Source organism: Arachis ipaensis, chromosome B4, assembly GCF_059453495.1.
Source record: "Arachis ipaensis isolate K30076 ecotype BB chromosome B4, ASM5945349v1, whole genome shotgun sequence".
NCBI classification, from domain to species: Eukaryota; Viridiplantae; Streptophyta; class Magnoliopsida; order Fabales; family Fabaceae; genus Arachis; species Arachis ipaensis.
Genome location: NC_142439.1, coordinates 20,413,406 through 20,540,427, shown reverse-complemented (window position 1 = coordinate 20,540,427; position 127,022 = coordinate 20,413,406). Strand labels below are relative to the sequence as shown.

The window sequence follows — 127,022 nt, the reverse complement described above, 5'->3', positions numbered from 1 at the left end:
TGGTTTCTTTCATTGTATTGTGGAGTTTTTTTTTAAAGAAGATAAAGATTAGTATGGACAAATACTAAATTTTCTGCACGTTTAGGCTTCAACTTTTTTTTTTTTAGAGAATGGATAAAGAAATAAATACTCCAATTCTATTCACAACAAAAAAATTAATTTGGTTGTCCAAGTAGTCTAAAAGCAATTGATTGAAAAAACTTTACTTTACCGCCAAGAATTGATCACTAAGATTTTACATCGACTATGTCTTTATCATTCAAAGAGTCATAATCATCAAAAACACTTCTACCATCAAAAAAACTTGCAAATTTAATGTTTACTTTTCTCCTTTTTTCTTTATTAGAAAAATATCTCTTGAAAAAAAATTCGTGTAGGGTCTTCTCTTAATCATTAGTAGCTACAATACCTATATAATTAGTGGTTAAGAAAAAATTAATAGTGACTATATTATCTTTACTTATAAATAAAAGATATTATAAATTAATTATAAATGTAAAGAATTATCTTGGTTTCAATAAATGTACTAAACAATAAAGGAATTTTTTGTCTATTTTTAAATTAATATTGAATGCATAATATTATAAAAAGATGATGACTCTTGTTTATTTTTTTTTATAGAGATATATAGCATTTTTTATCTTTTTGATTATTAAATTTTACATCTCATGAACCAAATGAAGAGTAGGTACGTGCATCTGTGTTTGTACTTCTTAAAACATCATAAAGAACTAGAATTTATAAAAGCAAGAATATAATTAATTTTTTACCATCATTTTTCACTCAAAATTTTTTTTTTGTAATAAACTCAGCTTTGTCAATCTTATTTTTCTTGTATAAATACCACTTCTCATTTATAATTATCTCTTTGAATTTTTCCTTTATCAATATAAACCTTTTGAAAATTACAATGGTGGAGGCAAATCTAGTAGAGACAAGGCTGAGTTTCATTTGAAAAGAGAAATCAAAGCATGACGATGGTAAGATTTCAAATTTTCGAAAATTAAATAATAAATTATTTATAATTTATTATATGTATTTAAGATTTTATTTTTAGAAATTTTTATATTAATTGACGAAAATTTTATATGCTTTAATTTGAATATTTAGATTTCTAATTTTATTCTATGAATAAAAGAAATTAATTTTATTATATCTAATTCTTGAATTAGAATATTTATTTAAAAATAAATTATAATTTGATGAATAAATAATATTTTGTTTAAAGATAATTTTGTTGGGTTAAAATTGGTTTTCAATTATTATATTACTCCTAATTTTATTAAAATTACTAATATAACACTCTACCACATAGAACTTTACGCTTAAGTCGTAAAGCAGAGGAGGTGTGGTATTACGAACTCTAAAATAATATATATATATATATATATATATATATATATATATATATATATATATATATATATATATATATATATATATAATAGTTGAAAGGAATTTATACCGAGGAGCCTTTGAAGGAAAGATTAAACAAAAGTCGCAAAACAAGAAGCGCAACGCTCACGTAAACGACAGAAACTTGCTTACGAAAAAAGTAAAGATACATATGTATGTATAATAAGAGTGGAGTGTTAAGGATACAAAATATTCAAGCTCCGGGCTCAACCTGCGAAGCTAAGGCTGGCCAGAGAATATTTATATAAATATATACAATCCTAAGATCCAAAATACTTAAAACAGATCTTATGTCTCCATCAAAAGCCTCTATGAGGGACAAAAGTAAAACATATATACAGGGAGAGTTCTATACATATAAATATATCTAAACATAGCAAAATACTACATGCAAAGGTCCCACTTTGCTGCAGAATAAATCCAAATGTCTAGTGAGGTGCCTCTCGACCTGCATATGAAAAATAACAACACTGTATGGAATGAGAACCAGAGGTTCTCAACATGATAGTGGTGCCCACATACATAATATATAAGGCCTCGGAAAAGTCAGAGGTAATCTTAGAACTTCGACACTCAGGTTTAAAACTTAAAGACTAAACAGAAAACCATAAGCAGGATATGTTGTCTAAGGCTCTTAATTCTAACTCATTTCTAACTTAATCCCTCAATTTTCTCCCTGTCCTCCAATCCTCCAAAATTTTGGTACACAGATAAGCAATACAGACAAAGCAGACACAAGTAGAATACAGATATAGTAGGTAGCAAATATAGCAAGTAAGCATAATAATCACATAGGCAAGCCCAATTAAATGCACAATCAAACAGAACACACATATGCATATGATGTCTGTCTATCCTACTGACCGTGAGCTCACATGTCGGTTAAACTGTCAGAACCCGACACATCCAGTAGCTAACCCGGATATTTGTCTCTAGGTTGCGCATCCCAGGAGGAACTTTAACGAATGAGAGTGTCTTTCCACCTTTTCCTGGAGGTATCACGAAGGAGCGAGTGTGCCTTTTCACATCGAAGGAGTGTGCCTTTCCACCTTGCATCCAAAGAAGAATGTGGGAGAAAATAATACGAAGGAGCATAGTTGTCAGAACCAAACCGGTAATCAAACCGGTCAAGTTACTGGGTCACTGGGACATTGGTTCAATCGGTGGATCACTGGTTGAACCGGTTGACCCGGTCCCATGTAAATAAAAAACAAAACATAGTCAAAAATTTAAAATACATATTTTCATTAACATTTTAAAAAGATCTAACTATTCTAAAACAACATAGAACAGGAACAATAAGTATTTTGTTAATTTTACTCTATCATAAATATTTTTATTTTATTTTTTAATAAAATAACTATTATTTTCGAATTTTAATAATTTATTACTTAGTTTATATCTATTATACTATTTTATACTATAAGTATTTGTTGAAAAATAATATATTAATAGATATTATATAATTTTAAAAAGAAAAAATAAGTAAGTTTATAATTAAAATTAAAATAAATTAAATAGAAATAAATTATTTGCTGAAAGATATTTATATGGTTGTGTTTGTTTCTGTGGACAGGATACAGAGACATGAACAATACATATGTAAAACGTGTTTGGATAAAGAGACATGGACACTAGATAAAATGTCTCTGGGACACTTTTTTTTTTGTCCACTTCTAAATGAAGGACACGGATGGACACGGGAATAGGAAGGTAGACACGGAATTTTCAATAAATTTTTTTTCTTTTTTGTCCATAGTTATTTTTCATTATTCTCCTATTATCCCTTTTTATTATCTTGTGAAAAATTCTATCTATTTTATTAGATAGGTCTATTTTAGTAATTTTATATTATATTTTAATCTTGTTTATATTTATCCAAATATAATACTAGACATTACATTAGTGTCTGTCCATTGTATTCAAACACAATACATAAAAAGTAATTTTTGGTGTCTCTGTCTTAGTATCATGTCCTGTCCTGTCTACAAAACAAACGCAGCCTATGTATTTTAATTTGCACATATATAAATAAGAATCAAGATAGCCTAAGGGTTGTTACTATCATTTCTCTCCTTAAGGAGGGGTTCGAACCCCAATTCTCTCATTTTGAGAAAATTATATATCTCAAGCGGTTCAGTCGGACCGGTCTTTATCGAGTTTGACTGGTTTCTACCAGTTCACTCCGGATTTGACCGGTTTTTTACCTTATGTGGTCCAATTATTTGACCGGATCGGTATAGGATCCAGTTCACCTATTTTAACAACTATGCGAAGGAGAGTGTCTTTCTACCTTTCCCACATCCACATCACGACAGAAAAGGAATCCTCCATCCTCAACTTGCCAACCTCGTGAGTAAAATGAAACCTCATCCTCACTACGGGCAGGATAAAACCTCCGTTCCCGTCACGACACCGCAACCACAAGCAAAACGGGATGGAACCTCCGTCCTTGCCTGATGCAAGTGCCAACACAATTTTTGAGGTAACGCGCAAGCGGAATCACACCCAAACCTTGTCATCTCAGCCAAATCCGACCATACTCAAATTCCATTCACAATCACAAGTCAAACCTCATCATTCTCAATTCCGTCATCATTCATACTTCCTCATTGATTCTGCGCTTCCTCAACCATAACTCGTTAATTCAAACTTTTTTCACTCTCAAGTTACCACCCTCTCAAGGCTTAAACCCCTCACTATGATTTAGAATTTAGCTTTAGGATCTTAGAGAGTAAAAATAGAGGTTTAGAGGTTCGAAATCATGTTTAAATCACAAAACTCAAGTTGCTAAAAAATAGGGTCCCACGTACGCGAACCATGTCCCGCATACGTGTGTGCCTCATTTTCCCACGCGACCCTTGCCCGCGTACGCGAGTGCACTGGACAGAGGCGAATGGCCGCGTAGTCAGCCACACTTCCGTGTACGCGCCCCCTTCATTTTCCTTAAAAAGCTGCTAACAGTGCAGAATTTACATTTTTCACATCCAACTTCTGACGCGCATAACTTTTTTGTTAAAAATTATTTTTCATCCATTCTTCAAACGGCGTAATCTTCACGGATCCAATTTTCTCATAAACTAAGTTTGAGAGAAATCGAGGGTCCGGAAGCCAAGTTATGGCTCATCGAAGTTCGGCCAAAAACCAAGTTTTGCATAAAAAATCTCAAACCCCGTATTTTCACAATTTTCCATTTCAAAAACCAATGCTTCAAGTTCCAGCTCAAACCAACGATATTTAAAACATATCTAAACACTTTTCGTTCATTCCATAATATTCATCTCACAACATACTAACTTCCAAAACCCCCCACTATATACCACAATTTCCATACATATTTTCTATAATACCTCAACTAAATCAACACCACTCACATTCACATACATCATATCCGTGCCTCAACATACAACATACAAACCACGCCAATCTAAATTCATTATACTTACCCAGACTTGCCGGTCACGGCATTGGGCCCAAATCTCACCAATATTCATTATCACAATTGTCATACATCACATTTTGTGCCATCAACAATCATCATCATATCCAATCATACAACACACATTCATATACATTCAACATACAATCCAACCACTCAACTCAACAATACAAACAACAAGTCACTAATCCTCAATCTTCCATATCACACAACTTATCCTATGATCATCTAGCCTAAGTTTTCACAAGACATTGTATATTATCTACGAGAAACCAAAACCATACCTTAGCCGATTACTCATAAAGCCACAAAGCACCTCAAAAGTCCTTCTCACCACAAGCTCCAAACTCCAATTCTCAATCCAACAAGTTCAACTCTGCATTACTTGCTCCACCTCATCAATCAACTCCAACCAATATCTAAATTTCATATAATATCATATATTATCACTAAAATCAATATAGAGTTCACTAAATTGTAAATCCACCAAGAATTAGGAGTTTCTTACCTTACCCACGGTTCAGGTGAACAAAATCCAACGTCAAAACCACATAATCTTCAATATCAAAATTCCTTAAATTCAAAACTGAAGAGGGAAGAATTGGATAAGAAAAAGTGAATTTCTTACCAAATTGGTTAGTGGACTTTGTATAGAATTTCGAGATAAACGCATAGCTGCTGACGGCTCGTCAATCGAAGCTCCGGATTGAAAGATAAATGGAATTGAAATTGGAACAAGGGTTTTGATTTCCCTTTGCTCCCTTCATCAATTTTCCAACATGTTTCATTATGAAACAAGGGAAGAAGAGCTGAGGCTCTTATTAATTGTGGGCTTGGGTTGGGCCTTGGACATGTTATGGGTCCGGTTTGCTTAGTTCAGCCCGTTCGGCCTAATTTTGGGTCAATTCTTTAAAATTAGTGTCAAAATTCATATTTTAATTATTTCTACTTCTTTAAACTATAAAATTTAAGTTTCTAATTTCTTTAAATAATAATTAATTTATTAGTTAATTATTTACTAATTACCCAGAGTTTACAACTAAAACTATCCAAACCCTAATTTAGCCCAAACAAAATCCTAACTTCCTCACACCCACTCACTTTTCCCCCTCCCAGCCGCCGCACAACACACACAGAGCTCCACTATGCATGTAGAGGAGAATCAGAAGAAGAAGATAGATAGCGCCGGTAGGCATCACTGCCATCGTCGCCGCCGTCATTGTGGGGTGAGAGGCAAGTGTTGAAAGAGACTCAGCCGCGCATAACAGAAGAGAGAGCTTGCGAGGGAGAGGAGACGCTGCTGTTGCAGTCTCACTGTCATCGCCGATGCTGATGTTGTTGCCAAAGCTTACCGTGACGCCGTCAATCTGCTATCGCCGTCACCGAGGAACTCGCGCAAGTGAGAGGGAGTTTCTACCATTGAAAATGCGATCAAGGGGAGCTGTGTCTCATCACCACCGCTATTGTCAATGGCTGTCACCGCCGTTGCGCCTTGCTACTACCATGGCCATCGCTCTTTCCACTGCTTCCGTGGTTACCGTTGCACCTGGTTCACCGTGGAGAGGAGCCGAGGAGAGAACGAGCAGAACGTGAGGAAGAGGATGGGTTCTTGTCGCCGCTGTGCACCCAGTTGCCGCTGATGCCACCGGCGCTACCGCTGCAAGCTTTCCCTGCTGTTTGGTTCTGGCTCGGTTGAAATCCCCTGTGTAAGCTTTATTCTAAGTGGTTTCTAGTTCACGCTGATTCTGTCATTGCCAGTGAGGGTCACTGGAGCTGTTGCGCTCCATTTTCTTGTTCCTCTTAATTTCAGTGAGTTGCCTTTGCTCCGAAAAATCTTTTTAATAGTTGTTCCGTTATATGTTGTTGAGATTTTTGCGGCATTATTGCCATGGGGTTGAGTTTCGATTCTTGCATGTCGCATTTGGAATTAATGTTGTTGTTGTGGGAGCGATATGGAGTTGTGGTTGCGGCTGCCGCTGCTGCGGGTTGGGAGATGGATGGGGTTGTCGCGTAGTTAAGTTGCAATCGAGGTAGGGGCTGACGATCGGTTTTTCTATCGGTAAAGAAATTCACAAATATAATCGCGTTGCAAGTATAGCTTCTAAACCAACAAAAAATCCTTTCGTACAAACGTTTGGTTGTCACAAGTAACAAACCCCTTTAAAATTGATAACCGAAGTATTTAAACCTCAGGTCGTCTTCTCAAGGAACTGCAGGGAGGTGTTCTTATTATTAGTTATGGAAAACAGTGTTTTCGGGTTTTAAAAGGTTTGAACAAGAAAAATAAATTGCAGGAATTAATAAATTAATACCTAATAAAACTCTTGGCAATGTATGAAAATTCGGAAGCCCTATCCTAGTTATCCTTATCAATGGTGATGAGAATTGAGTTTTAATCCCACTTAGTTAACCTTTACTAAAGTAAGGAAAAGTCAAGTGGACTAATTAGTTAGATCCTCAAGTCCTAGCCAACTCCTAAGAAAGGACTAGAGTTAGGGAAATTCAATTCAATTAGTAAAAATAACAATTAACAACCACGATAAGTTTGATAACTCAAGAGTCTCCAGTTAATCAATTAAAGCCAAGAATATAAAAAGCTAAATAAGAATCATAAATCTAAAATACCTCAATTTATATTAAATAAAGAAAATCCTAACATGAATGGTTCATAAGCCAATTTGGCAACATAAGTAATTAATAAAAGCATTAAAGTATCTGAAAGTAAAAGAGAAATATAAAGTAAAAGGGATATTGAACCTGAGAAGAAGTTGAAATCCTAAATCCTTTAAGAGGAATCCTAATCCTAAAACCTAAGAGAGAGGAGAGAACATCTCCCTCTAAAAACTACATCTAAATTATGAAAGGTGAATAATGATATATCCTCCTTTGATTCCTCCATTCTCTGGCTTATATTCTGGGTTTCTGGATTCAAAATTGGGCCGAAAAAGGGTCCATAAATCGCTGGGAGCGTTTTCTGCAATTTCTGCACGTGGCGTCTGTCACGTGTCCGCGTGGGTCACGCGGTCGCGTCATCTGGGAGTTTTCCTTGTCACGTGTTCGCTTCGGTCACACGTACGTGTCAATTGCGTTCTGCTCAAGGCACGTGTCCGCGTCAGTCACGAGTTTGCGTCGCTGCCTTTTCGCACTGGGCACGCGGCCGCGTCGTCAACGCGTTCGCATCGCTAACTTTTTCTTCAAAACTCCATTTTTGTATGTTTCCTTTCTGTCCTCTAAGCCATTCCTGCCTTAGGAGATCTGAAAATACTTAACACACAAATCACGGCATCGAATGGTAATAAAAGGGTAATCAAAATTAATATTTTTAAAGCATAGGAAACATGTTTTTCACATATATCACATAATAAGTAAGAGAAAGTAAAACCATGCAATTTACATGAATAAGTGGGTGAAGGATTGAATAAATCACTTAAATTGAGTACAAAATACATCATAAAATATGGGTTTATCAACCTCCCCACACTTAAACAATAGCATGTCCTCATGCTAAATCCAAGGTAAAGAATAAGGTAAGGTGGTGGAATTTCATGCAATGCAATCTATTCTAAATGCAAGCTACCTAAATGAGTCATGCAATTCTAATTTTTATTCACTTGTATATAAAACTTACATGTAGTTAAATTAATTCATATTCTCAAGGAATCATGTATGCATAGCCAAACCCTAGATAATGTTAAAGCATTTTTACAATTGAGATGGGCAAAAGTATTTCACAAACTTGCAAGACAATTAACAATTAAGCAGAGATATATAGTGATGAGCTATTGAACCCTCACTGGATTTTGTGTTTACTCTCTAGTCACTCAGTATTTATTGGGTTATTCACTCTATTCTTTTTTTTATCCTTGCTTTCTAAAACTTTGTTCTTCATCTAACCAATCAACAATTATGGAATACAGACATACAAAAATCATGAGGTCTTTTTTAAGGTTGTAATGGGGCCAAGGTAAAGGTAAAGGTATATGTATAAGGCTAAGTGGGCTAACAAAGTGAATCCTTGATTAGTCTAAGATCTCACCTAACATACATACTTTATATAATTTTAAAGTTCCTTTACCTATTTACCCAAATTTTTCCACTTTGTATTACAAGCTCATGCATTCAATTTAATTTTGAAATTTTGTCCCATGTGCATTGATTTTTTTATTTTGCATTTGGAGAATTTTTGTATCCCCTTATCTAAATACTGAAATTATATATATATATATGCACATGGTAGTTTAATTGTTTTGATTTCACATGAGCATGCTTCCCAAATTTCTGAAATAACTTATTCATTTTAAATCCCTACTTTGTTTCTATCATCCCATGTTCCCATAAAATTTTCCACACTTAAATTGTACACAATATCTATCTTAAGCTAACCAAGGATTCAACTTGGGATTTTTTTTTATTTTATTTTTCTGCTTAAGGCTAGTAATGTGGTTATAGAACAAGAGGGGATTAGAAAGCTCAAGGGGGTTAATAATGATGATGTAAAAGGTAGGCTAATTTGGGATAAGTGAGGAAAAATTCAAATGATGGCCTCAATCATCTCTTGGTATGTATCTATATTCTATATTGGACATATAGATTAAAACAAAGTAAAGAACATCAGAATGAAAAAGAAGGGCAAAACACACAGGAATGAAATTTATGGTTTGAATGTAACCATACAATTAAGCTCGAAACTCACAGGCTGTGTGTTCTCCAGCTCAAAAACCATATATCAGTTATGTATGTCATGCAAGTAGAAATCAAGAGTTCCCATTATTTTCAATGTAAATCTTAGGGTGGTCCTTAAAATCTTAGTGTTCCTCCTTGAAGAAATGTTGTTAACTAACTAACATGTAATGCTATATATACAAGGTGTGTGGATGTTTGATTCTGTTAAAGTCTCTAGTTTACTTCCTTTATTTTCAATTAAACCAAACTATTATATGCTAAAAGGGTAAACTATACTAATTAATCCACATATTCCATAACTAATAAGTTTAGAATTGCAAACTAAACTAAATGTCTAAGATATAAACTAAAGTGCAAAATGCGAAAATAAAGTAAAAATACAGCAAAAGAACAATGTGCAAGTACTGAAAAAATAAAAATAAAAATAAAAATAAAAATACAGAAAAATAAATAAAATAAGATAAAAAGAGTTTATAGTGGTTCACCAAAAAGATAAGCCAGGGATGGCGACCTCCCCACACTTAAAATATAGCATCGTCCTCGATGCTCACTCAAGTTGGGTGTGAAGAAGTGTCATCACCGGAAGGATGGGCTGCTGGAGTCTCTGTGGTGGTCTGAGGGTCTGCAGACTGGATAAGCGTAGGAGGATCTGTCTGCTGCAGTGGAGGCACTGACTGTAGAGGAATCTCTGGGTCTGCGGCCTGAATCTGGTGTGGCTCCTCATGCTGTGGCGCAGCCTGCTCTGGTCCTGCCTGCTCAGCCTGGGTAGGTGCCTCCTCCTCGTGATCATCCTCCTCCACCTCAGATGTATCAGAAGGGGTGTCAGGCTCGGAGGGGATGTCACTGCCGGATCGGATCATCAACTTGAGGTGCTCATAGCGTCGCTTGTTGCGACGCTCAGATCTCTCATATCGCCGCTTGTTGCGGCGCTCCATCTAGTCTAGCTGCTGAAATAGGCGGTGCACGAAGTGGTAGATGGACTTTGAGGCAGGCGGGGGTGCAGTGGTGGTAGCTGGTGCAGCAGTGGATGAAGAAGGGGCAGCTGAAGATGTGGCTGTCTCATCAGAAGCGGTGAGGAATGTGGGTCTGTAACCTAAAGCCTGAAACTTCCTGCTGTGAGGGATAATCTTCTTGCAGTCTGCAGCAGGTGGCTTTTCATTAGCAAGCTCCCAGGGCACGTCAGCTCGACGGCTGAGCTGGGTGATCAGATAAGGGAAAGGGAGAGTGCCTCTGACATGGACCTTGGCCATGTAATACCGGATGAATCGTGGAAGATACAGGTCCTTACCCTCCATCACACACCAGATGAGGGTGATCATAGCAGCGGGCAGCTCTGTCTCATGAGTGCTCGGCATCACATAGTTGCTCAGAATCTGGTTTGGATGGGACCCATGAATGATGGCAAAGTCCGAGTTTTAGGGGATGTACTGTCAAAATTTTTATAAGCATTTAAGTAAAATTTAATAATGATAATTTAACTATTTTGGGTTTTGATTAATTATAAAAAAGTTGAACTTGATTTATTCAATTGAAGCATTCTGTTTTGAAGAGTTTCGGGAGTTTTGGTTATGGTTTTGAAAATGGATTGGAAGTTTTGGCTAAAGGAAAAAATGAGTTTGGTTTGATTAATTTTATCAAAAGAGATATGTCTTAAGTACTTTTAAAGATTTTAGAGTAATTAAAGTAATGGATTTGAGGATAAATGCTTTTGGGATTTTCAATTAGGATTTTTAATTTTTAACTAGTATGACTTCAAACCTTGTTGAAAAGTTTTAAATCTTGAAATAGTTTTGAAATTAGTTTATGATTTAACTCATTTAATTTTGACGACGGTTGGAGACAGTGAGGATACTTTAAATTGATATTTTAATACTTGAGAAAGTTTTGTAAGTTTGTTTAAAAAAGATGAGATTGGTTGTCGCTCCCCTAAAGTCTAGAGGCCTTGCTGAGGAGTTTAATTAATAAATAATTTTCGGTTGACTTTTGAGAGAGGTTTGAATCTTGAAATGGTTTGAAGTAGTTTGAAATTTTTCGGTTAAGTGAGGATTGAGTTTTAAAAGAAAAATTGCTTTTAAGTGGAATTATTTTGAAGGTTTTGGAAAATGTCATAAAGAAGTGGTATTGATTTTACAGGAAAAGGATTTGAGGAAAAGGTGTTGAATAGTGTGTTGTAAAGAAAGTGAAAATGTTTTGAACTTAAGAATGAAATTGAAATGGAGAATTATGGAAGTTGTATGTTGGGTTTGAGGCCGTGGTTTACTTATATGTTGGGTCGAAGGCTGTTGTATGTTTATGATTTGGGCCGGAGGCCATAATTAGTTGAATTATCGGTAAGTCTACCTAGAATGGCTTGTGGTATGTGGTGAAATCTTTTGGAGATTATGTTTGATTGAATCTCTTATAAATTGAAATATGAATTCGGGTTTTGAATAATAAATTGTTGGTTTTGAGAAAATTCATTCTTCTTTTTATACATATCCTCTTATGACAATTCTTAAACCCTCTACTGAGAACCTGCGAGGACGATGTTCTCATCCACCTATAGACTTCTCTTTTCAGGATGGACGAGGAAGCTGATGAAGTTTTTGCTAAGTCCTTAGCTGTGCTGTTTCTGTTTGTATATATATTAGTTATAGTTTTTCCCTCACCTTTGTCATTATAATTGTGTAAGAGGGATAAGGTTGTGTATTTTGTATTTATATAATATTTATAAGTTACTTGTGTAGGAAGTGTTTGTATATCTGTATATGCATGTTCGTTTTCAAGAAAAAGAACTTTCGGTTTTTTAAAGAAAATAGTGGTTTGGTTTCGAGTGAAAGACTCCTATTTTATTATTAAGTATATAAAAGTCGTCGTAATATCCTCGCTATCAGAGTGGCACAACCAGAAGCGTGATATTCTGATAGTAAAGATGTTACAACAATAATATATAAGATTGGATGATTAATATAGTAATCTTATGGTTATCAACAATTTTATAGTGCAGTGTGTTTGTCCCGTTAGGCTGTGAAAGAGGTTGATTTAATTTAACACGAAATAGTAGCTTACTTTTTTTTCCCATTTGAAAGGAATTAGTAGATTAGATTCTTGAAAAATAACTAATGGTAGCACGAATCCCCACACCTTCGTACTGTTGTACCAGCTAGGGGTGTGCATGGGCCGGGTGAAACCGGGTTTGACGTGACCCAGACCCGGCCCGAAATATGTATCGGGCCCATTTATGAGACCCGAACCCGACCCTAGACCCAATGAAACCTATACCCTTTCGGGCCACGACTATACCGGGTGAAAACCGGGCCATTCACATTACCTTACCTTTTCTAAAATTAAAACATAACCACAATCAATACTAATATTGTCTAATAGCACTAAATATTTAAATCAATATAAACAATACAATATTATGCATTAGTCTTAAATTCTTATGCATTCTAAATATAAAACATTAACTTAGTCTTATAATAACTAAACAAATCAAAATATTAAAGTTTACAAAACAATAATTCCACATGAATAACCATCATCCATCAATAGCCATTAATGTTGTCAACTTGTTCCTTGTGATGTGGATGCATTAGTGAAACCTACAAAACATATAAAGTTACTCATTTTTCATATAAAAGATTATTACTTGAAATAAATAAGTCACGTATAATAAAAATATCATAAATGTACCTTCAACAATCTTCTAACTGCTATCAAATAAATCAAACTCTTGATCTCCATCTCTTTGTTTAGAAGGGCACAACCAACTTTGAGTGCATATCAAAGTTTCAGCCATTAATGGTGACAAAGAGCTACGGAAGACATCAACCACACGTCCACCAGTCCTAAAGCATGATTCAGAAGCAACAGTTGAAACTGGAATACCTAAGATGTCACGGGCTATGAGAGAAAGAATTATGTATTTTGAAGCATTCACTTTCCACCAAGCCTATCAAAATTCTCATCTTCCACAGTATCCTCGGCCAAGTATCTCTCCACATCTGACGTGCTATCTGCATTAGCCTTCTCTCTTTTTTGTTTTTTCCACATATTCACTCTATTTTCAGAAACGTCCTTGGCACCAGCTGAGACTTTAATATTGTCATCAAAATTATCTCTAGATGAATCTCCACCATCATCCCTCCCTTTATCATCGGCAACCTCTTTTTCATAAAACTTATGCAACGTGTCTAATGTGAGTTTAACAAAACCAGTCATACTAGTAGACACTTCCTTGTCATAAACATCCTCCAAACACCAACAGAGATAATCTAGTTTGTACCGAGGATCCAATACAACCACAAAAAGTAACAATGGATTAAATTTGTCAACCGGTCCCCAATATTTATCATATTTATGTTTCATAGAACATGCCATGCTTCTTAACAATTCAGAATGATTTTGGCTCCAAGATGTTAATTGAGAAGCAACAGATGCAATTTCATGAAAATATTTGTTCGATGTAACACGCAAAGAATATGAGAAACTCAAAGTTATCTCATAGAATATTCTCAAAAAGTCAATAAATAATCAGTATGTTGCCAATCAAGTGGTATTGGTGGACCAACTTTCTTTTTTCCCCCACTGTCCTCTCCAAACCGTCTAAGATAATTAGGTTCTTGATCATAAAGTCTATCAAAAGCTTTTTCAAATTTCTCGGCATGTTCCAACATTAGATAGGTAGAATTCCACCTAGTTGGAACATCCAAGCACACAACACTTTTAGATTCAATTAACTCGCCCTCAATGCAATCTTTAAATTTTTTAGTCCTTTGAGGAGAAGACCTAACATAACTGACAGCATTTCTAATGCTTTCAATTGAAGTTTGTTGCTCTTTAATTCCTTCGTTCACTATCAAATTAAAAATATGAGCACAGCATCTCACTTGCATATACTTTCCTCCACACACCAACCCACCTCTTGCACCTAATTTCCTTTCAAGATAAGTAATAGCTCCATCATTCAAACTTGTATTATCTACTGTGATTGTGAAAACTTTTTCAATTCTCCACTCTCTCAAGCATTTCTCGATTTCTCTTCCTACCGTATCACCCTTGTGGTTCTCAATTTGACAGAAATTTATAATCCTCTTTTGTAACTTCCATTCGTCATCAACAAAATGTGCAGTCAAGCTCATATAATTATAATTTTGATTTGATGTCCAGCAATCAGTTGTCAAACAAACCCAAGCACATGACTTTGCCAACCATTCTTTTAGCTTTTTCTTCTCATCTAAATACAGTTGAAAGCAATCTCTTGAGACTGTCTACCTAGATGGTACCGCAAATCTTGGTTCAAAACGATTTAACATCTTGCGAAACCCAATCCCCTCAATAACTTTAAATGGCATTTCATCTAGTACAACAAACTCAGCTACAGATTTCTTACAATTTTTCAAGTTATAACCCTTAAAGGCTTTGCATAGATCCTCTTCTTCCTCAATTTTGGGCATATAGCCATGAAGTGTCCCCTTCTTTCCCGCTTTAGTAAATATCCACTTATGAGCACCCTTTAAGTGCTTATTTAGAGAATTTGTTCTATGTTTAGTAGGATGACAACCGTATTTTTTCTGACAATGATTACATTTGGCCTGGTGCTGTCCCTTTGTCTCAGCCAACGGAAGTTCAGTAAAATGCTACCAAACATACGATTTCTTTCCCCTACGAGAAGCTTCTGGATTCTTAATATTTGTATCCTTATCTTCTTCATTAACTTGTGGTTCAGCAGGAGTTGTGGCAGCATCAATAGCAGAAGCATCAGGATTTTCAGCAGAAGCAACAGGATTTTGAGCTTCAATTTCCATTCTTGTATTCTCCTCAATCATAAAGATAGAAACCTTATAATAATGCATGAAGAACAAAACAATAATCAACTAAACATTACACTAAACAAAACAATAATCAACTAAACAAATTAGCAAAAAAAATCAGTAAACACCAAACGCATCAACAATTTAACATCTCTAAATTCACAATAATCAAAGTTCACAATAATAAAGAATCAACACCCACAACCTTAATCAAAATTCTAATAATCAGAATCAACAACCACAACCTTAATCAGAATTCTAATAATCAAAGTTCACAATAATAAAGAATCAACACCCACAACCTTAATCAGAATTCTAATCATCAGAATCAACAACCACATCCCTAAATTCACAAATTTTTATAATCAAATTATCAAAATCCCTAATCTCTAATCAGAATATTAATTAAATAACAAAATTAATTGTTTACCTGAGAAGAAGACCGGAGAAGAGAGCGGAGCAGAAGGAGAAGGACTAGTAGAGGAGCAGGGAAGAAGACGACCGGGCCAAGCACAGATGCGACACATCACGAGAAGCAGGGCAGCACCGTCGTCCGTCGAACGAACGGCTTCTCCAAAGACTCAAGACTGGGGTAGTGGGGTGAGACTGTCTGGTGCGTACTTGCTGGGAAGACGAGGACGAAGTAGCGGGCGACTGCGTGATGCGTGCTTGGTGCTGCTGGGAGTGCGTCATTCATGGCTGCTTGCTGGGAGACTGAGAGTGGGCCGTGGGGAGAGAAGATGAGGTCAGGGGTCACTGGTCGGCGTTGGCCGTGGGAAGTGGCATAGTGAAGACTGTCGAACTGGGGAGTGGGGAGTGGGGACTGAGGACTGGGCGAGTGAGGTTGAATGGCTGAGGGAGTGAGGTTGAATTTCTCATATGCGTTAATGCCCTAGCCCCTTTTCCCCCTGATTCAAATTGTATGAGACTATGAGCGCATAATTGAGTTACCGGGCCGCCGGGCCGGGTCCGGGTGACCCGAGCCATGGCCCGGTCCCGGTTTCACCAAGTTTCAAGGTTTCATTTTTTTCTGCCAGGTCAACCCTGGGTCTCTTCGGCTCCGAGTTTTCATGACCCAAATTTCATTGGGTCCGGGCCGGGTCTTGGGCCGGACCGGGTCGTGCTCACCCCTAGTACGGGTAACTACGGGAGCAACAACGACAAGCACAACAGAAGTGGCGACAATGAGGAGAAAATGATATGTGCTTCAAATGTTCAAGATATGAAGAGTTCAAGTATTATTTAGAAGATATTAGTTTACATTTTTAGAATATTTTAATTTAATTTGATGTATTTTGATTTTGTTTATTTAATTACTAGATTGAGCCTTATGTTTATGGGTTTAGGGTTTTCTATAGTTTAACCTAATAAGAGGTTATAAATACCTCATAAACTAGGGTAGTCGTAGTATAGAATGATTTAGAGGTTTAAAAACCCTTTTTTTTATTTCGTGATGAAATCATGGTGTGGACAATTGAGGTTGAGGAGCCTCCCTCTTGTTGCATCGAAAAATTGCGTAGAAGGTTGAGGAGTCCCTTCGATTCAATTCCCAAACTATGGCATTGACAAGTTAGGTTGAGGAGTCCCTTTCTTGTTGCGTCAAAAAATTGGATAAAAAGTAGAGTGATTCTCTTTGTATTCAATTTCAATCTATCCTTTTTATTTCTATTTCAATTTCAATGTATCTTTTTATTCAGTTTGAATTCTTGTCTTTATGTTTATCTTTTATTTCTTTATCAAAAAATGTTGAGATTCACACGACTGGAGCACTTTTGTACGTGTACAGTGACAGGAATGAGGGAGGAACACTTGTATGGCAGCAATGATCGGAGGTAGTGGTAGTAACAAGGAGAGGATATGCAGTGGGTAGAGAGCCACAGAGGCTGGGACGCTAGGTCTGGTTGGAAGGGAAAAAGTTAAGGTTTTTACTTTGTATGAAAGAATTTTACTTTTGTAAAATCAGGGAAGTTCATTTTTGGGTCGTGTCTGGCTTTTTTTTTTTTTGGGATATGACACTTGTGAATACGAGAATCACGCGTGTCAAACGAGTATCATTGTGCATTGTATCCGATACACCAACATGACAATTCAGTGATGTGTTCGTACTGTATAGGTCTCACACTGATTAAATTAATCCATTTATCTTTCAAGACCAACTATTTAAGAATGTATCATATTTTTAGTATTAAATTTATAATGAAATCACTCATTTTCAATAGTTTAAGCAGATAAAAGAAGACAAATAAATTATTATATATCTTTAACACATGTTCTCATACAAGAGGGACTTTTGGATTTGCATAAATTTTTTGTATGGAATTTATTTTTTTATTGGTCTTATACTAAAATTATTTCTTTTAGAATCAACAAAAATTAAACTTATAATTTTTTTCGGATATAAAAGTTCTAATACCATATTGTAAAATTATTTTCTTCAAAAGGTTAATCTAGCTAATAGAAGTCACATGAATAATTATATATATCTCTAACAAAATTAACGAATACATAATATTTTTAGGACTATTTTGACAATTGATTCATATTTAATAATACACATTTTGAGTAATTATAATATAGGAATACTAGAAACCGGTAGATCAATTATTATTGTTTTTCGCCAGTAATACTTAAAAATGTGGACTAAAATTATGTTATTAGATTATTTGATTAAAAGAATTAGAATAATAGCTAAAAGTACTGATCAAAAATACTGAATTCTGTTAGTCCTTGAGCTTTTTTCGTTATAATAATTGTTTCTTGAACTTTTTGTATAGTTTTTTATACAAATAAATAATTTTGTTCACTTGTTTGTTTAAATTAGTGTTAAAAGTTCGAATTTCGTTTTGTGCATATAATAATTTATTCGGCAATAACAAACTTTTAGATAGAACTTTGATTTGCGATAAATTAATATTTAGCCAATTGATTTGAAAATACTGTGAAAATAAAAAAATGTAATAATCAGGACTTTTAAAATACAAATTAAATTAAATAATACATTAAAAAAAACTATATTATGTAGATATCAAATGATTAATTACTAATATAAAATACATAATAATTAGTTTTTATATGCACATAATAATTTTGCGAAAAAAAATATATTTAATCTCCTAAACCCCAAACATAGGATCAGAGTTAAGCTTTATGATATTTTACAATTTTTTTATTGTTCAAAACAACTCGACCGTAATAAGAAAAAAATCAAAGACATCCCAAAAAAAACTAAATATTTTTTTAACATTATCTGATTATCAAGGATATTCTAAGCCCAAAAAAATTTCTAAAGTACAAATTATAAGATGTTCTAAAATATTTATGATATTTTACATAGATTAAGCTAACATATGTTAACGTTCTAAGATATAAGTTAAAGTTATCGGTTAAAAGATTTTAATAAAAAAAATACAAAATTGAGTTTTTATACCTTTGTTGCACGTTCATTAAAATAAAAAATTTAAAATTTTTCAGCGTGCCCAAATGAGGTTAATAACCATGCTTTTATAAATGGTGACGATTGATTAGATTTTTGGCCACATTTTTCACGTTATACTTGTAAAACGTGCTTATATATAGAAATTGACATGTTTTTAAAGTGTAACTATTTTTTTGTTTTGATGACTTTTTAAAAATGTGCCATTTCCTCTGACTATTCGAATACCCAAAAAAAAGTGGCAAAAAATTTCAAATCCTATTATATATATTAAATGAAAACCATTAAAAAAGCACTTGAATAATTTTATTCTTGACAAAAATGCACTTAAATTTTGTTATCGACAAAAATATTCTCAAATAATTTAAAAATACGACAAAAGTCCAATATTAAATATGTATTATAAAAAATATTTTAGAGATTGAATTTTGATGTATTTTTTGCAAGTATGATATTTTTATCCTCAAAATTTGATAATTTTTTGCTAAGTATATATTTTTTTATAATTTTTTTATCAACAACCAATACTACTTTTAAAAAATAAAAAATATAGAGATCAAAGTTTTATCCGCTTTTTTGTGTATATTTTTTAAATAGTTATGTAAATATTTCTATAAAATTTTAGATCAAATACATAAGCAATTTGTCAAATACACAAGTCGTTTGCCACTTACAAGAAAATAATAATATTCTTTTTGGACATTTTGTCACTTTTTTAAATTATTTGAGGACATTTTTGTCAGCGACAAAATGATTCGGGTGCGCTTTTAGTAGTTTACCCATATATTAATTTTCAGAAACCCTAAATTCCTAACCCTTTAATTTGTTGTCACTCCCTCTCTTCTAGATCATATTCTCTCCCCTCAAAATTCAAACCCAAATTTCATATTCTCCCCCACCTCTCCGCGCACCGCTGTCTGCCACCCTCCTCCCCTCTAACCACCACGCTCCTCCCCTTCCTGCTCTCAAGGTCACCACAGAATTTTTGTCGCGCGCCTAACACCCAACCCGAGGAGTAAGTCGTCCTCGCGCGCTTGAAGAGAATCGTCAGAGGTAGAACTACACCCGTTTTCTTATTATTGCTGTCAGATTTGAAAGCAATGTCATTCCTATTTTTCATAGCTATTATACTAATACATACTAAAAATGTCCTTACTTTCGGTGGTTTTTTCATTCTTTTCTGTCCACTGGTCATTTATTAACTATAAGAATAATTATCTATTTCTTTTCACCATCCCAAATGCATTGAATAGTTGAATGTTAACATGTCCGATGATCTTTTTATTTTGCTATGTTAACAGGCTAAAAAAGTGGCAAAATGTAAATCAAAAGAAATTTCAAATGTCATGAAATCACTGAACATGGAATTATAAAATTTATTTAGGAATTAAATTATTAATTTTATTATTGAATTGTAATTTTTTTAAAAAATAATTTTTGGAAATTTAAGGAGTTATTTTTTAAAATATTTCATCGATTATAATTATAGCATGTAAATAATTCATGTAAATCAATAAAAAATTAATTCTTTTTAAACTTTTTTATCTTTTTCTTTTGTTTTTTTTTTAATTTGACAAAAGAATAAGCCACGCTTTGAATGCATGGCAAAAGATTCTAGCTGACAAGCCACCTCTAAAAGAGTGACGAAAGAATTCACTAGGTACGCTTCAAAAGTGTAGCCGTAAATCACTAAGTATGCTTACAAAAACGTGGCTACAAGGTTATATATACAGCTACGCTTTTAAAGCGTGACAATAGATAATAGCGTAGCAACAAAATAAGTGTTGTCATAGCTTAATAAAAATGTGTCGTTAGAGCAACAACTACGGTCACAGATGTGATTCACTGATAGGAGTGGCCATAACTGAAAAAATATGGCTGGAAACTGTGAGTATGCTTTTTCTCACTTTTTTATATGCTTAAAAAATGTGGCAAAATCCATATTTTTTGTAGTGCTCTTATCTAAACACATTTCACATCATGCATGTGGGGCTTTTTTACCTAAATGCGCATATAAAATGTTTTAATTCTCAAGATGCGTATGGTTTGAAATTTTTTTGAAAATACGTACTTTCATTTCTTGGCCGGTGTCTGCGAAATGGAATTCAACTCCATTTCACTCTAGGTGCCCACGAAATGGGCAAACCATATCAAGTTTAGCTCCCACGAAATGGGTTGTCCATTTCGTTGGTGGCAGCAGCAAATTGGGAGGAACAACTCAGAAGCGCCAGGCGCGAAATGGGAGCACTGTCGAAGTGAGTTGGACACTCCATTGATAACAAACTTATTCTGCTTTTCAAATTTGTTTCGGTGCATCAATTTTCAGTTTTTCTCAATGCTTATCTATTCTCTTTTTCCACTTGTTATATGCTCTATTTCAATCCTTTTTTTTTTTCTTTTTGTTTGACATATATATATTTGCTTTTATAATTTTTTTATTATTTTTTTGTTTATATGAATTCTTTTTTTTCTATCTTTTACTATATTATATTTATGTTGTGTATGAAATTTTTTTATTTTGTTATTTATTTTATTTAGTTTTTATTGTATTTTTTTGTTCATACCATATATGTTGATGGTTTTATGAAATTTTTATTATTTTTTATCTATATGATTTTTTTTCTATTCTTTGATATACTCTATCTTTGTTTTATATTAATTTTTTTATTTTTTATTTTGACTTTGTAAAATTTGTAATTATAGTTATTATATACTACGTTTATTATCAAAATTTTGTATAATATAAACTATGATTCTATAAAAAAGGATAAAATAAATAAAAAATTAATTATAAGTAACAATATAGCCATAAATAATGAAAATTTATAGTCCAAAATAATACTAAATTAAAGAGTACGGGGTAATATTAGAAAAATTATAAAAAAAAATTTTTGTTTAACATTATAAAATTTATAGTAATCTCTTTTATATTTTTTTATTGTATTTATTTATTTATATAATAAATATTTTTTATATTATTTTTGTTAGGTTCTGTTTTTGCATGTATATAAAAAAATAATTTAAATTGATGTCTCTTTTAGTAATTTTTCATCTAAGATTTTGAGTAGTATAATCTAAACAACATTTATTTTGCTATAATCAATTTTGATACAAATATTATCAAACATAAATCACGTTATCTCAAACTTATTTTTTATCAAAATCAATTTTGTAAAATCAATTTTATGCAAACTCACGTTTGCCAAACACACACGAAGCTAGATTAGTCAAAGTTTTGCTAATAAATAAAAGGAGGGGCAAATCCACAACTGACCTAACTTTAGTACTGAAACAAGGGGAGTAGTGAGAGAGTTAAATGGAATTGGGCAACTCATCTCCGTAGTGTCCCCATTTTGCGCCTCCTCTCAATTCGCTGCTACCACCAAGAAATTGGGCAACCCATTTCGTGGGAGCTAAACCTGATATGGTTTGTCCATTTTGTGGACACCTAGGATGAAATGGAGTTGAATTCCATTTCGCAGACGCCGACCAAGAAATGAAAGTGCGTATTTTCAGAAAAATTTTAAATCATGCGCATTTTGAGAATTAAAACATTTTACATGTGCATTTAGGTAAAAAAACCTACATGTGGTACTTTTCACTTTTCTTGCATTGAGTTTTAGTACGGAATCTTGGACAAGAATTATTTTTGCTACTACTAATAAGTAATAAATTACTTTTTTTTTTTTCATCTTCTAATAATATTAAAATTTAAATATATTACTTTTCAGTTATCATAAGTATCATTATTTTTTTTTTAAATATATATCACTTCCAATTTTTGATATTTATATATATAGCTCGATATATTTGAATATAATTTTATATTTACATCTATTAAATTAAAAGTATAAATATTTTAAAGAGGACGTATGTAAAATGAGAAAACTCTATTTTTTAGTGATAGAACTAATAAATTACGGATACTAAAATCAAGAACTTTTATAATACTCTCAAGTAAAGAGAATAAATTATTTTTTCAACGAGGACCTTTTTATTTGTCGCTTTAATTAATTACTCGATTTTGACACTTTGATTAAATTGTTAATATATGATCTACCACCAATCACCTTGACCAATTTTAATTTTGGATTGAACTATTATTTATTTTAGAAATACTAAAAAATTATTAAAATTTATTATTTTTTATTATTAATTATTTATTAATAATATTTAAAAATATAAAATAAAATATATAATTAAATTATTAGACTAAATAAATTATATTAAAAAAATTAAATTAATAATTAAATAATAATAAAAATAATAAATTTTTATAATTTTTTAGTATTTCTCTTTATTTTGTTCACTGACACATAACCCTTTTTTGTGGTTTCTATTTATTAGAAACAATTTTTTACTATATTTTACTAAAATAAATTACTATAATTTTCTAAAAATATTTTTCCGAGAGCTTACAAATCAGTATACAAACAGAAGAAGTTCTTCTTCTAAGGAAAGAAAGTTATTTATGCGCACAAATTAAATTGGTGTGCCACACTAGAAAAATTTCATAGAAATAAACTAAAAAATTTATTATTTTTTTAAATTAAATTTTTTAACTTTAATTTTTTAAATAAATGTTTTTGGCATTTAGAATAAATTAGTCAGCGATGAACTTTAATATTCTTCTTCATAAATATAAGATTGGATGAGAAAAAAATAGTTAAGAAATTAACAATGACAAGCATTGTCATCGTCTTCAAAATGCACAGGAGTACACAGAAATACGTCGTATTTTTTTAATTTATAATTAAAAAAATTTTTTGTTAAATATGGCTTATTCCTGTATATCTGTGTTTTTGGAGACGATGATAATAGTTGTCATTGATGCCGGCGATATTAAAGAAGGCGAAAAAGTAATGTACTCTTATATACTGTTTGGAGACTTATAAACTGTTTGGAGACTATGATAATAGATTAAAAATTTGGATATCCGAAAATTTGGGTGGAGTTTAGGAAGAGTTAGGAGAACTCTATATAAATTATAGAGTTTGTCAAGGTGCGACAAATTTGTCTTAAGCAAAAAAATCGTATTTAAAAAATTAAAATTAAAAAATAAAATTTAAAAAAATAATAATTTTATTTTAAAAAAAATCTGTCGCACTAGCTAACTAGTTCATGTTCATCTCAATAGTATTTTCGATACAATCAGTGTTGACATTTGTAGATGTGGTCCAATGTAATATATGGCCACTGAATTTACCTGTTCATATTCATAATAAGTAATGAATTCACCAAGCATTGTATGTTACACTTTTCTATAAACAGTGTTGTTTCTCATATATTTATTGATTTTTTTCAAAAAAAATTCTACTACAGATATCTTGTGTATCTCTTAATTAGTATCTCATACCTAAATGGTTAAATCCCTATCACTTATCATTATTAGAAATCTGAACCAAGTTTATTATGTTGTTGGATGAAATGGATCTTTTCAATTTGTTTTTAATAATTAAGAGAATAAAATATTTTTTTTTATTTTTTAACATTTTTATATTTTTTAATTTTACTTATAAAATTAATAATAAAAAATTATATTTTATTCCTTCAGTTGCAAAAAAAAAAAAAAAACATCTATTCTTCAAGTATGTAAAGATAAATTTAAATGAGCATTGGGGTAAGCCAGTTGCTTCATTAGATCTCATATTCACATTGACCAGGTACTCTCCGATTGCTCATGTCTTTCTGATTTAAAAAAAATAAAATAAAATTATTATGAAATTATTTTAAAAATTTAGAATTTATTTAGTTTATATTTCTATTTTTTATTTTAATTTTTATTTTTCTTTATAAGATTTTAAAATAAAAATAGATCTAATTATTCCGTCAATCTCTATAGTTTTACTGAAATTTCAATTAGATTCCTATATTATTTTTTTTTAATTGAATCTCTACACTATATCAAATTTTATAATTAAATTTCTACCATGATAAAAATGTTAAAATTAATAAATATTCAGTTAAACTATACGAATATTCAGTCAAGTATTAGGTATATTCATTTTGTTTAACGAAATATTTTTTTAATTTTAATATTTTTGTCACAGTAAGAACTTAATTACAAAATCTGATATGATATAAAGACTCAATCCAAAAAAAATATAGGAACCTAATTAAAAATTCAGTGAAATTATAAAAACCGACAAACTAATTAAACCTAAAAAATATTAAAAATAAATAAATAAATAAAAATACAAAAGAAATGGATCTTAATATTTTGTATGGATGACATATTAAATATATAACTATTCTTATATCATCATTTTAGACTGACCGTTTTTTTTTCTCTTTATGACAATGTTTTTCCCCTCTTTTACACAATATTCTAATTATTAACAATTTTGTCATAAAAAATGTTAATATGTATGAAATGCTAAATTTAAATTTTAAAAATATTAACTCTTTCTTTAATTAATTTAAAAGTCACATGAATATAATTAATTGATGTTATAAAATATTTATAAGGATATATTATAGTATTAATTTAAATATGTATTCAATTTTATAATTTATATTAATATATATAATAACCTTATTAATTTAAATATCTCATAATAACACCATTGATCGAATTGAGATATTTCGCCGCATAAATAAATTGTTTAGAATTTTTAAAAAACTTAAAAGCCATTTTTTGTTTCATCATAATATTTTATTTTGGTATAACACAGTAATTTTTAATAAAAATATACAAGTAGATACTAACTACCTATTAAGTTGTTTAATTATTGATATACGAATTTCATGAAATGTGATATGTTTAATTATTATGAATAAGAGCTGCCTGTATATCACATAATCAACTATCATCAGGTGGTTAGTGTAAACGTGCGTTTGATTGTAATTAGGATTTGGTTTGATTATAAAGGAGAATAATTTAAGTGAGTTAGAAAGGGATAATTTATACACTTTTTTGTTTTCGATTTTTGGACACTCTATTATCAGAAATTTATAGTATATTCTTCTAATTTTAGTAGGGACGAAAGAGAACAGAGAGACATAGTTTGGGTGAGCTGGAATAAGATGATACGGAGTTAAAAAGAAGGTGGTCTTGAGGTAAAAGATTTACGTGTGCTCAGAACCTAACTCTATTACAAAAATAATTTTAGAGATTAGTTACGTAACCTAATTCTCTACTAAGTAGAATGTTAAAAGGTAAATATTTCAGATATAGAAATGCATTAACTGCAAAGGTTGGAAGCTTACCTTTATAAGACTGGCGCAGTATCCTAAAAGGACACAGAGTTGTAGAGAAAGGCTTGAATTAGAAAGTAGGATCTGGTAGCGGCATTAAAATTTTTGGGGATCACTGGCTACCACCTCCTTTTCCTTTTTGCAATAATTGGAATCAAGCTACCCAACCGCAATGTAACTCAATTTTCTTGGTGAAGGACTTCATGCTCAACCCAGGGTCATGGAACTAGACCCTGATTCAGAGTGTTTTTCCCTAGAAATAGCAAGTAGAATCCTTGCAATTAAACCTTTAAGTGAAGAAGATAAATTGCAATGGTGTCTCAACAAGACAAACAACTATGATGTCGCATCAGGCTGTAACTTTGCTTACCAATTCTACCATGTTTGCAATTGACCATTGCCCAAACATAATGCAGAACCCCCATCTCTGGACTCAACTCTGGAAACTTGCAATCCCTCTAAAAATCCAGTTGTTCCTTTAGAAGGCATGCCATTAAGCTCTCCCAGTGATGCTGAACCTCAATGCCAGGTTTGCTTTTTCAAGCCCAGAATGTACTTGTTGCTACAATGACCATGAATCAATTAATCATTGTCTTTTTACTTGCGCGGAGACGAGAAGCGTTTGGGAGAAAGCTTTTTGCCCAGATTCCTCCCTTCTCAACCATACAGTCACTTCCATCAACGGTGGCCGAGATTAATGGTAAACATTGGGAAACAGAGCGACAAAGAGGACAAGCTCAGCTTCACGGCTATTATCTGCTGGTAGAATTGAATTGCTAGAAATCTTTAGGTGTTTGAGAGAAAGAAGGTGACAACAAAGGAAAGCTTGAAGGCATCTCCGAATATATTCTACTCTTCTAGATAAAATAGCATAACCTCACAATCCTAACTTCTCAGCACTTTCCTTTTCCTTAAGCAAGTTTATGTCTAATTATTCATCACTTAGTTGATTTTATTGGGATACACCCACTTTCTTTGTTATTTTCGTCCTGAATTTTGGACAGTTTGTATTCTTCTCATTGTTGGAATAAAATAATTGTCTTTGGTAAATAAAAAAGAAAAACATATTATTATATCAAATAAGATTCACATTATAATGACTAATAGCTCGGCCAACCTTCCATACGTGAACTTCACCAGTCAACAAACCGGAAGGTTCCTGACTCCTTTCAGTATGGAATTCACACACTCAGAGATATTCATCGTCATATGTCTGAATCTCCTACCCTCATTCTGATGCTGACTCCACATCGCATACTCAATCTTGTTATCCCAGTCACACATGGCAGGGTCTTCGGTTCGTAGAATATCAAACCAGTAATCAAATTCAATCTCAGTCTTGGCGTACGCCGCATTTACCAGAAGCTTCTGTGCATCCTTGCCCTTAAAAGTCAGGGCAAAATTTGCAGCCACATGTTGAATACATATGCACAGTATGCAGTAGGTGGTAGCCAACTTCCATCGGGAGCCTCAAGTGCCGCCTTGATACTGTTGTGCCGATTTGATATCACCAGAATACCCTGCTGCGGAGTCACATACTGGCAGAGGTGGGATAAGAAAAACAACCAGGACTCAGCATTCTCACCCTCCACGAGTGCAAATGCAATAGTCAGGATGTTGGAGTTCCTGTCTCGTGCAATCGCAACTAGCAACGTACCCCGTATTCTCCGTACAGGTAGGTCCCGTCGATACTGGCCAACGGCTTGCAATACCGAAATACCTCAATACACGGTGGGAATGTCCAAAAAAGCCGGTGAAAATAGGCTTGCGAGTCATCCACATGCCTACCCACTCGCACATGACTTGTCCTCAATACTGCAACACTACCAGGCATCATCATATGCACACCTAAGGCCCATCGCGACAACTCATTGTATGACTCATCCTAATCTCCGTAAATCTGTGTCACGGCCTTCTGTTTAGCCAACCAAACCTTCCTATAAGTCGGCCTAAACCCGAAATGTGCCTCTGTCGCATTCAGCAGTACCTTGATACAGATGGCTGCACCAACTCTAACCATTAGCAGTATAAAGGCCGAGATCATATGATAATCAAGATTCCTGTGATCGCTTGAGATCGACGTGCCAGACAATTACGATGTTCATTGTACCTTTTTACCTCCCAAATACCTCTACGCTGGCAGAGACTGATCCTAATCAACCATGTGCATGCGTTGCCAAATTCGGTACACTTCCCAAGGTACTTGCAATAATCGGACTCCACCACTTTGTACTTTATCCCACGCCGGATGCTATATGACTTCACGCTTAACACGGCCTCTACTTTATCCTAAAACTGCTGATTAACCTAAAACTCTAATAAACCTCCGGTACCCTGAGTATCTCTGGCACCAAATCCAATAGGTTCTCTAGGAACCCCCTCCTGTCTCATGGCATCCAAGTCTAAAGATGAAAAGTGCGGGGGCTACTGCTGAGTTCCTGAGGTGGACGCTCCGCCCGTCCCACCTGGATTACTATGTCATCACCGCTATCATCGGCAATGATGTCCGACTCCACATCATCAGCGTCATCATCATCCGGCAATGCATCGTCTATACCATCCGGTGCCCCATGCTGTAATGAAACTGGCGTCCTATCAATAATACCAACTTCTCCTTCACCAATGTGATTGAGATCAACTGCAAAGGACGGGGAGGCAACCACCATTTCCTGAGGTGCAATCACAGGTATGGATGAAGATGCACCAACAGGTCTCAAACTAGAGCAGGCTGCCGTTGCTGAAGTTTGGGTATTCCGGTTCGAACCACCTGAGCTAGAGACCACATCTACAAGCTTTGCCAATAGTTCAAGTGTCCTGACCTCGGGGAGCTGCCGACGACAATGGAACAGAACCTCCAAATCCTCATCACTCCCTATGACAAACGAATCGTATTTCACATCATCTCTCAAAACTGAAATCGGAATGTGATAGAATAACTTCTCAATCCGTTTCACGCCTTGCAACCCCAATTTCTGTATTATAGAATTCAGAAACTTAGCGAAGCTTGTTGTAGGTTTTAGAAAAATACTGAGGGGATCCTTATTAGTAAACTTAATGGCAGAATGTATTTTTTTCTTAATCGACCCTCTATAGTGCACCAACACTGAAAAACTCTCCTCACTAACCATTGTGTTTCACTCTAATGAGAGAAATTCACGTTCACACCATATTTATACACGTCGGGGGCTTGATAATCGAAACAGTCAATTTCAAATTATATATATATAATTCGAAACAGCCTTATTCGAATTACTATTCATTTCTTCCATGCATAATTCGAATCAGTCTGATTCGAACTGCCCTAACACAACATGAATGCATAATTCAAATCGAGCTTATTCAAACTACCCTAGAACTACATGCATGCATAATTCGAATTGGCCAAATTTGAATTACACTTCCTTACTATTTCGAATTGGTCTAATTTAAATTACTCTTGGTTTTTCTAATTCGAATGGGTCTCATTCGAATTACATAAAAAGGTGCTTTTGGGTGATCCAAATAACGTTTTTGACTTTAGTAAAATTGTGTAATTTCATCCTCCATTTGATTTAATTTCGTATTTTGCTCTAAATTATACTGTGTTTTTTTATTTGTTAGATCTAAAAATTTAATTTAATTTCATTTTAAAATAAAAAATTATACTAGTGTGTACGTACTAAATATGCGTGTATATTTCAAAATCTATTTTATATATATAATATATATCTCTGTGTATTACATACTATTGTTAGAATATCATTAAAAAAACATATAGTTAGTATATTCTACTAAAATTTTATGTAATTATTTTATTTTTATATACTAATAAGTGAATAATAAAATAATTATACCTTTTAAATTTTCAAAAATATCATGTCAGATTACGTGAAATAGTTTTTTTTTTTTCTCATGACTATATATAACTATAATTTTATATAAAAGGTATTTATATATTTAGCATATTCAAATAGTTATAAAATTACTATTATCATATTTAGAGAGATAATAATCTAAAATGATTTTATTTGTCTTAATTATCCACTCATTAATATTCATGACTAGAAATACACTTTTTAATTTGAATATGAAAGCAAAAGTGGTGTTAGACTCGGATATGGAAAATACAGGTGCTTCACAGCCATGCGGTGTCAATGGAACATAACTCGGACCATGCGAGTTCTTCATCAGTAAACGGACGGTCCGAATTGCGTTTGATATTCCATTTCATAAAAAAATTGACAACAACAAACAACTCGGAGGAGGATCCGTTTTCTAGCTTCCGAAATTTATATTTGTCCAACCACAAGTCAGACCATGCGATTTCTTAAGCAAAATTTTAAAATCAAACAACTCTCATGGTTCGATTTGTGTATTCTGAGTTTTTTCAATTTTTAACACAAATCGGACCCTCTGATTTGTGTACTCTGAATTTTTTTTAATTTTTTTAATTTGTGTACTCCCACAATTTAAAAAAAATACAAAAAATTATCATGTTAAAGTATATCACTCATTTTACTTTCATATCAAAATTTTTTAGTCATAAAAATAACATTTTTTCCAACCACATCTTTCACTATTAAAAAATGTTATAACTGACAAATAAACTTATTCAAAGATATGCTAAGGTATATTGTGTCAAAAAGTATTGCTGAAAAAAAATTTGTAACAATTTCTTAAGTCGCATGTAAAGATCATCTTAGATCAGCAACAATTCTTGCTGTGATAATCAAATTTTGTCAACATATTTAATCGGTGTCATAATTCATCATTACTTGCTGCATCATTGATCGCTGGCATAACCAGTATTTGCCGGCAACAATTTCATTCGCTGAAATAAGATGTCATTACCTAAAGATAGTATATAAAATATAAAATAACTTTAAATTGCTTTGAGTTGAGCTTCTATTATTTCTCATTATATTTGTTTTTCATTTCACCAAAATCTTTACTATGTATAAAGCATTTTTTAGCGTGTGTTTGAATTAAAATTTGTAAATGAGAATTTGTATAAAATTAATTTTATAAATTTATTTTTTATTAAAGAATCATGTAATTTATGTTTAGTAATTTTTGTATTAAAATAAATTAAAATATTTAAATGTTATTTAAATTATATTATTTAAAATTACATTTAAAAAAAATTACTAAAAAAAAGACATAAATTTATATTATCTAAAATTATATTATTTTAACATTCTTTGATTATAATTTCTTTTGAAAAGAATTTAAATTTTTATGTTAAAATTTACTACTCTTTTGGTTATAATTTTTTAGTATTTTTTTAATTCTCTTTGTATTTAATTATATCTTTTTTATAATATAAAAATTAACAATAATAAATAAAATATATACTAATTTAAGAACACATAGTAAAAACTAAAAAATATGTAAAGTTAAATAAAAAAACAAGGTTGTATAAAAAATATGTATTAATAAAAATTATTAAAAAAATTTATATGAACAATAAATATTGAAAATTCTATTAAAAAATATAATAATATACATAAACAAATATAAAAAAATTTAAATAAAAATATCCATACTATTAATAAAAAAAATAAATAGAAATTAATAAAAAATTAAAATCTAACAAAAAATATTAATAATAATATTAAAAAATATTTATTTGTAAAGGATAGCCATGATTTTCTTAATTAGTACATTTTATTAATTACACTATTAACTCTGCTGTGTGGTGTGTGGTGAGTGGTGACACAAGGTTGGATTTTTAAACCCATGGTTAGCCAAAATAAACGCTTTCACATGTAAGAGTTTGATGCAAAAACAACAACTTGACACACAGATATACACATGGTTCTCAAACAAGGTGACAACCAACCAAATCAAAACTTATATTTAGCCGAAAAACCTTCAAATTCATCGTAATGTCCATTTCAACATTACAACAATTTAATCCATCCCACAGAAAATAACAAGAAAGCACTATATTTCTTTCACTCTGGAAATCAAATTAAAACTCTTCACCACCTCACAAGTCCCAACACTTCACACCTAATTAAATTCATCACTAGCTATCAACAACAATAATCCCACGTTATGGCCACTCCGCCACTCAAGAACAACAATGACATTATTGAAGATGAATCCTCCATGGATGATGATCAAGAAGAAATAACAACACAGCTAGATCTACCTTCATCAACAATGGACGACAATAACATCACAATGCAGGAGGAGATCATGCAAATTGGGAGGAGAAACAACAAGAGGTACATACCTCTTTTAGTGATCAATTATGTTTGCTTATTTACTGGTTCAGTCGCATCAAGCTTGCTTTCAAAATACTATTTCAACCACAAAGGTTCAAGCAGATGGGTCTCAACATGGGTACAATCTTCTGGGTTCCCACTTCTTTTGATCCCAATCACCCTCCCTTATTTTCTAAACCTCACAAAAAGAAAACCCTTTACCGATTTCACCACAAAGATGGTAGCTTTATCAATCTCAATAGGGTTCATGCTTGGAATCAACAACCTCCTATTCTCATGGGGTAACTCCTTCTTACCCGTTTCAACCTCTTCACTGTTGCTTTCTTCCCAACTTGTCTTCAATCTTGTACTCTCAATCATCATTGTGAAGCAGAAACTCACATTCTCCAACCTTAATTGTGTTGTGCTATTGACGTTGAGCTCTATCCTATTGGGCTTGGACTCTAGTCACGAGAAGAATGGAACAAAAATGGAAAGAGACAAGTACTTCATTGGATTCTTCTGCACAATCGGTGCAGGTTTGTTGTTTGCACTTTACCTGCCTGTAATGGAGCTTGTTTACAGAAGGGTCTATTGTTACCAGATGGTTATGGAGATGCAGCTCATCATGGAGCTTGCCGCCACTCTTCTTGCATCAATAGGAATGTCCATTGACGGTGGTTTCTCACACATGAAGGTGGAAAGATGCTTTTTGACTAGCTTCAATAATAAAAATTAGTAATTAAATTTGACTAAATAATAAAACTGTTTTATGTGTCAAATATTTGTTGCTCAATTATATATATTTATTCATCAAAAAATATTTTTGTTTTCGTATATTTTACTTTTGTCATGACAAAAATAGAGAAATATTAAAAACTATATTTGTAGATAAATAAAATATTTGATAGAAACAATTTATATATATATATATTTGCTTAGTCATTTATAAACCGAAAAAGTAATATCTGTTTTACCATATGAACTTAAATTTTACATATTATTAAGACAATAAAAGATTTTACACATTATCTAATTAAATTTATGTGCATGCATTTAATTAAATTATTTTAAAAATAATAGTTTCATAGCATAATTTTTAAAACAATACATAATAAGGTGTTTATGTATAAAAATTAAACCCATAAAATTTTTATCAAACACAAATATGTAGATAAACTTTTTATTTACAGTTATTTTTTCAAAGTTTTTTTATCGGACAAAACGCATACTAAATACAATTATATATGAAAGAGAATAAAAATAATTTATGTATCTTTCTTCTTCTTTCAATATTTATTTTTTAAATTTAATACAGACATAGCATGTATAGATGGTGTCCTAAATTAAGGTTTATTATTGAGTTTATTTTTCTCATTTTATCAAATTTTTAATTAAATTTTTATACGTATATATTTTTTTTCAATTGAATTATTAGAATATTTTTAATTTTGTAATTAAATTTTTTTATTTAATTAAAAAATATTAAAAATTTAATTACAAATTTAATAAAATTATATCATTATAGTAATTAAATATTAAATTAATATTATTTTTTCAAAAAATAATAAAAGACTATTAGTATTTTTTTGTTATTATTTTATCGTTAATTCAATTCTTATAATCTAATATTTTTAGTTTAGTAATCTAACCATATATTTTATATACTTTTAAATATTTATAAATAATTGATGATCGAAAATAATAAATTCTGATAGTATTCTAATATTTTTCTAAATACTCTCTCCAATTAAAAAACGCATGTAATTGTTGTTACTTGTTAATAACTATTGAAGATTAGTGCAGGTGGAAAGCGAGAGGGTGTTTGAGAAAGGAGGAAGAATATACTGGGTGACGGTTACCGGGAACATGGTGACATGGCAAATGTGCTTCATGGGAACAGCGGGGATGATATACATGACGTCCTCGCTCACGGGAGGGATATGCACGACGGCGTTGGTGTCCATGAACGTTGTCGGTGGAGTGCTTGTCTTCAAAGATTCCTTTAATGCTGTCAAGGCTGTCTCCACTGCCATTTGCATCTGGGGCTTCTGCTCCTATCTTTACGGCCTCTATACCAACAACAGCCACCACCATCACCGCTCATCTTCTTCTTCCATAGACAAGGACAAAGAGAACGAGATGATTCCTATCGTCAACCCTTCTCTCGCTCATTGAATTTCAAGGACTTTTTTATTTTTCTGTTGTTAGAAAGTGGAAACTCACATGCATTGTATTTATGTAAAATTATTAGTTAAAATAGTTAGATAATTTAAAATATTTAACTAAATTGATATTTAACTATTCTGGATTATAAAAAATGGAACAAAAATGAAAAGAAACAAGTAATTCGTTAGATTCTTCTGCACAATCGGTGCATGTTTGTTGTTTGCACTGTATCTGTCTGTAATGGAGCTTGTTTACAGAAAAGCCTATTGTTACCAGATGGTTATGGAGATGCAGCTCATCATGGAGGTTGTCGCGACTCTTCTTACATCAATAGGAATGTCCATCCATGGTGTTCTTTCACACGTGAAGGTTGAAAAATGCTTTTTGACCAGCTTCAATAATGAAAATTAGTAATTAAATTTGACCCGTTTTACGTGTCACATATTTGTTGCTCAATTATATATTTATTCATCAAAAAATATTTTTGTTTCGGTATATTTTACTTTTGTCATGACAAAAATAATGAAATATTAAAAACTATAATTATAGAAAAATAAAATATTTGATATAAACAATTTATATAGTCATTTATAAATTGAAAAAGTAAATATCTTTTTGAAGATATGAATTTAAATTTTATATATTATTAAGACAATAAAAGGTTTTACATCTTATTTAATTAAATTTATGTGCATGCATTTAATTAAATTATTTTTAAAATAATAGTTTCATCGCATAATTTTTAAAACAATACATAATAAGATGTCTATATATAAAAATTAAACCCATAAAATTTTTATCAAACACAAGTATGTATATAAACTTTTTAATTCCAGTTATTTTCCCAAAGTTTTTTATCCCAAGAGGCCAAAACGCATACTAAATATAATTATATATGAAGGAGAATAAAAATAATTTATGTATCTTTCTTCCTCTTTCAATATTTATTTTCTAAAATAAACATAGACATAGCATGTATAGATGGTCCTGAATTAAGGTTTATTATTGAGTTAATTCTTGTAATTTTATCAAATTTTTAATCAAATATAAATATATATATATATTAGATTATTTTTAATTTTATAATTAAATTTTTTTATATTAAAAATATTCAAATTAATAAAATATTTTTTTATATATATGATTAAATTTTTTACTCAGTTATTTTTAATATTTTTTATAATATAAATGATTTAATTATAAAATTAAAAATAATATAAAAATCTAGTTAAAAAATATATATAAAAATTTAATTATAATTTTAATAAAATTATATCATCATAGTAATTAAATATTAAATTAATATTATTTTTTTTAAAAATAATAGAAAGTTATTAAAATTTATTATTTTTTTATTATTATTTTATCGTTAATTCAATTCTTATAATATAATATTTTTAATTTAGTAATCTAACAACATATTTTATATATTTTTAAATATTTATAAATAACTGATGATGACAAAATAATAAATTTTGATAGTACTCTAATATTTTTCTAAGTACTCTCTCCAATTCAAAAGCGCATGTAATTGTTGTTAATAACTATTATCAAGAGTAGTGCAGGTGGAAAGCGAGGGTGTTTGAGAAAGGAGAAAGAATATACTGGGTGACGGTTATGACGAACATGATGACATGGCAAAAGTGATTCATGGGGACGACTGGAATGATATACATGACACGGGAGGGATATGCACAACGGCGCTGGTGTCCATGAATGTTGTCGGTGGAGTGCTTGTCTTCAAGATTCCTTCAATGCTGTTAAGGCCGCCTCCTGCCATCTGCATCTGGCGTTTCTGCTCCTATCTCTACGGCTTCTCTACCAATACAGCCATCACCATCACCACTTATCTTTTTCTTCCATAGACAAAGACAAAGAGAACGAGATGATTCCTATCGTCAACCCTTCTCTCACTCATTAAATTCCAATGACTTTTTTAGTTTTTTGTTGATAGAAAGTGGAAACTCACATGTATTGTATTCATGTAAAGTTATTAGTTAAAAATAATTAGATGATTTGACATGTTTAACTAAATTGATATATAAAGATTCTCTATTATTAAGAATGAAACAAAAATGGAAAGAAACAAGTACTTCGTTGGATTCTTCTGGTGCAGGTTTGTTGTTTGCACTGTACCTACCTGCAATGGAGCTTGTTTACAGAAGGATCTATTGTTACCAGATAGTTATGGAGATGTAACTCATTATAGAGGTTGCTGGCGACTCTTCTTGCATCAATAAGAAGGTGCAATGATGGTGGTTTTTCACACATGAAGAAGGAAAAATACTTTTTGACATGTTTTAATAATAAAAATTAGTAATTAAATTTGACCAAATAATAAAAAAAAATTTACGTGTCACATGTTTGTTGCTCAATTATATATATTTATTCATCAAAAAATATTTTTGTTTCCGTATATTTTACTTTTGTCATGACAAAAATAAAGAAATATTAAAAACTATAATTGTAGACAAATAAAATATTTTGATAGAGACAATTTATATATATATTTGCTTAGTCATTTATAAACTGAAAAAGTAATATTTGTTTTAAGATATGAATTTAAATTTTACATATTATTAAGATAATAAAAAGTTTTACACATTATCTAATTAAATTTATGTGCATGCATTTAATTAAATTATTTTTAAAATAATAGTTTCATAGCATAATTTTTAAAACAATACATAATAAGATGTCTGTATATAAAAATTAAACCCATAAAATTTTTATCAAACACAAATATGTATATAAACTTTTTAATTCCAGCTATTTTCTCAAAGTTTTTTATCCCATAAGGCCAAAACGCATACTAAATACAATTATATATGAAAGAGAATAAAAATAATTTATGTATTTTTCTTCTTCTTTTAATATTTATTTTTTAAAATAGATATAGACATAGCATATGTATAGATGGTGCCCTAAATTAAGGTTTATTACTAAGTTGATTCTTATAATTTTATCAAATTTTTAATTAAACTTTTATACATATATATTTTTTTCAATTAAATTATTATATTATTTTTAATTTTGTAATTAGATTCTTTTCATGTTAAAATTATTAAAATTAATAAAATATTTTTTATATATACGATAAAAAATTTAATTAAATTTTTTATCTTATTAATTCTAATATTTTTTATATTAAAAATAATTTAGTTATAAAATTAAAAATAATACAGAGATCAAATATATAAAAATTTAATTACAAATTTAATAAAATTATATCATCATAATAATTAAATATTAAATTAATATTATTTTCTCAAAAAAAATAAAAAATTATTAGAATTTATTATTTTTTTGTTATTATTTTCTCGTTAATTATATTCTTTTAATCTAATTTTTGTAGTTTAGTAATCTAACAAAACGTTTTATATACTTTTAAATATTAATAATTCGATGATCATAAAATAATAAATTTTGATAGTACTCTAATATTTTCTTAGTACTCTCTCCAAAAGAGTAGTGTAGGTGGAAAGCGTGTTTGAGAAAGGAAGAAGAATATACTGGTTGACTGTTACGGGAGGGATATGCACGACGGGGCAGTGTCCATTAACGTTGTCGGTGGAGGACTGCTTGTCTTCAGAGATTTCTTCAATGCTGTTAAGGCTGTTTTCATTGCTATCTAAATCTGGGACTTCTGCTCCTATGTATCTCTACGGCCTCTATACCAATAACAGCCACCACTACTCATCTTCTTCTTTCATAAACAAGGACAAAGACGAGATGATTCGAGAATTTTTTTTTCTGTTGATAAAAAAGGAAAAATCACATATTATGTAAAGTTATTAGTTAAAAATAGTTAGATAATTTGATATATTTAACTAAATTGATATCAAATAATTTTTTATTATCAACTGTACATAAAAATAACTGTATTCAAATATTTCTTTTTTAAAAAAAATTAAACATAGTGAGATTATTATCTAATAGATGAACCATGTTTAGATGCTTACATTTTATAGTAATGAGATCATTATGTTCAAGGAATAGGTGTAATTCTAAATCTATTATCATTTATCAAGCAAACTATAATAATATAGTGTAATAAGATTGTGGTCTCATATGAGAATAATTATTAATGAAAGTGTTATACACAACTACTAATAATAACCCAATGAGTAATAGCTTAAATGGCATAGACTCTTCATATATAGATATAAGTATTTAGGATTGTAGTGTTTTATGAATACCGGTAATTTTCAGAGATTTATGTAGAGGTTAATTTTCTAAGTAATAAAAAAATTATGTATAATCTGATATTATAATTAATTGATATATCTTTTTATATAAATTTTATTTATTTATTTTTAAAAAAATCGAATTCTCATATTTTTTAAAACTGATGATCAGAATTTTCAAAGTACAGAAATTGGAGGGTTTAATTTTTTTTGGTGACAGAGGGTTTAATTTGTGATGAAATAAATTTTTTCGATGTAAAGAAAATTAGCGGATCCGATTTGCATGTTTCAAAAAAATTTTTAATGTTAAAATACAAATTTAATCCTCAAATTTATATATTTAAAAAATTTTAAAATAAAAAAAATCAAATCTAATCTTTAAATTTGTAAATTAAAAAAAATCACAAATTTGACCATTAAATATCTGACTTATAAATTTTTGATATCCATACTAAAATAAAAATACTAAATACCCATATTATTAGAAAATAATAGCTGAACTCGAACACAAAAAAAAAATGAAAAGCATTATGTATATTCGTCAGAAGTAGATCCAAGGCCCGGCCGCCCGGGGATATTAGAAGATGGTGTCTAAATATAGTGGTTTTCTAATAAATCTTTTCTACTATAAAATTTATGTTTAAATCTCATTTTTTATCTTTAAAATTTTATTAGATTTTTCTCACTAATAATAATAATAATAATAATAATAATAATAATAATAATAATAATAATAATAATAATAATAATAATATATTTTCATAGTTCAAGTCATTTTTTCAATAATTTTTTATTATCTTTCATTTTTTTTAAATTTTTACATTTATTATCGTATAAAAATATTGTAATTTTTATAATAACTCCTAATCGAATGTATTAAGAATATATATATAATATATAAATTTAATTTATTTTTAATTTATTTAATTTTTTATGATATTAAAATTAGAATATATTAAGTAAAATATTTTTTAATATGAATATATTTAACATATTATATTTACTAAATTATTTTAAATGCATACATAAAATATATTAGAGAAAAATACTTTTCGCTGAGTTATCGTGTCCGTGTGTCAGACACATTTTGGACACTATACTCACCAACACTCGTTTGACACGCGTGTCTGCTGTGTCTAATCGTGTCTTAATAAAAAATAAAAAAATTCTTCTCCGAACACGCCTGTACACCTAAATATCTTTACGTGTCTGCGTGTCCAGTCTTATTCTTAACATATATTCTTAAAATAAATTTAGATATAGTATATATTATTATTTATTAAAACAAAAAATATTTTAAATACTTGATATAATTAAAATAAGACATTAAAAATAATTAAAAAATTTATTTTATATTTTAATATCAATAAAATATCAAAATATCATTACAATTTATCTAAAAAATACTTTATATTTTATATATATGCGTGTCCCTATATTATGTAAGATTTTAAAATTTGCGTGTCGGCGTGTCCCGTATCGTATCGTGTCCCGTGTCCGTGCATCATAGTTTTTTGTTATGAATTACATTAAAATATAAAATTATATTTTTATTATAAATTAAATTTCTATTTTGACATGATATTTGTTAAAATTTTTTATTAAAAATAATAAAAGAGAGTTATATAATACAAATGTTGAGATTTTGAATCCTTCGGTTTAAAATTTCTGGATGTGCTATTGATAATCATATTATTAATTTTTTAAAATTATGCTCTTCTAAAGTGAGAGAGTTAGCAATATAATAAAATAAGAGGTTAATTATTCTTAAATTAAGATAATAAAACTTATATATGATAAAAATTATAAATTAATGATGATTAATCTCACTTTATTTTTATTAGTTTCTTTTTGTTTTAGAGAAACTAAATTTAATTTTTAAATCTCAAATTAGAGTCACACGTGATTAAAAGAAAAGATTTCAGAAAACATATATACCACCCAATAGGAGTGTTCATGGATCGAATCCGATCCGCATATCTGTGTTTATCCGAATCCGATTTGAAAATTGCGGATATGGATCCGATCCGCAATGCTTTCGGATCGGATCGGATCAGATCCACACATTAATCGGATCGGATTGCGGATTTTGTGTTAGTATCCGCATATCCGATCCGCATATCCGCTTATCCGCAAAAATAAAAAAATAAATAAGTAAATCTTTTTATGTTTTATTTCAACTAATAGTTATCATATATGTTGTATTATTTTAATTTATTATTTAAAAAAAGTATGTTTAAAATTATTTTAAGAGTAAACATATTCAAAAGAATAGAAAAATGAATTTTATTAATATTTTTTAGTAAAAATAAAATTTTAAAAATATTTTGTATTTTGTGGATATATCCGATATCCGATCCGAAAATGTGCGGATCGGATCGGATCAGATCCAACCTTAAAAACTGTGGATATTGGATCCGATCCGATCCGCGTGCACCCCTACCACCCAATAAACCAATCTCACATATTAAAAAAAATCTTAACGGGTTATCAGAATTTATTATTTTTAATCATCACTTAACTATCAACTTAATTTCTTTAGTTTAGTAATCTAACGACATACTTCATCGCATACTTTTATATATTGACAGTAGACTGATGACAAAAAATAATAAATTCTAATGCTCTTTTAAACATTATACGAAAAGATTATAGAATTAATTTTTAAGTAATAAATATTATTAGCCAATCTTCTTTTTAATCTTTATTGTATTTTTTTTAAATAATTCAAAGATATAAATTTTAAGATATACGGTTTAAAATTTAAAATAAAAAGTTAATGGAAAAAAATAAACATCCAAATTATACTCAAATATTTATTTATATGAAAGATGAAAATTATACGTACTCATACTCTTTCAACTGTGAGTTTATATCAATCTTAGCTTCCATAGCTTTTAAAATATGTACATATTACTAACACTTCTTAATATTTTAAAGGATTAATGTTTAAAATGATCTTTAAACACTCATAATTAATTAATCGTCTCTTAAAGATTTAACATTCAATTTTGTCTCTAAAAATTATATCTAGACATTAGTTAAATTAAGCTTTTTTGTTAATTTTTTGTTGATATTTTACTGATAACTATTGATGTATAAGATAAAAAACCACCTATTAATTCTTAGCATAGTATGTGATATTTAAGGATTACAAAGCTAATATAATAACTTAACTGGCATGTATATTTTTCAGAAGTTAAATTAAAATATAATTTTTCAAAAAAAATCAAAGCAATTTGTATATATTCTTTCCAGACCAAAATCAACTTTATCCTTACTTTAATATATGCAAAAGTTGACCCTTATCTAATAAGGGGGAATGATGATGGGATGAGATAAGATTAACTTTGGTACAAATTTTTCTATTAATAATGAGCAAATATCCTCGTCCTCGCTCAAAGAATTATATGCCATGGATCAGATAGTTGACAATATGGACATCACTTTCTATATATCTTGCATTTAATTATGTTGATCCACAATTAGTATTTATTAAATGCTGAAGCTTTATTTGCCTAAGCTTTTTTGGATGTTATCTTACGTACAGTACGCGTAGGCATTTATCTAGGGTGCATCCAATAATAAAGTTTACATTGCTTTTTCATTTGTTGCGCTATATTTTAAGTATTTAATTATTTATGCAATAGCCAAATTCCTTTGTATATTGAAGATTTTCTTCTATTCGAAAGAGTACAAATGTTGGCTAACAAATTCTCATTTTTTGGTGTTTTGCAGTATTTTTTAGTCCAATAAATTAGATATTAATTTATTATAGATTTAACTTTTATTTAACACTTTAATAATAACAAATAAATAATAAAAAATATTATTTATATATTAAAATTAGTTACTAAAATTAATTTTTTATCTATTTATATTACATATATTATTTAATTTATTATATATATATATTAATAACTGATTTTTATATATTTCTAACATGATTGATAAATTATTACACACAAAAAATAAAATTTATATTTTTAATATTTACTTACAAGTAAACTATTTAGAGTTTTATAACTATGAGAAGAAATAATAAAAATCTATATATATATATATATATGTGTAGCTTCCTTTTGTAAGTGTGATTAGTGCAATGTGGTGACTAGTAATCCCATATTTGGATCTGATAGTAACATGCTAGAGGAGTAGAGACTAAAAATATACATAGCATTATTATCGTCCTTAATGACAAAGATATTGTTACTAAGCAACATCGAGAAAAGAGAAGGAGAGAGAAAATAAGAAAATCAATATGGAGCAGAGAAATGCCAATAGGTAATAATAGGGTAAACATATATGTGGTAATAATCACGTCAAATCTCTGCAAGTTTCTATCCATGGTGATAAAGGAGAAACGGGCAGTCTTAAAATAATATTATATGAACACAAATATTACATTTTTTAATTTAAACATAGAAAGAAGAATGGTGTAAAATGTAGTTGTAAAGTGTATGAATGTTTCACGTAAATATATGGTGTGAAAAGCTAAAATCGAACTATTTAATTTGTAAAAGGTATAAAAATTGGACTGTCAGATTTTTTGATACACAAATTAGATTGTTTAAAAAATAAAAAAATTTTGGAGTACACAAATCTAATTTATGTACTCTAAATTTTTAGATTTTTTTAAACATAAATCGGATATAATTTGTGTATATCTCACCATTTTAAAAAAATACAAAAAAATTATAATATTAAAATATATCACTCATCTTATTTCTATGTCTAAATTTTTTAGTCCAAATATTGTTAACAATCTTATATGTTTATGAACAAAAATTATATCTAGATGCATTGGTTTATCATAGTGTGTGGACAAATGCTTTGTCTGAACACCTCTTGAAAAATGAACTATTTATACCATATAATCCTAGATCCTAAACTTTTTTGGAAGTGTATTAATCTAGTTAGCAATCATGGATACAAAAAGGTTAAATTGAGAGTCAATTCACACATTCGAAAAAGCTAAATAAATTGATTTGCAGAGTCTTATAACAAATAGCGTGCACATAAATAAAGAATAGTGATCAATTGATTTCACTCTAAGGTCTAAAACAAAGCAATTATAAGACTGCATTTAATTCTAAAAATAAAATAAAAAAAAACAAAATACTAAAAATAAAGTATAATAAATTAAAATATAAAAATTAATATTTTTATATTTTATTTAATGATAAATTAAAATAAATTATGAAAATTTAATTTATTCTAATTTTTTATATAAAAAATTAAAAAATATAATAATAAAAAATATAATTATAAAAATTTATAAAAATAAATTAAATCTCTTATTAATATTTTTGAATATAATATTTTTATTTATATCTTATTATTAAACATAATTTTATATTTTTATGTTCCTATTTGAATATGTCATGCTTATATTATAACCAATTCCAGCCTAACAACATTCAAGAAATATAAGAGAGAAGAAATATTGTGGCACAATCATACAAAGAGGTCGAAAATCATGAAGTGTTCAACGGCCCATTGTCGGCCCAAAGAAGCCGGACAAGACTTGAAATACGATTTTCCTAAACCCAGAAAAGCCCAACATGGGAGTCAAAAGCGTCTCCTATAGAGGAAAGGGGTTTTGGCGGGAAATCGTTGGGCCCACTTCTGATTTTCCCGCCACAGAAGAGCGCGAACGTGCATATTGGTTACCATTTCCAGCATTACTGAGAACAGCGCCGAAGTTACAAGCTTCTCCTTCGCTAGATTCACTACACCACTGAAACCGGAAAAGAAGAAGAAAAGAAATGGAAGCTTACGGTGGGATTTTGGTTGATGAGAAAGCCGTTAGGGTCGAGAACGCTTTCCTCGAATTCCTCAAGAGGTACCCTCTTCTTCTTCTTCTCCTCCTTCTTCTTCTTCTTCTTCTTCTTCTTCTTCTTCTTCAGTGATGTTGTGATGCTAACTTTTTGTTTCTGGCGGGGGTAAAACTGGAAAATCAGCTTCAGGTCCGGGAACCGGAACGAGCTCCACTATGAGGCGGAGATAGAAGTAATGAGGGCCAACGAATCCAACACAATGTTCATCGATTTCGAACACGTCATCACTTTCAGTGACCTTCTCCAGAAAGCTATCTCTGATGAATATTTGAGGTTTTTCCTCTCTCCTTTTCAAATTGTTGGAGCCCTAGTTTTTTTGGTATGATTTTAGGGCACTGAGATACTTTTTTATTTGTTTTTTTTTGTTGGTGGTAGATTTGAGCCTTATCTGAAGAATGCTTGCAAGAGATTCGTTACGGAACTGAAGCCGACCTTCATATCTGATGATAACCCCAACAAAGACATCAATATTGCCTTCTACAACCTTCCAATCGTTAAGCGGTGTGTGAATTCCCCATTCCAATTTTCTATATTCTTTAAAAAAAAAACCTTTTAGTTGCAGAAAATGCTAGAGGGCTATCAAAATTTATTGTTGATGGCCATCAATTAGCTATCAAGGTTTAAAAGTGTGGACTAAAGGATATTGTTGAATTACTTGGCTAAATAGAATTGGGTTGATGGCTAAAAGTGATCCAAAAAAATAAATTCAGAAGGCTCTCTATCATTTCCCTTGTTTTTATATTTATGTTACTTTGTACTTCAGTTCTATCTTCCAAGTATTTTTGGTTATATAGCTTGTTGATTCAACTGCAGATTGAGGGAACTGGCCACATCAGAAATTGGAAGACTAGTATCCGTGACTGGGGTAGTAACCAGGACAAGTGAGGTTCGTCCTGAGCTTATCCAGGGAACATTCAAGTGCTTAGAGTGTGGTGGGGTTATAAAAAATGTGGAACAAGAATTCAAGTATACCGAGGTGATTAATAGATAATAACAACAGTTATTACCTTTAACTATTGATACATTATAAATGCCGTTTTGTCTGCTGCTGATTTTGATATCTATATATGACTCTTCTTGTTTTAATGTAATGGCACTGCAGCCCACAATCTGCCCGATTCCAACCTGTAACAAACGAGCAAGATGGCTACTGATGCGCCAAGAGAGCAAATTTGCTGACTGGCAACGGGTCAGGATGCAAGAGACTTCCAAAGAGATACCTGCTGGGTCGCTGCCTAGGTCCTTGGATGTTATTCTTCGACATGAGATTGTGGAACAGGCCAGGGCTGGTGACACGTGAGTCTTATATTTCCCAACACTTGCTTTGACTAGCCAAATTGTGGTAAAAACTCAGTTGGAATTCGATATAATCATATTCTGTTCTCTTTCAGGGTGATTTTCACAGGAACTGTAATTGTTATTCCTGATCTTTTGGCATTGGCGTCCCCTGGAGAGAGATCAGAATGCCGCCGGGAAGGTTCTCAGCGCAAGGGTCCTGCAGCTGGAAATGAAGGTGTTAGGGGTCTTAGGGCCCTTGGAGTCAGAGACCTCTCTTATCGCCTAGCATTTATTGCCAACTCCGTTCAGGTTAGTTTGGTGTGGCTTGTTAATTGCAACTCTTGGGTTTTCATTTATTCTGATTGTTGATGATTCTTCTAAATGGTTTATTTCAGATTTGCGATGGTAGAAGAGATGCTGACATCCGAAATAGAAAGAAGGAGTCTGATGATGATGATATGCAGTTTACTGTTAGTTCAGCATTCTCTTTATCTATGTGCATTATCGTTGCTGTTATATCACCGTCTGGTTTACATTTGATTTTGTTTATATTGTAACGGTTTTGGTACAATAAAGCAAACCATTAGTATCTCCATGTTATACCTTGTATGACACCCATTTGTGTTTAATTTGAAAGTTTCTTTCAACTCTGACCTGGGGAGGCAAAATATGGAATAGGCCACTCAAAATTGAAGACAAACATTTGTATGCAAAATGCACGGAGAAACACACGCAAGTTTTGGGCTTGTTTTAATTTTTAAAATACCATTTTTTTAATGATGAAAAAAGAAACTAAGGGCACTATCTCTTGCCATTTTAAAAGTTGTCTTTCATGATCATGCCATCTGGTCATATCCGTGTCTCCAATGCATAGAACTATTATCTCCATTATGACACACATTGGATGCTCATTTCAAGGACTAGTTTTTTCATCGTTGATTGCAACTATTTATTTATGTTTGCGTTAATCAAGTGATAGTTTAGGTTAATCACTATTACCCACTGTATTTCTCTGACATGACCTATACTTATTTTATATCTGCAACCTGTTGATTGTTCTCTCTTTCCCTTTGTCTAGTGAAGTTCTTAACCTGGTCCATCATTTCCCACTACATGAATGCATATGGATATATTTGGTCCATTTTCTACATAGTATCTGGAAAAAATAATAAAGTATTTGGTTTGTGGTTTTACAGACACAGGAGCTGGATGAAATACAACGAATGAGGAATATTCCAGATTTCTTCAAAAAACTTGTTAACAGTGTTGCTCCAACTGTTTTTGGTCATCAAGACATAAAGAGAGCAATCCTTCTTATGCTTATGGGCGGTGTCCACAAATTAACTCATGAAGGCATCAACCTCAGAGGAGATATAAACGTTTGCATTGTTGGGGATCCCAGCTGTGCAAAGAGTCAATTTCTCAAGTACTTTCTTTTTCCTTTTTTGCCTATTCTTTTATACTAGTTTATGCAGATTGAATGACTTGTATATGCTTGTTTATTATCTTAGGTATACTTCAGGCATAGTTCCAAGATCTGTTTATACATCTGGGAAATCATCATCTGCTGCTGGATTGACTGCAACAGTTGCTAAAGAACCAGAAACTGGGGAGTTTTGTATTGAGGTAAATGACATAACTATTTTATGCTTCTGGGTTTAGAAAGTAATTATGGTCTCATATGAGGTCAACAGGGTTTCTCTGGGAGATATTTTTAAGTTCACAACTATTTGAAACCTGTACTATTTGTTGTAATTTGTGTTTGAGTGGCATGTTTTAAGGACATTTAAAATGGAAAAAAATATGTTTCATACACACTCAGAAAGTATAGTTAGAATGTGCATCCTCTCATTTCTCATGTGTGCTGGCACATGAAAAGTTTTTCTACCTATCTTGGATTGGGAATTCTAGGCTTGCCAAATTGTATGCATGGTCACAAAGAGGATTGTACATTGAGCCACCTGCATAAAGTGTAGCATGATTGCTATAATTACATGCAACATGGCTGAGAGGCAATGCCCAAGTTAGCCACGAAAGAACCAAGATGTGGAGGCTATTTTCTTGATATGTTCTGGTGATGCATTAATCAATATAATTGATTGTTATGTTTTTATCCTAATATACGTGAAAACTTCTTTTCAGGCTGGTGCATTGATGCTTGCAGACAATGGCATTTGCTGCATTGATGAATTTGACAAGATGGAGATCAGGGATCAGGTAAGACCTTAGGCACGTGCTTTTGAGTTCGCATTGCATGGTCATGGATTGGAAATGATCTCATTTGGTTGGTTTGAAGGTTGCAATTCATGAGGCCATGGAACAGCAAACAATTAGTATCACAAAAGCAGGAATTCAAGCAACACTTAATGCCCGCACTTCTATTCTTGCCGCTGCCAACCCTGCTGGGGGACGCTATGACAAGTCTAAACCACTTAAGGTGATTGCCAATTATTTACGAAATGCATGGATCATTGTGGCACTCATCTGCCTTACAACGTAGCCTAATTGCTTTGATTTATCTTTTTCAGTACAATGTGGCTCTTCCACCTGCTATACTCTCGAGGTTTGATCTTGTATATGTTATGATTGATGATCCAGACGATCAGACAGATTACCACATAGCTCATCATATTGTGAGAGTTCATCAAAAGCGTGAAGAGGCTCTTACTCCGACATTCACCACAGCGCAACTGAAGCGTTATATAGCTTATGCAAAAACTCTCAAACCAAAGGTTTGATGTCTTGTGTAGATGCTTTCCTGAATCGAGATAATTTTTTCCTTATGATTCTTACTTATTAAGCCTGATTAATGCAGCTTACGGCAGAGGCCAAAAAAATACTAGTAGACTCTTATGTTGCTCTCCGCAGAGGTGATACAAATCCTGGGAGTAGGGTTGCATATCGTATGACAGTTAGGCAGTTGGAGGCATTAATCAGGCTGTCTGAAGCCATTGCACGATGTCATTTGGAAAATCAGGTGATTTTGGGGGAGGCTTATTATTAATGTATTTAACTTGGTACATTTTTCTTCCCTGGTCTAAATATGTCTTTTTAACAGGTGCAACCTCAACATGTTAACCTAGCAGTGAAGCTGCTGAAAACATCCATAATAAGGTAGGACAAATACCCTTTTTCTAATTTTTATTTTATGAGCTTGCTTTTTTGTGCTAACTGCATTTTTTCAAATTATTTTTACTTTTTCCCCCTTGCAGTGTGGAGTCTGGTGACATTGATCTATCTGAGTTTCAAGAAGAGAACCAGGGTGATGATGGTGATAGAAATGATAATGATAGAGATGACGGGGCTGATATTAAAAGGGAAGCTGGTAGTCAAGAGGCAACCCAGCAAGCTGCTGGAACAAATGGTGAGATGTCACTAATCATTTTACCTTGACTTCTATCGTGATAAGAGCTTTTAAGCTTAAATCATTGCCTCAACTCTCGCAGAAAATGCAGCAGATGGATCTAACCCCCAGCCGAAGAAACTAATCATAAGTGATGAATACTTTCAGAGAGTGACCAGGGCACTCATCATGCATCTTAGACAGCACGAAGAAACTGTTCTGCAACAAGGTGCGACTTGAAATGTTTGCTATTTGTTATTGAATATTTACTTCAATTGATTAGGCTCCGGTAAAGGAACTGTATACCTTTCAATCAAGTTCTGAAGCTCTGGATGCCTTTGTCTGCTCTACATCTAATAGTTATTTGTACAAAGAAACTTTTGCTATGAATATAACTAGCCATTATATGGTGTCCAATGTAACAGTATATTATACTGAAAACTGAAATTTATGCTACTTGTGAATGTTGCAGGAACTGGGTTGGCTGGAATAAGGCAACGAGATTTGATTCAATGGTATGTAGACCAACAAAATGAGAAAAACGCTTACAGTTCTATGGAGGAGGTTAAAGCAGAACTTTCCAGACTCAAAGCTATTATAGAGGTATACATTTGTCTACACCCTTCCAAGAATTACATTTACTTTGCTTTCAAACAAGAACACAATTATTTTGGACATGGATGTGGCGCGTTAACTATGTAAAACACGTACTGCAGAGTTTAATCCGAAGAGAGGGCTATTTGATAGTGCTGGATGATGGGATGCAAGAAGCAGCAGAAGGTGCGGCTCCAGAGCACGTATCTAGAAATGATCGAATTTTAGCCGTGGCTCCTAATTATTACATTGATTGACAGCATAATGATGTGAGAACTAAGAAGTTATTTTTATTCATATTGTTGCAGTGATCTGGGGATTCCTTATTTTATAAGCTGGTTCCTTGAAATATGTTGGAAAATTGTGAGTGCCCCTCTGATGTATTTGTAAGTTGTAACTAGAAAAAAAATTTATCACCAAGGAGGGGCACACAGCCTAAGTAAATTTCCTCCATTATTTGGTCCTTTCATTTGACAGACATATATGTAACTTAACTACCTTCTTAATTAGATTAGGAACAGTGTTTATACTGATGCTGCTTGAAGAGTTGAATGTATGTTTTCATTTTACTATGAATTCAATTTTGTTTGATGATGATTGCAGCTACAAGGAAAATTTAGCCAATAAATTCGTACCTACTCTTATTGAATAATGATATAAAGTATAAACATAATGTTTTATAGTAATAAATGAATTATTAATTAAACCAGGTTCACCTTCATTTTATCATTTTGCCTTTTCTTATCAAGGAGAATGTTACCTAACTATTACATAACTGTTATTTTCAATGCTCGGCAACATTACCGTTATTTGATATGAATTAGTCAATTAGGGTCCCTCTTGTTCAAACCGCAAGCAGAAGTCACTATAGTTTTAGTGAAAGTGAAAACAAAAGGACATCCCTACCCCACATGGGAAAGATACCTTCAACTCAAGTTTCGTTTTAAAACAGTTCTTTTCAGTTAACGCGCCACAAAATTGTGTACTATTGTTTTTTTTCTTAGCTAGTTGGTTACCTTGTCGTAATTAACCCCCCGATTAGTCCAAGCCTTAGTATGCAAACAACCTTCAATTTTTTTTAATAGAATTTGAATTCATTGGAGGCGTGATTGCAAGAACCAGCGAAGCCATGTGCCAAGTTTCATATCAGAAGCTAGCACAGGTTCATCCTTGTCCTAAATGGCACTATGCGTACACAATTTAAATTGACACAGCCAAACTGTGTCACAGATCAACATCAATGGCATCAAAATTAATAAAATTTTAAGAAATTTAAAAAAATGATAGATGACATAAATACAAAATGTCAGGGACCCCACATATGATATTTGCCACCTATGGTATGAGTTGATTGCCAGCTGTCACTTCCCCTCACAAAAACATTTGTTCCCTTTTATACCCCTGTGGCTCCCCACATATTTACCACCAACACCCTGTCTTTGAAGCATGTCAATCATATCTGTTAGACCCAACTCTATTTGTTTTTCAAAAAAATAAAATAGCTGAGAATTTACAGTTGTGTCCTTGAATAATGTTTGATCTTTACGTATGATACTAGTTGCATGGTCCGACATGGAAGGGCAGTAAAGTCATTTGAGTATTAGCAAGTTGGCTTGCTTGAATGGGAAAGCGGTCATGCACGTAATTAGGCTGGAATTTGAAGGGCTACTTGTTTGGTTGGAACTTGGAAGTATATGTGTTTTAAATGTAGCTATGTTTGATTATGTGCTGGAGAGTGATATATATATATATATATATATAAAAGAATTAAAAAATTATATTATATATGTGGCTTAATTTGGAGGGACAAGTGGCTGGAACAGTGTTGCATTGAGTTTGATAGTTTGATTTTGTTAAGGACCCCAAAGAAAGAAAGAAAGAAAGAAAGAAAGAAAGAAAGAAAGAGATGGGGTATTGGAAATCCAAGGTGCTTCCAAAGATCAAGAAGGTTTTTGATAAGAATAGCACCAAGAAATCTGGTGCTGCTGAAGCTTCCAAGTTATTTGATGACTCCAAGGTTAGTTTCTCTTCTAACTGATTAGCTTTGATTATAAATTAAACCTTAAATAATATATGTAACATTATATTTTTGTTCAACTGCTCTACATCCGTAACATTAGATATCATTAAGCATATAATAAATGATTGATGGTATTTATTTGTCAAGAAATCAACAGAAGTTCACGTGTTATGGCTTATTGGTGCTTGTTTTATTAGGAGGAATACAACAAAGCCTTTGAAGAAAAGAAGACTGAACTTCAAACAAAAGTAACTGAAGTATATGAGGCTTCATCAGCTGAAGTGAAGGTATGATCATATAAAACATGCACGCGCACACATATTTGACCAATACACTGAACAAGTGTTTTACTAATTAACTATCTTCACATCATCACTTTACAGAGTTTGGTAAAAGAACCTAATGAAGCAGGATTAAAGAAGAACTCCACATCAGTCCAAAAGTTCCTAGAAGAGCTTGTTAAAATTGGTGATGTATTTTTAGCCCCTTTTTTTTTATAGAAGAAAGAGAGTGATCTAATTTAATTTAATTGACAATGAATTTTATTTATCTGAATAATCAGATTTCCCTGGATCAAAGCCAGTGAGTGAAGCATGTTCCAAGTTTGGACCAGCCTTGGTTCCAGGCCCAGTTTCCTTTGTGTTTGAGAAAGTTTCCACTTTCATAGTCACTGAAGAGAAAGCTGAGGAGGTCCCTCCTACTACTACAACAGAAGAAACAAGTGGTGTCAAAGAGAGGGAAATTGTGGTTGAAGAAGAAGAAAAGGAAAAAAAGAAGGAAGAGGCAGAGGAGAAAACTGAATCGTTAGATCCAACATCATCATCTGCACCAGAAACAGTTGAGGAAAAATCGGCTGAAGAAGTTGCAAAAGAAGAAGAGAAACCTGCTGAAGCAGCAGCAGCAACAACTTCAGCTGAGAAAACTGCAGAAGAACCACCAAAACCTTGACGAATTTCCGTTATTTCAATCTTACATATATCATCACCATATATATCTATATGTGTGTGTGTATTATTAGTATAGTAGTGTGCATAAACACTCAAATATTTGTTTGTTACACACCATTATTATTCTCTTATATTCTTTAAATTTTGTATCTCTATGTAATTCATTTGGGTTTGTTCATTGTTATTAATTTTTTGTATAATGGATATGTGTTTGTTAATTAATGTAAATGTGAATGCTCATTATTGGTGCATCATTTTGTAAAATTGATTGTGTATTTATTTAATTTTTTTTCATTTTTTAGTTAAGGAAGCGAAGTGAGGTGGGTCTTTTTGGTTCATTAATAAATCCTACCTGTCTCTGTCGTTCTTTTTTCCATGTGAGAGTCCTCTTTGAATTGGTTTCTATCCAAATATTCTGGTATTATTCTTACCTTATACATAGTAACATAGTCTTTGTGAAGGATTACACGTTGTTCATGACAAGCAGCGGAAGTAATAAAGTAATCTTAAAAGATCTATTTTGTATTTAAACTTTATTTTAATAATAAATAATATATACATCAGATCTAAATATCTGTGTATACACTAGTAAAAATCATTTTTTCTTTCGATGGTACGAAAGTATTATACGTATCCATACCGATACCAATTTTTGCTGTCAACTCCTTAACCAATTGACATCTGATCTAAATTAAAAAACCTCTTGCAACTCTTTGCACGCTATAAAATTCTTCTCCAAGAATCAGGCTCACATACATTTATGAAATTTGTTATTGATTTTAAATTTGAATCTCAATTCAAATTTGAATCATATCTTACTATTTTAAACTTGAATCTTTTAAATTTATGAATTATATCATAATTTAATTTGAAACAGAATCAGTTAGGATCTCATCCAAATTTAGAATTCAAGTTTAGAATAGAATAACTAATTATTCTTAAATTTCATTTAATATTTTCAATTATCATATTATTATTATATTATTGGTGCCAGCAAAGAATATAATAATATTCATTTGAATTAATATAATTATTTATTTGATCAAATTAAAATAATAATTAAATAATTCTACAGCAAAGATTAAAACACTCGTTAGTGTGTGACTCCATAGGTTCAATACTAAGCGGATAGTAAATTAGTCATACTAAATTTACCAATCAAGGTTGGCGTCTAGCAACACTCCTCAACGACCCGATAGTTTGAAGTAATCTATTTTTACTAAGAACCCCAAAAGAACAAAGTATAATTCCTTTCATCTTTCCAGCTCTTGGTTAACCTTTAGAGTACGGTTTAATTGTCAAACTCTAACTTGTTACTATTATAATGAACTGTGAATGACCTAAGAAACTCATTTCTTCATTCATTCAATTCCCTTAGCCAATGTTTTATTCATCTCAGTCATTATAATCATAAAGCTCAAACTCTTTATCGAGAGTTGACGGATTTCTTATTGACTAATCATTAATTCTACAAGTATTTAAATCATACTCAATATCCATTCAACTAGTACCTTAGGATATTAGGTGTCCGAAATCAAAGTATAATAAATACATTGTTAATTACTATGACAGTCGCAGTTCAAAGAAAACTCTATTACTATGTTCATCTTGAGAATATCCTATTGACAAATATGCGATAATTATAACCATTAGAAATTCTCAAAGTGAGTTAGTTCAATAGTCATATCTCTATATGAAGCATGTTAGAGTAGTGAATTAATTTTCTATTCTATTATGATTAGTTAGAGGGTAGATTAGTCTTTCTACCCTAATAAGGGATGACTTGTGTATATGCTATATATAATAACTTTACTCTTTGGAGAAACAGAGTTTCCTAATATTCATTCTATCATATTCAATCTATCAAGTTTATCTTCTTCTCTCATTCTCTAATATTCATTTGCAAGTTCTTCTTACTCAAGATTCTAATATGGTATCAAGAGCTTAGGTTCTTGAAATTTTTTTTTCGTTTCACTATGGAAATCGAGTTCAACGACTCCACCACCAAAAAACCCCTCACTGTCATAGCTGACAAATTGAATGAAGACAACTATTCAACCTGGAGGTATCTCGCGTTACTCACCATCCAGAGTCTCGATTTGGAAGATCACTTAAACCCAGCGAAGATTCCTCCTCAATTTGTTACAGATGAGGCAAAGAAAACCGCTACCGAATCGGCGGACTTCAAGAAATGGCGTCTCCGAGACCTAACCCTCACTACTTGGATCGTGGCATCCATGACCACTAACTTCAAAAGTAAGGTCATACATCTCACCAGATTTCATCTAGTTTGGAAAAAGATTGATGATTACTTCACCGCCGCATCCTCAGCTCGCATTCAGAGCCTCAAATCGCAGCTCAAGTCCGTGAAGAAGACGGGCACCGTACCTGATTATCTTGCTCAAATTCGAAAACTAGTAGATTCTCTATTTGCAATTGGCTATCAAGTTCATGAGGATGACCATATTCAAGCTATTCTTGATGGTCTCCCAGATGAGTACACTGTCTACAACGCTTCGGTAATGTCAAGATTGGGCTCCTTCAAGGTTGTAGAGGCTGAATCTTTCCTTTTGGCATTTGAAAATATGCTTGACAGACACAAGAATCCTGGATTAGCTATGCCGATGGCCAACTTCACTCAACCCTTCAACTTCAACAGAGGAGGAGGAGCAAGAAGAGGTAGAAGTGGAAGAGGCTTTCGAGGAGGTGGGAGGTTTGGATTCACAAATCAAAGACCCCAATGTCAACTATGCGGTCGTTCTGGCCATGTGGTTTGGAACTGTTATCATCGATTTGATACGTCTTTTCAACCAAATGTGGCTAATTCCTCTAATCAACTTCAGATACCATATGGAAATTCCCAGCCACCACCTCCGTCTTCCACCTTTCATCAACCAAGAGCTTATATTTCTACACCATCATCCATTAGTGAAGCTTCTTGGTTTCCGGATTCAGGAGCAAGTCACCACATTACCCCAGACTCCAACAATTTACTCACTGCCTCTTCCACGAATCTTAATTCAGACCAGCTTTATGTAGGTAATGGGGCAGGTATACCGATCTCTTCTTCAGGTTCCTCTATTCTTTTTGACCCTTCCACTAACATTGCTTATTGTCTGAATGATCTTCTTCATGTTCCTCAAATTACGCAGAATCTATTAAGTGTTTCAAAATTTGCCTTTGATAACCATGTTTATTTTGAATTCTGGCCTGATGTTTGCTTAATTCGTGACCAGGATACCAAGAACCTACTCCTACAAGGCAATGCTAGGAATGGAATTTATACCTTAGATAACCTTAGGATCCCAAGATCTTTGACTACTAGTTCTGAAATTGTTTGTAATAATGCTACTCTTCAGCAGCCTCAAACTAAATCCACTGTACTCAACACTGTGCCTATTTCTGATTTTAGTAATTCACATGTATTAGACTCATGTTTGGATCCGGCCTTTAATTCTCTGGCAAATAAAAATAAAGATGTGCAATTATGGCACAAGAGGTTAGGCCATAGTGCTATTCAGACTGTTCTTACTGTTCTTAATCAAACTTATAATTTTTCTGGTTCTGCTACTAAATTTCAACATGTATGTGAAATATGTTCTATGGCAAAGATGCATCGCTTACATTTTCCTGCTTCTGAAACTTCCTATACACAACCCTTACAACTTGTTTTTGTAGACATTTGGGGACCAGCCCCCATGAACTCTAGAAATGGATTTCGATACTATATATGTTTTGTTGATGCATATACAAAATATACTTGTCTTTATTTGCTAACTAACAAATCACAAGCATTCGTTGCATTTCAAACTTATAAAGCTTTTATGGAGAAGCAAAGTGGTCACAAAATCAAAGCACTACAATCGGATAAAGGTATGGAATTTCTTTCAAAAGATTTTACTCTATTCTTGGCATCAGAAGGCATTTTGCACAGACAGTCTTGTGGTTACACGCATCATCAACAAGGCAGTGTGGAAAGAAAACATAGGCACATCACAGAGATGGGCCTCTCTTTACTTGCCACAGCTTCCTTACCCATGACTTTCTGGGAAGATGCCTTCATTAGTGCAGCTTATATCATCAATAGACTCCCTACAAAGGTATTGCAAGATAAAAGTCCTTTTGAGATGCTGTTTAATCAAAAACCAGACTATAATTTCTTTAAAATTTTTGGTTGTGCATGTTACCCTTTCTTAAGACCATATAATAAGGTAAAGTTTGCATATAAATCAGAACAATGTTTGTTTTTAGGGTATGATGCTAATCACAAAGGCTATAGGTGTATGGCAAAAAATGGAAAAATATACTTAGCAAGACATGTTAATTTTAATGAATCTGTGTTTCCCTATAGTATTATGTTTTCTAAGTCTGATTCCTCTTCTAATAAGTCTGAATCTGTAGCATTGGCTGAGAATCCTATTTTTTATATTACTCCACCAACTAATACAGCCTCCTTCCCTCTTTCCCCTTCAACTAGTACATCGTCCCATCAATCTCTTGGTCAACCCCCTCATTTAGAACAACCTCACACTTGTCCATCCACTCCTACATCTACATCAAACACTTTATCCAATAACACAACTCCACATTCAGCTTCTAGTACATCAGATTCTTCTATACCAATTGGGGACATTGACATTGTCTTACCCCCTATCTCTCCGACTCCATCCCCACCCAATAACACTCATGCCATGGTAACTCGATCAAAATCTGGAATTACTAAACCTAGAGCTTTAGCTACCACGACTACTTCCAAACCTACAACCACTGATTTGATACATAACATCCCTAAGACTGTAGCTCAAGCTCTAGCCTCTCCACACTGGAAACAAGCCATGGACATTGAATTTCAAGCACTTATGAAGTGTCAAACATGGATTCTCAAAGAACCACCCCCAAATGCTACCATCATAGGAAGCAAATGGGTTTTTGCCATTAAAAAGGATCAATTTGGAAACATTCTAAGATACAAAGCTAGGCTAGTTGGTAAAGGCTTTCATCAAACAGAGGGAATAGATTATGAGCAGGTTTATAGCCCGGTTGTGAGGCCTAGTACAGTTCGGGTTATTTTTAGTATTGCTGTCTCTTTAGGTTGGCCATTACGACAATTTGACTTTAATAATGCGTTTCTCAATGGTAAACTAGACGAAACTGTTTATATGGCCCAACCACCAGGTTACTCTCATTCAAATTCATCCTTAGTTTGCTGTCTAAACAAGGCTCTCTATGGTTTGAAGCAAGCTCCACGAGCTTGGTTCAATACCTTGGCCAAAACCTTAGCCAAATTTGGATTTAAGAATGCTAAATCTGATATTTCTTTGTTTATTAGATATACTTCCTCTTCTGTTGTTTACTTAATTGTGTATGTTGATGATATTATCGTAACTGGTAATAATATGAATGAAATTAATACTCTCATATCTGATCTCAATAAAATTTTTTCTTTGAAAGATTTGGGACAATTCAGCTTTTTCTTGGGCCTGGAAGCAAATTATTTGCCACAAGGAAATTTGTTAATTACTCAATCTAAATATGCATCAGAATTATTAAAAAGATCAGCTATGGAGGACTCAAGTCCCATGCCTACTCCTATGATATCTAGTCTTAAGATGTCTGCTAATGACTCAGAATTCTTTGATAATCCAAAACTTTATAGGTCAATCGTAGGCGGCTTACAATATTTAACTCTTACTAGGCCAGATTTATCATACTCGGTTAATAAAGTATCTCAATATATGCACCAACCTACACTACACCATTGGAAGTGTGTGAAACGAATTTTGAGATATTTGAGAGGAACTTTGAATCATGGCTTATTCTTCACAAAAGCTACTGATTTTCGCTTACTTTCCTTTGCAGATTCTGATTGGGGTGGTGACTTGGATGACAGAAAATCTATTACAGGCTTTTGTGTGTATCTTGGCAACAATCTAGTCTCCTGGAAAAGTAATAAACAAACCAAACTCAGCAGAAGCAGTACTGAAGCAGAATACAGATCTATAGCTGCTGCACAAACTGAAATTATGTCTCTTCAACAGTTGCTCGGGGAGCTGCACATTCCTCAAAAAATCCCACCTACCATCTACTGCGATAACCAGTCCACTTGCCTTCTAGCTGCTAATCCTGTCCTTCATAGCAGGTGCAAGCACTTGGAGCTAGACTTACACTTTATCAGGGATCTAGTCAACCGCAGAGAACTTTTTGTCGTGCATATACCTTCCACAGATCAGATAGCAGATACTCTAACTAAACCTCTCTCCTTGCCAGCATTTCAGAAATTTAGAACCAAACTGAGAGTACATGACAGATCAAGTACCTCAGTTTGAGGGGGGGGTGTTAGAGTAGTGAATTAATTTTCTATTCTATTATGATTAGTTAGAGGGTAGATTAGTCTTTCTACCCTAATAAGGGATGACTTGTGTATATGCTATATATAATAACTTTACTCTTTGGAGAAACAGAGTTTCCTAATATTCATTCTATCATATTCAATCTATCAAGTTTATCTTCTTCTCTCATTCTCTAATATTCATTTGCAAGTTCTTCAATCTTGTTACTCAAGATTCTAATAAAGCATATATATATATATATATTTTGATCTTTTCGGATTATTAATGTCCTTTTTAATAATCTTATGATCAAGAACAATTTAGATTAAATTATAAAAGATTTATCTCTCAATATTATGATTACTATCACAATGATAAATCTCTAAATTTAATCAAGGATTATATTAACATTTTAATATAATAACAATAACAAATTATTTGACACATAATTGATTGGATTGTGGTCATACTCCTTATTCCCAACACTATGCATATCTTTTACCATTAAATAAAGTGTAAATATGCATGATATTCCACTTTGAGTAAAATTTCTTTTCGCCCCTAAGTTTATACTATTTATATTTTAATAATTAAAAAATGAAAATTCATCCTCTATCTTTTTATTCTTTAAATACATAAGTTTTTTTTTTTTTTTTTAATAAAAATCTCTAGTAAAAAATAGCAAAAAATGCTTTACGTATGATGTTAATTTGTATAATCTGCTCTTCACCTATTTTACATGGATGATAACCATTTGATTGTGGCTATTTATTATTTATACAATCATCAAAATAATGTTGTAGAAGGATGATAACCATTTGATTGAAACATCGTTTTGATGATTATGTAGGAGCTAAACAATTCCAATCGAATATTTATTATTCACGTAGGACTAATGAAGGCCAATTCATACAAATTACGTCACACGTAAGTATTTTTCGTTATCTTTTGTCAAAAATTCTTATAGAATGACTCATGTGTCTAATGAAAAAAAAGGATAAAGACTCATGCATCTAATGAAAAAAAAGATATGGGACGCATTGTCATTTTTCAATCGTTAAAATGTAAGTTGTCTAAATTGAAAAAGAATAAGGACCGAAAAAGAGTTTTACTTCTCCACTTTTAAATTAAATATATAAAATTATAATATTTTATAATATTTATAAAATATAATAAAATATAAATAAATAAAAATATTTATACTTTATTTTATTGAGTTAATACTCAAATTCGTCCCTGAAAGATACCTCGATCTCCATATTAGTCCCCTAAAGATAAAGTTAATCAAAAGAGTCTCCGAAAGTTACACGAGTGAATCAGGTTCGTCCTTCCGTCAATTTGCTTGATGACATGGCTAACGTCTGCTCACGTGGGACGTTAACTGCCATGCTGGCAGAGAAGGAAAACGACGCCATTTTGAGTGAATGTCCAGATAGACATGATTCGGCGTCGTTTTGTGGGCAGCATGGATTCAAAACGTTGCAGAGTAGATTCACCCTCTTCCATAACAAGTATCTCCATGTTTGGTTCCAAAATGTTTCGTCTCCCTCAAGCCATGCCCTAACCCCTTCACCTTGCATTCGCCATTGACGTTTCTCGTTGTTAGTTGACGATCAAAGCCGAGTAGGTGTTGTTACTGAGAATTGTGGTCGTCAGCTCTGTTAGCAACATTGATTGTGGAAGAAGCAATCGTGACGGTTAGAGGTAAGCATTAAAGTTTTTTCCTTTTTTTGAAGTCAGTTTTTAGCCTGATGACTTAGGGGTGGCGTTCTGTATGTCTCTGTCTGATTACGGGTAGGGGTTTGAGGAGCCTAAGGGTTTGTGTGACTATTGTTTAAGTGTCAGAATGCATTGCTTTGACTGGCGTTGTGATGATATTGAGTTATGGATTTTTCATTTTAATGAGGGTTAGTTTTCGTTGTTGCATGTTTGTTTTGGGGTTAGGGTTTGTTATGTTATGATTGAGAATAGCCAGTTGCAATCTGTGTGGGCTAAGGATATTTTCTTTTTTCTGATTGTAGATGGAAGGTCCTCCGATGACCTTTGTGTTTCACCATGGTGGATTGTTTAAGAAGAATGCGGAAGGAGATATGGTATACGAACCCGATAATACAGAGGTTTTGATGGGGGTTGAAGGAGACACGCTTGACGTGTTCTTTGTAAGGGGTTATTACAGGGAGTTGGGTTACATTGAAGCTAGAAACTGTTGGTGGAAAGATCCTGGAGTTTCCCTTTCATCAGGGTTGAGAAGCTTAGTCACAGACGCAGACTTGGTTGCCATGTGCAAGGATTGCAGGAGAAACCACAATCTAATCAATATCTACCTGGAGAATTGTATTTCTCAGCCTTGTATAGTAGACCAGATTGAGGAAGAAGTAGTGAATGTGGAAGCAGAAAGCTTGAAACAAGGGAGGAATTTCGAAGCCAAGAAGTGCAGTTCCCAACTTGTGAAAAAAGCCACAACAATGGATCTTGGCTCCAACAAGCAAACCTCTCACCCCAACAGAACAACCTCACAGCCCAAGTCACAGCCCAATCCAACAATGAAGTCCATATCTGAGCCCAACCAACCAAAGGTGAAGCCCATGTCTCAGCCCAATAAAGCAGCCCACCAGCCCAAGAAGACAACATCTTAGCCCAAGAAGATAACATCTCAGCCCATGAAGCCTGTTCCTCAGGCCAAGAAGACCAGTTATCAGGCCAAATCAGTCCCATCTTAATCAAATTCTTCATCAGAGGCAGCCAATAACTCACAAGGGGCAAATGACAAATGAAGTAGCAGTGGCTGCAGAGTCACAAGATCTGGAAGACAAGTGAAGGAAGCTCCCCTCCAGGAAGATGACACTGACTCTCATGACTCTTATGAGAGTACTGAAGATGAACTATATAGGCCTCCAAAAGTTGTAGGAGACAACCTCTATAGTAGTGACAGTGACAGTGACTCTGGGAAGGGAAAAAGAAGTGGAGAGAGGGACAGCAGGTCTGAAGTCAGAGAGAAGCAGAAGCCCCCTAAGAAAAGATTAGCTGATAAAGAGATAGACATTGATGATTCTAACTATGAGGGGTCTAAAGATGATGAAAGCTCTAAGTCTGGTATGTTAATTCCATAAGGGTTAGTTATTTTTTGAACTATTTTGCAAATGTTAGGGTGGCTTATGTGTTCAAATTTTTGTTACCAGATTTAGATGATAGTGATGGTGCCTCAGATGCTGACTTCTGGCATTCAGAGGATTCTGATAAGGTGTTGGAGTCTGATGAAGAATCACCAGCTGTATACCCTCAGTTCAATGAGAAAACAAAGTTTGAGGAGTTGAAATTTGAGGTCAGTATGGTATTTAAGTCCAAGTCTGAATTCATACAAGCAACTAGGGATTATACAATCCAGTGGGGTAGAAATATTCTGTTTTCAAAAAATGACAAAGTTAGAGTTAGGGGTGTCTGTAAGTCTGAAGATTGTCCCTGGGTAGTTTACTGTGCATGTAATAAACAAGATGGATCTTGGCAAATTAAGACACTAGTAGATAGTCACACTTGTCCAAGAAGGAGGAAAAACAGAGCTGCAACCCAAACCTGGACTCTGAGTAAACTAGTACCTAAGCTTAGAAAACACCCAATCATGAAGCATCAAGAGGTTTATGACTGGTTTGTTAGAAAGTGCAACGTGTATCTGAATAGCACATGCATTACAAGAGCTTTGAAAGCCGCTAGGAAAATAGTCGAGGGTGATGAGATAGCTCAATATGGGTTGGTGTGGGACTATGCCAATGAGTTGCTGACTAGTAACCCCGGTTCCACAGTTCAAGTGTCTGTTATCCCCATGCCTAAGTGTCCTCCCCTATTTGATCGCTTCTATGTTTGTCTTGATTCCTGCAAGAGGGGGTTTAAGGCAGGTTGCAGACCCTTAATTGGTCTTGATGGAGCATTTTTGAAAACACTACATGGGGGTCAGATTTTAACAGCTTGTGGGCAGGATGCTAACAATTACATATTTGTGATTGCTTATGCCATAGTGAGTGTTGAAAACAAAGACAATTGGAAGTGGTTCCTTGAGTTATTGCATAATGACCTGGGAGACTACAGGGAGAACAAATGGTGCTTCATTTTAGACATGCAGAAGGTTAGCATTTTATTGACTTACAAGTAGGAATTAGTAGGACTATTTTGATTTAATGAGGTTACATTGAGGGATGAATTTGATTTAATGAAGTTATTGTAGGGATGAAATTGATTTGTCATCTTGTCGTGTGTGTTTTAACTTGCAGGATTTAATACCAGCTGTTCAGGAAGTGTTTCCCAGGGTACACCATCGATTCTGCGCCTGTCATTTATGGCGCAATTTCTCAAAACAATGGTCTAGCACTGAACTGAAAGATATGGTTTGGGAATGTGCTCGGTCTAGGACAACAGTTGAATTCAATAGAAACATGAACAGAGTGAAGCTAATTAATCAAAAAGCCTGGGAATATCTCGGCAAGTGGCCTAAAGATGCATGGACAAAGGCCCACTTTAGTGAACTGTCAAAGGTGGATAACATCTGCAACAATGCTTGCGAGTCTTTCAACGCGAAAATCAAGCATGATAGGGGCAAGCTGATTCTGACATTAGCAGAGGAAGTTAGAAGAATCATCATGAAGAGTATTGTTGACAATCGGAAGAAGCTAGAGAATTATCAAGGGATTCTCCCCCCTGTTCAGCAGAGTAGACTTGAAGCCATGACAACGTTGTCTAGCCACTGGGCTCCTCAATGGTCTGGTGATGAAAAAAAAGAACTGTATAAAGTTCATGGCTGGCCAACCAATATGGTGGTTGACCTGGGAAAGCATACATGCAGCTGTCGCTTTTGGCAACTCACAGGTAAAAAATTCAACATTAGTTACTGTCATCTACTTTTATGCACGATCTTCAAATAATGATCAATTTGTCTTTGTAAGGGATGCCGTGTATGCATGCAATCTCGGCTATACAGGATAAGAATGACAAACGTGCTGAAGACTATTGTCATGACTGGTTGAAGATGGAAGCGTACAGGAAGACTTATTGCTTCAATGTGAATCCAGTGAAAGGTCAGGATCTGTGGGAAAAAACTCCACACCCAGCTCCCGTCCCACCACCATTTAAGGCAAAGCCTGGAAGGCCAACGAAAAAAAGGCGAAGGGACAAAGAGGAACAACCTACTGGGTCAAAAACAAAGATGAAGAGGAAGTATAACCCTATCAGATGCATGTATTGCAGTGAGATAAGACACAACAAGCGAAGCTGTGCAAAGAAGAAAGCTACCGAAGCTGAGAAGCATGCTAAGCAGCTGCAGCTGCAACTAGTTGTGGTTGCCCCTGCTGCAGAAGGGGCTACCCCTGAAGCAACCGCTATCCCAGCTGAACCTAATCCAGCTCCATCAACAACACAGACTCTAACAGTAATTGATATTAGCCAGTGTGACAGTATACCATCAACCCAAGAAACACAACAGGTAATCTGCCATATGTGATTTATTTTAAACATTTGTTATTTCATAAATCTCATTTCTTTTATAAGCTAAATCTAAATCTAGATCTACCTTTTAAATTGTGTAGGAACAACTCACAGCTAGGCCATCCAAATTAAAGGTCATTAAAAGGAAAGCCAGACTTCAGTCCTCTCCTAAACCTACTGTAGCCGCACCAGTTGCTATCTCTGCTGAGACAATCAAGGGGACTAGTTCAACTACTGCTAAAAAATTGGCCGACTTTATGACCTTCGTTCCTACTCCCGGCTTCAAGCCCCCAAGAAAGATTGATAAATGACTTTGATTAGTGTTGAAATGTATTCTGGTTGAATTTGTTTTGTGTGAGGATACTTTATATTTTTTTGCACAGGGCAATTGGTTATCTATGTAACTGAAAGTTGTACTATGCCCTTTTATTTTGGTCTAGGATACCTTTTAGGTTTTGTATCCTCATGTAAAAGCTTATGACTTTGATGTGGTCTGTATCCTATGTTAAACCTTTTTATTTTGGTCCTTAAGAAAATGTGACATCTAGCCTCCTATGGCAACTCAATGTTTAAGAGTACTTTGACTACTCAATGTTTAACAGTACTTTGACTACTAATTATGTCCATTCCTTAGTGCATCTTACTTTAATAGTGATCCGAATTGGTTTGGAACCTTTGAATTGGATTGTGTTGTCTTCATCTAAAAAAGCCAAATGCAACATCTATTCTCATTCAATTGATTCGTGTCATTACACCATCACGTTTCAACAGAATTTGCTTTACTTGGAACGAGACAACAAACTACAAACGATCACATTAAGCACAACTACCACAAACAGAAAAACTATTAACATTTTCAATGCTTTTACTTCAGCTTCCAAGCTGCCCAGTCTCCATGCCACCTTCAACCTCCATTCATCACAGTCACTATCAACCTGCAGCTCCGCCCCATAATCTTTCTTTGTTCCACCTTCGCCCACCCCTTCATACTCATCATCCTCAACCCACTTAAAGTAGTTGCAGTGACTGCCCTTCTGCAAATTCAGAAATTAGAAAATAAAAAATTAAAGAAAACCCAACACACAAAACAACATTGAAAACCCTTAACGTCTTACACAACACTCACCCAGTACCTTGGACATGCACGGAATAGTCTATCTGGATTCTCCGCTGTCCCAGATTTTCTTATCGCAGCCTTCAACCCACAGAAACATGATTCCTCATGGGTTTTCCTCCTGGTTCGCATTGAGGCGCTGGAAGCATTACTGCCGTTCGAGAAGAACGACACACCACCACCACGGACTCCATTTCCTGCCTCCATCGTTGCCCCAAACCAGCAATTTCAACACGAACCCAGGCATATGACCCTCTGATTGATGAAGGCGACCTATTTATCGTGGAATTTAGGATTAGGTTTCAAACACTTAGGGACTTATTTGAATTGTTTTGCCAAACTTACCTTCTCAGCAATAGGTTATGACACGTTGGCCTCTTCCACGTTGGAAGCTAACCACACACGTCAGCAGACGTTAGCCAGGTCAGCACGGGAGTTAACGGAAGGACAAACGTGATTCACTCGTGTAACTTTCGGAAACTCTTTTGATTAACTTTATCTTTCGGGGACTAATATGGAGATCGAGGTATCTTTCAGGGACGAATTTGATATTTAACTCTTATTTTATTATAAAGATATTATATATTATTATGATTTTTTTTATTTTTTTTCATTCAAACAAATTTTTTTTATTTATTTTTTTCATCCAAACAATACATAAATAATTCTATTTTTTATTTTCTCATTTATTTTCTCTTATTTTTCTTTTTTTTTTATTTTTTTATATCTAAACAAAATATAAATGTATAATAGATTAGTCCTTAATTTATTTGATTAGGAATTCCGTGAAAAATCAAGAAAGAAAAAAGAGAGGTATTTGCAGTTTTATAAATTTTTCACTTTTAATTTTGCTATTGATTTTTGTACAACACAGAGACAGAGCATGCTAATATTTGGAGTAATGACGTATTGACATGTAGTAAGAAAGCAATTTCAAAATTTGTTTCAAGAGATAATAATGAGCATGTTTAGCTAATCACAAACATAAATTAGTTTTAGTTACAGAGAATTTTGATGGTGTGTTAAAATTTATTCACTAAAAAAAAAAAAAGTCTAAAAGAGAGTGAGAGAACATGACCAATCCTCTAATTAACATCATTTAAAATACTATTATTATAATTAAAAACTTATTTAATTAAGCACATTAAATATAACTCTTAAAAACTTATCTCTGAATCAAAGAAGGAAAAAAAACCCTCACTAAACCCTCACTCGCTTCCAAACCCGAATATGTAAAACAGAATCTGATATAAATAATGGCTCAAACAAATAATAATAGTAAAAGGATATTTTTTTTATAGAAAAAAAAAGGAAAGAAGAAAGAGAAAGATTTCTGGCATCAATGGCTGCTTTGTATTCCAGTGTCACAGAGGAGGATCTGAACGGTTTTAGGTTCTCAATCGATCAAATTCAAACTCAAGTTGTCAAGGTGAACCATCCTATACTACTAAATACTAATCATAATAACTCAAAACTATTTCTTTATTTAATTATCTATGTTTGTGGATTATCATTTTTCAACCATAATTGATATATAATTCATGCGTCCATGATGCTTTAATTTTTTATTTAATTACAATTCATGTTCAACATAGCATTCAATTTTTTTTTTTTTTAAATATAGGATCCAACATTACTCACTCACATCACATGTACCAGATGATGAAGATTTTAAATATCTCTATTGATTTTTTTCTTGATACTAGATAATGCTGCTGATTCTTGTTTTTCTGCCTTGTTCTTCACTTCTTGTCTCGGTAAAGTTTTACCCTGTCTTGTTGTCTTTAACTCTTTATTATCACGTGTGAGTCCAAGAAGAAAATGTTCTTCATGTTTGTGCATGCAATGTGGGTCAGTGTATGTGGATCAAAATGGACTCCTCATATGTGGATGTAACTTATTTTGGTTTGAGTTTTGTGTTTAATTTTGATATATTGTTTTCAATCAATCTTTTTCATTTAGATTGCTATTCAAATAGTGAGTGTGAAATGTAATTACTTTTCTTAACGTAATAATATATAATTAGATTCTTGTATAGCCATTTTACACTGATACCAACAGTGCATAAAGATTAAATTCTTAAAGTTTATTTCTTTGGGGTAATGTTTATTCAAATAGTGAGTATAAATTCACAGCACATTCTCAATAGTATGCTCCTCTCATGAAAATATGGCAATTTAGTCCCCTTTAGAAGTTCTCTGATCTATATTTTCATGAAGTCTCTGACATCTAAATGTTTTCATAATCCCTATGATTGAAAACAATATAAAGAAAAGTTTTCTATGCTTCTAAACACATTGCATTAGTTAGGATATTGTTATATTGTTTTCATGATTCCCTTTGAAATGTTCTCTTTGTTATAAAGCTGGAAGGTAGAAGCTAATGTTAGTTGGGTTATAAGGATCTAGCACATGTTAAGTGTGGAATTGCTGTTATGCATGCATAGGCTTGTTAATATTTAAACTTCTTTATTTGAAAATGAGTTAACAAAAAAGTGTTTCTTTGTGTATTGTGCTCAATGTAGCTAGAGAAACAAGTAAATGAAGTTGAACAGTTCTACCAATCCAACGATTTTAAAGTTAATAATTCCAAAAACAAGGGTGAAAATAAGCATCTTATTGGAACTAAGAAGTCACTGCAAGGTGATTCACACAATGAAGCTGATGCTGATGCTGCAAAAGGAAGGGAAGAACTCATGCGCCAGTTTTCCGTTATATTGCGTCAGGTAATTGCTAACACTCTACAACTACGTCTAAGGTTTCATGTCTATTGTTGGATTAAGATGAAATCATGGAATTCCAATGTATGTTATCAGTATCTTGCTTGAATATGAATTTTGTTTTTGTTAAATTAATGAACTGAATTCAAACAAATGATTATCCATTAAGGACAATTTTGTTCTGCTTTCACTGGTAGAAAGCATTTTATTGAGATGAATTCATTTGATGGAAAATAGTATTTCCTTACATGCTAAGTTTCATTTTCATCAAGAAAAATTGATCAGTTTTCTTTCTGGTTGTTCAAATAAATATGACCGCTTGTGTTGAATTTTGAGTTCTGCCAAGTTTTTAATTGTGATGCATTCATTGCTTCACAGATTACTCAGCATGAATGGGCTTGGCCTTTTATGGATCCTGTAGATGTTGAAGGTCTGGGACTGTATGACTATTATGAGGTAATATTTTTCTCTCTTTCCTTTTTCTGGGAATTCTTTGTTTATAATTTCATGGAAAACTGTACCAGATGACAAATAATTATGTTGGATGTACTTGCTTATGCTGTAACCAAACTTGGATATTTCAGCATCAAATACAGAACTAAGAAAAAATAAAATAACTGGCTTTTGGAGGCTGAAAATTTGGTATATGGTATAAAAAAAAATGTGAATTTCCTAAAAATGGGTCATATAGGTTAATTTTAGAAATATGAGCCTAAATCTTTTACACGTTATGAAAAGCAATTGTTTTTTTGTCCTCTTCTATATTTCAGGTTGTGAAAAATAATATTTTTTAATCTTTTTCTGCATTTCATAAGTTGTGAAAACAGTATGCGTTTTCTTCTGCGATACGTAGTTACTCCTTAGCTTTTTGCTGGTTGCAAAAAGCAGACCAACTCATATTCTTGTACATCACCCCAACCACCTATTTTGGTGAATTACACCAACTAAAAAATCATTTAAAAATTAATTTCTGACTTTTGGATGACTAGTTCTCTCCTCTATAATTACTTCATTATCTAGTTACAAAAGTATCTTCACTGTTTCCTCTCACTATCATGAGAAACGTGCCACATACGATATCACTTACTATGTTACTATTTCTAGTTTCCTACTTACTTGGGAGATGATTCCTTGCTTCTCAATTCCTTTCTAATGTGCACCATTATAGGTGGGAATGCAAGTGAGTAGACTTTATATCTTCTAGATAAATGACATTTGAAATCCTTGTATTGATCCAAAACTATTAAAGGAGTTCTTTTTATGTTCAATGTTTCTTTCTTGGGATAATACTACCCTTTTTTATTTTATTTTTAAATTTCCCTTCTCATAGGTTATCAATAAGCCTATGGATTTCAGCACAATAAAAAGAAAAATGGAAGCTAAGGATGGCTCTGGTTATAAGAATGTCAGGGAGATATATTCTGATGTAAGGTTGATTTTTAAGAATGCAATGAAATACAATGATAAAAAGAATGAAGTCCATGTTATGGCGAGAACCTTGCTGAACAAGTTCGAAGAGAAATGGCTGCTCCTGTTGCCTAAAGTTGACCAAGAGGTAACTTTTTTTCTCCCAAAATCTTTGCCTCTCTTTTAGATGAGTGAAAGATTACACATAATTTCAATGGCTACATATATAGAAATAACACAGTTTTCAGTTGTCCTATGTAACTTTTTATTTTGTATGTTAGGAGAGGAGACATTTAAAGGAAGAAGCGGATGCACAGTTGGAAACACAGCTCGCACAAGAAGCAACTTATGCCAATATGACTAGGGATTTATCTGTTGAGGTTGATTGATTATTTTTATTCTAGAATCATGTTCTAAATCAGTTATTTGATTTTACTTAGGAGTATGCTTTATGCTGCCATTTGATCTTCTTCCTGTTGTTTCAGCTGGACAAGGTTGATGTGCATTTGAAGAGTCTTAAAGCATTGGTTATTCAAAACTGCAGGTTTGTAAACTATTAACCTCGTATTGATGCCTCTTGATGATGGTCAAATTGCAATAGATATGTGTTATACGTTGCCATTTGCTTGTTTTTCTGTCTTATCATTTACACTAAGGTTAAAATTTTCTAAAAGTCACCAGACTTTATAACTGAGATGAATACAAATGGCGGTTACATGTATAACAACCTACATCCCCTCTAAGAAGATTTGAATGATAAAGTATACCACTTGTTCTTAATATTGATGTCCCTTTGCTACTTACGCTGTTGAATTTGTCTCACGTACATGTGTCTTGGCATTGAGTTGATTTTGAACAAGCTGTTTTATGCCAATATAACATTGAAGGCTGATAGGTTTTTATATCCTTCAAAACTCATAGGTTCCTTAAATTTCATCGTGACATTGATGTCCATGTTCATTGTTCAAGAAACCTTTTTCTTTTGGTATTGCTAAATGTTGCTGAAAATACTGCAGGAAACTCTCATCTCAGGAGAAAGTTCTACTTGGGACAGCTCTCCCAAGGTTGTCTCCTGAATACCTCATCAGAGCATTGCAAATAGTTCATGAAAACAATCCAAACTTCCAACCTAATGCTGAAGTTGTGGAACTTGACATTAATTCTCAGGTCTCTCCACGTTGTATCTATAGCTACTGATGTTTGCTGTCAACCATTTTTCAGTTTTGCCTTGCCTTTCCTTGAGTCGTTATGTTGTTCCGCGAAGCATGCTCTTTCTTGTTGCTAAACCTTTTTTTTTCTGCTAAATTTTACAGAACGACTACACACTGTGGAGGTTAAACGTTTTTGTCAAGCATGCATTGAAAGTTCAGGGAAGAACTGCTGAGGGCACAGGTGTTGACCATAGTAATAAAACCGAGAACAAGAACTACTCCAAAAGGAGGAGAATTTTGTGATTCTCTTGCCAAGATATCTTTTGAAAGTACTGAAAAATCTTATATCTAGTGTTAGGTAATGCAGTAGGATAGGATCATTCTGTAAAATCATTTATGATATGCTCAATTAGTTAGAGGGATCAATGAGTAGTTTGTGTCTGATAATGTTTCACCATATAGACCCTTCAACAAATCTAGAGGGGTACAGTTTCCTTTGGTGTATTTGGTTGGTTGAAATAAAATGGATGGTAAAATTTTCTATGATTCTTTTTCAACGGAATGCGAAATTGATTCTTTGGAGACATCTCTCTGGTGATTGACATAACTTTGTTTACATGAAACTGTCATAAAAATCGGACGGAATTAAATAATTCTCAAGTAGAGTTTGATTCATAATAACAAAAATATATCTCTGCAATTCTCCTTTCTTTTCAAAGAAGCAAGATTCCATGTTTGTTCCAAGTTAAAATAACTGCTTCAGTCTCATCTCAAGATCAAAAGCCAAAATGGGAAGTGTGGAATGAGTTACTTGGCAAACCAAAACCTTAAGTTTTGATCCCAACAAACCCTGGCTTCTTCTATTCTGTGCAATGAAGAATGCATTTGTAACTCTACCATATATGACTTAATGGCTTTATCTATGCCAAGACTACATAATACAGTACCTTGTTCTTAGTCTTCTCACACTATAGGACAATATCATAATTGCATGTAACATGTTCTACAGGGGAATATTTTTGGCAATTAGCAGTAATCATCAACACCCTTATCCATCACATGGAGCAATTTTAATCTTACTAACTAGTCTCATCTCATACAACTGCAAAGTTTTAAAGCATCAAATTTTAATACAACAGCCTAGTTGATTGTAAAGAAAAAGGGAAACAAATCAAAACCTGTGTGGAAAAAACCTTGCTTTTATTAAATTAAGAGCAAAAACAGATATAAGAAGTAAACAATAGTGGTTTTTCCTCTGCCTAAACAAGGATCCTCAAAAGAAGCACATACAGTGTCAATTTTTCAACTCAAATGCTGCATGAACAATAAAGCACAAATACAACTAACCAACCCAACCAAAACACGTATCAATTGAGAGCACCAACCCCAGATCCACTCTTGCGAGCGAGTTTTGTCCACTCAGTATGGAAAGCTCCGGGGCGATCAACCCTCTCATAAGTATGAGCTCCGAACAAGTCTCTCTGAGCCTGAACAAGGTTAGCCGGCAGCCGTGCCCTCCGGTACGTGTCAAAGTAAGCAAGGCTAGCACACATCCCAGGAGTGCTGATTCCAGCCGAAATGGCCAACCCCACGACCCTCCTCCAAGCAGCCTGCCTCTGCACCATCTCCCTCGCAAACTCTGGGTCCACGATCAAGCTCGCCAAGTTGGGATTCCTCTGATAGGCCTTCTTGATCCTATCCAAGAACACAGCTCTTATGATACATCCACCCTTCCAAATCCTAGCCAACTCTCCCAAATTCAAGTTCCAACCTTTCTCATTACTCTTGGCCCTCAACAAGTTCATCCCCTGAGCATAGCTGCAAATCTTGGAAGCATACAATGCCTGCCTCACATCATCAATCAATCGCTTCTTGTCGACGCCAACCCTCGCGGCAGATGCGATATCATCACTCATTCCAGCTTCCTTCAAAACACTGGCAGCATTCTCCCTCTCCTCCTTCAACCCGCTCAAGTACCTGGAATCCAAGGACGCAGCAATGGTTGGCGCCGCAATAGAAAGCTCGGCAGCCTGCTGAACCGTCCACTTGCCAGTGCCCTTCATGCCGGTCTTATCAAGAATCTTATCCACCAAGAAACCATCACCACCTTCCTCATCCTTCACCTTGAAGATATCAGCGGTGATCTCAATGAGGAAACTCTCAAGCTCCCCACGGTTCCACTCCGCGAAAATATCAGCGAGCTCAGAATTGTTCAAACCACCAACATGCTTGAGAACATCGTAGGCTTCAGAGATTAACTGCATGTCTCCGTATTCAATTCCGTTGTGGACCATCTTCACGAAGTTTCCAGAACCTCCCTCGCCGATGTAGGTGACGCAGGGGCCGTCCTCGACCTGAGCGGCCACCTTGGAGAGAATATCCTGGATGTTGTTGTAGGCCTGGAGAGAGCCGCCGGGCATGAGGGAAGGACCGTTACGGGCGCCCTCTTCGCCGCCGGAGACTCCCATGCCAAGGTAGAGGAGTCCCTTCTCGGAGGCCTGGTGGATGCGGCGCTCGGTGTTCTCGTACCACTCGTTCCCGCCGTCGATGATGGTGTCGCCAGGCTCCATGTGGTCGGAGAGAGCGGCGATGGTCTGGTCAACGGGGGCGCCGGCCTTGACGAGGATGATGACGGATCTGGGCCGTTGGAGTGAGAGGACGAAGTCGCGGGGGTTGTATTGACCGGTGAGAGGGAGAGAGCCCTCTTGGCGGGCCCGATCTACGGTCTCGTCGACCTTGGAGGTTGTGCGGTTGTACACGGAGATTGGGAAGCCTTTCTCCGCTATGTTCAGAGCCAGGTTTTGGCCCATCACCGCCAGGCCCGCAAGCCCGATGCGCGACAACGCTGCCGATGCTTCCATCAGTTACAGAGAAGGAGGGGGGTTGGCGAATGGGGAATGTGGTAGTAGGATGGTTTAGGTTCTGTATAAATGGGATTCTTAATTGTTAATACCAATACTAATTGTAATTAACTACTAATCAAGTAGCAGTGACTTTGGGGGTTGGGTTTCAGTTTTGTTTTGTTTAGGGGATGGGGTTAGTGATAGGGCGGGGGTTGGCGGACTTTTCGAGGGTGTGAAGGGTTAGGTAACCTCAGTCCTCACCTGAAAACACATTCGCCTTAATACATTTTGGCAACTCAGCCAACATCTTTGAAAAACAGAAACAAAATATATTTTGATTATTACATAATAAAATAATTACTTTTCCTTATTTAATTCATGTAATAAATTTATTTGCATATTTATTTAAATATAAAATTTTATTTTATAATCAACGGGACAGAAACGTTCAAAAAAAATCTAGATTATACAACTACTATTTTAAGAAATATAGTTTCTAATTGAATCTGCAAAAAACCTAAGAAAAATACAACATAAAAAGAAATATATAACAATTATATTATAAATTATATCTACGTAAGATTAATTTATGTGTACAAAATTTACTTCTCTAACTATATGATAAAGATTCCAACTCTTCAATCTGCTGCATCTGTTTTGGATGGCAAAGACAAAAAAAATCCAAAAAATGAAAATGAATTGAATCTTGTAGATACAAAACCATAATTACTTTTGACTCAATTTTCATTTTCGCATAAGCGAAACTCATATTCATCGTTAGATCTAACCTCAAAAAAATGTCACAATACAAATACTTAAGTTAGTACTATAAGCTTCTAAAAATTTTCTTTCATGATCTCTAAAAATTTCTTAACACGTCATCTTTCTGTCTTTTATCACAAAGCTATCTGAATTAAGTTTAATGGATAAGAGTTTGAGAGACAACCAATACACTTGTTTTTCTAAGAAATTATTTACCTTCCTTATTTGAAACAACTCAATTTGAATTAGGTGGTAGTCTTTGGCTAATGGAGAGCTAGTCCATGAATCTTACATTCATCAAGAGCTCTATATCTTTAAAAAACGAATCTATTCTCACAAAACTAATACAAAGTACTATCAAAAAGGAAGAGCCACAAGTTTGAACCTTTTGATATGAGACTAAGAAGATAAGTTCACCAATAACTAAGAGACTAGGGATAAGGTGAAAAAGTTATCTGAACTCAGCCTTCCGTCTATGCTCTTTTATGTCCTATGTACAATTCTACCATCACGAAAAATATGGAGTAAAGATTCAGATGAAACTTCATAAATATTGCACAAATTATTCGAAAGCATATGTCTTCTAAAGCGGAACTCATTAGTCAGCAATGCTTTTTTAGCACCCGACTATCAAAAATTCTAAATTTTTAGAGGTATTTCAAACCTCTAAATCTTAAAGCTCGGTCTTATCATCTTTCACGAGGTTAAGTAAAGATTATAAGTCGATTTAATAATATTCTTCTCTAAACCTGGTTCTGAGGTCTTTAAGACAATGAAAAATGGGTCATCAGTCCTTTCCCAAAACATCTGTAATGCACTACAAATTCTATTCATTTTCAGCAATATAATCACAAATTCTTTCATCAAGTATGTCTTCAGTTATATCGCTCTAAGCAAAATCAATAAAATTATAGGCACTTGAGATCCAATGGTCTTTTCAAAATTTGATGTTATATCCATAACAAAATCTCCAAACTAGCTTTCTTTTAAATTTCTGCCACACTTTTGAAATGTCTTTCTAAACATTTTGAACAAAAAATATGTTTTTTCATAATCGGAATAAAGATCAACACCGCAACTATATTTGCTGCACATTACTCTTATCTAAAGAGAATTTCTGTCTTAAACTAATTTCCAAGACAGCTTCATAATAGTGTTATTAACCACATAAGTAAAATAGGACAAAATAAAACGTTTGAGATAAAAGTAAGATGTTTCAAACGTTAAGAACAAAATTAGGACTTAGCATAAATATTAGAAGTTAAAATAGCATCTTACTCAAAAAAAACATACACATATAAATGATTTGGCAACAAAATAGTAACCTACATATTGAGGATTGTTTAAATGCGCAACAATACGTTCTTTTAGTAGAATTATATCTTGTACAATTTTTTATTAAAGACAAAATTAAAAAAATATAATTTTTTTAACCACACTTCAAACACTCAAACTTTACACATCTTTAATTCTCACAAATAAAATATATATATAACTCTTACAATTTAGTATTTCATTCTCACTCTCACAAACTCATTAACTCAGTACTAACTCACTATATTATGCACACTTCAAGATAAAATGCATGAAGCTGGTTTTATACAAATTTTGAGAGTGGTGGACAACTATTAGGAAATTATTTTAATTTTTTAATTTGTTTGTGGGCAATTCATATATTAATTATAATCACAAATTATGTTATTTTAAATTAGGATAATGCTAGGTAGACAAAAAAAAAGGCCAGAAATTTGTCTTATTTAGCATTAATTAATTGTTACAACAATTAATAAATGCTAAATAAGGCAAGTTATGACTGTTTTTGGCTGATTTTCTTTGGTTATCAAACATTTCCGACTTATATAATGGTGATCTCATTTATTGTTATAAATGCTAAATTAAATAAGTCATTATTACTTTTGATTTAGAATTAAATGAGAATAAAACCAGATATTATCTTTTGTTCCTTAGATAATAATCTTTTGGATTTTAGATATAGACTTTAGATACTATTTTATTTGGTCTTTAAGGTTTAATGTGTATCATGCTCAAATATAAATAGACCTTTAGGGTTTCGGTCCCTAATATACCAAAACCGTCTTTGTTGCTCTTTCCCCATCAAAAAGTTACAATTCAACCGCCTAAAAATACAGGAGGCTTTGGTTGAAGAAGATCAAAGGAATCATAAGACTGAGACAAGTTTTTCGTCTAATTTCTAATTTCTATTAATAAAAATACGTTTCCACATTATAATATATTTTTTGTGACTCAATATGAATGATCTAAATTAATAAAATAATTTATTCCAACAACAACTACCCGCAACAAACATGCAGGACGCATGTCATAGTGTAGTTTTCTCGTTGGTCACATGAAGTAGAGTAGCAAGAGCAACAGAGCATAAAACAGATCGAAGGACACTTGTTGCTATTAGAGCATCTCGACACCAGCGATATGCAATGTCAAATCTTCATGACTTGCGAGATGCTAAGACCCATACAGGCTTGCATTTAATCACTTTTCCACTTATATCACTGAAAAGAAATCAATATAGAAATTAATTCGTGCATGTATGTATTTATCATTTGTATTTGAAAAAATTATTATAAAGGCCCGTAGTGACACATTTTAGAGGTGTGCATGGGTCGGGTGAAACCGGGTTTGATGTGATTTAGATCTGATTCGAAATATATACCGGACATATTTATTAGACCCGAACCCGATCTTAGACCCGATGAAATTTATACACTTTCGGGCCACGATTATACTAGGTAAAAACCGGATGAAAATCGGGCCGTTAACATTACATTACTTTGATACCTTCTTATAAGCTAGCATGTGAAAATATCCAAATTTCTAAGACTCCAACCATTATTTGACATGGTAAAATTCACTTAGAAAAATATAACAAGAACCAACTCTTCTCTAAAATTAAAGCATAACCATAATCAATACTAATATTGTCTAATAACACTAAATATTTAAATCAATACAAATAACACAATATTATGCATTAATTAGTCTAAAATCTTATGCATTTTAAACATAAAACATTAACTTATAGTCGTATAATAACTAATAACACAAAATATTAAGGTTTACAATATTTAAATTTCATGTAAAAATAGCCATCATCCATCACTAATACACAAAATATTAATTGTGTATGATGACCGGACCACCGGGCCGATTTCGGGTGACCTAAGCCATGGCCCGGACCCGACCCGAAATAATGAACGGGTCTATTTTTGAGACCCTTACCCGGCCCTAGACCCGATGAAATCACAACAAATTAGCCCCTAAAGTGTTCGGGACTGAGCCGGGTCTTCGGGTTGGGCCGGGCCATGCACACCCCTAAGTCACATTTTACCAAGAATTATAAGTACTCAGTTCAAGATGTGTTAGAGAATAATCACTCTCTCGGGTTTAATTTGGCATTTTTTATTATTGTCAACAAGTTAAGATTAACTTCTGATCAGTTGCCTAATAACATAAAAAATGACATTTTCAAAGCATGTGTGTTTTCACTAACATATCACCAAATTTGGGCTGCAAAAAAAAATATTAATTAAAACTAATGGTGTATCTAAAGATTCATGTATACTAATTCTTTGGATATGTAATTCTTTAGTAGAAACTGATTCACAAACAATTGACTAGTTTTTTCCATGGAACAAGGCTTATATTATTCATTGATGGTTGTCAATTGCCACTTAAGTTGTCCCTACAAAGGGACTTTTCTAGCTGCCTCTTTCTTTGATGACAATAATAACTTATTTTTGATTGCATAAGCAATTGTTAGTACCGAAAATAATGAGAATTGACTTTGGTTTCTGTCTAATTTAAAAGAATTAACTGGGTCAAAACCAATTATATTGGTATCTAATAGGCATCAATCAATTATTACAGCTGTGGAGCAAGTGTATGATAAGGATAGATATGCATATTATTATCGACACATGAAAAAAAAATTTAAATGCGGAATTTAAAAAATTACAAAAAGGGAATACACGGTGACGGTGGAGTGAAAGAAGATGCAAAAAAGTTACTAGATATAGTTTGCTATACTCGTTTTGGTACAGATTTTACAAAAGCTATGGAATAACTTCATGCATTTTCATCATAGCTTTGCAAATTGGCTAGAGAAAAAAAATGAGATATTAATAAATGGGCAAAGTCTCAATTCTCTCATTGCCAATGGGACCTAATAACTATTAATGTTGCTGAATTATTTAATTCATAGATAAAAAAGGAGAGGATTCACAGTATTTATGTTTTAATAATAGAGCATATAGACAAACTTGCAAATATGTTATATACCGCAAAATTAGAAATGGCTAAATGGAAGAATGAGGTTGGGCCAAAGATTAATAAAATATTGATAGAGCATGTAGTTAGAGGTGAGTTTCTTAAAGCAATGCGATATAGAAATTATAATGTTATGGTTAGAGGGTTACCGGTTGATGTGTGTGTGAATCTACTATGTAAAGAATATACATCTCTTGAATGGCAAATGATTGGAATTTCATATTCACATGCTTGTGCTGCAACCAAATTATTACATAGTAATATCTATACCTACGTAGAAGAGTCCTATCTAAAAAGCTCGCAAGAAAAGATTTATGTGAATAGTGTGATTTCAGTTGAAACTCATGATATGCATGATGTCAACAACTTAACTCTGACAAATTGAAAGAATAATATTTTTTTTATGTCGCCTATAACAATTCGTCCTCCAGAAAGACCATGCAAGAGCACCAAGAGTCACGATTTCAAGATGTGCGTGTTTACAATATAGCCGATGTGATGAGAGTGGTCATAATTGTGCTAAATGTAGAAATCCTAATCTAGAAAGAATATGAGTTTCTTTAGATAATTCTAACTTTATGAAGTGATTCTACTTTAATTTTAGTTGTATTTATGAAATCATGCACTTGAATTTTGCTATTTTACTTTTATTTTAATTATATTTGTATAATCTTGCATTTGATTTTTGCAGTTTTATTTTTATTTTAATAATGTTTTCGTAAAGTTGTACCTAAATTATGCACCTTCATTATGCTACAGGTTTGGTTTTAGTTTTACTGTGCAATTCTATAAGTAAACTACAAAATTTTGCACTTATATTCTGTAATTCTATATAAAATCTATAATTTTGGGTTGAAGTTGTGTAATTCTGCCTTAGTTAATAAAATTCTACACACATTTTATAATTTTGCATTTAGCAAGTTAAATTTCGCATCTTTGCACTAATTCTCTGATTTTGTACATAGTTAATTGTGCACTTTTTGTACAAATTCTGTAATTTTGCAGTAAAATTATATAAGTCTACTCTTAATTAATAAAATTATATAATTCTGCACAAATTCTATAATTTTGAACTAAAATTGTGTAATTCAGAACTAAAATTAATAAAACAAAACAAAATATCTTAGAAAAAGAAATACCTATAAAATTTTTAATTGATATAATTTCATTACAAGTAAAAAATCCAATGCATAATTATACATTAGCTAAAGTTAGACAACTTTAATGCTTCTATACCACTATTCCTTATGCTTTTATACAAGTAGATGATATTAGTACATCAGATTCATTCGAATGAAGTTGATGCTGAAATTGAGCAGGCCTTAGTTCAGATTTTTCATGTTAAATATCATTCCTTTTTGCCTTGACATCACCTTGCTTAGACTCAACTACTTGAAAAATTTCGGAATTCACTACAGAGGACATAGTTGTCAGAAACGAACCGGTAATCGAACCGGTCAAGCTACTGGGTTACTGGGTCATTAGTTCAACCGATGGGTCACTGGTTGAACCGGTTAACCCGGTCCTATGTAAATAAAAAATAAAAAATAGTAAAAAATTTAAAGTTAAAATTTAAAATACATATTTTTACTAATATTTTAAGAATATTCAGCTATTCTAAAATAATATAAAACAAAAATAATAAGTATTTTATTAATTTTACTCTATCATAAATATTTTATTTTGTTTTTATATTAAAATAATAATTATTTTCAAATTTTAATAATTTATTAATAAATTTATATCTATTATACTATTATATACTATAAGTATTTATTAAAAAATAATTTTAATAGATATTATATAATTATGAAAAGAAAAAATAAGTGAATTTATAATTATTATTAAATAAAAATATAATTAATTTAAAAATAAATGAGTTTATAACTAAAATTAAAATAAATTAAATAGAAGTAAATATATTTGATAAAAGATATCTGTATATATATAATAATTTGTAAACATATTAATTAGAATTGTGATAGCTTGGTGGCTGTGACTTGCTCTTTTTTCATTGAGGACAGGGGTTCAAACCCCACCCCACCCATTTTGAAAAATTTTAATTTCCAGCGGTTCGGTTGGATCGATTTTATTGAGTTTGACCGGTTTTTACCGGTTCTCTTCCTTATTCGGTTTAATTAGAGGACTGGATCGGTTTAAGATTTGGTTCACTGATTTCTCGTTTGAACCAGTGGTTCAATTGGACCGGTTTTATCGAATTTGACCGGTTTTTACCGGTTCACTACGGGTTTGACCGGTTCACATCGATTCTCTTCCTTATTCGGTTTAATTAGAGGACTGGACCGGTTTAAGATCCGGTTCATTGATTGGACTGGTTTTATCGAATTTGACCGGTTTTTACCAGTTCACTACGGGTTTGACCGGTTCACATCGATTCTCTTCCTTATTCGGTTTAATTAGAGGACTGGACCGGTTTAAGATCCGGTTCACTAATTTCTCGTTTGAACCAGCGGTTCGATTGGACCGGTTTTATCAAGTTTGACCGGTTTTTACCGGTTCACTCCGGATTTGACCGGTTCACACCAGTTCTCTTCTTTATTCGGTTTAATTAGAGGACCGGACCGGTTTAAGATCCGGTTCACCAATTTTCCAGTCGAACCGGCCGATCCGGTCTGGTTTTTACAACACTGACAGAGGATATGGCATTGATGTTGGCATTAGCATATCTTGACAATGGATATAAATATGCATAATTTAAAAAGAAACTTAAACATAACATTATTAATAAAATACCTACAACAATTAAAGTTTAGAGTTTCACTAAATTTAAAAAAAATTACCTGCTATCAAAGTTTACTAGCATTTTTTATTAAGTAATTAATTTCTAATCATGACTACCAACTCATTCACATTTAAGACCAAGAACTTTGCTTTAAATCTCTGAGTTAGTTATGTAGTTAGTAATTTTGATCATAGTGAAACTACATCTGAAAATATCGAAGAGAATGTTAACACCAATAATACAACTTTTCTACAATCAAAACATGGTCTATTATCAAGTTTTACAAATTGCTAAGTTTAAAATTTGGTTTGACTATTTATTATCCGCAATATTATCCAAAAATTCTCTAATTTATTAGCATAACAACTAGTAAGTAGTAACTAAAAACAAAGATAAAATAAAAATGAAATAAACACTAGACAAGAGTGAAGAGTCGTTTAATGATGAATAGACTAAAATTATATTATACTTTATTAGACTAACAATAGAAACATATACTATAATTGATCATTCAAAAATAAAAATAATATTTTAAGTATAAATTAAACTTGAATTGCAGTTGAAGCAGCCATGATTATCTAGTGTATGAAAATATTCATTAGACTGCATAAAGCAATTTAAGAATTTTCTTATGTTGAAAGATTTTTCATTTCCAAATTTTAAAAATAAAATTATGAAGTTATTTCTTATACATATCAAACAAAATACAAAATTATGCAAACTTCATGAGTAAGACAGTATTTTTCAATTTGGATAAGAGATTATCAATACAAAAAAAAAGAGCAAAATATAGAACATGAGATAGAAAATTTTAAATCCTCCTAACATAACACAGGACATAAGAACCTTTTGGAACACTAGCTGAATTCTGCTTTGGCGTCGAGTCAAGTTCCTGTTTCAATTTGTAACAAAGGCGAACGAATAATATACTCAACAAAGCAAATTACTTATTTTTTAGGGATAAGTACTATTTTGATCTCTAAGGTTTATGGTCAAAATTAAATTCGTTTCTAATATTATCTTGGATTTAAAATCGTCCCCAACGTTTCATTTGTATTAAAATTGTCCTTTCAACTTTTTTCGGACAAGACTACCCTTCCCTAACCACACTGTTCACCACCACCACCACCACCTTTATTACCACCAACTATTCCTTTTCTCATATCTATTCATTTTAATCCATCAACAATAACAACACAAATTCATCATCAACAACATAACATTCAAATTTAAAAATTCATCTTCAACAACATATTATTCAAATTCAAGAACAATATCAACAACCTCATTTATTTTAAAGAGATTAAGAAGAGAGTGAGACTGTCGGGGAGGGGGGAGCGAGAGAACGAGAGAGCGAGAGGGAGAAAGCTCAAAATCGTGGCCACCACCATCGAAACTGCCGCCACTGTTGTTCTTGAAAATTGCACCGGAAAATGAAGGAAAAGGAGATCTGGAACAAGAAAAGCCCCTGCAAATGCTAACAGAGAAGCAAAAAAGCTCAGCCTTAATGTTCACCACCATCTCCGATGCTTCAAAAATTTTTGTTTTAAATATAACATCAAATCCTGCAAATCTAACAACAACAACAACAACAACAACAAAGCATTCAGATTTTTTTTGAAAAAAAGAATGAAAAACTTAATCAATTATAGAGAAAGACAAACGAGATCCAGAGTAAAGTAGAGACAACAAGGTTGCCGGTTTGCTCTGCCACTGCTGTCGCCGGAGAAGGTCGTCGACCGCCGATAAGGTAAATAGTGATGAGTAGGAGTTGGAGGAGGAGGAGGAGTAGTAGTGTGAGTTTTGTTGTGTTGCTGTTGTTGATGGATTAAAATGAGTAGATATGAGAAGAGGAATAGTTGGTGGTAATAAAAGTGGTGGTGATGGTGAAAGGTGGGGTTAGGAAAGGGTATTTTTGTTCGAAAAAAAATATAGAAAGGACAATTTTAATACCAAATGAAAATGTTGGAGACGATTTTAAATCCAAAATAAAATTAGGGACGAATTTGATTTTGATCCTAAACTTTAAGGATAAAAACAGTACTTATCTCTATTTTTTACAATAGCAAAATAAAATTAAAAATAGAACATATATGGGTCTTTGGTGATATCTATTTCTATTTATCATGGGCAAACAAGTAAATCTAAGTAACTTCGTTAAATTCAAACAAGTGATAAAATTTAGAATCTATCAAATCTATAACATAGAAAGAAATTAGTAATTTTGGCAAAAATTACATGTTACACCTAAAAAAAGGGATTCATGGAGAACTCAGGGACGGAGAGGAACTCGTCAAAAGAGATCCGGCAATGGCAAATGTAGAACAGAATCACCTAAGCGTAGCAAAGACATCTGTGTATAAAAAAAATGAAGCCAACAGAAACAAAAAAAAAAAGACTAAAAAAAAAGAGAAAGCAAAACAACAACAATAGAAGAAGAAAATATATGAAGTAAGAAATAAAGAAAGAAGAAAAGAACAATAAAATAAATTTATTATTTTAAGTTTTATTTGTTGGTCCTTTCTTAATATAATTTTTATTTGATTTTTTTAATAATTTTAATATAATTGGTCTTTTTTGTTAATTAAAGTCTTTTAATGGTTTTGACAAAAAAAATTTCTTTGTATTTTTATTTTTTTAAATTTATATTCTTATTAAAATTTTCTATATTTATTTATAGGATTGAACAAGTAATATAATGAGTTAATGACTTGGGACGTTCCACTGGGGATTATTCTGATAATTATGGGTGTTGTCCGGGCGAAAAATGGCACCTGAGAAAATTGTTATTTGTGTTATAAAATAACTAAATAAGGAAGATAAAATAAAGAATTATAAATGAAAGACTCTAGTATTAATATTCACTAATATTAATATCATCCTACCATAATAACTATGATTTATATATTAATACTATATTTGTAATATGAAGAGAAAGAAAAACTTCGTAGAGAGAGAAAAAATGCTTTTATTGATGTGTAAATGGCTTCTGATCAAGCCTTCTATTTATACTTGTGAAAGTCTAACTTTCTTCAACATTATTAATTATAATCTATCTTGAGAATGTTAGCTTCTCATAGGAATGGGCATCCACGTAGTTATCCTTATCACAACACTCCCCCTTGGATGACCATTTAGGATTATTGCCTCGTTAAAACCTTATTAAAGAAAAACCCAGTGGGAAAAAACCTTAGTAAAGGAAAAAGAGTACAATATCCTTTAGAGATGGGGACTGCCTCATTAAAAATCTTGTCAAGAAAAACCCAATGGGAAAAAAACCTGACCAAGAAAAAAAGAGTACAGTCTCCCCCTCTTGCCGACATCATTTAATGTCTCGAAATCGGCGCATCCCAATCTCATGTACCACTCTTTCAAAGGAGGATTTTGGGAGTGACTTTGTGAACAAATCTGCCAGATTGTCACTTGAGCGGATCTGTTGGACATCAATTGTCCCCTCATTTTGAAGATCATGAGTGAAGAAGAATTTGGGAGAAATATGCTTTGTTCTATCACCTTTGATATATCCGCCTTTAAGTTGAGCAATGCATGCTGTATTATCCTCAAACAGGACAGTTGGAGCTATCTTATGATCAATCAGTCCACATGATGACAGAATATATTGGATCAAACTCCGGAGCCAAAAACACTCGCGACTTGCTTCATGAATCGCTAGTATTTCGGCATGATTAGAGGATGTTGCAGCAATCGTCTGTTTCGTGGATCTCCATGATATAGCTGTTCCACCATATGTAAATAGGTATCCTGTTTGAGATCTCCCTTTGTGTGGATCAGACAAGTAGCCAGCATCTGCATAGCCAACTAGTTGTGACTTGGATCCATAGGGATAAAACAATCCCATATCAATCGTCCCATGAAGATATCGAAAGATTTGCTTGATTCCGCTCCAATGTCTTCTGGTTGGAGATGAACTATACCTTGCTAGTAAGTTCACAGCAAATGATATATCGGGTCGTGTACTATTAGCAAGATACATTAGCGCTCCAATGGCACTAAGATATGGTACTTCAGGACCAAGGATATCTTCATTTTCTTCCTTAGGACGGAATTGATCCTTCTCCACATCCAAAGATCTTACGATCATTGGGGTACTCAAGGGATGTGACTTATCCATATAAAATCTCTTTAAGATCTTTTCTGTGTATGTTGTTTGATGAATAAAGATCCCACTTTTTATATGCTCAATCTGCAGGCCGAGACAAAATTTAGTTCTTCCAAGATCTTTCATCTCAAACTCTTCTTTTAGAGTTTTTATAATTGTTGGAATCTCTTCAGGAGTTCCAATGATATTTAAATCATCAACGTACACAGCAATTATAATGAACCCAGATGTAGTTTTCTTTATGAAAACACATGGGCAGATATCATCATTCTTGAATCCGTTTTTGGCCAGATACTCAGTAAGACGATTATATCACATTCGTCCAGATTGTTTCAGACCATATAAAGATCTTTGCAATTTGACTGAGTATAACCCTTGCGAATATTCATTGGATGGTTTAGATATCTTTAGTCCTTCAGGGACTTTCATATAGATATCTCGATCTAATGAGCCATATAAATAGGCTGTTACCACATCCATTAAATGCATATGCAGTTTATGATATGCAGATAAACTGACCAAATAACGCAATGTTATCGCATCCACTACAGGGGAATACGTTTCTTCATAATCTATACCGGGCCTTTGTGAGAAACCTTGTGCCACAAGTCGGGCTTTATAGTGCACAACTTCATTTTTCTCATTTCGTTTTCTCACAAATACCCACCTATATCCAACAGGTTTTACATCTTCTGGTGTACGGACTACAGGTCCAAAGACTTCACGTTTTGCAAGTGAGTCTAATTCAGCCTTCATGGCTTCTTTTCATTTTGGCCAATCATTCCTTTGTCGACATTCTTCAACTGATCTTGGCTCAAGATCCTTACTCTCATGCATGATATTTAATGCCACATTATATGCAAATATTTCATTGACAATTGTCTTATTTCGGTCCCATTTCTCTCCTGTAAAGACATAATTTATCGAGATCTCGTCATTTTCACAATTTTCAGGTACCTGAATGTCTTCTGGCGTTATACCAGAATTTTGGACAACTACAGGTGTCTCTACTATGTCTTTTCCAACAGGAATATTATTTACCTCTTTTCTCTTTCGAGGATTTTTGTCTTTGGAACCGACAGGCCTGCCACGCTTCTGGCGTGTATTTGCTTCAGTGGCTACTTGTCCTACAGGGACATCAATTCGAATTGGGGCATTTTTTGCCCTGCCACGCTTCTGGCGTGAATTTGCTTCAATGGCTACTTGTCCTACTGGGACATCAATTCGAATTGAGGCATTTTCCGCTGGTATATAAGATTTGGTTATCCTCTTTGTATCGGAAAATGCATCAGGTAATTCATTTGCTATTCTTTGCAAATGTATAATCTTTTGAACTTCTAGTTCACATTGCCCAGATCGAGAATCTAAATGCATAAACGATGATGCATTCCAATTAAGTTTCTTTTCAGGAAGCTTATTCTCTCCCCCTAATGTTGGAAATTTTGATTCATCAAAATGACAATCCGCAAACCGTGCTTTAAATACATCTCCCGTTTGTATCTCAAGATACCTCACTATAGAGGGAGAATCATATCCAACATATATCCCCAATTTTCTTTGGGGTCCCATTTTGGTGCGATTAGGAGGTGCAATGGGAACATATATCGCACACCCAAATATTCTTAAATGGGAAACATTTGGCTGCTGGCCAAAAGCTAATTGCATAGGAGAGAACTGATGGTAACTCGTTGGGCTCAAACGAATAAGTGCTGCGGCATGTAAAATAGCATGCCCCCAAACCGAGGTTGGGAGATTTGTTCTCATAAGTAAGGGTCTAGCAATTAATTGGAGGCGTCTAATAAGCGATTCTGCTAACCCATTTTGCGTGTGAACATAAGCTACTGGATGTTCAACACTTATTCCATTAGCCATACAATAAGCATCAAAAGTTTGGGAAGTAAATTCACCAGCATTATCAAGACGAATTGCTTTAAGTGGATTTTCTGGAAATTGTGCTTTTAATCGAATAATTTGAGCTAATAATCTCGCAAACGCCAGGTTGCGAGAAGATAATAAGCACACATGTGACCATCTTGAAGATGCGTCTATCAGGACCATAAAATATCTAAAAGATCCACATGGTGGATGAATAGGTCCACATATATCACCTTGAATCCTTTCTAGGAATTCAGGGGACTCAAATCCAATCTTTATTGGTGATGGCCTTAAAATTAACTTCCCTTGAGAACATGCAGCACAACAAAATTCGTTAGTTTTAAGAATCTTCTGGTTCTTTAGTGAATGTCCATGAGAGTTTTCAAAAATTCTCCTCATCATGGTTGTTCCCGGATGACCCAATCTATCATGCCAAGTTATGAATTCATTTGGGCTAGTAAACTTCTGGTTTACAATGGCATATGATTCAATTGCACTAATCTTAGTATAATACAACGCAGATGAAAGTGAGGGTAATTTTTCTAATATAACTTTCTTATTTGAATCATGAGTTGTGATACATAAATACTCATGATTTCCCTCATTCATTGTCTCAACATGATATCCATTTCGGCGAATATCATTGAAACTCAACAAGTTTCTCAGGGACTTGGTAGATAATAGTGCATTATTTATTATAAATTTTGTTCCTCCAGGAAACAAAATTATAGCTCTTCCGGAGCCTTTTATCACATTGCCTGAGCCAATGATAGTATTAACATATTCCTCTTTTGGCACAATATGGGTAAAATATATATCACTTTTAAGAATTGTGTGCGAACTTGCACTATCTGCAAGGCAAATATCTTCAGAATATGTCCTTGCCATTTTTCTTCAAAGAACAAATGATAATAATGATAAAATGAGTAGAAGTACATGCATAAAATTATTCACATGAATACTTAACAAACACATATATTAAACTATTCCATCATTAATCAAATGGCCAATATTTCCTTCAAGATCCTCAAAGAAATTAGATACATCATAATGAGTGGTGGAATTTTCATCATTTGAAACAAAATTTGTTTCTTTTTCTTTGTCAGCCTTTTTCAAGGATGCTTGAAAAAGATCAACTAGGTGCCTTGGGGTACGACAGGTACGTGACCAATGGCCCTTTCCACCACAACGGAAGCATTTATCCTTAATTGATTTTCTTTGCCCATTGTTTCTTTCTTTATCCCACTTCTGGTGAGATCTTTTCTTGTGAACATAATTTCTTGTTCTTCCATAATTTTTTTTGTTACCAAAATCTTGCCATTTACCTCTTTTGGGGTTATAATTTGCTGCATTTACTTCAGGAAATGGGGCGGCGCCAGCTGGGCGCGCTTCATAATTTCTTAAGAGTAACTCATTGTTGCGTTCAGCAACAAGAAAGCAAGAGCTCAAAAATTTTTAAATTCTTTTTCTCGATACTGCTGCTGCAGGAGCACATTCGAGGCATGGATGGTTAAGGAAAATTTTTTTTCTAATATATCGGGCATGAGGAAGTATCACCGTCTTTTCATGATTATACCTTTTTCCAGGGTCTTTCCACAGATCTGCAGGATCTTTTAATGTGGGATATTCATTTTTCAATCATACTTCAAGATGATGACGAAGGAAAATCATGGATTTGGCTTTATCCTTCTAGGATGTATTATTTTCAGCCTTAATGGTATCTCCAAGATCCATTGAATCAAGATGGATTTTAGCATCTAGTATCTATGATAAATAATTATTTCCAAATATATTAAGAGCATTAAATTCAAGATGAAAGAACTTCGACATAATGAAAATTTGTTACCTGGAGTCTTCCTAAAATTTCGTTAGAGTTTCGTGCTAATAACGTGTTATAAAATAACTAAATAAGGAAGATAAAATAAAGAATTATAAATGAAAGACTCTAGTATTAATATTCACTAATATTAATATCATCCTACCATAATAACTATGATTTATATATTAATACTATATTTGTAATATGAAGAGAAAGAAAAACTTCGTAGAGAGAGAAAAAATGCTTTTATTGATGTGTAAATGGCTTCTGATCAAGTCTTCTATTTATACTTGTAAAAGTCTAACTTTCTTCAACATTATTAATTATAATCTATCTTGAGATGTTAGCTTCTCATAGGAATCGGCATCCACGTAGTTATCCTTATCACAACAATTTGTCATTTGTCGTAATAAGTCCTAGAAGAACAGGGTTTAGGGTTTTCTGCAGAATTTTGATCCTAACTGGGATAACACAAAGGTGAGTTCAGTTAATTACAACACTCAAATGTCTCAAATTCTCATTAGAATCATTTCTCGACCCAAACTCTATTCTTGTATCAGCAATCCATGGCCATGGCATTCTTTGAGACTATCCTCAACCCTTTCTTCTTCTTCAAGTTCCAGAGGCAATTCTTTCGTTGTCTCATACCTCGTCGGAACTTGTGGGTTCTCACCAGAACGCGCAGTTTACATTTCCAAGCGCTTCAGCTTCGAAACAAGCGATAAACCAGATGCAGTGATCTCGTTCATCAAGAATATTGGTCTCTCCCAAACGACGACGTTGAGAGTCATCCAATCTCTGCCCCAATTACTTGTAGCAAACCCTAAAACTCTTCAGCCAAAAATCGATTTTTTCAAGTCCAAAGGGTTTTCCTCCTCTGACATATGCAGGATCATAGAAGGCTGCCCTTCAATCCTCACCCGAAGCTTGCAGAATGAAATCGCTCCCTCCTTCGATTGCTTCGACGCCATGTTTCAGTCTAGGCACAAGCTCATAAAGGCTGCTACCGGTTATTCTGCTATGCTGTATGATTTTGCAAGGTATACAGAACCTAATATAAAGCTTCTTAGAGAAGAAGGAGTTGCTGAATCACACATTGTTAGGTTAATTGAGTACTACCCCAACCAATTGAAGAATAGCCCTAAGAAGTTTAAGGAGGTATTGCAAGAAGTTAAGGATATGAAGTTTGATCCCTTGACGTTTCAATTTATTGTGGCTATTCATGTGAAGGCAAAAACAGGAAAATCCACATGGGAAAGAAAGGAAGGAATTTATAGAAAGTGGGGTTGGACCGATGCCGATATTATCAGAGCTTTCAGACGCTGTCCGTGGTGCTTCGCCAGCTCCGACAACAAGATTGAAGCAGTCATGGATTTTCTGGTGAATCAATTGGGTTATGCATCTTCTTCTGTTGTTAAGTATCCGTTGATATTGTCCATGAGTTTGAAAAGGAGAATCATTCCAAGGGGTTCTGTTTTTCTGGTTTTGCAGTCTAAGGGTCTGGTGAGGAAGCTGGGCTTGGCTTCAGTGTTTAGGATTAATGAAAAGACCTTCTTGAGTAAGTTCATCCTTTGCCAGAAGAAAGAAGCTGATGAGCTTTTTAAGTTGTATAAGTCTAAATTGGCATAAGACTATAATGAATGAAGTAATGACAAACCTTCTTACTGAGTTTACATCTTTTGGTAACCAAGCTTTTATGATTCTTGGCTCCATCTCAAATATGCCCAAGCTGATGTTGCTTTTCTCTATTGATTGATCATAGTCTCATTGTGGTTGCATTTGCTGTGTCATGTAAACAGGTGCGCTTTGATTTTTTGGTGCAATCATTCATTGATTATATTTCTTAAGGAAGATATCCATTGTTGTATAAAATAGGAAGTTGCAAGTTTAGTCTGTACCATTGATATAAGACATTCTCACTGTTTTTCATCCGATTTGTTGTTTAAGAATTCCATCTAAGTAATAATTAATACTTATATAGATTATGTTGTTAAGATCTGATTTGGCTTCTAGAGTTGGACAATTTGAGGTTGGACGACATTGAATGCTTTCAAGATTCCTTTCAGTTTTAGGTTTTAGATATTCCATTGAAAATAGAAATGTATGAAGGCTGTATATGCATTGGAATAGACAAGAATGAATAGCAATGCATTGTAGTATAGCTTCTCCCCTAACCCTCGAACACTATCAAAGTAAAACTTTGTGAAATCTTTGATGGACATGGATCAAGATTGCAAATTTTGATACTGTTGTTAGCCATAGGGTCAATATTGAAGTTTGTATCAGATTAAGTTGTTTGCATGACACTCTTTCGAATGTTTCGATGTGGTCCTTCTCCAAGTCCTGTGTAATGCAAGATGGTGGTTTTGTGTACTGCAAGAGTAAATTTAGCCTGATACAAGTCCTGTGTAATGCAAGCAACCTTCCTTATTGGATATCTTACTAAATCCAACTAAAACAAATAATTCTAACTTTTAAATTTAATTAATAATCCTAAAAATTATTCATAACTAACTATTAACAATAACAACTAATACATAATTCCAATTCTTATTACAAGATCTAGATTAGTTGTTTATTTATTCACGATTACAAAAAAAATGTTATAATATCTAAAATTAATTATAAAATTTAATTAAATAATTATAACTTTAAAAATTATTACAAAAAGTTTTAACCATACATTATTTTTTACTTAGCTATTATATCAGTCTACTCAAATATTATCATTCATTAAAATATTCTTTAACTACATTTAAACAAATATTCTAACTATTATTTTTACATATATTCCTAAATTTTTAAAAATAATAATAATCATTCTGTTTATCTTCCTAAATTCAATTTCTAACAACAATAATAATAATTAACTTCCTATCAATAATAATTATAATTATAAAAAACTAAAAAAATTTCCAAAAAAATTACATAATCAAGTAAACATAATAATAATCATTCTGTTTACAGGCCTAAATTCAATTTTAACAACAATAATAATTAACTTCCTAATAATAAAAATTATAATTATAAAATATTAAAAAAATTTAAAAAAAAAACAAAGTAATCACATAAAAATAATAAACATTCCTATTCAAGTTCTAACAACAACAATAATAATTAATTTCCTAACAATAATAATTATAATTATAAAATATTAAAAAAATTTCAAAAAAACTTACATAATTAGGTAAAAATGATAATAATTCCTAAATTCAATTTCTAACTACAACAATAATAATTAACTTCCTAACAATAATAATTATAATTATAAAATATTAAAAAAAGTTCAAAAAAAAACTTACATATTTTGGATGACTGAGATAATGTATAATATGAAGTTCAGGACGATCAACATCTCTAAATTTTTTTTCCTTGGCATTTTGATTTTTCTTTCACCATGCAAAGCAAGAACCAGTGGAGAAAGGAAGAAGAAGAAGGAGTGGCTGCTCTTTGGCGTGAAGATGATAGTGATATCGGATGGTGGGTGTGGGTTCAGCATGGGGTAATGTCGGGGTTGAGGGCACCGTTGCGGGGAGACATCTGCGCGTGACACGTGGCTGGGGAACCACAACACAGACCGTCCGTTTTCGTGCCTACAACTCGAACCGTTCGACAAGCTGTGAGGAACTCGCCTGGTCCGATTTGTGGTGTTCTGACACCACACACAAGTCAAGCACCCCTCTTTTCCATAACCACGTCCAACCCCATCTTTGCCTCCATATTGAAATTAAAAAGTGTCCAACTGCATTATAATAAGTATTTTCTATTTTTTTATTACAGCAATTTCAATGGAATACTTTTGGAATATCACTTTTAAAATTTGTAATAAGTGAATTAATTTAGAATGTGTTCGGTGGCTCGGGTCCGGAACGGGTCTGGTCCAATGGATGTGGAGGTTAGGTGGGTTGCTGAATGCTCGGCCTAGATGAGCCCTGGGGGTGAGACGGACGAGGCTCTTCTGAGCTGACGGAAGGTGAAGGAGCGGAGGGGGTGCCACCTACAAGGATTCCGACGCTCAAGTTAGTGTCCGTACCAGAGGCGGCTATTAGGGTTAAAGTAGGTGACGTACCTGAGGAGAGGCGTAGGGCCCTCCCCTTATATAGTCTGTGCTAGAGCAGGGTCCACAGGAGCAGACCCTCTGTCCTGGAAACTTCCTTCCAGCTATCCAGGTGCTGTAGTCAGGCTGGAAAGGAGGGGATCCGCGGGTCGGGGGATCTGTCGGGTCGTCGACTCGATATCCAATCCCGATTTGCTATTGGGCTGGGCTGGAACAATGCCCCCATTGCGCTGATCGCAAGGTCAGGCGGTGATTGGCGCGTTTTAGCTACTCGCCCTTTTCCTGGTTGATTTCTCCTCAAGTCGGGAGTCCGTCGGCGGGGATCGTGACCCCGTGTGCGTGTATTGCCCCTATTCGCAGCTTGGTGCGTCGCTTTGAACTTTGCGCTGAGCATTTAATGCTCATTATGATTGATTTGAAAACCTAGGGGAAAGGACTATTATGCTCCTGCCTTTTTGCCCTCGCTCCTTGACGGTTACCATTCTGTCTTTCTCCAAAACTTTCCTTATTCCTCATTTTCCTTTCCTATCTCATTGGCTTCTGTTTTCGCTTCTCTTCCCCTTTTCGCCCTGAGCTGCTTTTGTTTGGGAGACTCCTGCGTGCCCTTTTCCATTTGTTTTCACTTTTCTACCTTTTGCACATCTCCCTGGTAAGCATTCCTAATTTCTTTCGCTACTTTACTGTAATGCTCTGTGGTTGTAGTTATTTTTGTGGATCAATGCATGCCACTCTCCTTTTTCATTTTGGTTTATGTTTGCCTAAATCCACGTAGCCTACATTAGATAGTTGCTAGGGAGTACCATTTAGGTGTCTGTTTCTTAAATTTAGGCTATTGGATATTAGCGTAAGCATCATGGATTATTAGTGTAGTTAGCCGTAGTTTTGTTTATCTTCTAACTTTACGATCTCCCGAGTTAACTCGAGTGGTGCCCCCACTGTAGGTATGACTCGACCACCAGCGCCGAATGTTATTGATTTTTATGCCTGTGTTACTTCGAACGTGAAGGATACACCATCTCAAGTAACCAGAGAGGATCTCCAGGCTCTTCGGGACTTTGGCTCCTTATGCGGGGGAGGTCCCGAGGAGGCGAACTATCAGGTCTACGTTCCCGGTGATCGCGAAAGGGTGTGTCATAAGAAAATGGCCTCCCCTCAGGTTGTTGACTGGTTGTGGGTTTATAAGCCCATGTTCACCACCTTAGGCCTCCGACTCCCCTTCTCGCCTTTCATCATGTCGCTACTGAACCGCTGCGACTTTGCGCCGTCACAGCTTCACCCTAACCGCTAGGCCGCCGTTCGGGGTTTCGAATTAGTGTGTGAATATCTAGAGCTTCCGGCCTCTGTAAATGTGTTTCTCTACCTTTTCCTACTGACAAACCCTTCCCGTGAGGGGAAGACAAAGTCCTTCCGGGCCGTTCAGGCTCGTCAGATATTTGGTCTCCTTGAAGATTCATTCCATAGCTTCAAGAGCACCTTTTTCAAAGTAAGGCCTGCCCCAGGTCATCATCCTTTCTGGCTTACACTGGAGGGAGTAAGACGAATCCCGACCTACTGGAGTTTCGGGGCCGGCTCAGACTATTTAATAAAAGAGACCTATGAGGGTCTAGGTGAGGAGAACCGTCGAATAGCCGACATATTATTGGCGATCTTTGGTTCTAAGAATCTGAACCCTCATCTAGTGTTGGGGGACCGGGAAATCGGTCGGGAACACGTAGGTAGGTCATTTCCCCGTTCTCTGTTTTTCTTCTTACTAATAACTTAGTTCCTAACTTTTTCACTTGTGTTTATTTTGTAGTTTCCATGGCTGATGGGAAGACTACTATGGTGGATCTGATGGCCCACTTCCTCGGTGGGAGTGACGACGATGATTCCTCTGCGACTCATTCTGAGGTCCCGGGTCCTGTGGTCGTCGGGGAGGGTGGCGGTCGGGCTGCTGCCGAGGATCAGGCTGATTCTTAGCCTTCAGGTAACATTCAGCCCGAGAACCCTCCGAACGTCGCTGTGGAGGAGCCGATCCTGGAGCAAGAGGCTACTCCTGAGGCCAACCCTAATCTGACCGTCGTGCTCAACCCTAAGAAGCGAAAAGGGCCTTCCAGGAAGACCTTGACTGTGATGGAGAGGAGCTTCGATGCTGAGCACTTCATCGACTCCCAGCTTCTTCCGGGGACCGAGGACTTCTTCTAGGAGGAGGACCTCGCCGCTCAGGCGAAGTGGGTCTACCACAACTTCCTCCGAGCTGCCGCTATTGCCCAGAAGGCGGAGCCTGTTTTGGCCCAGCTTCAGGCTCTAGAGGGAAAGCTTCGTGCCGCCCAGAAGGATATTACTGATCTGAAGACCCGGGAAGAGTCCCACAAGACCCAGCTTACCGAGAAGGAGAAGAGAGCGGAGGAGGACGCTTCTGAAATCAATAGGTTGGTGGAGCGTGACCTCTCCCTTTCTAGGGAATTGAATACTGCTTGAGGTCAGGCTACTTCGGCTGAGGCCAAGGTTTAAGACTTGGAGAAAAAATTGAAGGAGTTGGAGGGGAAGCAAAGCGAGATCGAGAGGTCGGCCCAGGTCGCTCAGCAAGAGGTCGTGGCTTTGAAGAAGAATAAAGACATTGTGAGGGACGCCAAGAAGGTTGTCAAGGCTACCGAGGAAGGGATCAAGGCCCAAATTGCTGTCTTGGCTCTCGAGCTCGATACTTCCTTGGTTGAGGCCTTCAAAATGGTGCAGGACGACAAGATTGTAGACATCCCCAAGAATTTGGGAGCCCCTTAGTAGTTTTATTTTGTGACTTTAACGTTGCTTTAGACTTTTGTTGTACTTTCAACCTGTTGGGCCGATGCGATGGCCTCGTTTTGTAATAATTATCGTGACTTTTTTATATTGTTCCTTGGCCGACTAATTTCCTTTGAAAAATATTTATAGCCTTTTATTTTCTGGCTTTCACGTTTGGCTGGTAAGCTGTATATTTTTTCCTTTGTGGTATTCTTTGTACCGATTAAGGCTCCCGGGGTGATCAGTCCCGGTTAGCCGTGAGAACAGAACAAAAAATGCAACACTTAAAATAGGTGAAATGACATAATGCAATGTTCATAGTATTTATAAGGAAACTAGTCGACAAGCCAACAAAAGACGTAATAGCATGGTAACAAATGGTAAAGAAAACAAAGCAACAAACATGAGTGAACGAGAATAGAAAAATCTGTTAAGTCACTAGGTCACCTTTCAAGAGTAGAATCTTTTCAAATTTGCTACATTCCATGTCCTTGGTACCTCGCTCCCATCCAAGCGCTCTAGCTTGTACGTTCCCTTGCCGCGTACCTCTCTTACTCTGTATGGGCCTTCCCAGTGAGCCGCTAACCTTTCCTTCTCCTGGGGTCAACAACCCGATGTCGTTTCTTCATAGCAACAGATCGCTTGACTTGAAATCTCTTTTCAGCACCTTGGCGTTGTACCTCAAAGCTACCCTTTGCTTTAATGCAGTTTCTATCAAATGGGCCATCCTTCTGGTTTCATCAATCAAATCCTTCTCCACCGCTTCTTCAACACCTCCGAGCAACAGCCTCGGACTTGGTTCCCCGATCTCGACTGGGATTACCGCTTCGACCTAGTTGGTAAGCCGGAATGGCATTTTTCTAGTAGAGAATTGCGGTGTTATCCTATACGACCATAGGACCGAGGGGAGCTCGTCTGCCCAGGAGCCCCTTTTTCTGGTCTAGTCGTGTCTTCAAGCCGTGGAGGATGACCTTGTTTGCAGCTTCTACTTAGCCGTTGCTCTGTGGGTGTTCAACTGAGGAGAATCTCTGCTTGATCCCCAGCCTTGAGAGGAACTCCCCAAACTTTATGTCCGCGAACTGTATCCCATTATCCGAAATGACGACGTCAGGGATTCCGAACCTGGAGACCACTTGTCTCCACATGAACTTCCGACAATTCGCCAACGATATACTGGCCAACGGTTCCGCCTCGATCCATTTGGTGTAGTAATTAATGGCCACGATTAGGTACTTAACCTACCTGGGACCCACTGGGAATGGACCCAGGAGGTCGACTGCCCATCGAGCGAAAGGTTGGGACGCTAGCATTGAACTTAACTCCATCGTTGGGGACTTGTGGAAATTAGCATTCTCCTGACACCTCCTACACTTTCTCACAAATTCTTATGCATCCGACATCATGGAGGGCCAATAGTAACCAGCTCTAACGAGCTTCCTAGCCAATGCCTTTCCCTCAATATGGCGGCCACAGTATCCTTCGTGGACTTCGCTCAGGACGTAGTCCGTCTGGTCGGGGCGTAGGCATTTTAGTAGGGGCTGGTTCTGCCCTCGCTTGTATAATTAGCCTTGTATTACCACATACTTTGCTGCCTCCCTTCTTATCATCTTTGCCTCCTTCTCGTCTTTGGGGAGTTCACTGACTTCCAAGAAACTGAGAATTGGATCAATCCATGAGGGGGTGTGATGAACTACTATTTTATGACTTAATTTGTATCGAATCGAGTAGATTTTGTCAACTATCCTCACACTTATTCATGTAAATTGCATGTTTTTAAGATTATTTCCTAATTTTGTGCTATGATTGAAAACATGCTTCCTAGGTCTAAAAATTACTAATTTTTTATTCTCTTTTGTTTCCATTCGATGCCGTGATGCGTTTGTTGAGTGATTACATGAGGGTGTTTATTGCTTGTGCCACGCATAGGGTTACCGTGGGTTCCTTTATCTGCCTTTGGATCAAAGATCGATTTCCCGACCATGGCTTTGTGCTTGTCAGTTTTGATAGGAGGTCCGCCCGGGCATTCCTCTCCCTGGGGACATGCTTGACCGCGATCTCATCGAAGCCTTTGCTCAACTTTTTTACACTTTCCAATTACTTCTGGAGTAAAGAATCTCTAGCTTGGTAAGTCCCGTTGATCTGGAAGGTAACGATTTGAGAATCGCTGTTAACTTCAAGCCGCGAGGCTCCGACTTCTTTTGCCAAGAGCAAACCTCCGATCAAGGCTTCATACTCTGCTTGGTTATTGGAGACTAGGAAGTCAATCTTGATCAACAGCTCGTAAACCACCCCAGTTGGACTTTCGATGATTATTCTTGCTCCTCCGAACGCTTGGTTGGAAGCTCTGTCAACGTGGCGCTTCCACTGTGTGTCCGGGTTCTCGTGGGAGTCCCCAATTACTTCTACCAGGAAATCTGCCATCGCCTGAGCCTTGATCGCATGCTTGGGCTAGTAATGCAAATCATATCGGGATAACTCGATTGCCCATGTCATCATCCATCCCACCAGATCGGGGTTTTAAAAGATGAATGGCTTGGTCGGTTCTCACAGTGATCCAGTGTCCCTGAAAGTACTGCCTCAGCCTCTGGGATGAGGTCAGAACGGCGTAAGCCAGCTTTTCCAGCTTGGTGTACCTTAGCTCTGCGCCTTGTAGGGCTTTGTTAATGAAGTAGACTGGTTGTTGGACTTTGTCTTCTTCTCGGACGAGGATGGCCGCCAAGGCCTGGTCTGCCACCGCCAAATACAAGAACAACGTCTCGCTGTCTTTGGGCTTGCCCAGGACAGGTGCGGCTGAAAGTATCCTTTTGAAGTGGTTGAAAGCTTCTTCACAGGCTGTGGTCCATTCGAAGGCTATTTCCTTTCTCATCAGATTATAGAAAGGGAGAGCTTTAGCTGTTGACGCGCCGAGAAAACGGGATAGGGCTGTGAGCCTTCCGGCCAGTCTTTGCACGTCCTTGGCACATCCTGGGCTTGTCATCGCAGGATGGCTTCATACTTGTCTGGGTTGGCTTCAACCCCCTTTGTGTTATCATGAAGCCGAAAAACTTTGACGGAGGAAAAATGTCGATAAAGATTTTCATAAAAATATAGCGTTGCTAGTATAGTTCTAAACCGACAATTAAACCTCAATAAATGTTTAAATTGTTTGTCACAAATACAAATCCAATAAAATTAACCGAAGTATTCAAACCTCGGAGGTCTCTCAAGAAATTGCAGGGAAGTGTAGTTTATTATTGGTTATAGAAAAGTATTTTTGGGGTTTTTAAATGTTGAACAAGGAATGTAAATGACAAGAAAATAAACTAATAACTAAGTAAGTTCTTAGCAAGGAAAAGGACTTAGAATTCCTATCCTCATTATCATTGTCAATTGTGATGGTAAATGTGGATTGCCTTCACTTAGTTAACCTCTAACCAATGGAGGAAGGTCAAGTGCATACAATCAACTTGAGTTCATAAGTCCTAGCCAACTCATAGTGAGAGACTAGCTTTGGTGAAGTTCAAGCTAACCGGCAATCTTCAATCACCAATCAACAAAAGACTTTTGATAACTCAAGAGTCTCTAAATGATCAATCCAAGTCAAGAACGTAAAAAGCTAAATTAAAATCCACCAAAGCATTTCATCAAACACTTGGGAGGCACAAAATAAAAGCATGATAAAATTAACAAGGAATATTAAATCTAAACAACCAATTGCAAGCATCAATGACTAACAATTAAAAAGAGTAACAATAAACATGGAAAAATATAAATTGCATTAAAAGAAATCAAATGTAACAAGAGCTCAAAAACATAAAAATGACGAAAAAGGAAAATTAACAAGAGAAGAAGATGAACCAAAGTGCTTAAACAAATAAAAGTAAGACAAAAACTAAGTTAAAGGAAGATTGAACCTGCACCTAAGAAGAAATTGAAAGAAGAAACCCTAAACCTGGAGAGAGGAGAGAGCCTCTCTCTCTAGAAAACTACATCTAAAACCTAATATTGTGTGAATGAAAGTGTGAATTGATTGATTCCCCTCCAGCTTCACTCTGCAGTCTCTAATAAGTATTTTCGGCCTTGAAACTGGGCCAAAATCAGCCCAGAAATCGCCCTCAGCAAATTCTGATATCTGCAGCACGTGATGCTTTGTCACGCGTACGCGTCGCTGAAAGAATTCCAAGTCACGCGTACGCGTCATCCACGCGTGTGCGTCATTTGTCTGCTGCACCAATCACGTGTACGCGTCGTCCATGCGTGCGCGTCGCTGTCAGCTTCTCAAAACTTCAATTTCTTGTGTTCCTTCCACTTTTGCATGCTTCCTTTCCATCCTCTAAGCCATTCCTGCCCTATAAAACCTGAAAACACTTAACACACATATCACGACATCGAATGGTAATAAGAGAGGATTAAAATTAGTAAATTTAAGGCCAAAGAAGCATGTTTTCAATCATAGCACAAAATTAGGAAGGAAAATGTAAAACATGCGAATTAAATGAATAAGTGTGAGAATAATGGATAAAATCCACTCAATTCAATACAAAATAAACCGCAAAATAGTGGTTTATCAATCTCCCCACACTTAAACATTAGCATGACCTCATGCTAAGCTCAAGAGGACCAAAAGAGTGAAGAGGAATGGTAGATTTTATGAAATGCAACCTATCTATATGAATGCAACTACATGCAAAATGCTCTTTCCTACTTGGTTAAAAGTAAATCAAATTCTCCAAAAACAAATATGAACTGGATTCCACTGATTCAAATCATAAAATGAAGTACACATAGACTTGCAAGAAGTAAGCTCGTGAAAGCCGGGAACAGGGAATCGAGCATCGAACCCTCACCGGATGTGTATACACTCTAATCACTCAAGTGTTTAAGGTTCGATTCTCTCAATTCTCTACTAACCTTGCTTTCTAAGACTTGTTCTTCTTCTACCAATCAATAAAAATTTAATGCATGAATACACATATCAAGAGGTCTTTTAATGGTTGTAATGAGGTTAGGGTCAAGGTAGGAATGTATTTGGTCAAGTGGACTAAAATCTGAATCCTTGATTAACCCAAATTTTCCACCTAACCTAAAACAATCTATATAATCAAAATACAAAACATAACTATCCATTAACCATGTTTTTCACATATTCATGCATCCCAATTTTGAGACAATACATATGCATTGCTATTACCATTTACTTTAGGGCAATTTGTCCCTTTTTATTATTTTTTATTTTTTTATTTTTTATTTTTTATTCTTTTTATTTTTCTTTTCTTTTGTTTTTCTCAATGCATATGATTAAAGTATTGAATGCATGAAGATGTTCTCAACATTCTTTTCACATTTTCACAAAAGAGTCTAACATACTCAATTCCCAAACCAAATATTTTCAGACCCAATTTTCCCACACTTAAATCATGAGCACTCTCACTAGTCTAAGCTAACTAAGGATTCAAATTAAGGACATTATTTTTTTCGCTTAGAGTTATTGATGAGCTAAAGTAAAGAATAAATGGGGTTAAAAAGGCTCAACATTGGTTTGCAACAGAAAATGAAAGGGTAAGGCTATATGGGTATGTGAGCTATAATGAAAATAAGGCCTCAATCACTTAAGTATATGCATACATCAAACAATGGAAATATAGAATCAAGCAAGACAAAGATCACAATTATAGAGAGAACAACACACACCAAAACAAAGTATTGGTTGATAAAATGCAACCAATCAAATAGGCTCAAAATCTCACTGGTTTTGTGTGTTTGAGCTCTAAACCATGTTCCAAAATAAATTTCTTCAAGCAAGTTTAACAAAAAAATTTAATTCAGATTAGTGAAATGCTATAAAATAGTGTCTTGAAAAAGAATTTATCACTTCAACCAAGTAGTACATACATGCAAGCAACTAACTACACATGCAATCTATTATGCAATGCAACAACTAACTACAAAGAAAACTAAGGATTGGTGTTGAAAAGAAAGTAATTAGCCCACGAAAGTTGGTATCGACCTCCCCACACTTAAATATTGTACCGTCCTCGGTGCATGCAAAGATGTGCAAGCGGATAGGTGGCTACAACTGATGCGCTTTCTCCAAAAGGTTGTGCGGAGGGACTTGTTTGTCGCCCCATTTAGAAGTTTTCCATTTTCCTTCTTGGTGGTCATCCTGAAAGAAGAGGAAAAGGAAGAAGAATAACCCACAAACAAAAATATGCAAACAAATAAAAGATGGGTGGGCTAATGCCAAATAATAGTGAGGTTCTCAACTACATGGTAGCTACAACATGCAAGTGAGAAAACAGTATAAGCAAAGGGCAAGTGGAATAAATACCAAACAAGTTAAGAAGCACCCAAAATAATGCAAGAAATATGCAACAGTTGAACAAGAACATTCAACACCAATAGTATAATATCAAACTTCGAAAAGAAAATAAGAACAAGCAACAAAGTTAAAATGCAATAAATGAAGTATGTAAATGTAATAAATGAGGGAGAATAAAGAGGAGAAGGGAAAGGAATGAAGAAGAAGGAAGGTAGAAAGAAAGAAGAACAAGAGAAGAAAGAAGAAAAAAGGAGAGAAGAAAGTGAAAGAAAATAAAAGATCACGCGACGCGTAAACGTCGTCCACGCGTGCGCGTGGATTGCAGAATAAGGGGTTGACACGTACGCGTCGGTCACGCGTACGCGTGGAAGTGAATTGTACTCCGTGCACAACACTCGCACAGTGGCAGCCCAACTCTCTGTTTGGAGTACTGGACAATCAAAATTTTGAGTCGACGCGCATGCGTCGTGCACGCCTATGCGTGGGTGGTAAAGAACACAAATGATGCGTACGCGTGGGGTTGGCTATGTGCCTAGCAACCAGCGTGGTCCTAGCACAACTCTCTGTCCAGGCCGCGCGCTCGCATCGTCCCAGCACTGTTTTCTCATGGTCCATTTTATGAGGTTCCACGCGTGCGCGTCTGCCATGCGCACACGTGGTATTTTTTTTCGTTTTAGCAATGCCAGAAATTAATAAACAATTAAACCATAAATTAAACTAAATAAACATAACTAAAAATGAAAATTTAACTTATTACTAATATAAACAAAAGGAAAATTAGAAAGAATTTACCATGGTGGGGTGTCTCCCACCTAGCACTTTTAGTTAAAGTCCTTAAGTTGGACATTTGGTGAGCTCCTTGTCATGGTGGCTTGTGCTTGAACTCATCTTGAAAATTCCACCAACGTTTGGACTTCCAATAAGCTCCAACATTTCCAAGTGAATTCACCAAGCCTTGATGAAGTTCTTCACAAGCTTTGAGTTACCAAAGTTGATCCTCTTGTATGTCGGGATCCCAAATCTTGTTTCTACACCCGTCTTTAAGTTGATCATCATTATTGCAACCGGGTGGCAAGCAATCCGAATTCTCAATGAAGCATCCCAACAACTTCCTAGACCCAATCAATTGAGAACTATACCAACCATTGCACTTAGACCTTGAACATCCAACCATAACGAACCTAGGATTGTGTTGCCAAACACTAACCATCCCCCTTTTACTCTTAAAACCACAGATAGCTCTAGGTTGTCCTTCTATCTCAAGTAGACCATATGCAAGCAAGAAATTAAAGCTTAAAGAGTAGAGATTTACCCACTTGAATGATAGGACGGATGGTGATGGCTTCGGAAGAGGTGTCTCCGGTGGCGGCTCTGCCAATGTATGCTTCATTCTCTTGGACTCCTCTTTGATGATCTCCACCTCTTGACAATCTTCTTCAACATCAACCTCTTCCTCAAGTCCAATGGGAGAGGATTCAATTGTAGATAAAAACTCATCAATTATTGAATCCATCTCATGATCAACCTCCTCAAAGTCTTCAACCATGATATGCCTTGGAGCTTGCACATACACCCTCCTCAACATCAAATTCAAACGTCTTGGAAGGAGGCTCTATGATGTGAGATTTCCAAGGAGGTTTTGCATCTCCTAAATCTTCAACCACTTCTTCTTCTTCAAATATTTCGACGTTCTCCACTTGCTCTAGTACAAAATCTAACTCCTCCTTGATGACTTCCACCTCTTGACAACTTTTTTCAATTCCCACTTTCTTGTTAACTTCTTCCAACTCTTCCTCATTGATCAAGTCATGTGTTGGAGGGTGTATACATTCCTTCTCAACATTGGTCTTACATCCGATGGAAGAAGCTTCAACAAGATTCCTATAGTCACTTGGTGTACAGTTGTCTTCAATGATGGAACTTCCCTCTTATTCAACCTCCCCTAATTCTTCAACTATTCTTACATCTTCAAGGGTCTCTCCTACCTCTACCTTTTGGGCTTTCTCTTGCTTCTCTTGAAATATGGATGCGTGAACCCGATCCATTAAGTCCCTAAGACGATCCCTTCTCTCTTGTTCCGTGTTACATAATTGGGATCGTATTGCTCTTGGATTGATGGATATGGGTGAAAAAAAAAGTGCACCAGAGCTCGAGGGTTGAGTATTGGGGGTAGAGGGTGGATCCACACGGGATATAAGAGCTTGGAGAGTAGAGGTGAGACCAGTGAGGGTAGAGGTAAGTGTGGTTTGAAGCTCTCTTTGCCCTTGGCAAATAACACTAAAGGTATCATCTATGGGAGCTTGGGGTGGATAGGAGGGTTCATTTGTTGGGAGAAATGGCTCATAATACGAAGGTGGTTCTTCTTGATAAGGATATGGAGATGGTGTCTATTGAGGTTGTGGTTCTATGTAAGGTTCATACGGTTTATATGGTGGTTGGTGTGGTGGATAAAGGTTAGGGTCATATGGAGGTGAATAGTGGGAAGAGGCTTCTGAGTATGGTGGTTCAAAGCTATGTTGAAGAGGGGGTTCATATATGGTGGTGGTTGTTGATTGTCACAAAGAGGTCCACTATAACCATTGTCTTGGTATGCATCACGAAATGGTTGTTCCTCATAGTATGTTGGTGGAGGTTATTGCCAAGAGGGTTGTCCATAAGCTTGAGGCTCCTCCCACCTTTGATTGTCCCATCCTTGATATTTTTCTCATTGTAGCTTCCATTCCTACAACATAATTTGAACCAAACTCATAGCCAAAGGGTGAGAATTCATAGTAGCAAGAGAAAATAAAAACAAAAACTAATAAGAAATAATGAAAATAAACTCCTAGAACTAGAAACAACTATCAAAGAAACGAAAAGGCAAATATATTTACAATAACCAATAATAAGGAACAATTTGCAACTCCCCGACAACGGCGCCAAAAATTGATGGGTGAAAAAACGCCAATTAAGAATTGTTGATAAAAATAGCGTTGCAGGTACAGTCTTGACTGACAAAATTTCCACTATCAATTTAAAAATGTGCCACAGTTAAGAATAAATACCAGGAGTAGAATCCCGGATCGTTTCCCAAAGAGTTGACACAATGATGCAAATTATTGATCAGGATTTTTCTGGATATTTTTTTAGTTTGAGAATGGAAAAATAAATAACTAGAAATTAACGCAATGAGCAATTAACAAGAGATGTTATTTATTTGAAATAAAAGGCCTTGGTTAGGGGAGATAATTGGGGTTCTATCCTTGTTGTCTTTCCCAAGTATGATAGTAAAGTTTCATTGCTTCCACTTAGTTGTCCTCTAACAATTGAAGAAAAGTCAAGTGATTGTCACTAACTCTGATTCACAAGTCCTAGTCACTTCATAGGGAAGGACTAGAGTTGGTGAAAATTGAGTTAGCCAGCAATTCCCAATTACAGATCAACACTTGAGTATCACAACTCAAGGGATCCCAATTAATCAACCCCTAAGCTAAGTTGGGAGCTTTAAGTCGTTAACATGAATGTCATTTTTAATAACATATAATAGGAGTAAATAAAAGACATGGTAAAATTCTGAGAAATTAATCGAATTAAAATTGGCACGGACAAAATCAATACGAATCAAACAAGCAATAAAAATAAATATGAAAATACATCAATGCATTAATAATAATCAAAAGTGACAAGATCCAAACGTGAATGCAAAATAAACAAAAGGAAAAGAGTAATAGGAAAATTGGAAGAGAAAATTAGAAGGAAATTGACTCCAATGGAAGGTAGTAGTAGCTCTCTCAAGATCCAATTCAAAACCAAACTAAGAACATCAAACCCTAGAGAAAAGTAGTTGTTTCTCTCTCTAGAATTCAAAACTAAAACTAAAAACTAAGTGAAAAGTGAAGTGTGTTCAGTCTCAGCTCCACCCCTGGCTCTAGTCTGTGTTTTCGAGTTTGAACTTGGGTCCAAATCAGCCCAGAAATAGCCCCCAGCGAGTTCTGTTAAGTGCAGCACATGACGCTCTGTCACGTGTACGCGTTGCTGAACTTCTGCGCTGGTCATGCGTACGCGTCGCTATAAGACGCTCCAAATCACGCGCACGCGTCAGCCATGCGTGCACTCGCTCCTCACTTCTCAGCTCTTTAGTTTCTTGTGTTCCTTCCACTTTAACATGCCTCATCTTCATCCTTTAAGCCATTCATGTCCTGTAAACCTAAAAACACTTCAAAAACACATCACGGCATCGAATGATAATGAAGGAGAATTAAAAATTTACAATTTTAAGGCTTAGGAAGCATGTTTTCAACCATAGCACAAAATTAGGAAAGAAATGAATAACATGCAATTTACATGAATAAGTGTGAGAATAGTTGACAAAACCCACTCAATTCAGTCCAAAATATATCATAAAATAGTGGTTTATCAAACTTGTCGGCCACCATGACAAAGGCACATTTGAGGGGGTTGAGCCTCATATTGTGCTTACGAAGTGATTTGAAAACGGCCTCTAGGTCGCCGACTAGGTCCTCTGGCTCGCAAGTCTTTACCAAAATGTCGTCGACATAGACCTCTACCGACCTTCTGATGAGATCACTGAAAACTTTGTTCATCAGCCTCTGGTAGGTTGCTCCGGCGTTCTTCAGTCCGAATGGCATTACCATGTAGCAGTAGGTGCCTCCCGGCGTTATGAACGCCGTCTTCTCCTTATCAGGTCGGTGCATCGGTATCTGATTATATCCAAAATATGCATCCATGAAGCTCAGGAACCGATATCCTGCCGCCGCATTAACTAAGGCATCGATGTTTGGGAGAGGAAAGGAGTCATTGGGACACAATTTGTTGAGGTCCGAGTAATCGATACACATTCTCCATTTTTCGCTGGCTTTTTTGACGAGGACTACATTCGACAACCACATCGAGTACTCAAGCTCCCTGATGAAACCATCTTCTAACAGGCTGGCCGTCTGTTTGGCCACCTCGTTAGCTCTCTCTTGGGACATTTTCCTTCGTCTCTGAGCTACAAGCTTGACATCTGTTTTTACCTCGAAGCGATGACACATGAATTTAGGGTCCACCCCTGGCATGTTGGCTAGGGTCCAGGCAAATAGGTCGCCGTTTGCCTTTATGACCTCCATGAGGGGTTCTTTCGAGTTGTGAGGGAAGTTCCTATTCACAAAGGAGAATTTGTCCTCCGTGTTCCCGACTCGAAATTTCTCTAAGTCCCCCCGGGGTTCAGGCCTTGGCTTGTTATCTACTCTGGCATCTAAGTCGGCCAAGAAAATCCTAGATGCTTCCTTTGATTTCTTTCTCAGCGAGAGACTGGCGTTGTCGCATGCGACTGCCGTTTCTAAATCTCCCCTGATGGATCCGATGGACCCGTCGTATGCAACGAACTTCATAGTAAAAAACTTGGTGCTTATCACAGCGGAGAATTCGTTAATTGTTTTCCCCTAGGATGACATTGTAAGCTGTAGAGTCCCTTAAGACAACGAACTCCGCCATTACCGACTTTTTCCTTCTACTCCGCCAATACAAACCGGGAGGGTAACTATCCCGTCAGGCTTTATGAAGTTGTCTCCTAGGCCGACGACCCCGTGCTGATGGGTTTTTAGGTTGGTCTCTCTGAATCCCAGGGCATCGAACACATTCCTGAACATGATATTCGAGTAAGCTCCTGTGTCTACGAGGATCCACTTGACCAGGCCGGTCCCGATTCTTGCCATGATCACCATAAGGGGATTTTTCGAGGTGTCGTGGAACCATTGGTCTTCTGGTTCGAAGGATATCCTCGGGGATTCCCTGGCTGAGGTCCGGCGGCTTCCCAATGATACGGCTAGGACTTTGGCGTCCTTTTTGGTCGCCGACCTTGACTTGGGGGGCGCGTCTCTCCCAACTACGACGTTAACAACGGTGAGGGCGTTGTTGGCGCCGTCGATAGGCCCTGGTCTCGGCTTCACGGCCCAGACCCGGCCCTCATCGGAGCGCTCACGCTCCCTCCTCCTGGGCTCCCTTATGAACTGGGGAAACTCAGTCAGTTTACCTTTGCGAATGGCTTGTTCCAAGGCGTCTTTTAGGTCGAAGCAATCCTGAGTTTTGTGGCCAAATCCCTTGTGGTAGTCGCAGTATAGGTTCTTGTTCCCGCTTGTTCTATCTTTTAGTTGACGGGGCTTTGACAGGATGCCTTTGTCCGCGATTTGTTGGTAGACCTCGACGTAGGGGCCGTAAGGGGGTGTAGTTCATGAACTTTCCCATGCGGGGGAAGGCTTGAAGGGTTTTCCTGATCCCCCCTCCTTGGTGGGTCCTTTCATTCTCTCCCCGGGCCCGGGCTGACGGTGGGAGGGGGGTTAGTGAGCTACGGTTTATTGGCTGCCACCACCTGGCTGACCTTCTCATCATTTATGTATTCCCTTTCCATGTTCTGGATCTCTTGCATGGTCCATACGGGCTTGGTAGTAAGGTGCTTCCTGAAATCTTCGTTTAGCAGACCGTTCGTCAGAGAGAGGCTGGCGACTGAGTCGGTCAAGCCGTCAATCTCTAGGCACTCGTTGTTGAATCTGTCAAGAAATTTCTTGGTTGGTTCTCCGGCTTTTTAGGTGACCCCCAGGAGGTTAACCAGGTGCTTGGCCTTGGCGATATGCGTGGTGAATTAGACTAAAAAGCTACGAGTTATATCCGAGAAGGCCGTGATGGACCCTTGCGGGAGCGCGTTGAACCATCGGATCGCAGGGCCTGCCAACATCACAGGGAAAGCATGACACCTCACTGCATCGTGACCAACGCCTTCAAGGTTCATTCTGGCCTCAAAGGCCGTAAGGTGGTCCTGGGGGTCCTGGGTACCATCATACCTTATGTCCGTCGGCTTGTCGAAGTGTTTCGGTAGCCGAACTTTGAGGATGGAGGAGTGTAAAGGGGTAGCTCCCATGATGATGGGTTCTCGTCCTCTTCTCGATCTCTCTCTGTGAGTCTCCTCATGTCCTTCTAACCCGTCCTGGGTCGTCTGGGACCGGGCATTTGTTCGGTGCCTATTATCTCTTCGAGGGCTTCTTCCCCGAGCCTCTGACCTCCTTGGAAGAGATTGGGTGTGGGAGGGACTTGGGTTAGGACGGTAGCGATCCTTTGCTGCTAACTCCTTTTCAAGGTTCTGAACCTGGTGGCGTAGCTCTTACATGATTCTGGCATTATCGTCACCCGTGCCCCCGAACGGGCGTCTCTCATGAGAGTTGGAGAGCAGGTCATCTTTGCAAGAACGTGTTCTCGTGTATCCGCGGGAGGATGCTACGGAGGCTAACCCACTCATCAAGTGGGTTCCCTCCTCTTCATGAGCTTCCTCCTTCTCGTGCTCGTCCATCGGGCCTAATAAGAAATCCATCCCCACAGATGGCGCCAATGTTCGGTGGCTCAGGTCCGGAACGGGTCTGGTCCAGTGGATGTGGAGGTTAGGTGGGTCGCTGGATGCTTGGCCTGGATGAGCCCTGAGGGTGAGACGGACGAGGCTCTTCGGAGTTGACAGAATGTGAAGGAGCAGAGGGGGGCCACCTGCAAGGACTCCGACGCTCAAGTTAGTGTCCGTACCAGAGGCGGCTATTAGGGTTAGAGTAGGTGACGTACCTGGGGGAGGGGTAGGGCCCTCCCTTTATGTAGTCTGTGCTAGAGGGAGGCCCATAGGAGTAGATCCTCCTTCCTGGAAGCTTCCTTCCAGCTGTGCAGGTGCTGTAGTCAGGCTGGAAAGGAGGGGATCCGCGGGTTGGGAGATTCGTCGGGTCGTCGATTTAGTATCCAGGCCCGATTCGCTATTGGGCTGGGCCGAAACAGAATGAAATTTGTATTGAAATTGATAAACGAAATAAAATATATCTTCCTTTAGAAAAATGGTATTACTTTAATAGAAAATTAATAAAATTTTGTCATTTGAATACTATCTTAATAGAATAATTAAAAATAATATGAAATTTTAATTAAATTGAGACCAAGTATTGGAGTAGTAAATTTGAATTAAAGTATCGTTTTTGTCCCCAATATTTGGGGTAAGTCCCAAAGTTGTCCATAGCATTTAAATCGTCCTATTTAAGTCCCTAACGTTTTAAAATTGGCTCAATGTTGTCCTGCCGCTAGGGACCTGTTAACAGAATTGACGATGGGACAAAATTGAGACGATTTTGAAACGTTAGGGACTTAAATAGGATGAAAACGTTGGGACAAAAATGATACGTAGAAATAAATTTTAATTTAATCCTTCAATAATATCAATTTTTTACGGCACATAATTATTTAATTTTTTTAATCACATCTAAGTAAATTATACTTAATCACATTACTTTCATTCTGAATAATTTTTGTTTTATAATTTTACTCCTAAAAATTTTTACCCATCATAAAATATTTGTAAAATGACTAGTATATAAATTTGCGAAAAAGAAAAAAAATGATACATATACAATAAAGTATAAATTGTACCTTTTATCTCTAATGTATCAAAATTCTTAAATATTTAATTTAGCTAAACTTTATTTTTAATTTTATTCTTCAATAACATCAAATTTTTACAGTAGATAATTATTTAATTATTTTTTAATTTTATTCTTAATCACATTAATTTTTTCTAAGTGAATTTAGTTTTTATTAAGAGCAAAATTATAAAATAAATTAAGTAATTATTTGTTGTAAAAAAATTAAAATATTGAAGAAAGATTAAAATTTATTAAAATTATTTTTCGTAATAAATTTTAATTTTCTCTTCAATCATTTCAATTTTTTAAGACAAATAATTACTTAATTTATTAAAATTATTGAAAAAAAGATTAAAATTTATTAAAATTATTTAGGATAAAGTATATTTTTTGTCCTTGAAGTTTGGTAAAAGTTTTAAAAATATTCTTAAGTTTTATTTTGTTTCAATTTTGTCCCAAAAATTTTCTATTTGCATCAAATATACCCTTGATGGCTAAATTTTCAAAAAATTTAAGACTAATCTAACAATAATGTATAAAAATTATACTTGATTTGCTTGTATTGAGGATTGTTCTTGTAAAATTATTGTTGAATTGGTCTTAAATTTTTTGAAAAATTAGCCGTCAGGGGTATATTTGATACAAATTGAAAACCTTCGGAACAAAATTGAAATAAAATAAAATTTAAGGATATTTTAAAAACTTTTAACAAACTTGAAGGACAAAAAGTATACTTTACCCTTATATATAATATTATTTTGAAAATTCACTTATTATTAAACTATATATCTATAATTTATTGGTGTCTAATTTTTCTGGTAAATGTAAAATAAAAAATGCAACACTCTTTAAAAAAATGACTCATTAGAGATAATAAATAAAATATATTAATTAAAAATTATAATTCATTTTTTAATTATCTTCATAAATAAAGTAGCGAATGATGAGTTTTTTTTTTTTTTTTGAAAAATAAATTTAACTCATTTGAAAACTTTGTAAAAATATAATTAACCTGATTAACTGACTATCATTTTAAATCTTAATCACTCATATAAAAGTATAAAACATAACAAAATAAAACATTAAAATTTACTTGATTAATAAAAATTATCATTCCTTTATTTAACAAAGAGTATTTAAAAATAAGAGTAAAGTATCGTTTTCGTCCCAGACATTTGGGATAAGTCTCAAAATTGTCCATAACGTTTAAATCGTCCTATTTAAATTCCTAACGTTTCAAAAGTGGCTCAATGTTGTTCTGCCGTTAGGGATCTGTTAGCAAAATTGACGGCGGGACAAAATTGAGACAATTTTTAAACGTTAGAGACTTAGATAAGACGAAAACGTTGGACACAAAAACGATATATAGAAATAAATTTATTTTTTTATAATTTTACTCTTAAAGATTTTTACTCATCATGAAAAGTTTGTAGAATAACTAGTACATGAACTTGCGAAAAAGAAAAAAAATGATATATACACAATAAAGTATAAATTGTACTTTTCGTCTCTAATGTATTGAAATTCTTTAATGTTTAATTTAGTTAAACTTTATTTTTAATTTTATTTTTCAATAATATCAAATTTTTACGGTAGATAATTATTCAAATATTTTTTTAATTTTATTCTTAATCACATTATTTTTTTCCAAGTGAATTTATTTTTTATTAAGAACAAAATTAAAAAATAAATTAAATAATTATTTGTCGTAAAAAATTAAAATTATTAAAAAATATTAAAATTTATTACGATAAATAATTGGGTAAAGTATACTTTTTGTCCTTGAAGTTTGTTAAAAGTTTTAAAAATATCCTTAAATTTTATTTTGTTTCAATTTTGTTCCGAAAGTTTTCGATTTGCATCAAATATACCCCTCACGGCTAATTTTTCAAAAAATTTAAGACCAATTCAACAATAATTTTACAAGAACAATCCTCAATACAAGCAAATCAAGTATAATTTTTATACATTATTGTTAGATTAGTCTTAAATTTTTTGAAAATTTAGCCATCAAGGGTATATTTGATGCAAATAGAAAACTTTTGGGACAAAATTGAAACAAAATAAAACTTAGAAATATTTTTAAAACTTTTACCAAATTTCAAAGATAAAAAATATCAATTTTTTTAATTCATAGAGTTTTATACAATTGATCTAATATGGTATAAAATATTAATTTCATAACTGATTTTTTTATACATAATTTTTATGTAATAAATTTTTTGTTTATTTTTATTTTTTATTTAAATTAAACTGAGTGAATACTCATTCCGATTTTTGATAATTTTTTCGAAAGACTACGAGACTTCTAATTAAAAAAAAAATATTTCGATCCTTGATATTTAATTTCATGAAATTGGTTAGTCCCCCTATTAATGACATCTTTCTTGTTTATGTGACTCGTTAATCACTAATATATCATCCATTTAAATTTTATAAGTAGAAACAATTTAAAAATCACTAATATTTCTTAGTTTTACATAATAAATTTAGTCAATGTATTTAACAAAGTTTTGAAAACCAAATCGGTCATCGAACCGTTCTGGTTACTGGTTTACTGGTTTTCAGGTTCAACCGGTTCGACCATGGTTTAACTGAAAAAAACCGTTTTATAATAAAATAATAAATAAAATATACATAAACACACTAAAACTATATGATCTTATCAATTTACAAACTCAAAAATTTTTTTAAACTCTCTTAAAATATATGTTTCCAAGCACTTTTGTCATCATCATCTTCAGCTTTACATTCATCACTCAATTAAAAAATCCACAATCCTAATCCTCTATGATTTTTTTTGGAAAAATAAAATTTCATTCAAGAAGGAAACCACAGCTGTAAGTAATTGAGAATATTTGTAAGACTCAACACCAAGACATAGAACAAGTATACAGATAGAGCAGTACCAAACAATCCAATTCTCAATTCCATGAATCATAAACAAAAGGGTGTCTAAATATCCACAGAATCAATCAAATTTAGCATTAAAAAGCATCAGAAACCAAATTTTGCAGTTAAAGAATGAATTAAAAAATATTAGAAATGAGAGTGGCTTGAACCACTGTCTTCTGCGTAAGAGAAATACACTACCATCATCAACAGCACTCCCAAGACCTCAAACAACAGCATCATCTTCATGATTTCCTTGCTCTAATTCAATAACATGGGACATATGCTGTTTGTTAATTTTTTGAAAGCATCAATTTGGTTTAAAATTAAAACACAGCAACAAATAATCACCCTAAACTCTGAAATCAATAAATCTATCAACAAAAATTCAAAAATAGTATACTCATAAATTAAAAAACAGCAACAGCAGAGTAACAAACCCATTTTAGCAATAATTTCGACAACACAAAATCAATTTCTTTGATTGATTTCACATTCAGAAAATCACTAATCAGTTTCAGAACAGACACAACAGAGCAATAATAATACAATCCAATACAGTTTCGGTGTTCATCATGTTGAATCACAGTTCAGTTTCAGTAATCACTAATCAATAATCACAGTACAGTTTAGCTCCCTCCAATCAGTTGAATCTTGAATCAGTTCACAGTTTCACAATACACAGTTCAAAGAAAAATAAAACAGGGAGAGTGGGAAACAGCGAAGGCACCTTCAAGGCTTCAACAGAACATGCAACAGGGAGAGTGAGAATGAGGCGGTGGGAGACAGCGAAGGTACCTTCTCAGTTCGCGACGGCTGCTGCGGTGGCTCGACCTGTGTGAGAGTGAAGCTTTCTCACTTCTCAGTTCTCGAATGGCTCTGCGGTGGCTCGACGGCGGTGGCTCGACCCGTGTGACGGTGTGACAGTGACTGAGTCAGGCGTTGGAACTTGGAAGCAGCTCAGTGAAACCTGCTCGATGAATGAGAACTGAGAAGCACTGAAGGAGTGAAGGCTGAAGCAGAGAAGGGAAGGCAATTAGGGATCTCAGGATTTTGGATATTTAGGGATTCAGCAACTAAAAACGGCAGCGTTTTGTTGCCATCCAAAAAACCGGCCCGGTCACGGTTCGGTTCGACCGACCGGTTACCGGCCGGTTCGTCGGTTCAACTTTGATTTTTGGATTTTGCGGTTTTGATTATTAACCGATTCGTTTTTTGGTTCGGTTCACGATTCGACCGGCCAATTCGAACCGGTTTTCAGAACATTGGTATTTAAAATAACAACAAAAAAATAACAGAAAGATAATTACTTCTAAAGGACAACATGACTCCTAACAAAAAAATTTGTCAATCTTAATTAGTTCTTAACAGATAAATCAACAATTTAACATGCCATGTAGATTTATTCTATTAAAACAGAAAAAGTATTGATTAAGACTAATCAGTTTTACAAAAATTAAGATTAAAGGATGAAAATGATATTTTTTTTATTGAGGGACTAGCCATCTTTCGAAATAGCGGTGAGAGGTTGTTTAGAGTTTTTTGCCGTCACAGTTTGAACTTGTTTGAAAAGTATTTGAGTGTAAGAAAAGAATTCTATTTTTTTAAGAAAAGAATTTATCTTTATTTGAAAGTCAATTCCATGATTTGAAATGACTTTAATATACTAAGATAGTGTTTAGAAGAGAGACAGAAACTGAAAGACAAAGATTGAAAGACAAAAACTAAATTAAATTTTTGTATTATGTTTAAAATAAAGTGTACAAAACTAAATTATGACTCAATATTCTATCTGTTTTAAAATAAATATTGGACTAAAACAAATAAAATTACTTAAATACCTTTATTAATTAAACCCACCTAATTCCTCTTCTTCTTCAACATCATCAAAACCAACCCCAACTTTCAAAACAATGAAATCAACCCACACATCCTGCAATAGCAACCACAATGGAAGAAATCACTGCATGCTCTCACACTCCTCTTCATCTCTTTCGTAACCCCACAACCACAAGCCATCGCCATAACAATGCAGGACTTCAACCGTCATTGACGCCCAGCAGCCTAACAATTAGAATCCCTCTCCATTCTCTCAAAACTTTCTCCTCAACGTCCCCAAACCCTAGACCCAGGCCTCCTGGATGGCAGTTCACGAGTCACATGAGGAATACTCACAAAAACAAAAATAGAATTTCAAAAATAGGAAAGGGAAGAATTCGAAAAGGAAAGGATGGCGATTCATGAGTCACAAGAGGAATACTTACAAAAACAGAAACAGAATCTCGAAAAGAGGAGAGGAAAGAATTCGAAAAGGAAGAGAGTGTCAACTGGCAACAACGCGCAACAACGACGCTGTTAGTCGTTCTTCGAGCAGCAAAAAAGGGAAGAGAATAACAAATAAGGAAGAGATTTTCTGGGTTTGGCTAAAATCAGGAAGGTGAAAAATTGGATAAGGGTATTTTGGAAAAAATTATTTGTTAAAATATCATTCTTTGGCCCCAAATTTTTAGTGTCCTGTGTCTTTATTTTTGGAGGTATTGAAATATTAAAATTTTAAAAATGAAAACTGAAATTTTAGTACTAATTTTTGGACCAATAAAAATGATACTGATTTTTAATCTTTGAATTTCTGTCTCAGTACCTCAAAATAAATATTACCTAACAGAATAAAATTCAATTTTTTATTTAAAATAATTTTTATATGAGTTAATTTTTTTTTTACAATTTTATGTTTAATAAAATTATTTTATTAAATATTTATTTATTTAAATAAGAATATTTTTTATATTTGATATGTTAAGTTAAATTAGTGTGAAAATTAATTTTAAAATTAAATTTCTGTTAATTTAATTTATAAATTAAAAAAATAAAAATAAAAAATTTTAAAAGAGTTTAACTCATTTTTTTTATTTATTTTAAAATAAAAAAATATAATTTTTTAGTGAATTCTAATCGATAGTTCGCGGCTCTAAACTTTAAACTTTCAGTTCCAGTCTTCCAGAGGGACGAACAGGGCTAGGGTTTTCCTGATTACATCACTCTAATGTCTCGACTTCTCATTCTACCCAAACACTTTGCTTCCATCAACAATCCATGGCCATGGCTTTCTTTGAGACTCTTCTCAACCCGTTCTTCTTCTTCAAGACCCAAAGGCAACTCTTTCACTGTCTCATACCTCGTTGGAAATTGCGGGTTCTCACCAGAACGTGCAGTTTCCGTTTCCAAACGCTTTAGCTTCAAAACAAGCGAAAGGCCAGACACAGTGATTGCGTTCTTCAGGAACATTGGTTTATCCCAAACGACACTGTTCAGAGTCCTCCAGTCCATGCCACAGTTACTCGTAGCCAGTCCCGAGAGATCTTTGCAGCCAAAAATCGATTTTTTTAAGTCCAAAGGGTTTTCTACCTCTGATATATGCAAGACCATTGTTAATAACCCTTTGATCCTCATCCGAAGCGTGCAGGTTCAGATAGCTCCCGCGTTTGATTTCTTCGATGACATGTTTCCGTCTAGGGACAAGCTCATCAAAGCTGTTATGCGTAATTCCAGTATTCTCTATGACTTTAAAATATATGTAGAACCTAATATAAAGCTGCTTAGAGAAGCAGGAGTTCCTATTTCACATGTTATTAGGTTAATAGAATACTGCCCTCGCCAATTGAAGGCAAACCCTAAGAGGTTTAAGGAGGTATTGCAGGAAATTAAGGAGATGAAGTTTGATCCCTTCAAGTTTCAATTTGTTGTGGCTATTTATGTGAATGTAACCGTAGGAAAATCCTCATTGGCAAGAAGGAAAGGTATTTATAGAAAGTGGGGTTGGACCGATGGCAATATTTTTGCAGCATTTAGAAACCATCCGTGGTGTCTTGTCATCTCGGATGACAAGATTGAAGCAATGATGGATTATCTGGTGAATGGATTGGGTTATTCAGCTTCTTCTATATCTAGTAATCCCTGGGTGTTGTCCATGAGTTTGAAAAGGCGGATTATTCCGAGGGGTTCTGTTATTCTAGTTTTGCAGTCTAAGGGTCTGGGCAGGAAGCTGGGCTTGGGTACAATATTTAGGTGCAATGAAAAGATCTTCTTGGATAAGTTTATCTTCCGCCATGAGAAAGAAGCTGACGATCTATTGAAGTTGTATCAAGCTAATTTAGGAAAAGAGCAAGTCCATAAGAGAAAAGAATGTAATGATTAATGATGAAGCTGTCTTCCGTCTCACTAAGATTTTTTGGTGCACTGTTATGGTAATCACCCTCTTATGCCTCAAATATTAAGAGTCTCATCTTGGTTGCTTGTGTTTGTTGTGGCATGTTAACAAGTGCACTTCGCTTAGCATTTTTGTATTTCTTGTTTTATGAAATAGGAAAGGAGTAGAATCTGTAATGCCACATAGAGAAACCTGTGTAAATTCATTGATGCAAGAAATTCTCATGGATATAAACCTGTGTAAACCTCTAGAGTTAGACAGCTAGAATGGATGACATTGAATGCTTTTCATATTCCTTTCAGTTTTAGATCTTAGATTTTCCATTGAGAAGAATGTGACATGCATTGTATTTGATTCCTTCGATTGAGTTCTATTTCAAAAAGGGAGGTAAAAAAAAAAAAACAAAGTAACGAATGCATTCTTTCTACATTTGTCAACTACCTTTCTTTGAACAGTGACAAGATTTAACCATAAATACATGTTCACTATGGGTTTCCCCTTCATCAACAATGTGGGTTTGCTGAAAATTCTCTCTGCAAGAACTCGAGAATTCAGTTTGGTTGTGTATTACTGTTTTATCTGGTCCTTGTAGCCAACCCACTTAGTGGGAGAAGATTGTTGTTAAGTTTGGCTAGATCTCTTAAGTGTAGTATTTATTTTATTTTTTGCTTTATCTATTTCATTTCTGTTATTTGTTGTTGTTTTGTAAGAGTTGGAAGAATGAACAAGCCTAGATATATGGATAAGGCTTGCCTAATATGGGACTTTAAGTTTATATGCTTTAAGAACATACAATTAATCTCTATTGAGAACCATATCTTAACACCGTAAGAAGTTAAGAGCACCACAACTACCCCTGACTTATGTTTTCTGTTGTATCAAATGAAGGAGTTAATGATATCAGGTGAACAGAGGGTTGACTTCTCAGTAGTGAGGTGAAGATATTTTATCAACTTAGGATTATTTATGATATGTCATTTGGTTTTCTTTTCCATTTTCCTAATTGTAAGTTGCAGCTTTGTTCTTGTCACTTAAAATGCTAATTTCTAATTACTAATTTCACATTACTTAGTTTAAATCCAATAGCATTTCTATTAAAAGTAGGTTCATTCTGTTTCCATTAGTTTGAAAAGTGTTGAAAAATCTTGTTAACAAATTAGAAACACCTGTTCGAGTTCGACATACTTGCCAGGGTTCTCTCTCCTCATTCTTCATTGTATGTTAATAACATAAATTTATGCATGAGAAATAGCAAGGCACATTAGCAATTCTTGAAAAGACTGTTATGCTACAAATTTCAATATTTGATAAGCATTGAGGTTGTTTCAAGCTGAACCGAATATTCAAGGCCTCAAGGGTACTAAAAGACACACGTTCTTGATACATATCTATGAATATTTGAAGTTTTAAGTTGATGCACTTACATGGAGCTTGGAGAGAAATTACTTATTTTAGGAGCTAACTAGGAGATAAGGCCTACAATGAAAGAGTGCCTAAACTTGGAGACATGTCTAAACGGTGCAATGCATTTCCTTTCATTTTTGTTTACTTTAATGAGTAATGACTATGATACATTTGTATCTTTCTGCCCAGTTTATATTCGGTTTTACATTATAATATGGTGATGATACATGATAAGCACAAAATGAGCTATAAATGATCAATAGAAATTAGAAAATACGTTCTTCAATCTTCATACTCCACGGAAGTACAAGAAATTACACACCATATGAGGCACGATGATAGGATAAGGTAATACCATATTATGACTTTGAGTAATTATCCAGTCTTGAGGTTTTTAAAATTAGACATTTTTGTCTCTAAGATTTTAAAATAAATCTATTTATCTCCAAGATAGAGTACAAAATAGTCCTAAAGAGTTTAAAAAATCTTAAAACAATTTTTGAAAAATTTTTTAAATTTTAAAATAGTCCTTTCAAATTATTTATATATAATCATTTCTAAATTAATAAATTTTAATTTCTAAAATTTTTAGTCTATTTATCTCTAATTTGATTATTTATATACAAATATTTTCTATGTATTTTTAAATTAAATTATAAATTAATTTTAAAAGGCACTATTTTTCAAAAAAATAATAATTTAAATAAATAAAATCATATTTATTTTTGATCATGCAAGATATTAATTTAATTTATAGGTACTATATTCTATTATCATTCTTTAAGAATTTGGATCCTTTAAGTTTTGAATTTTAAAAGGATAAAGTGTGATTTCTTACAATTTATTTCATAGGTGGAACCAAGAGAAAACGTGCAAAGGTAAGGAATCACACTTTACCCTCGCAAGTAAAATCCAAAATTTAGAGGATGCAAATCCATTCTTTGATGATGAAGAGAATAAACTAGTGTTGTTTGAAGAGATAGAAGAACTCTCATTTAATATAAAATTTTTCACATAAACAATTAGAAATATTTGTGCAAATACTTACTAGAGTTAAGTACGATTTTGGTCCCTAAGGTATTGGCCGAAAATTTTTTTGTCCCCAACTTTTTTTTTTCCATACAAAATCGTCCCTAAGGTTTAACTTAATTTTAAAGCTATCTTTCGGATCAAAATATCCTTCTCCTTCTTCACCAAAATACCCAGTTTCTATTCTTTTTCTTCTTTCCCATCACAGCAGCATCTCTTCTTCCTTTTCTTCTTCTTCATTACAGCGCCAACAACAACAACAATAAAATCAGAAGCACAACTAATGTAATAAACATAAAAAATAGAATAAAAAAATACAAAGCTCAAAAAATTGATTTTGTTTTCTCAGATATACAAAGCTCAGAGAAATATAGTGTGCATTGCAGCTTCTTTTCTCTACTAGTAAAGCATCAGAAGATCAAAGAAATCAGAACACAAAAAATCAGAAGAACAAAACACAAAGAGATCAAAGATCAAATTAGAAGCAGAATAAATAACGAACAATAAAATCAGAATCATAAGAAATTAAAAGCAGAAGCAAAACAAATTAGAAACATAATGGGAACCCTAAGGAGGACCAGCGGCGAGAACCAGAAGCATCGGTGATAGTGGCGGAGTGCGACGGCGACGAGGCACCCCTCTTCCTCTCTCTCTCTCTCTCTCTCTCTCTCTCTCTCTCTCTCTCTCTCTCTCTCTCTCTCTCTCTCTCTCTCTCTCTCTCTCTCTCTCTCTCTCTCTTCACGATCTCTTCGACGGTGACAAGGCTCGCGTCTCCTTTCTCCCTCGTGAGACGAGGAGTAGCGGCGAGCGGCGACGGGTAGCGGCAACCGGCGAGAGGAAGATGAGTAAAACAACAACGTGGCGGATTCCCTTCCCCCCTCGCGTGATTCCCTTCTCCCCACCTTCCCTTCCCCCTTTTTCTTCCCTCCACTTCCCCCCCCCCATGATTCCCTTCCCCTTCCCCTTCTCATCCGTTTTATATTTTTTTTTCTTTTATAAATTTTTAGTTAGAAGTAATTTGATAATAAAATTAAAATTTTGGTAAAAAAGACGATTTTATATGCAAAAAAAAGTTTGGGGACGAAAATTTTTTTTGGCCTATACCTTAGGGACCAAAATCGTACTTAATCCTATTTATTATCAAGGCAACACTTTAGAATTTGCATGCAATACCAATCAAGTCATCTATGAAATCAAATTTGTAAATTTTGTTCAACTACAAAGTCAATATAGATAATTTACAAAATACGAATGTGAAGCTCCTAATACTTTACAACACTTCAAGAAGAAATGTCTAAACAAATCCAATATTTTGTTCATGTTTCTTAAAATATTTTGGGATTGACGAATTGTAATATTGCACAAAATAGACTTATAGTTAAAATTGTTTGTGCTACCACAGGTAACAATTATTCTAAAGAAATATAAATTTTTTTCACTTAAGAATATTTTTCTAAATTTATTTGGTGTCAATATCTTAAGAGTTTAGGTATATAAATAATGACTTTTTTGTTATTATTATGATTTCTACATCAATTCAATGTAAATTTCATAGGTTAATAATTAAATAATATTATTTTTTATGATATTTTAATTGTTAATAAATAAAATCATCTTTTAGTTTTTTTATTATTTAAGTAAGTGTAAGTTTAAATTCTGGCTTATATCTATAACAATTCAGTCAACAATAAATTTTTAAATAAAATTTTAATTCATAATATATTAATTCTTAGCTTATCGAGGGAGAGGATATTATAGAAAAAAAAAGTGATGTCAATTTTAACTTATATATAGATATTCTGATTATAATATTCTTAAAATCAGGGTATTTGTCAAAAATCTAAATTTTATCTTTTATATATATTAATTCATTCATTCATTGGCTAATAGAATGTCTTGGACTTAGATTTACAAAAAATTAATTCAATTTAAAATATTATCAAAATTCTATAAAGACTACTAATCATATGCACAATAAAATAAGAATAAAATAACAATTAAATTTATAAAAATTTATATTTTAAATAGATTGATTTTTTTAAAAAAAAATTATTAATAAAATTTTTTTAGATGTAAATATATTATTTTTAAAATAATTTTTATGATTAAAATAAAAATTTTAATTTAAATTAATTTATTCATATTTATTATTTTAAAAAAAATTGTTAATATATTTTTTAAAACTAATCTATTTAAAATATAAATAGTTAGCGTAAAATAAATGCTAAAGTCTACCACCCGTGTTATTCGAACGTTTTATTTGAATTGCTATAAGAAAGTTAAGTGGGCCGTGCCAAAATCAGCAAGGAGAACAGAGATTAGGGCTAGGGTTTTAGTGCAGAATGCATAACAGTTTGATTTGATTTTGATCCCATCCGTAATTCAGGTAACAAGTTAGTGTTGTGTTCACTTGATTCTTTCACTCGCAAATCGCAATGTTTCATATTCGCATCAAAATTATTTCTCCAGCCTCGCAAAAACTGGTTTCTTCGCTAGGTAGCAATCCATGGCTATGGCTTGCTTCGAGACTCATCTCAACCTCGTCTCCTTCTTCAGCCTCCAAAGACAACTCTTTTGCATTCTACCTAACTCATACTTGTGGGTTCTCACCAGAACGCGCTACCACCATTTCCAAGCGCCTCAAGTTAGAAACAAGTGAAAAACCAGACACAGTGATTGAGTTCTTCAAGAACCAAGGTTTGTCCCAAACTATGATCTCGAAAGTCCTTCGAACTGTTCCAGACTTACTTTCAGTCAAACCCGAGAACACTTTGCAGCCAAAGTTTGATTTTTTCAAGTCAAAAGGGTTTTCTATCTCTGACATTCACAACATCATATTAACATCCCCTGAAATTCTCAAAAGAAGCTTGAATAATGAGATCATTCCCTGCTTCAATTTCCTTGACAACATGTTTGAATGTAAGCACAACCTCATGAAAACTGTTGTAAGCTATTCAGGTGTTCTACATGTCTTTGCCAAACGTATTGAACCTAATATCAAGCTGCTGAGAGAAGAGGGTGTTCCTGAATCACACATTGTTAGGTTGTTAGAATACTATGGCAAGACAATTAAGGTATGTCCTACGCGATTTAAGAGGGCAGTGGAGGAAGTGAAGGAGATGAAGACTGATCCACTCAAGTTGCAATTTGTTATATATGTTCATATAAAGTTACATCTGAGCAAATCCACATGGGAAAGAAAGAAAGGTATATATAGAAAATGGGGTTGGACCGAGGATGATATTTCTAAAGCATTTAGAACCCACCCGTTCTGTATGTGCACTTCAGACAGTAAGATTGAGGCGGTCATGGATTTTCTGGTGAACACATTGGGCTGCAAATCTTCTGACATTATCAGATGTCCATCACTGTTGACCATGAGCTTGAGAAAGCGAATTATTCCAAGGGGCTCTGTTGTTAGAGCTTTGCTGTCGAAGGGTCTGATTAAGAAGCTGAGCTGGACTGTATTTCGGTATAATGAATTGGAGTTCCTGGATAAGTTTGTCCATTGTTATGACAAGGAAGCCAATGAGTTATTGAAGTTGTATCGGGGTAAGTTGGCTTAAGAATGTAAGAGAAATGAATGTGTCTACTCCCTGAGTCTTTTGGTGCATTGCATTGGTAGTCTCGCTTTTATGCCGTTGTTCCAACTTAAATGGCCAAGTGATGTTGCAATTCTATATTGTCCTATTACAGTTGTGTTTGCTGTGCCATTTAAACAGGTATGCTTGATTATGTGTTGAAATCATTTTATTGGTTGCTTAAGTATTTCGAAGAAAGATATTTATTCTAAAAGGGGGATGTAAGTTTAATCTATAATGGCGTAGTTTCCCCAAAATTTTCAGATTTCTTGTTCAGTTATTCCATCAAGAATAATTATATCACATCTTATGTTTTGGTGATTGGACTCGTTAATTAGACAATTTCAGGGATGGATAACCTTGAATGCCTTTTAGCACTGTATTTTATATTTTTATTGCTCATGTTGAGTTACTACCGTCTATGGTTAAACTTCCAGTAAGTTGTAGGTCACCAAAAATCGAGAAAAAAAATATAACAACTGAGCATAGAATACATTCTTGATACATTTGTCAACTGTCTTTCTTTCTATGACAATATTGAACCTCACACTATGTCCAACACAGAAAATATGATTAGCAAGGATAAATAATGGGGAGACTTCCGAATTCAGGTGTGAATTGAGTTCATGCATTCATATCTTAACATCACTATGGCTAGGGAAGGACAAAAGAAGTCTAAAGTGCTTCTTATCAGCCGGAACGTTAATCTTTCTGGGGTTCTCATGGATGAAATGTAGTTGGTTTTGCAGCAACAGGGAGTATTCTTGCTTGGAGATTTAGTGATTCGGATTTTTCCGTTGGTTATGCTTTTATGACTGACAACTTGCCTTCAGTAGTACTCCTTCATAAGGGTGGTTTTCTAGATTGATAGACTTACTTGGAGGAGTCATAGGATTGTGCTAATTCATTGGTTGTTACTTGAGTCTCTGCTGCTGTGTCAATTTGAAGACTGGGAAATAGAGTATTGACCTTAAGGCAGTTTTGCGCTGTGTCAATTTTAGGCAGAAGCCTTGAGCAAAGCCGATGCTTGCTGAATTGAGGCGCTCTGGATTTTCTGGTGAACAAACTCCTGCAAGGCTTCTGCTACCGCTGGGCAGCTGGTAATGCTGTTCTTTACTAGGAAAACTGATTATATCAACGGGTTTTGTCATTCTGGTTATGCTGTCCAAAGATCTAATGTTGAAGCAATTGTTTAGGTGTGTTGAAAAGGTCTTAAACATATAATACTCCACGAGAAGGAATCTGAGAAACTATTTATCAGGCTGAATTGATTCTTAGTGGTTGCAACGAAAACATTCACATTAATATTGTTGATTTAAATAATGTTGCGGTTTATGATGATATCATTATGCATGCAAGAATCAAAGCCTCGTTCTTTTAACTTAATTCATAGTTTATAACTTTATATGCATTGTATGTGGTTTTATCAGTCATTGTTCTAATTTTAGTTCTAATAATAATTTGAAGAAAAGAATCCGTTTATGTACTACGTTTCTTACAATTGTATGGTCAATAGAATAGAAGTCTATAGATTATAAAGAAAAATTGAAGCTATAAATTTTGAATGTTAAATAAAAGGTTGGGAACTTCTATCATAGTTGTAAGAACCGGACCGGACTGGCCGGTCTAACTGGAAAATTGGTGAACCGGTCATCTAGCCGGTCCGGTTGAGCAGTTCGATTGCACAAGGGAAAGAACTGAAGAGAACTGGTTTGAACCGTCTAGTTTAGATGAAAACCAGTGGTTTTGTGTAACCTGACCGGTTTGAAACTTTTTTTTTCCCTTACCCAATACGATGTCGTTTTGGTCGTTTTAAATAAAAAAGAACAGACCTAAACCTAACCTAGTAACCCTAATGTCCTAAACGGCTACCCCTCCCCCTCGAGCTTGAAGGCTCTCTTTCTCACCTCATCACACCATAGTCTTTCAGTTACTCTCAATCTCACTCCACACTCCAAAATTGACGATTGTCGGCCATCTCTGTTGCTTCTTGTTGTCCGGTGCGTTGTTGACTATGTTGCGTCTGTGGCTCCCCTATGCCGTTGCGGCTTTGGCTCGCAACGCAACCGACCTCTTCGCGTCTCCTTGCTCCGCGTCTCTTGTCGTCATTGTCGCGTCCTCTCTGTCACTGCTGCCTTCCCCTCGCCAGAGTCTGCTTCATCGGACATGTTGGTCTCCTCACTTCTTTGCGTTCATGAAGTGAAATCCATTATCTCTGTCGTTTTAGTTATTCAGTTGGATTTTAATTTGATTAAGTGAGTGAGTAACTGATTAATGATGTTAAATTGTTGATTATGAATCTGTTTGTTATATTGTTAATTATAACTTGTTGATTCTTGGCCGTGTAACATATATAGGTTAATGACAGATTCATGTTTTGTTCTGATTATTAGTGTTTATGGTTGTTTTTGTTGATGTGTTATGTTATTACTGTGAATTTATATTGCTACATAGGGAATATGTTATGTGAATTTCTAATAGATGTTGTTTTATGCCGTTGCTATTCCATATTGTTTTAGAATGGCTTCAATGAATACACCATCAGAAACACCATCCTTGCAAGAATAAGGATCAACTCCTGATGCATCAATTGGAACCCAAAAAAATAACAATAGAGCAAAAACTGATCCTGTATGGGGCTATTGTAAACAAGTTGTGGAATCTAGAAAAATCATTCTATTATGTATATATTGTGAGAAGTTTATTAGGGGTGGAGGAATTCATCGGTTTAAGCTTCATTTAGTTGAAAAAAGAGGAGATATTAAGTAATGTCAAAAGGTGCTAGCTATAGTGAGACACCAATTCAATCAAAGCATTGAAGATCTTCAAAGCAAGAAAAGGAAAATCAAGAACAATATGTAGAAAGTTATAATACTTGTAATGAAGTTGAAAGAATTTGACAAGATCGAACATAATGAGATGCGACAACAACAAAAATCCAGAGTTCCAGCACCTAGCTCTAGAAAAGGAAAACAAGTCAAAGGATTACAATCCTTTTTTCCATCGACAACAACACCCGGAGTTTAACCAACTATCAAAAGTGTTCTCTAAAGCAAAGAAATTGTGAAGTGTGATATTGCTATTGCGAAATAGATGATGAATGTCTTTGTACCATTTAATGCGGTTGATTCAGCTTATTATTAGTAAATGATTGATGCTATTGCACGCATCGGTGCAGGATATAAG

The 127,022-nt window shown here is 34.2% G+C and overlaps 11 protein-coding genes across 14 annotated transcripts; 7 read left to right on the top strand and 4 right to left on the bottom strand.

Moving 5' to 3' along the window:
- Positions 1-28,365: 28,365 nt before the first annotated feature.
- Positions 28,366-29,091, bottom strand: LOC110271452 (uncharacterized). The gene has a single exon (XM_021122376.1). The coding sequence runs from the start codon at positions 29,089-29,091 to the stop codon at positions 28,366-28,368; it is 726 nt and encodes a 241-aa protein (XP_020978035.1).
- A 2,740-nt stretch (positions 29,092-31,831) lies between these two features.
- Positions 31,832-34,444, top strand: LOC107639076 (putative purine permease 4). The gene is made up of 2 exons (XM_016342492.3): positions 31,832-32,851; positions 33,961-34,444. The coding sequence occupies exons 1-2, from the start codon at positions 32,003-32,005 to the stop codon at positions 34,330-34,332; spliced, it is 1,221 nt and encodes a 406-aa protein (XP_016197978.1). The 5' UTR covers positions 31,832-32,002; the 3' UTR covers positions 34,333-34,444.
- Positions 34,445-44,128: 9,684 nt separating this feature from the next.
- MCM6 (minichromosome maintenance (MCM2/3/5) family protein) lies at positions 44,129-50,156 on the top strand. Its single transcript, XM_016342491.3, has 18 exons — positions 44,129-44,355; positions 44,474-44,623; positions 44,726-44,851; positions 45,164-45,326; positions 45,453-45,646; positions 45,742-45,937; positions 46,024-46,098; positions 46,825-47,054; positions 47,140-47,254; positions 47,771-47,845; positions 47,925-48,065; positions 48,157-48,360; positions 48,444-48,605; positions 48,687-48,742; positions 48,841-48,992; positions 49,075-49,200; positions 49,444-49,574; positions 49,688-50,156. Exons 1-18 carry the CDS (start codon positions 44,279-44,281, stop codon positions 49,820-49,822), a joined length of 2,508 nt encoding a protein of 835 aa, XP_016197977.1. The 5' UTR covers positions 44,129-44,278; the 3' UTR covers positions 49,823-50,156.
- Positions 50,157-51,339: 1,183 nt separating this feature from the next.
- PCAP1 (plasma-membrane associated cation-binding protein 1) lies at positions 51,340-52,796 on the top strand. Its single transcript, XM_016342490.3, has 4 exons — positions 51,340-51,582; positions 51,783-51,872; positions 51,969-52,053; positions 52,148-52,796. Exons 1-4 carry the CDS (start codon positions 51,472-51,474, stop codon positions 52,531-52,533), a joined length of 672 nt encoding a protein of 223 aa, XP_016197976.1. The 5' UTR covers positions 51,340-51,471; the 3' UTR covers positions 52,534-52,796.
- Positions 52,797-65,109: 12,313 nt separating this feature from the next.
- LOC148566858 (uncharacterized) lies at positions 65,110-65,651 on the bottom strand. The gene is made up of 2 exons (XM_088484460.1): positions 65,457-65,651; positions 65,110-65,364 (listed from the first exon to the last, which is right to left on the bottom strand). Exons 1-2 carry the CDS (start codon positions 65,649-65,651, stop codon positions 65,110-65,112), a joined length of 450 nt encoding a protein of 149 aa, XP_088340586.1.
- Positions 65,652-68,021: 2,370 nt separating this feature from the next.
- On the top strand, positions 68,022-71,270 carry LOC107636204 (transcription factor GTE1-like). 2 transcript variants are annotated; one of them, XM_016339729.3, is made up of 7 exons: positions 68,022-68,169; positions 68,542-68,619; positions 69,494-69,718; positions 69,852-69,950; positions 70,056-70,114; positions 70,587-70,737; positions 70,884-71,270. In XM_016339729.3, exons 1-7 carry the CDS (start codon positions 68,140-68,142, stop codon positions 71,022-71,024), a joined length of 783 nt encoding a protein of 260 aa, XP_016195215.2. In that variant the 5' UTR covers positions 68,022-68,139; the 3' UTR covers positions 71,025-71,270. The 2 variants fall into 2 exon arrangements, with proteins under 2 accessions (XP_016195215.2, XP_088340032.1); XM_088483906.1 differs by lacking the exons at positions 68,022-68,169; positions 68,542-68,619 and adding an exon at positions 69,312-69,343.
- Positions 71,271-71,904: 634 nt separating this feature from the next.
- On the bottom strand, positions 71,905-73,876 carry LOC107639073 (6-phosphogluconate dehydrogenase, decarboxylating 3, chloroplastic). Its single transcript, XM_016342489.3, has one exon. It carries the CDS (start codon positions 73,580-73,582, stop codon positions 72,089-72,091), a length of 1,494 nt encoding a protein of 497 aa, XP_016197975.2. The 5' UTR covers positions 73,583-73,876; the 3' UTR covers positions 71,905-72,088.
- A 15,702-nt stretch (positions 73,877-89,578) lies between these two features.
- LOC107636203 (uncharacterized) lies at positions 89,579-91,182 on the top strand. Of its 3 annotated transcripts, XM_088483337.1 has the most exons (3): positions 89,579-90,568; positions 90,680-90,746; positions 90,988-91,182. In XM_088483337.1, the coding sequence occupies exons 1-3, from the start codon at positions 89,693-89,695 to the stop codon at positions 90,996-90,998; spliced, it is 954 nt and encodes a 317-aa protein (XP_088339463.1). In that variant the 5' UTR covers positions 89,579-89,692; the 3' UTR covers positions 90,999-91,182. The 3 variants fall into 3 exon arrangements, with proteins under 3 accessions (XP_088339463.1, XP_088339462.1, XP_088339461.1); XM_088483336.1 differs by having other exon boundaries at positions 90,680-91,182; XM_088483335.1 differs by having other exon boundaries at positions 89,579-90,746.
- A 6,917-nt stretch (positions 91,183-98,099) lies between these two features.
- On the bottom strand, positions 98,100-98,426 carry LOC148566857 (uncharacterized). Its single transcript, XM_088484459.1, has one exon. It carries the CDS (start codon positions 98,424-98,426, stop codon positions 98,100-98,102), a length of 327 nt encoding a protein of 108 aa, XP_088340585.1.
- An 18,172-nt stretch (positions 98,427-116,598) lies between these two features.
- LOC107637660 (uncharacterized) lies at positions 116,599-118,886 on the top strand. Its single transcript, XM_088485344.1, has one exon. The coding sequence runs from the start codon at positions 116,659-116,661 to the stop codon at positions 117,808-117,810; it is 1,152 nt and encodes a 383-aa protein (XP_088341470.1). The 5' UTR covers positions 116,599-116,658; the 3' UTR covers positions 117,811-118,886.
- A 3,618-nt stretch (positions 118,887-122,504) lies between these two features.
- Positions 122,505-124,157, top strand: LOC107639072 (uncharacterized). Its single transcript, XM_021120930.2, has one exon. It carries the CDS (start codon positions 122,691-122,693, stop codon positions 123,819-123,821), a length of 1,131 nt encoding a protein of 376 aa, XP_020976589.1. The 5' UTR covers positions 122,505-122,690; the 3' UTR covers positions 123,822-124,157.
- The last annotated feature ends 2,865 nt before the right edge of the window (positions 124,158-127,022 follow it).

Excerpts from the sequence above, each read along its gene's own strand:
- LOC110271452 (XM_021122376.1), bottom strand. The coding sequence starts at position 29,091 with ATGGTTAGTGAGGAGAGTTTTTCAGTGTTGGTGCACTATAGAGGGTCG.
- LOC107639076 (XM_016342492.3), top strand. The coding sequence starts at position 32,003 with ATGGCCACTCCGCCACTCAAGAACAACAATGACATTATTGAAGATGAA. Across the intron at positions 32,852-33,960 it reads GTGGTTTCTCACACATGAAG|GTGGAAAGCGAGAGGGTGTT; the intron begins GTGGAAAGATGC and ends AGATTAGTGCAG.
- MCM6 (XM_016342491.3), top strand. The coding sequence starts at position 44,279 with ATGGAAGCTTACGGTGGGATTTTGGTTGATGAGAAAGCCGTTAGGGTC. Across the intron at positions 45,938-46,023 it reads TTATTGCCAACTCCGTTCAG|ATTTGCGATGGTAGAAGAGA; the intron begins GTTAGTTTGGTG and ends GGTTTATTTCAG. Across the intron at positions 48,743-48,840 it reads CTGAAAACATCCATAATAAG|TGTGGAGTCTGGTGACATTG; the intron begins GTAGGACAAATA and ends TCCCCCTTGCAG.
- PCAP1 (XM_016342490.3), top strand. The coding sequence starts at position 51,472 with ATGGGGTATTGGAAATCCAAGGTGCTTCCAAAGATCAAGAAGGTTTTT. Across the intron at positions 51,583-51,782 it reads AGTTATTTGATGACTCCAAG|GAGGAATACAACAAAGCCTT; the intron begins GTTAGTTTCTCT and ends TTGTTTTATTAG. Across the intron at positions 52,054-52,147 it reads AGAAGAGCTTGTTAAAATTG|ATTTCCCTGGATCAAAGCCA; the intron begins GTGATGTATTTT and ends CTGAATAATCAG.
- LOC148566858 (XM_088484460.1), bottom strand. The coding sequence starts at position 65,651 with ATGGAGGCAGGAAATGGAGTCCGTGGTGGTGGTGTGTCGTTCTTCTCG. Across the intron at positions 65,365-65,456 it reads GTGCATGTCCAAGGTACTGG|AAGGGCAGTCACTGCAACTA; the intron begins GTGAGTGTTGTG and ends CTGAATTTGCAG.
- LOC107636204 (XM_016339729.3), top strand. The coding sequence starts at position 68,140 with ATGCGCCAGTTTTCCGTTATATTGCGTCAG. Across the intron at positions 69,719-69,851 it reads TGCCTAAAGTTGACCAAGAG|GAGAGGAGACATTTAAAGGA; the intron begins GTAACTTTTTTT and ends TTTGTATGTTAG. Across the intron at positions 69,951-70,055 it reads CTAGGGATTTATCTGTTGAG|CTGGACAAGGTTGATGTGCA; the intron begins GTTGATTGATTA and ends CTGTTGTTTCAG.
- LOC107639073 (XM_016342489.3), bottom strand. The coding sequence starts at position 73,582 with ATGGAAGCATCGGCAGCGTTGTCGCGCATCGGGCTTGCGGGCCTGGCG.
- LOC107636203 (XM_088483335.1), top strand. The coding sequence starts at position 89,693 with ATGTCTCAAATTCTCATTAGAATCATTTCTCGACCCAAACTCTATTCT.
- LOC148566857 (XM_088484459.1), bottom strand. The coding sequence starts at position 98,426 with ATGGCAGATTTCCTGGTAGAAGTAATTGGGGACTCCCACGAGAACCCG.
- LOC107637660 (XM_088485344.1), top strand. The coding sequence starts at position 116,659 with ATGTCTCGACTTCTCATTCTACCCAAACACTTTGCTTCCATCAACAAT.
- LOC107639072 (XM_021120930.2), top strand. The coding sequence starts at position 122,691 with ATGTTTCATATTCGCATCAAAATTATTTCTCCAGCCTCGCAAAAACTG.